Below are 144,179 nucleotides of genomic sequence, written 5' to 3' on the forward strand. Positions count from 1 at the left end.
GGGACCTCCTGTGAATCTGCTTGACAAAAAGTCAGAGACTAATAACAGCATTATGCTAATACTTTTAAAGTTTTAAATTAAAAACAAAAGGTTTTAAATATATCATAATCCCTTTGGTAATTCCTACATGCAGTTAAAACAGACATTTGTCGCACTCAGATTCAAAGCATGAAACTTGATACCATTGTAGTTTTTGGGGTGTTCACAAGACTTAAACTTTACTCCAGCAGGAAACTGGTGCTGTGTGCATTAATTATTAACAGTTACAGGAGTTATTTAGTGCAGAACATCCATGAAGCAACAGCAGACCAAATACACGTATGTAAGGCTCCACAAATTCCACAAATCGCTAGCATTTAAATTATGAGCCATGTTTTTCTTTTTCTTTGTCACTTTCTTCATGTCCTCAAGTTATAAGATACTGACTAACTTTTAACTTTTAAGCTAGCCAGGCTCTGTCAGCGTTACATTTCAGTCATCATTCTCAGTCAATCAGTGGTTTTATTTCTTGGCCAGGACCATTTACTTCCTGGTGTTTCTACTGGTTACCTGACAACCTCACAGCGATGACAAGACTTACAGAAGTAGGCGTATTTCCCGATATGACAAACTATTAAAGGCCCGTTACAGACAAACCATTCATATTTTAATCTCACTTTTTGCATGTTATGCAATCTTCCTCCCCGCTGTTATTGTAAAAGGCTCATTTTCCATTAGATGCATCAGTTTAGGCGGAGGTTCGCTCTGAGTTCCGATAAGCCTCCATGTTGTTTGGGTTACAATTGTCTGTGGATATGTTGGTTGACAGCTGACTCACCCGCTGTTGACAGAGTCGGAGTTTTGTTTAGGAACGGCTGCCTCAACATGCTGCAGGTGCACACAGTCTTGTTTAGTTTGAGGGAGATAGTACCAAAGTAGTGAGGGACAGGGTATATTGTTCAACGACGGGGCAAAGCGACATGATCAGAGCTGCACATAGACAGTAGTAGCAGAGAGTCAGGGATGATGGAGCGATAGCAGAATGTGTAAACACTTTCCTTTGGTATCTGTAGCTCGATTTGTGTGTGAGTCTGTCTGGAAGTCGGTGGCTGTTGCTTGTGGTGACAGGTCACACTGTAAGTTTTTGTGTCGAGCTCCTTTCACACTGAGACACGTGAACCAGCACTGCACCAAAGAAGTAGGAAATTTTACTGGCATGCAATGAATTGTTGAGTGAAGGCGACACTTTGGAGCTATGGGCCCATGCAGACAGACAGTCGCATAATCAAATTAGCTGACTGTAAGTCAGATGTTTACTGCCCATGGTTGAGTAACAGCTCAGCACTTCAAGCCACAAAACTGCAAAAGGTGCAGGGTTTTGCACAACAGCACAAAATAAATACCTGTGCTAGTGTTTATGTTTTTTGCAGTGGTTCTGCCCATGTCTCATAAAAATGCCCCTTGACTGACTGTCCTCTATTTAAATGACATTCAGTGGGCTTTGATTTGTGCAAAATGTTCAAAGTCCTTCATATTGGCTTTCATTTATTGTCATTGTCTGCAAGTGCCAACAAATTACACTTCAGCATTTAACCAGAAAGGGAAAACAACTGTAACTATAAAGACAAATGAATGTATAAAATGGAACAGTAGCTGTAAAGCATATAAACATTAAGCTACTATGTACAGTAAAAAGGAAGCTATTATGTCCTGTTAAATGCATCAAAGTGAAAATTAAAGGTAGTATAATTATACAAAATAGATCAATTTATGTAATCAGGGTAAGGCAAAAACAGCTAACACGAAGATAGCAGTGAGTGGTCGACAATGAAAGGTTTTACAGAGAGGTTGTTATTGAAGTCAGAGGCAGTCATACTCCAAATAAATGGGGTAACCTTCTTGCTTCATGCTGCTCTGTGAATAGTTTTGATTATTTATTTGAGAAAAGGGCAGCTCTACTGTTGCAGCTTTGACAGTTTTTACTTTTCTGGTCTTGCTTCAGACCGTGACCAGCAGTGTCAGGGGAAATTCTTGTGCAGTGAATTTGTAGGGCCGGAGTCTGATTGCCAAGTTCACTTCACTCAAGCTACACTAGTTGACCTCCAGAACAACTTCCTCACAAGTAATGATGTTTCAGGCTCTTTTTTTGTTTTAATTTCAGATTAGTTTCACTTCCCTTAGAGATAAAATCCATTTTAGTCTTGAGTTTAGGTCGATTTTAAGACACTCTTTGTTATAAGGCTTACAGGAAGTGTGGTTCAATGAACAGGTCTGTTTGCAGTGCAGCCAAGCAAAGAGTAGAGCTCAGTACTGGTGAGAAGTTGGAGGTGTGCAGCCTGTTGCCTGCAGCTCTTCATCCATTCCTCTCTGCACAATTTAAAGCGGATCTGATGTCAAAACATAGCAGAACTTACTGTTTTTTAGATGCATTTTGGATGAAAGACAGTTTTCAGTGCTAACCTCCGTTACAAGTACATTGACTTTCCTGTGACTCCTTCACAATAAAAGCCACCCCTTGCTTGCCAGGTGAATGCTTTGAATGTGTTCAGTTAGCATTAGCAATAACTTATTACAGCTCTGATTTAGTTTTTGGAGAATCGATAGTAAACAGTGAGGCTGATAAAATTAAGAACAGTAATGCTGTGTTACATTCACATCACGTCCAAGAATCTCTTGTGCGTTGATAGCTAATATGAATCTAGTATGGGAATGGTGGACGTGGTGCTATCAATAAAAACTACAATACAGAGAAGTAATTACAACACGTAAATACACTGAGTGTTTTTTAAGGAAAGGATGCCAACTGTTTGAATCAAAAATGTATTAATTGATTAAGGATATTGTAGCTTTAATTTCAAACAATGATTACTGCACTGTTGCTGCTTTGACAGTTTTTACAGTTTCAGATATGCTTCAGACTGTGACCAGAGTTGCGAGGGGAGTTCTTTCTTAAAGCGTTTAGCTGTTTCTTTCACTTGAAAGTGTGAATAACCAGACCATAATTTCTTTTGTGGTGTATTGCATCTGTTTTTAGATCTTACTTGCTTTTCCTTAAATTTGATCAAAGTGTTTGCTGCTTGAAATAGGCCCTCGTGTTTCTGTCTTTGCTGTAATTGCTCATCTACCACAATGTACAACACACACATCTTTCTGTGATCTCTCACGTGATGGGACCAGAGGACCTGCCAGACCACGGGCCTCCGGTGCAGCTGCACTGTCTGCACCGGGGCTGTGAGTGTGGTGTTCATTGTTGAGTGGGCAGATGTGGGGCCTCAGTGCAGAGCAGACTGACAGACACTTTGGGAAATGGGACAAAGTCTTGCAGAAAAATATGTCTGGAATGTGCAACAGAAAGAAGGAGAGAGAAGCTTTCATAACCAAACTAAATGAAGGTTAACATGTATGGTAATCTCTCGGTTTATCAGTGATGTTGAACCCTTTGGCCTTGTAGATAATTTTCAAGGATGGTGAAGCTGTAGATGTCATTCACATCTGCGGTTTGTGCAGTAATTTAGTTTAGCAATTTATTTGAGCTAATTGGAGTCAAGGTTATAGGCAGAGTTGGAAATTGTCACCCTCCTCTGGTCAAATGTAGATGAATTTGTTAGGTGGCAGGTGAATTTGATTGGCCTACCAGCCACTGTGACACTCTGACCACTGATGGACTATTTAAACATTAATGTTGCGTTACACTTCAGGGGTGAAGAGAGTGAGTGATGCCAGTAGGCCTGTGCAGGGAGACAACTTCAGATCAGGAACCTAAAGTTGGCTATTTTAAATAAGAAGTGGTGAAGAGCTAACAAGGGGGAGATATGTGACTGGCTAGTTTTTGCTGAGAGTAGTCAGTCATTTTTTTGTATCCACTGTCCGCAACGCACTTTGGGCAGTAGCAAGACAAACACAGCTTTATTTGGACACCAAAAATTTTAAATTGGTGGCTATCAAGGACCTATGAAGTCTCCAAATGCTGCAAGGAGGCGATCTGCATTGTACAAGAAAAGTCTCTCAAGCCTAAAAACAGCCCAGCACATTCTCTGAAGCCCCCACACCATCGGGAAAGAAAGGGAGGCTGTGATTGCGAATGCCTTTGCAAGTAAGTATCGATTTTACTGTATTTAGCGGTTATCATAACCTGAGTTATCTCATGTACATTAATGCTGTAACGTCACATTGTGTAGCGCTAGCAATGCACTGTAGACACAGCGTAGCAAAATGTTGCGTCTACATTAGCCCTGCTCAACATGACTTTGCCAAAGTGTTGGCAACAGTTAGTGTGAAGATCAGATGACCATGTTGGACGGGGGTGTTTACATAAATTTAGGCTGCCCATGGATGAGTAACAGAACAGCTCAGCACTTCAGACCACAAAACTGCAAAAGGTGCAGGGTTTTTCACAACAGCACAAAATAAATACATATACTCGTGTTTTTGTTTTGTTCAGCAGTTTTGCACACTCATAAAAATGCCCCTTGAAAACACATTTACTTAAATGGAATCCAGTGGGCTCTGATTTGTGCCAAATACTCAACAAAACAGTAGCAAAGGTTATATAGATAAACTATGAAGACAAATTACAATGAATGAAACAATAAATAAACCACGGCAGCGCCTATGTGAATAGGAAGGAGGCCAGAGCAGAGATAGAAGCAGCCAGTTTCCTCTCCATCATGTCAGACTTACACAGACGTGACAGAAGAGGTTATCTTATATGTCCGTCTGTGTAAGGGAGGCAAGGTGGAGGTGTGCTTTGATGGAATACAGGCAGTGGAGAGGGTAGGTGGAGAGATGGAGCATCACCAATGCCATGACTAACCTAATGAGGGGAATCTGTGGACGCAGCCAGTGGCAGGACAAGCTGGTTGCATGTGATACTGATGGAGCGTCAGTGATGAAGAACAGTAAAGATTGTGGTTATTCAATTATTGGTTGATAAATTGTGTCAAGAGTAATAAAACAATAAAATGAACCTTTTCCCTCTAATAAACATTTTGGCTTTTTTTGCCGTGCTTGTGTTAACATTCAGTCACCAGATGCTGAAGGGGTGCCACTTCATAACGGACAGGATCCTGCTGTATGGATGTTCTCCACCTGCGTGAAACTGCAGACATTTCCTCACATTAGCTCCAGTGTTCTACGTGCAACCAAGCTGGTGATGTTAACCGAACGCTGTGAAGGTATCTGACCAGGCAGAAGTAAACAAACTAACAATGCATTTCAAACAAATCCGTCAGTCCTAAGGAGTGACAACTGATGTAATCTCAGACCAGTGGGCCCTTCAGGTTGTACCAAAAGGGTGACGGTGTCCATCCAACAACCTGGCCTGGAATAAATCAGGTGCTACAACAACCTGATGTTCTCAGCCTTCTCTTCTCCAGCCTCCACTGCTGACTACAAGAGGACATTTAATGTGATGTGAAGCTTGTGGAAACTGACTGGAGGTCACACCGTGCTCAGCCACCGTCCAGGTGGCAACCCCCTCAGTTCAGGATTAAGGACTTTAACCCTGATTTCATGGAAGGTAGAAGGAAACATTAACATTGTTGGAATCTAATTCTTGTAAGTGAATAAATATTAAATCAATACTTCTTATGAGAAATGCTTGTTAGTTGTTTTTTTATTTATTTTTTTCAAAACAACACATACACACACACAAACAAAATGTGATTATAAAATAGTGGGAGGTAAATGAGTGAGTGGCCTGGCTTTATTTCCAACACTGGTTTTGGGTCATGGCTTCTATATAACGAAGTTCATTCTGTGGTTTGTGCTACCGTACATCATCACGCATTATTTGAGAAATACAGTTTATGAGCTCAATTACAATATAGAGTTATTTAAGGGGGGCTTGTCAACTAGTAGTGTATCCAGGAAGTCACTGTGCCCTGCAAAGAAATAGTCCAACACATCACCCCCAGTAAAATCACATATTGTCCTTTTGTATGCTTGTTGTATTCCCAGTCTTTATGCTGAGCTAAGATAACTGGGTGTGGCTGTAGACTAATTTCTAACAGAGACATATGAAAATGGTTTCGATCTTCCTATGTAACTCTCTGCAGGAAAAAAAATAAGCGTGTTTCCTAAAATGATGAACTTTGCCTTTAAGGGAAAATCAGTCTTTGGTTGAACTCCTCACAGGCCATAAACAAATGCATTTGTATTAAGGGGTCACAAGCTAAAAATGATAGGAACCACTGGCGTAGGAGACCTTATGATAACATGACCTTATGATTTGAATCTTATGATATGAATGAATGTCCAAATAGGCCCGGAAACCCACAATGTACAGCAGATCACCTTGGAAACAACCCAAAGTTAAACAGGTTGAGTGCCAGCCTTGGTGCTGACAATAAGGGCTCACTCATAGGTGCCCCAGCTCACTCCTGTGAGTGCACTTTGCACAGACCTGTTGACCTGCACTGCTCTGCCCTTCAAAGAATTTTAATGTTTACATCCCAGGTTGCATCCACGTTGTACCAGTGCACACATGTCAACAGTCGTCTCATTCCTCTGAGCTCCCGTATTTGTAGAACACATTCTGCAGCTCCTCCCGTATTGTTCTTACTCCCTTATTTCCCGCCCGAGGATGGGATTAAATCTCTGAACTTCCACTGAACTACATCAATCCAACACATCAAAGAAGTCGGATACAGTTGCAGAAACCAACTAATTTAATCTATTGATTCTACTTGAAACATTACAGCACACCTGTGATGGTACAGTAGAACAAAGTGGGGTTAATTCTTTTTCAGACAACATTTATTTTAAGTGAAAATGTCAGCGTGTTATATAATCTGATTGGCCTATGATTATCAGTCACTCCTTGAAAAATTACTGAATGATGATTAATTCCATTCTAAATTATTTTCATGAGACTGTATCAACAAAAATGTGCAAAAACGCAGCTGATTGTACGAGGATATAAAAATATCTCCAGAGATATTAGGAATACTAGCGCAGGGTTGAGTCATAGTGGGCAGCATCATGTGTTATTGTTTTGGTGGGACTGCTGTCAGATCGATCCAGAAGACAATGCAGAATTTCAAGCATCATCATGAACGGTTTTCTTGGCATGAGCGTGTATACAATGAAAGACTGAGCTTAAGAGGCTGGTGATGAAGTATGCAAAAAGACTTGACACAATGAGTCGAGCCCAGGAGTTTATCACTTGGCAGCCGTCTTGTCAAAACAGCGACCCGGACTGTTGGTGCTGGTGTCCCGGCAGAGGTTGGCTGTTTCTGGCAACAGAGAGGCTCTGAACACTCGCTCTGGTCATTCACCTCTTAACAGAGACTGGGTTAGTCTGGGTCCGGGTTCAGTGTGAGTTGCATTGGCAGTGTCAGTCTGCTTTAAAAGGAATAGTTCAGCTTTTTAGCAGATGCAGTTATGTCAACGTCTGTGCTTCAAGCACATCAACGCTTCGACTTCGATCCAAAACAAAAACAAACAAAATGACAAAAAACAAAAAATGGGAAATACACATATTTGTTTTCTTTCTGAGAGTGAGATGAAAAGAGAAATATCAAACTCAGCAAACAAACAAAATGTCTGCTGTCTGAAGTCAGGACATGTTTAGCCTAGCCTTATAGCTGGAAGCAGTTAGCTAGTTAGCAACTAGCTTGGCTGTAGAAGATCTTAAAACCTCCACCTTTTTTTTTTTTTTTTACATTATTGCACATGCACAAACAACAATGTGTTAATTAGTGAGCTTTAACGGTATCGGTTGGTGTATTTTTTTCCCTTTGAACCATCAGGCTAGCAGTTTATCCTGCTTTGCAGTCTTTATGCTAAGATACACCACATCCTGACTCCAGTGCTGTACTGAGAGCAGTAGTTTGACATTTTGGGGGACGTGCTTATTCGTGTCTTTGTTGCGACTTTGATGACCGATACCACTCTCCTAACAACTGTTCTTTTTCAGTCTTCCAAAGTCACTGACATGTTGGAAGCACAAGCTATTTATGGTAACCTATAGAATTTTAAAGGAAAGTTGGCTTAGACTGTCACAATGGGTTATGAAACAATTTGTGTACCAATGGACCAGCTGTTCCAGATAAAACATGCTTGAATAACTCAAACACAAAAAAAGCTGTTACAAACCCACTTATTCTAAAGACTGATGTATGGCTTTGATCATTTTAATGCATTAACAAATGGCATTGATCTCTGATGAAATGTCTTTTCGAAGTGATTTACACACAAAGAAAGCGGCTTCGCCGCTCTTACACACCATCGTTGTCTATCAACATTTGCCTTATGAGTCCTCCAGAAGGGATTTTCATCATGTGTTGAGAGAGAGCGAGCGAGGAAAAAAAGAGAGTGACAGAATAAAAGCTTCATCTCCACCTGCCTAGCAATGTAAACAAACACAGGGACCAAGGAGAGCAAAACAAACACAGATGCCTTTAATAACACACATCACATGCTGCTGTAAGTGAGTGTCCCAATTTCTTTATGTGTTGAAAATGTCTTTATAAACCCAAATCAGATCGATATCTGTCTGTTTGCAGTGTGGGCTCAGTACAGTGTTTTCTTACATAGTGTAGTGTTTATTCAAGGTCCAGTATATCTGCACTTCATGTTAACAGTTATAGCAGTGAGAAAAATATGGGTCAAAATCCTCAAGATGAAAGGGGCATTCCTATCTGTGGCACATTATTACTACAATAAGTTAACCCTGCAGCAATTTTTTTTCCATATAAATTTATAAATTTAACCGTCAGGGAAACAAGACTGTCACCAGCCATGCTAGCAGCTGTGTGAGGCTGAACTTAGACATAGTGATGCTTTGAGCTAAATGCTAATCTCAGTATGCTCAAAATGGCAGTGCTAACACGTTGACATGTAGATATTCAGCAGCTGTAATGTCCATATGTTCACCTTCTTAGTTGAGCATGTTAGCATGCTAACATTAGCTCATTAGCACTAAGCACAGAGCATAGCTGAGGATGATGGGAATGCCATTTTGTCAGAAACAAAAGTGATGATGGTACCAGGTGAAAGTCAGAGGGTGAACGTTACATCCCGAGGGCACAGCAAATGTGCTAGAATGTCTGGCCATCCACCCAGTGGTTGTTCAGATATTTCAACATCAGTGAATGGCGTTCATCTGGCACCAACCTGCTGGTGGTGCCAGAGAAAAAGTCAGAGGGTCACCAAGGCCATTGGGATGCATCATCTGAATATCTTAACCAAAATTTTTGCCAATCCATTGAATAGATCTTGAGATATTTCACTGAATTAGTAAAACTTTGCTAGATGATAGTTCTTGAGAAGAAGCCAGAGTTTCATCAAAGCCATTAGGATTCATCCTCTGGAGACCCTAAATCTCTATAGCAAATCTAATGAAATTACTTCTAATAATTGTTGGAGTGTCTGAACCACTACAATCACACAACCTGTAAATGTCATGGCTAAAGAACAAGTCAAGTCGATCACTGATGTCATCCTCTGGGGAACATGAATGTCTGTACAAAATTTTGTGGCGATCCAGTACTTGCTGACATGTTTAGGGCCAAATTTGTGGACTGGCATTGCAGGCATGGTTAAAAATAACTGAAAATGTGAGTTGATTCTGCTGTTTTAAAGCTTTCACTGAAGTTACTGTGCATCTAGACAGCACACCCTCAAGCCTTTTCTCATCAGACATTGATTAATGCTCGACAGGGTGAAATACTCCATCTGGAATGTTCTAAGACTAACACTTCAACAGAAATGCAAATAATTACTTCAAGTACCAAATAAGTGCATATTTGGCCATGCATTTATTATCTGTATGCATGAATTGTATATATGTGTTATGTAATGTGTATATATTTAAAATCTATGGAATATGTGCTTTTCATCCCCCTCGACTGAGCTATTTGAGGAAAAGTGTTGATTAGTTGAGGAGTTGTTGAGTTCAAACTGTCTATGAACCGTAGTGTATAGTTCTTTGCGTTCTCAATATTCCCTACAAATGTGCATAAGAATAAAGGATGACATGGCCCTCCACTTTCTTTGATTTCAGACTACAGTAAAGTTGAATAAAGCCAAGGAAGGGCAGAAGCAGAGCTGCAGACACAAATCATCCTCACATTCATGTCTGTCAGCAAAGCATTTTTTGAATATCTCAGGGATATTCCTGTAATGCTTTTCAGTATTTGTTGTGCTCCTGGCAGGGAGGGAAGCAGTATCTGGGCTGGGTAGGACTGAGAGTGGGATTACAGGCAGACAGAGTGCTGAGAGATGCCTGCACAGATTCCCATAATCAGCTCTCTGAGAAGTGTGTCATCCCCTCTCCACCAGATGTGATGACAAATCAAATTCAGCGACGAGAATCACTCCAGTTGCCAGTCTGACTTTCTCTTTCAAAGCAGACACCAAAAGGGAAACATCTTCCCCCACCTTCTCAACCCCCACTCGTCAAATAAATCTCCCTGACGGGGTTCTTGTGCTGCTCAGTCATTCAGCTGACTCCGGGTGACCTTTTCAGCCAAATCCTGAGTTTGACTCAGCTAGCTACAGTAATTAATCCCCTTTGGTTGGGCTGCAGCAGGGTTTCGTGAGATGCTTTGGCACAGCTGGGAGTGTTAGTTGGAAAACAGGGTGTGTGGAGGTAGAGTTGGGCGTTGGTTAGACGTCAGAAGTCGAGGCCAGTCCGCCCCGCCCAGCCGTTCCTCGTACACAGTCCTATTGTTTGGCTCCTGAGCTCGAGAATTCCTGTCGAGTCGAGGAGATTCCTCACTGTGTAATGGGGTATTATGTTTGCTGCCTCTATTCAATAGGCTAATGAGTTATGCCAAAAGTGAATGTCTCAGGGGAGTTCCTTGCATAGAGCTGCATAGTTTAGAGGGTAAGTGCCATTGTGTTGGGTCCGCATGCTGTTAACCTCTTCAATGTGCAGGTAAATGGAGGCATCTCCTTTTAGCACCGCTCCTGCAGAACCGGCAGCTCAGTAAAGCTACGGCTGCTCATGTAATGATTTCGAAGATAAGAGCGAATGAGCCAAGTCACAGAAGCAAACATGCAGCAGTCATTTTGATAAAGACAATCTGATAACAAGCTAAGGAGTCAGTGTGTTAAAAGGGCTGTAGCGATATGAATTTCCCAGTAGAAGAGTGGTAGAATAATAATGTCACTGGTGGAAAGGGTCTAGGTGGAGTTACCCAAGTGCAATTTTGAGGCACTTGCACTTAAGTATTTCCATTGAGAGGGAGATATTGTACTTTTTACTCCACTACATTTATTTAACAACTTTAGTTTTTTTTCAGATTACGATTTTACATACAAAACATACGAGTTTACAGAAAATGCCTTTTTACTGATTCAGCTACCCAACAGCATGTAAACTAGTTCCACTTAGTTTCATTTTGATCAGCTGCAACATTAAAATGGTGCTTACATGTTAATGATCACTACAGTAATCCACTATAATAACTATGATATGGACCATTCTACTGCATAATGAGTACTTTTACTTTTGATACGTCGTTTATGTTTCTGAAAATTTACTGAGGTACACATCTTGAATGCAGTATGAGTGTTTTTACACTGTGATGTTGCTTTGTAAAGAATCTGGTTACTGATGCATCACCTTTACATCATGAGAGTGAAATATATGTAGAGAAATGTTGTAATGGAGCCACTTTTGAATGGGAAAGCATTACTAGAACTTTTCAATATTACTTGTTATGTAACATATTGTGGACAAATAACTTGCCGTATTGACCATTATGCTGCTTTCCTGTCGACTTCACAGCGGTTCCTTTACAATCCCGAGAGAGCACAGTATCAGCAGATGTACTCCCATTAACAGGCTTGTCTGGCTGCAGAGGCTAGCGTGCACTGTACCTGTATGGTAGGATTAAATCCAGCTGAACACATTTCTCCCGTGTCATCTAAACTTTCTCTCTATTGTCTCCAGACTGTATCTGCAGTCCTGACTGTCTCCTGCAGCAGACACGTTTGCAAATTGTTTTGCAAGCAAAAAGTAGGTCTGTCTGGAAAAAATGACATCAGTATTATTATGATTAGAATCTGCACGCAGGAGGACATAACAGCATTTCGTCCAATAAGCCCGAGGCATAGAATCCACTGTGGACTTATTTGCTAAATGGGCTAGATAGATAAGACTTTTCAACCAATTTGCATTGGATTGTTCTCTGCTGCCGTTCCAAGCAGTGCTGCGATGAGTGATGGGAGCGGGCGCATAAATGTTTGGACTGAACCCAAGAACTACTTGTATAACATCTATTAAAACTGAGATATAGAGGAGACAAATCTGACAGATTGATGCAACACCTTTAATCTCGGCTTTGCAAAGTATGAAAAAAGTGCTTACGATGATAGAAATAACTTTTTAAGGATTGCCTGCTTGAATCATTGTTCAACGAGGAGTTTACTGCTCTGCTGTTGAAAGTCTTACTTTTAATCCATGCTGACTGGGTGAGTCTTATTAAGGGATTTTTGGGAGAAATGGTTTTGCTCTCCAGTGAAATCTATCTTTGGTGGTGATGTTCACATTTGCACATAAATTGGAGGATTACATGCTCGTCTATTGGCTGAGAAACGTCTCCATCTTGGACTGAAACTTATTTCAAGACTGATTTGATTATCTCAGAAATTCACTTCTCTCAGTTCCTGCAAAGTTGGCTTTTTTTATGATTTGGTGTTTTCTTTTGGCAGCGTCAGAAGTAGCTGGATGAGTGATTTACCGGAGTGAAATGAAGCTGATTTATGAGCCGAGATGAATTAAATCTGTATATCTGTGGAAGTGCCAGGAGTTTTGGTTTCAGTTAGGAAAAACTGGTGGAATGCCCTGGAGGAGGAGTGGTGAAAGGTGATTAGGGGACAGCAGATGTAACCAAAGGCCGTTATCTGCAGTAATCATCAGAAGTGAGTGTAGAGGCCAAGGCAGGTAGTTAAGAGAATAACCTTAAGAGTGACTCAGGCTGTTGAATTTTAGCTGAGTCACTTGTCAGAAAAAGGTGGGAAAGTCGAGTTGGAGGGTGTTAGATATCTGAAAGCATTTTAAAACAAAGGAGATCATTCCAGAGCTGAAAACAAACAACGTGCTGCATGTGTCTTTGAAATCCTAGCCGCTGGAAGAAACCTTGAAGCCACGCTCAGCTGATGTAGAAATTGCAGTGTGCGCTCTGGTTTGGCACGGAGATGAAAGGGCAGGGTTACCTTGGTTTTATTGCTCTTTGCCTTGTTTTCTTCCACATCAACACTTTGTTGTTATCAGCTCTGAATCGGCCTCACTCCCTTTATCCCCGTCTCTCACATTTTGTCTCACTTGTTTTTGTATCTCATTTATCAAGTTAAAAGCCTCTACCTGCGATTCATCAAACTCAAAGTTCACAGGAGAATCTGAATGTTTTGGCCCGTCAGTTCCTCTGTTCCTGGGTAAGTATCTCCAACTTCAGCTGGTTAAACACTGTTATCTCATTTCAGTGATCTGTTTTGGCCTCAAAAATCTAATTAACTGCACATACAACACCGCACAGCATATGAAACAATAAGAATGAAGGAGCTGATCAGTCGGTTTTAAATAAGTGTGTAAAAATGTATTTAAATCTGGCCAAAATGTGGCACCTCTGTGACAAAACATTTCATAGAAATGACAAACACGTGACGGACCAATATGGCCATCAAATTACAACACGTGAAAAGAATAAATAAATAGTAGCAACAACGTACATAGCATATTTGGTGACAAATTAAATTAGGATAAATGCAAAGAAATCTGTGATAACATCCATGTGAAAAACTCCCAGCAGCTACTGTACTGCATGGCTACAATAACCTGACATACAGGAAACGACCTGTTACATAAAATGCAGTAAATAGTCTCAGTCAGTGAAGAACTGTCTTGTGTAAAGCAGTGACACAAGGTACATGATCCCTTCTGTGTAGACATAACAGTCTGTTTCTGCAACGGTGTATGAGAAAAATGCCATTTTGAAATATAATAAGTAGGACTGCCCTCATCCATATACGACAGTGATTTTTATTTTCTATAACAGAGGGATTTATGATAAATCCTTCCATTAATGTCAAGTTTTTGATTTTTTTTTTTTTTTTAGTCCAAAGGAACAACAGTGTCTGACCCTGACACCTATAAGTTCAATGAATGTCCTTGAGTTTGCAGGCTGGGGGCCAAGTCCTCTGTTCAGCTTATCTTCTTCCACCTGAAAGCCTGTATTGTCTCAGACCTCGTTCATCTGTCCGATGAAGTGCACCCAAGTCGAGCTGTAAATGCTCTCTGCTCTGCTGCAGACGCCTCCGGACACCGCAGCCGTGAAGCCAACATGGAGTAAGTTTGCCTGCCTTCTCTGGGCTCTCCACTGTCTTCGTCAGGGCTCCTCACTGGCAGATTGCTTTAGAGAAGGGCCCATGGTTATGAAACCCTTTCCCCCTCTGTTTGACAAGGCGCGGAGGTTATCTGCCTCCTTTAGGAGGCCGTGCTCTCGCCCTCCCATGCTCTCGCCCTGTGGCGCTGTCTGGCCCTCCACATCTCGAGCAGCAGGCGGGTTTTCAAGGCGGCCCTGACAGCTAGAGGAGACACACGTTTCTTGTTGCTGTTCTTCATCCTGCAGAGGAAAACAGACAGCAATCAGACATGCCAGCCATCGATCTCTCAGGTTATGTAAAAGGTAAACCTAGAGCTAGGTGGAGTCAAACTGTCAGTCACTCACAGTCAAACCGCTAAGTGGGCCAAGTGTGAAGGAGAACGCACTTTCAAGTGGTTAGAGCAGATTTAGGTTTATGTTTCCAATTAATAATGTGTCAGAAAGTGCAGGTATGGCGCCACAAACTTTGAGAGTGAGTCTGAAACATGATGGTACATGAGTGCAGCTGTGGCTCTCACTGATGCAGCTTACTTTAGGTAAATTCCACACAATCTTAAAGGTTTTTGTGGAATTCATAATGATGCTCTGGCATCATGATATATAGGGAATTCCTTATTTGAGGGTTAATCCCGAAATTCCTGCCTCTTAAACACGCACTGACTTCCTATATCTCAGGCTCACAGGGTTTTACTCGTGCAAAAATTATGTACCTTGGGATATTTTGCCCTACAAAAGACCTCAGTGTTGCGTGAGGTTATAATTACCGTGTCCATTTATTTTGCAAATAGAGTTGGAGGCATTCAGCCTCCTCCAGTGTGAGCGGGTTGTCTTACCTCTTAATCCTGCCCGTGTCGGCTGCCAGCTTGTGCTTGCACTGCGCCCCAAAACAACCATCGCCCTCGGCGGGGCGGGCGCCTGGCAGCGTCCCATACCTGAGAGCGAAAGCGCACAGAAAAACACGATGAGAGCGGGATCACATTACGATTATTCATCCCACAGTTTCGAGACTCTGAGGGGCATTTAAGAGAGAAAACGTGTTCTCACATGCGATGGAAACAAGAGCAAAAATGATAGACTCAGGCGAGCTCTAGTTTCACTGACAGTAAATATGATCGATGTTCGTCTTATTGTTGTTATGGCCTGTTCTGGAGCTGTGATAAAATTCAAATCACATGTACCTGAGGTGTTTTTCCAGCCGGCAGAAGTTTCTGCAGGTGTTGTCGTCTTCGCGGAAACACTGGCACCGGGGTCCGCTGCCGGTTGCCATGGAGTCCGCGACCGCGCGCTTCGTCCTCGGAGCGTTGCCCAGTCCGTAGGAGACCACGCGCCTAGATGGAACGGTGACAGTTCGAATCAAACAACGGAAATGTGCGATAAAACCCGAACAAGCCGGTCTGGACGCGCTGTGTTTGACGGTTAAATGCGTTCAAGTGGTCTTTTTTTACTTACTAATCTGCAAGTAAACTTATAATAAGGTAGGCAAATTGCACTTTATTTTTTAGTTAAACGGTCCAAAAGTTAGCAAAAAGCGACACCTTCGTCGAAAATGTTAGCTTAGCGTCACTGTCCTCAAATTGTTCTTGAATTTCAACGTCTATCCAATATTTCCAATTAGCTATTTATGCACTTGTAGTGTTGAAAACAAGTAATTTGTTGTTGTTAAAAGACGATATCAGGCTAATGGTAACTTACTCAGGCGTGTTGACCCATATGATGTCCAGGTGGCAGAAGTAGACGCACTCCTTGTCCAGGAAGGTGGCGCAGGAGCAGCGTTTGGTCCGCACATGCCCCCCCTGGGTGGCGGTGGAAGCGGTGGGTGTCTCTCCAGCAGGCGCTGATAGGACTGTAATTAAATCATCGTTATCAAAACACTGCACATGAAGCTGTTATTATAACATTACAAGTCAGGAAGATGCATAAAGCAAACTTGTTATCCGCATAATTGCAGAAAGATTTCACTCTGTAACTTTGCAGAGTTTGAATACACATTTGAACTGTGAAATTAAGTAATTCAAATATTGCTTATGTTATATATTCAAAACTGGCCAGGTTAAATAGCTGGAATGAGTCATTTCACTATTGGCGGGGGTGGGAAAAAAACGAAAGTTACCTGTGCACAAAATCCAGGAGTACATCACTGATAACACGGAAATCAAAATGTTTATATCCATTTTCCAGGCTGCTCTAAAACAAAATATCACCCAAGAAAAGTAATAATCCTGCAGAAGTGGAAAATTAATCATCCAGCGTGTCACTCCTTAACAAAGTGTTTCGGTGATCGTCCTCAGAGATTCACGCAGGAGCGCAGAGTCTGGAGTCTCTCTGTCACTGTGGGTCCACATGTGCAGCCCTTTGACTTTATACAAGTGCTTCCCACCTCCCCTCCTCCTCCTGCAGTGCCGCACAGTTCTGTCCTTTGGCTTGCACCCAGACAATGATGTTTGTTAGTAGTCGGCCGCTGATAAGCAGCCGTGCAGGCCAAGTGGAGGACTTCGACGCCTTGGTCCTGAGTTAGTGGATGGGGGAGACGGCGGTTGATTGAACGATACCTGTGCCATTCTATTGTAGGAGTCTGTGGATGAATTGCAGTTGCACGTCTGCTACAGCAGGTGGCAGTCAGGCGACAGGTTTAATTTCTTAGTTTTCATTCTGAAGGGTATTACAAGGAAGAAGTGTAGAAAGCGTGGAGTCTAGGTATTCTTACTTGACTTAAATATGACTCAATTGGAAGTGAAGTTTTGCTGTTCAGTGAAAATGAAAGAGGTCGACAGAGTACCTTATTAGTAAAAGTTAGAAAGACTAGTCACATGTGTTTTTTAAATGTCATTTTTTATTTAACCAGCTAAGTCCCATTGAGGATGGAAAATTATTTTTGCGAGGAACACCTGCCCAAGGCGGCAGCCTTAAAAATAGCAGACAAAACCAGTCAAAAGATAAAATAATACTTAAAAAGCAGAATGAGGCAAACGCAGGCAATTAACAAAGGAGTCATTAACTGTAAGATTTACAATACTTCAGTATTTATTTAAAATCCTAAATGAGATCAGGGAGGAAAGAAGATAAAAATATATAACTATAAGGCATAAATAATAATAAAAAAGAGCGTGAATTTGAGAGCCAGCCCACTCTATGTACACACACTGCTGCAGAGAGGTTACCTGGTAGGAGGGCAGTTTGTCCTTTGAATGATCTAAAGAACTGAGTTGGAATAAAATGTTTAATGTTCCTCATACTCTGTCTATATAATACTCTACTCTTACAGAGTATAGTATCATAGGGCTAAAACGTAAGTTAGACATTACACCCAACATTTCATAACCAGTGCAAACATTTGGAGCGATAGTCCATTTTGAGCAGGATTCTTGCTGGAGATTAAACATTGCCACAGGTAATAATTGGCACGAGCTGAATGAAGTGTCTTACTGATATATCATCAATATTGATGTACAGATGTCTATATATAAATATCAATATTTATAGTCTACAAGGTTTTGCAATAAATCTAAGGTCCTGTTTGCCCTGTACCTTGTGCTCTATAACTGCCGTGTTTATTAATTGATGAATGATTACTGAAAGTACAAACAGGTTCCAAAGTGGCCGTTAATTTAATGGTTTCCCTCCACCACCAGTTGTAATAAACTGTGGAAACTGAGGAGTACTTCATTTCCCTAAATCACATATTCAGAGACACTTTGCTGTGGGCAGTGATGGAAAATTGACCTTGCTTATGTGTGTGTGTGTGTGTGTGTGCATGCATGCTCAAAGTGGAAAAGCATCCTGACATGCTGTAGCTCTAAGGCCCCTAATCAGAGGCTGGTGTTAAGAGTTTCCACTGGCCAGGAACAGCTTGTGCTAATGGCAGGAAGTCAGGACAGAAACAGAAGGGCAGCTTTGTCATGTTTCGGTTAAAATGTGGACACTTAAGTTTAGCCAGTTGAACCGTGCAGCTGCTGGGATGTTATGAGAAATTTGTTCTGACCATGCCTGAGTTGTCAATCTAGTTCATCACCTCATCAGTGTGCTTTTTTCCCACAGCACTAGCAGATAATGACCTCCAGGGGTCTCTGTTTGCTTTACTATAGCTTCCCCCACAGGTTTCAGTCAGCCTGGTGGGAGGAGGGGATACAGTGATGGGGTCTGTACTTGAGATGGATGAGTCACTTTCTGAATGGGGTGGAACAAGGAGGTTATCACTGTAAAGCCTCTTGACATGAGAGAGAAGTTTCCCTCATTGAGGCCAGATTGCTATGTTTGGTCCTGGTCCTGTGAGAGCTTTTTTTTTTTAAACCATGACTGTTCTTGTACTGTAGGTGCAAAATAAAACAAATATTTATTAATTGGCACTCATTTGATTGGCAACTAATTAAGTGGTATCATTGTGATGATGAGAGCCCAAGATTATCTCCTGAGGATTAAATCTTTGATGGATTGTATGCCACCATTTATTTTAAGTGGGATTTTAAAGGAGGATGCATTATTTTTTCATCATAAAAAACAAACCAGTGATATTAACAATTCCTCCCTCTATTGACCATCATAGATAGTTAGAAAGCAGAGAGCACTGCTTAAGCAGACCTACCTACTATAATCATAGAAGTAGAGTAAAAGGAAATATTAACTATTAATATCTCTGATTAGCTAGAAAGTAACTTGTGATTTATTCAAATTTATAAATTCAAATTTATTCATTAATATCATAAATACTTTGTATATATTTATTCAATTAGTTATCACTGACAGCTAGTTTGCCAAATTCATTTTTTATGAATTGTTGCTATGTATGCAGAATTGTTTTCTGCTGATCCATTGTTGAATCTAATGTGTTTTTTTATGGACAATGCGCCAAATAATATTAAATGTAACAAATAAACAACAGCAAAATGTATAATAAACATATGTTCATAAGGACATACCAGAACATGCAGAATCGATTTCACACCAATTTAATTTGATTGTTAAAATTAACAATATTACCTACGAGTGTGATTGAATATTAATTTATGTGCAGTTCAGAGCCCACCTTAAAATATATAATTACAATGTGTTTCTAGTGTTTAACTGACAAAATACAGCGACACCACTTTAATGTTTGTAAACAAATGTTTACTCATACAGTTAAGAATATTGATACAGCAATGTAAAGCTACCATAATGCACATACCTATGGACATATGAATCATAATGGGCACTAGATGGAGTATAATAAATAGTTGAACACAACATCTGTACACAGAAACATTGCCCCATAATCCATAGAAATGTACATATACCAGTACAACATTTATAATTCCATAAATTTACGAATGACAAATCCTCCAAAATAAAATTGATATCCTCCATTGTTATGCCTCTCTTTACTTTTATTTTTTGAAATAAACACAAGCAACTACTGAATTTATAAGGAATTATGTACAGGTTCCTAAACAAGAAACTCCATAAAGGCACAATTGTCTATACAACATGTACAAAAAAAAGACGTTGTCTGGAGTTGACAAAAAAGTAAAAATAAAATGATTGGTCATCATTATAATTATCAGATGATTGCACATACAATATGAATGTCAGCATCTGTGCTTTGAAAGGTGATTTGCAAAGAAACAAACACCTGAAAAGTGTTTTCAGTCTTACAAAGTGACAAGAATTACAAAAAGAGAACAAGAAGAGCTTTCCACTTGGGGTTTTCAGGTGGCAATGACCAGTCTGTCTTCATCATCACTGGATACCTCGTTATAGTCATCAACTGCCTTCTGCCAGCAGGTCACTGGCGGTGGTCTTGGAGGTGCAGGGTCACTTGCTTCCTCAACTGGTGACTCCTTAGCACTGTCTGCTTGGCTCTGATGAGCTGGTGATGGATGCTGCTGTGGGGATTTATCCCTTTCTTCCCTCTCCACAGTCTGTGTGAGCTCTGCTCCGCTGCTGCCTCCAGGGCTAGCACTGCTGCCTGAGGTCACTTCTGGAGAGCTGCTGACCTTCAAAGGGGCAGGCGGTGAAGCAGACATGCAGCTCTGTGAAGAACCAAGCCCAGGTTCACTTGCAGATGGCTTTGCTCCTGGAGCTTCAGGGCTGCCCTGCCTCTCTGAGGACCCAGGGAGAGGACTGAGGGTGGAGAGAGGGCTCAGAGAAGGAATGATGGCAGGCAGGGCAATGTTAACTATCTGCAGACCTGGAACATGCGTCTGGGGGCCGGTGCTGCTTTGGGAGGTGGGGTTGGCAGCTAGAACTTGAAGCCCGAGGGTGGCATTGAGGGTGAGCCCTTGCTGGTTCAGCAGCTGGGTGGATGCAAGGCCTGTGTTGGTCAGCCCCATGAGGTTAAGTGTCTCCAGACCTACTGGCTGTATTGTTTGAGCCTGCAGGCCAGTGACCTGCCCTAGGGGGAAGCATGGTACAACACTACTGATTGGTTCCTGGACCACAAGTGGCTGGGTTTGTAAGCCCTCTGGTTGGGGTGGAGTGTTGGGAGCTGGTAACGGGCTTGTGTTTCTGTGAATGACGCTCACTGCTGGGATGGTGAGCTGGACGGGGCCAGCCTGAATTGGTACAAAGGTGGAGTAAGCTGCCAAGCCAGCGGGCACCAGCTGGATCCCCCCAACAGGGACCATGCTGTAAGAGGAGCGAGAAGGCTGCTGGGAGTGCAGGGGCAGGTGACTGAACAGGTGGGTCTGGGTGTCTGGTCCTAGTGTTTGGGATATACCCTGTGGGGGAAAGTGCGCGGGACCTTGAGAAGCATAGGAAGAAGTCTGAGTGCTCCGGTCCACTGGTATGCCCGATTCACTACTGGTTGCCAAGGCAAGAGGGGCAGAGGACGTGTCCTGTGAAAAGAGAGAAAAAAAAAGAATATTATTTCTTTACTCAATTGTGGCACAATCCTAGCAGATTTCAAGAGGTTTAGATGAAATCATATTTGGATCGATCCCCCAAGCCTAATATGAATTAATAACATTATTCACCTTTTTCAAAGCATTCACAGGAGCTTTGTGGAAGTGCCTCGCATGCAGGATTCAAAGTAGGGGTATGGATAGGAAAAAAGTGAGGCAGGCAGGGAGGGATGGAGAGAGACACAATGAGAATACATGGGTCTCACCTGGCCTAGCTTGGAGCCCTTGCCTGGCACTGGGGGACTAGGGGGCACATCAAAGTCAGGGTAGTCGATGGACATCTGCCTGCATGGTGACACAGGGCTCATCATGTGCACTGATTCTGTGTCTGAGGTGTAGGAGTCTGACGTGGCGGCAACAGGCGGAGGAGAGTAAGGGAGGGGCATTGGGTTGTAGCAGGACCCAGAGATGGATATCTGCTTGCTCAGGGACACGGGGCTCATCATGGGGACAGATTCTGAGTCTGATGTGCGGGATTCAGGAGCTGGAGGCTGGGAGAGAGGTAAGGAGACTGAGCTGATTGACATCTGGGCTAGGAGGGCGCTAGGGGGGACTTCAGCCTCTTTGGAAGGGATATGCTGTGGGCTGGCAGAGACAGAGGGGTTGGTAGACAGGCCAGACTCTGCCTGGCTGTCTTCTTCTTCCTCCTCGTTATCGTCATTCTCCTCGTCATCAGGGCCATCAGAGTCATCACCATCTGAATCTTGACGGTCAGCACTGCTCACCTGACTGCGGTCTCCTGTAGATAAGAAAATATGTAATATGGAAGTCTATTCTTGGTATTCCACAGAACATATGAGTCATCAGAGCTGGTATGAAAATAGATAGGCCCTTAGGTAGTATTGAACCATTTTCATTCATTAAAGATCTTCTATTGTCAGGCAGTGAGAAAATCCACAGCTATGAATGCAATTCAGTGATGTTTTGTGCTGCTGCAGCATAGTTTCACACCCTAGACCACCATACGCCCCTGAGCTCCATCACAGGCAGAGGAGGAAAAACAAATATGCTCTTAGAGACTGGGACCATAGAATGCTTTCAGGCAGCTTCTCTCTCTTTTTTTCTAAAATTAGACGCAGCAATTTCCTCTTTCTAAACGCTGTGCATGCCGCCCACATGCGCTTTGAGTTAACAGAGGAAGAAGCTGCATTTAGAATTTCCAATTAGACCATGGCAAAGCTATTGATCGACATAGCAACAGAGCACAAGCAAGGACAATCCATGTTTTACATCTCATGCCATTAACAGAAGAACTATTTAAAGAAGGGCAATCCTGTTGTTTGAAACAAAAGTAAATGGGGTGAACAAGTCCCCAGATGTAATAATGCATTAAGTCATTATTATATTTGTAATAATATACTGTAAGTAAACCCCTGAATTTACAGAAAACGTTTTTTTTCTGGTAAGTCATGTCTTTGGAGCACACTGTGGTCCCTCTTTGTTTCCCTCTTGGCTATGGCAGAAGCACTGTACCTGAGTCCTCTGCATCCTGATCCTCAATGAGACCCTCAGGAACCCCCATCTCCATGCATTTCTTACTGTGGGCCTTGGATTTCATGTGCTTGGTCAGATTTCCTGCAATAAGAGAGGTAGTAAGGTCTTCTGGGTGGGTAGAGCTTGAACAATAGCACAGAAGGAGTTTATGTAAGAGAATGCGGTCTTTCGGCAAGCTGTATGTAAAGGGTGAGTAACTGATAAAGACATTTTTAAATGAACGTGGGCTGCTCTGACACCAAGTACTGTTCTGCTGTGTGGCGTGGGTAGGCAAGTTCGATAAAGAATGGTGAATCATACTGTCTTGGTTTAAGAGATGGTGAAACAACATCTTTAATTTCATTGCTCCTAAAATTAAGAACTGAATTGTAGCAGTTCAAGACTATATATTAAAAATACATTGTCTCAAATGTAAATTGTGGTTAAGCAAATTGCATGTTCAGATGTTAAATCAGTATATAATTTTAGTAAAATTTGTGATACTATATTCATCATGGTGTATAGTATGTGTGTATATGTATATTTCCAACAATTTTGAACCACTTACAGTGTGGTATGTTAAGGCAATTGTTATCCCATAGATGGTTAACATCTGGATCATTACATTTACTATGTTTATCTTTTTTAGTAAGTGTTTAATGAATTTATTTGATTTTGTATAATTAAATTTAAGTTCAAACTTCTTGGTTAGGTGAGAAAATATTGCATTGATAAAAGCATCTCAATCATATCATGATATACAGCAGTAGAGTATGTAAGTAAAGGAATAGTGGTTTTACATTTGTGGCTTTGAACACTGATCAACAACTGAGTTCTAACCTTTAGTCTTAAAGGAGAAGTTGCAGTGGACACAGTGGTATGGCCGGACATCAGAGTGGGTGCGAATGTGTTTGCGCAGCATGCTGGGCTTCTTGCAGCGGATCCCACATTCCTCACAGATGTATTTACCACGACCACGTCCACGTACGTAAACATACTCCTCATTAGATTTGTACCTGTGGGGTTGCAATAGAACCATGAGGGACACATAGATATAGGAGGGCAAACACGGAAAACCAAGCAAATAAGATTTCTAATTGTATAATAAGATAAAATGAATTTATCGACTCATTAATGGTTTTGAATCATACCCGCCATCAAATATTTTGACCCTTCTTGGTTCTGTTTTAGATGACATGTCCTTGTCTGAGTCATTGCTGGCCTGACTTTCTGGTTGCACTTTACTTCTGGTTTCAACAGATGTAGACTTCTTAGTTATTGGCACCTGCAGAAAGAAAAAGTGATTTATCTGTTAGGAAAGGCAGCAATAAAGGACAACATTTTTGAGAAAGCAAACTTAACAGAAAATTAGTTTTTACCCTGGGCATGACATCTTTCAGCTTGCCTGAGTAAGACAAGATATCAGATTTCCCGCTAGTTCTTATGGCTGATGTGTAGTGTATCTTCTTGGAGCTCTGCTTGGAGTCGAACAGAGACATTACAACCTTGGTGGGCAACCCAAGTGGGTTATGGTTGTTGGGGTTGACTGTCCAAACAGCATATGCTGAAGTCTTTAGGTCAGTCTGTGGAACATGAAGAGGTTTCCGCTTCATCAAGAAACACCATGTGAAAGTAGTGGCAGTCTTCAGGCTGGGGAAAGACAGGCGATGACTGTCTTTTGTGTTAACCATGGACACAGATGTGGTCAGTTTCATCTGACCACCATGAAAACTGGAGGGCCTAATAGGAGATTTGGCAGGAGTCCATCTCTGTTCCTCAACTTTCTCTTGGGGCTTCAGAGTGTTATTAGCTGGTATGGAGTTGCCTTGGCTACCAGGTGTAGTATTCAGGGCAGGGTCTGCCTCCTCAGGAATAACAATACTTGTATCTTTTCCCAGCCCAGTGCTGTCAGGTGACATAGGCTTAACATCATCAATAGCCTCTGAGTCCTTCTCCCCATCTGTTTTAATGTGCGGCAGAGGTGGGGCCTCAGTTTCAATGGGACTGTCCACCGGTTCAGTTGTGCAAACCTGCCTGACAAGTGTTAGCTTCCGCTGCCGGGTTACTTCTGACATCTTGGAATTAAGATAGTTCACTGACCTGCCATCAGTTAGACAGGCCACGCCATGCTCATCCTTAGCTCGCTTTTGATGCTTTTCCATGTAGATGTCCAAGCTGTTGGCAGGTGACAGCATTCGTTTACTGGAGGCAGTGGGTTCCTGCTGTGGGCATAGCGTTACTGATGCCAGTTTCTGTGTGCAATGTAGAGACCCTAGGGAAGGTGCCCGTTCTCCAGTTTGGTTGTGAGTGCTAACTGTTTGAGTTAGAGTCCTGTCCTTCTTTGCAGTTAGTACAGGATGAGTATCACTATCGACACTGAGAGTGGTTGAGAGGCTATTTTTATTGTACACAGAGGGAGCAGGTTGCATCTGCTCATGAGTTATGAGGATCTGTGGCAATGGTACAGCACCTGCTTGGCTCTGGTCAAATGGGTCCCTTTGCTGTTCACCTGACAGAACAACAGTCTGTGTTTTGATCTCAGGGGCCTGTTGATGGGGTTGAGCAACATACACATTTTGGAGTATATCTGAGGATTTTGAAATGCTCAGCATTGGACTGGCAATAGGTATTGTTAAAACTGGCAAGGCTATCTGAGTTCCCTGTGAGCTGGAGAATGAAAATGTTTGGCTTGTTCTCAGAGCAGGACACTGCAGTTGATATTTGGGCACAAAACATTTCTTTTCCTCAGAGTCAGCTGGTTTGTTTTGAACATTCTCACGACAAACTAAGATCTGGCTCAGCGGCTGTTGTATCTTTTGGCATATTTGAACCCTTGATGTTTGATGCCAAGGGTGTGGAAGGCCATGGACTTGCGGCTGCAGAGTCGGGCTACCCAAATTAATGCTTTGCACCATTTGCTCATTCTTTTGCAAGGGTGATTCTCCAGTATGCAGGACAAAAGGCTGAGCCATGGTGCGCCTATTGGCAATGTGAATCTGCTGGGATCTATTCTGAGTCAAAGAGCTAACATTTGTAATGGGAGGTTTGTCAAGAGGTATGACTTTCCGAACAGGTTGCTGACTCTCTGGGCCTATCTTTAAAGACATTTGGCGAACTAAAGGCCCCCTCCTTCTTTCAATAAGTGGTACCTGGGAAACTTGGGAGATTTGTCCACATTTTGACTGTCCAATAGGTGACAGAGATCTTCTGGGAGATACATTGCCACAGTCAAAGGACTTGCTACGGTAGTCACATGAAATCTCAACAGAGGGTTGAGTACAAGTGATCTGTTCAGATGCAGCACGTCTCATCATTCCAGGCACACCAAGGGTGTTGAAGGCTGTTGGCAAGCCTTGGGATTCTGCAATTTTGCTGATACACTCCCCTCTAGAAGGACTCTCTGACCTTGATGGCTCATCTCTGTCAAAAGAGGCTGAGATGCTTGAACAACGAGAAAGACTACTGTCCCTGCTGAGGCTTCGTGAGAGGCTGGACTCAAAACTGGATTCACCTGAGGAGTGGTCCATTTGAGCAAGACGAATTCTCTTCTTTTTTGGCGGAAGTTTCTCTGCTGGTAACTTTGACAAACTCTCACTTCTCTGAGGCCAGCTGAACTGATCTGCAGGCTTATCTGCTGGCTCAGTAGTCTGTGTTTCATGCTCTCTGTCAGGCTCCTCTGTGACCAGAATCTCGGGAACTTGGATGTTATTTTGGCGAACCAGACGAGACTGATGGACAGGAGTAGAGTTTTCACCAACTGCTGCTGCTGTGCTATCAGTGCATTGTTCCTTCCTATGTTTTCCATAGTCAGCACTCTTAGGTTTGGCTATTTTTTCATGGTAGCTGTCAGCAGAGACATTTGCTATTGCATCTGATTTGAGCTTGTTGACGGAGTCTTTCTCCATACTATCAACAGGAGAGGCCCTATCAATAGATTCAGTCTCAAATGAATTGGGTCTGCTGAGAGAGTTTGTGTGTCTAATGACTGAAGTACCACTGCCTTGTCTTTGCAGGTCTCCTTTAGTAGAGGTGCTGATCTGGGTCTCACGTATTGGTGACAGTCTGGAATCGGAAGTATTAATACCTCTTGCTACGAGCTGAATTTGAGGTAGCTTTGACTGGTTGTTTTTGGGCTGTATATCTACTATTACATTATGCTGAGAAAAAGTTCGACTTGCCAGAGCTGTTGGTAGCTCGAAACTAACTGAACAAGGTGGAATGGTGTCAGTAGGAGACTGATCATCCTCATCTCCAACACTTTTCATTTTCCTCCTCTTCCTTATTGATGTCTGTTGATCAAGTATTCCAGAGCCACTAGTTGATCTAGCAACCATAGGCTGCATTATGTTAATGTGAAAAACATCTTGATCAGTTTCTTTAACAGTGACTGGCTTATTTTTTGGACCATGAAGCTCAGAGCAATAGAATTTCTTGTGAGTTTCAAAATTCTCTAACTTTCTGTACCGGTTCCGACAAGTTTCACATTCATACATTGTGCCTTTATTCTGCTGAGGCTTTCTGTTTCTGTCCGGATGGTGCTCAAAAGATCTGCTTCTTTGCATCAGTTCTGTGGAACTGCTTGGACCATGATAGCCCTCATCCATGGAGCGAACAGAAGGGAGGCCATGCCCCTCACTTGTGGAAAAGTCCTCCACTGCTGCTTGTCTGACTAATGTACGAGAATGTATTGCTGGATTTGGGGTTGATGGGGCTGATGAAAATACATCATCATTCAGTGAACTAATTTTGTCATCAAATGACTGACAAATTCGCAAAGGATGGGGGAGGGGGGCAACATTAAGGGGAAGAGCAGAGTGTCCTGGCGTAGTAGGCATTGAGTTACTCCTTGTTATTGGCAAACAATCCATTGGCGGGTATTGAGAAGGTACAGAGAGAAGAAATACTGGCTTTGATTTATCTGTGGGAGTGAATGGGGACTTAGGGATGTCAGAGCTGGAACTTGACCTTCTTCCCATTGGTTTCAGATCAAACTGGAAAGAGTCTTTAAATATGTATGATTTAGGGGAATCTATGCTACCTCTCCTTGAGAGAGATGTCCTCCTTGGCTTTACACTGTCCAGCTGCTTGTTGTCCACTACTGCCTCATTATCAGATATCAACTTTGAAATTCGTTCTTCGAGAGAGAGTGCTTTGGCTTCTAATGGTGGCCGCATCTGTCCCTCTGTGGCCCGCAACTTTTGCTCAGCTGCTACATGCATTACTGTGGCAACTACAGGAGGGACATTGGGAAGAGTGTTCTTGGCAATGTCAATATCCACTGGTGGAGTAATCTTAACAAATGGACTGGGAGGACTCATGGCCTGGTCAGCACTTTCAGAACGTGAGAAGTAGCCAGAATCTGTACTTCCCAAACTGCGGGGACTAAGTAGACACTTAACCTGTTGCTGTTGAGAAAAGTCTGTTGCTTGTTGCCTCTGAAGCTGAGCATGTCCACCTAACAGTGGAGACTTGCATTGTTGGTCTTCATCTTCGCTCACAGTATCTAGTGAGGGATTTGTACCATCCACCTCTCTAAGAGATGACAGGACAGTGATGCTTGATCTCAAATTGGCAGTCTGGAACTCTCGTTGCCTTTGTGTAGCAGCTTGCTCAGGCGCTGTACCTGTAACTCTCGGGCTATCTGCCCTCAGAGGGGAGACATTTACTGGGTATACAACAACTTTTGGAAGTGCAGCTGTCACTTTGGGCTCATGAGCCCTCTGACCCGAGGCTGGTTTAATTGACTCAAACGCAGCTGATGAGTCAGCTTCCCCAAGGCTTGCTTGGGTTGTACCTGCACTCTGTAAGCTATTTTCAGACAAAGCTGCCACACTGCTCTGTGATGAGTCAGGGTCCAAGTCTGCAGTGCTACCTTCCTCATCACTGTCCCCACTCTCTTCCGCCTCTGAGTGTGTACCGAGGGCTTTGTCAGATTCTTGAGATAGCGATCCACCTCCAGATTCAGAGCGTGCAATGAGACCCAGTTTTATGGCATGAGCATGTGACTTCTTGTGCTTGTACAAGTTACTCTTGGTTTTGAATGAGAAGCCACAAGTAACACAGGGGTATGGTCTTTCTCCTGTGTGAGACCTGATGTGTTTGAGCAGTACACTGGGTTTTGCACATGCCCGGCTGCAGTATTCACAAACGTATTTTCCTGGCTTCTTAGGCTTTTGGTCCTTGTAAACCTGTTCAGCACCAAAGTTCATGACGGTGGTCATCTGAACTTGGTTGCTGCCAGGTGTAACTGGGACCTGAATGGTGCTGGGAACACTTGCTGAGAGGGACTGGCATGTGTGCACAACTGGTGGTTGGCTTTGTGGCAAAGTATTGGAGCCTGAGGGAACAGGTGCATGAGTTATTGTGGATGGTCCAGTATTAAAGCTCATGTGCAAACTAGGCTTTTCTGGATTTGAAGCAACAGGCATAAAATGCGGTGTAGCAAGTGGGGAGGACTGCATGGGAGTAACATGTGTAGATGTCTGCCCATTTCCTTGTAGTGGTGCTGCAATGCCAATAAAGTTGCCTTGTTTGTCAATATAATAAGTCTGCATATGGGAATGTTGGGTCTGGAGACCAACATTGACAGCTGGCATTGTTGTTAATTCACCACTAGATTGAGCATTAATGGTGGATGCTGGTTTTCCAATGGCCTGTAAGGAGTTTTTCCTCTCAGCCAGTGTACTAAAGTCAGGCTCCATGGCCTTAAGTAGAACATCAAGTGGAGCACTACTGTGGTAAGGATCACCCTCAAAGCTGGGTTCTTGGCTCTTGATGTCTTTGGGCTGAGACACTTCAGCAGTAATCAAGGAGCCCTCCTCACCATCAGTGAGCTCAAGTGATGGTGGCCTAGAAGATGTCTCTTCCTGTTTTACCCTTTCAGTGTCGGTGGAAGATGACCCCGTGTGAGGGGATGCTTCAACCGGTTGGGCATATTGTGGGTCTCTTTTCCCACTGGGTGATGTTGAAGGATTGTGGGAAGGACTGTTGGACGAGGAGCAGCAAGACAGTGCAGCTTCCTTGGATGGTACTCTGTGATGTGTAGTTTCAGATGTTTTCAACTGTAAGGGCTTCTTCACTGGAGATTTCGGAATTTTCTCTAGTCGATTCTCTGCAACAACCTTTTTCCTCTTCAGGCCTTTTATGTTATCTGCATTTCTTCGACCGCTTTCAGATATCCCTGTGGAGAGAGAGAGACAGAAAAGAATTGGTAAAGTGATGCCATCTTTTTCCAAACTTTTCTCAACAGTCTACCGTATGGGCAGAGTGAGCTTAAAAGTCTGAGGAAATACATTGTAATTTCTTGTGCTCGATTATTGAAATTTGGCTTACTGGCTTGTGAACTAAGAGCACTTAAATAAAATATGAGAAAGTGCAGATAATTTTGCCATGCTGTAATCTTTAGATATTTAGTTCAAAAATTAGTAAGCTACTGAAGAAGATAACCTAACCCTAACCCTTTTAAACACATGGGTAAAATTCTAATCTCCAATAATAAATAAAAAACATGTTATTTCTGATATCTAGCACCCATTTCTAAACAGCAATTGATCAGTTATCAAGTCTAATTACTACACTTGTCATTTATTAGTCACAGTATCTTTGACCCTTTTCTGCATACAAAGGATGTGACATTACATTCCAATCAAAAAGGCACACAAGTACTGGTTCATTTACTTCAGTCTTTTTAATTATTTTATATATATATATATATATATATATATATATATATATATATAGTACCTCCTAATTAGGACTGCGCTGTATAAGCTGTGCAAACTCTGTTAACCATTAGGGCTAGTAAAGCATTGTAACTTTACTTCAGTACAGTATATAACCTTCTGTGTTTAATTTCTGAAAAGCTTCACTAAAGCTGAATGCCTTTACTCTGCATTTTCATTGGTTTTAACTGAAATTGGAGGGGGATATTTTCGAAGATTTAGATACGTCACCCTTACTTTTATTTATATGCTGTGTGACTAATACCTCAGGGTCCCACGCTTCATTACGTAAGTAAACGATCATTTCTCCCTTCTTTTCTTTTCAAATTGTCGACCGATGTAGGCTTGGTTGATCAGAAAACCTAACACACAAAGACGGTGAAGAGAAACTGCATTCCAGTGCTAAAGCAGCACTGTTTTTAAAAGGGCACACCCATACCATGGTGTCCCGTAATTTGTCATTTTGGCCCTGCACTGGTGATTCAGGCAAGTGTTTTTAAGAACATGTTGCATAAGATTAGCAGTGCCATGTCACAGTTTCCTGGCTTGGTAGGTATTTCCCAAGATGAGGTCAGGGTTCCTTTAAAGCCTCTAGCATAATTAGATTGAGGAACGCCTTGTCTTCACATAAGTTAATCCATTCTCCACACAAACATGTCACCAATGTAACATGCTCTCAAAGCAAACCCAGTAAATCTTAATAACTCAATCGACTCTCTCAATCGACTCAAAAGACTCTACAGAGAAACACATTTGTATAAACTGCTGCTGAAAGACATGAGAAAAAGATTAGTTCTTCCTCCCCACTACTCTGCAAAAGAGATTCCATGACTTCACCACAGTTTTGCCAGTATAAAACGTACTTCATAAACAAATATTTGTCACTGTCCATCTTCAGCTCTTTCTTTTATTCTTTGAAAAAGCTGTTGACGCCATCTTTGGATCAAAGTAAAATTCATCCAATCACCAAATTCTGTCAATCAGTAGTGAAGCTTGATATTATTTTCCTGCCCTCTCAGTGATTACACATTTTCAATTCTTCAACTATCTGAATACCTGTATGAATCATGTTATTTTTAATGTAAATAAAGCCTAAATGCTCAAGTGTGAAAGAGCTAGTGAAAGAATTAACATCTTTTTAAAGGCAGGGATTAACCTTTGACTGGCTGACACGGACATCAGTACCCGCTGTACTGTGAGAGGGGGATTGAGATATTGTTATTTTTACTCGTTCTATTTAACCTCTCTGTCCAATTAATTACAGTGGATGAGTCAATCAAAGCTTGCATGTACTGCAAATAAGATGGGCGTTTTTTAAAAGGACAATGTTGCACTGATGAGGTAAGCTCATCTTAAACAGAGACCCTGAAGCTGCTTTGGCTCAACCAAACTGGTTTTTCTCTTTGAATGTAGTTACATAACAAACCACTTAACAAAAGAAAATGTTCTTCATGTGTGTTTAATAATGGCATTACTGTCATGTATCTGCAATACACAGTGTTCTCTATATGGAAACACTACTTTTATTTTCTAAATTTGAGATATGAACACCATTTATCAAATTTAGATAATAAAAGGGATAAAACATTTTCACTGCAGTTAAATAAAATATTTAACTGCAGTGAAATCATTAACTAGGTCTTCAAATTTCAATGTGTTGCAGATCGTAAAATGAACTTAATATTCTAATTACGACTGGCCCCTGCTAAAGCACAAGAACACTTTCACAGGGTCAGATATTATAAAAACAGTTTGTGCAAGCACTGACCTAAAACCCTGCTATTGTAAAATATTCACTCAGGAATGCAGAAGCCAAATAAAACTTTTATACTGCACATAGTTTTACTGAAGCAGAAACATTAAGTGTGATGAGTGCTGCAAAGATCCAGATGCTACATAACTGCAACTGGATCTGCTATTGTAACAACTGGTAACCAAATATTATTAACCTCATTTGCGGGTAAATATAGCATTCCTTAAAGGACATATTAAATAAATCAAAAGTGGAGTTCAGCCTAATAATTAAATAAAGCAAAGGTCTGATAAATCAATACTGCAATGATAAACACACCATATAATAAATACTTTTTGTGCCAATAAAAAAAGCTCTTCCCATTCCCGGCAAGTGAATTATATTTATTTTTTCCTTTAGTGGAAATCTAGTGGGACCATTCCTTTTATTCCTTTTAAACTACCGAGTGGTGAATATGAAAACAAAAACTGGGCATAAACAAACTTCCATTCAAAGTTAAAATATCACCTACCTTTCTGTGAGCCTTTGGGGTCTTTAAGCTCTTTCTGTGCCTCTTCAATTTTATCTGTAAGACAGCAAAAGAAACCATTTTCAGCACGGAGAATAGTGCTGCACAGATTCACACAGACTCTCGCTCCGCAGTGAAGGCAGCACTGAATGTAACTAATGATACTGGGGATGCTTCCCACACGGCTGTAGCAGGATGAAGGTCTTTCAAATGAAAAACAGATATTCTTCCATAGCTGAGAGAGTGCACTATTCCATTATGGAAACTACTGTAATCATGAAGGGGGCAAGCCTGTGTGCACACACAATAACACAACCATGCAAGCACACCCACTTAAAGAAATAACAGCATGAGTATGATATACACATTAAGTTTGCAAATAAGTCAATACGGTGGGTTACTAACCCACAGAACAATTTGCATATTAAAATATCGTTTACATCCCTCAGGGAAGACAAATTCATTCCACTCAGGTCTTCTATACGTCTCAATCATCACCCACAATCCAGCAGGTGAATAACCTGCTCCTGTGTGAAGCATATGGATGTGTGGGAGGTGGCACCGTATTCACTGTGTGTTACTGCAATCAATATTAATTATATACGCTGCTCAATGTGGCGTGAATGGGTTATACACATCGGAACAGAGGCAGAGAGAAGAGGTAAACCCTCTCTGTGGGAGGAGGTGTGTGCAGCGTGAATGTGTACGTACATGTTCAAGCCTCATTAGTTTGACTTTTTAATACAAATTTTTTTTTAAAGCGGTGACATTGTAAAATGGATTTATAAAAGCAATCCTGGTGAAAATATTTACAGTGTAAAGTCTATATTAAGTGTGTTTTTCTTGTTAATCTCAGGAAATGTGGTGCATCAACAGCTTTTTCATATTTTCTCCTTATTTGTCTCTTAACTTTCTATTACGTGAAACAATCTGAGCTCCCACACGACAGTTTTGTTTACTGTAAACTACAATAATGTTTCTTCTGGTAGCAGGAAATGGAGCAACTTATGAATGTGCAAAGGCATAAAATCTAGGTGAATAATCTTCTTTTAAAAAAGATTTTTTTACTGTTTTGTAAATCAGTGAAAACAAAAGCAATGGACCTTCTACATGTGCAAGTGCGCGTGCAACACTGACACATTAGCAGCAGAGGAAAATGGGTGATTACTGGAGAAGCAGAGCATGTTTCTGCCTCCCATGGCCATGGAAACTAGATGGAACAAATAAACCCTCTGTGGCTTTCGTGCCCTGCACATGACATTAGAGTGGAAGACAAGTCCTCAAGGACCAGTGGTAACAATCTTGTCCTAGATTGCACAAACATTAATGGAGGGTGAAAGAGGATGTTCTGTGGTTCCCAAAATCGCAGTGCAATGCCGGGAATACTGGGAGGAGGGGTGGACACGAGAGGGCCACAGAAGAGGTCAGTAGATTATGTCATCATATGTGTATGTTACTATAGTCACACCCTTCTCCATCTCTGTTTCTCTCTATATCCCAGGCACACGCCACAGATTACATAATGCGTCCCCACCCCTGTGCTGCCGTGGAGCAAAACAAAGGCACCCTGCCAGCAGAAACACAGCAACCGAGGCTCATGATGAGAGGGCAGAGTGTTTGTTTATGTGTGTGTCTTTGACAGAAAGGTAGACAGAGAGGAGAGAGGTATGTGACCATGTGAACGCCCTCGAAAACAGGAATCAGGTAGGCTGTGTTTTCCTGGCAATGGCACCGGTATTTTTTTTTTTCCTCCAAACAGAGAGGATCCCGAAGCTTCATTCAGAGAAGCCACAGCTCAACCTCACAGCTTCCTCAAGTAAATGGCTATGTTATTGCAAACCAATTTGAGATAATAAATGCTTATTTTCGTGGTTAGAAGATTTGGAGGAAGATTTTTCCTAGCGTACGCTTCATTGTTTGCACAGCTTGATACATATGTCTTCTATTAGACCACACTGGCAAACTGAGGCATAAGTGATTACTGCCCAACAAAAATCTTATTAGTGGTTCTGTATGGTAGGAGACCCGAGCGTAAGCTACTATAGATCAGGTTGCACTTCTTACATAACAAGCCACAAACAAGACCCCTCATGCTGAATGACACCCATGAAGTCAAGCTCCGGAGCATGGAGGGAACAGGAAACAGCAGCCCAAATGAGTGGAAAGGGACAATGCAGTGTTACCCTCAAAAAGGAAATGAAAATATTCCACCCACAGTGCCAGAGTTATTAAGAAGGCAGGGAATAATTATAGGGGCGTTCATATTTCCCTCATTATGGCTGCTGAGGTTGCTAAAGGTGATCTGGGTGATGGCTACATATTTCATCTGAAATCTGTGCAACTGTCCCGTAACCACAGGAAAACAATAAAAGGAATGATCACAAGCGTTGCGTGTTACCGGTGATGAAAACCAGAGCAGAGTGTGGAGCACGACCACAAAAGGGAGAGAAAACAGTTCGAGGGTACTGACTACAAAAAGGCCTCGCTTATTACTAAACTGCTTACAAGTGTGGTCTTAAACAAAACAGAAGACAGTCAATTTCTTGATATTCAAACTCATAAGAATACTGTGCTGAACACACTGCAGACGAGTCACACTGTGATTCTTTTTGCCAGAGTTAAAGCAGCTTCCAACCAATAAATGACACAAAAAATTACCAAGAATCTGCAAAGCACATTGAGCCACTTGCCTAAGGGGCTCGGTATGCTGAAGTAGGCCGTATCATAAGCAGAAAGAATGTCGAGTGCCTTTAATAAATGAGTAGAATAAGACTCAATACACTCTACTAATATAAAGTAAACATGCGGTTGTGAGATTGCATCTTCCTCAAATCAAAGAAGAGATTGATCCACATCTGTTAAGTGTGGCATGCTGGTATCAGATGTACTATTTGTCACCCCCCCTCCTTTGTCCACCTGACTCCTCTAATAACTCTCCTCGCACAGCACTGCTGGACAACAATCCTACAAATGTGGGTCCCGGAGAGACGAGGAGAAATGAGTCAAGGTGGCCAACTTGTGATCTTTGATCCATGCAAAGTGATATCTAAGGATATGCGAGGATCAGGCTGGGAGGGGCCGGAGTGGGTGTGGGGAGGGAGTTAGTCTCCTTGCTGATCGCTGTCATGACAACCACAGATCTTTAATACCCACCCGCCCGCCCGCATCTTCCAGCCCGCATCTTCCAGCCCACTCCTCTGCACTGTTCAGGATGAGTGGGAAATGTGATTATTTGTACCCCGAGGGCCAAAGTGACGTCACGGCACAGGAAACGTGCGTGCTTTTGAATCCTGACGCCCACCTGATGTGAATTTACAACCCATCAGTTATGGCCAGGGGGGTCCTCAGCAGGAGGGGAAGCCCATCTCAAGTCCATTAAAGCGTCTGACAGACAATTATCAGTCAAGACGTGGCCGCAGATACAAACACATGCTAATGAGCTGGAGCGCCACTTCGCCTCTGGAAAGCAGACCTGATAAACCAAGCCTGTGTGTGCAACTAGACCCCTGCCTGTCTAATAAATAACAGTATTACATTACAGCAAAGTGGCAACTTCAACCAACATGGAGCAGCGGCACAACTGCCTGGCACTGGATCCCCCCCCCTCTCCCGAGAGCCCCCTCTGCCTGTTGGCTGACAAATAACCACCAGGCTCCACACACCCTCCTCCTCTCACTGCCAGCTTGTAACACATTCATATTTTGCTCAACAGCCTGCCCTGCTGGGCCTCCACATGCCAAATGGCGGCCATCAACAGCATAGTGGCAGCTTTTCATAGAGTCCATATGCACAGCGTTCACATGTTTCAGATGGCCCCGGCCGCTTGGCTCCAGCTTTCCTGCTAGCATCAAAGATATATATTTGGGGTGGGGGGCGTTAGGACAAGTTGTTTTGCAAAAACAGCATCTGTGGGGGTTGAGGTGTCATCAGTATGCATGACACTACACCAGTATACCAGCAACAAGCCTGAACAATGCCAGTGGACCACAGTGTGTGGGCAGATGGGTGTCCACCAGTGATGATGATGATGATACAAGCGCTGCAGCAAATCAGTCACTTTATCACACCATATTTAATTTTCAGGACAAATGGCTTTGTATGTGTTGGAGGCTGAAGTCCTTTGCCTGGCTTACTAACAGTTCAGAGAAACAGACACACATACATTGAAGCCAGGACCAGCCAGGAGGATTAGGTTTAATGTTTGGGCGATAGCAGGTTGACGTCTGGCTGCACTGCCAGCTGGATGTGGACTGCACAGTGCAACCAATGCTGTGTTCGGAGAGGGAGAAGAGATGAGGAGAGTAGCGATGCCTCAGCAGGCTGAAGATGACGAGATGGGAGTCGGCAGCTGCCCCCTTCTTCCCTGTCACTGTGCGGGAGGGAGCTGGAGATTATGTAACTCGAGCACCTCCACCAGCCTGCTGTACACACCCGGCTGTGTGCGAACACACGCACACACTAACATCAAACACACCCTCGCACTGGCTCATGCATTCTTAGACCAATCACTAGCGAGGACATTTCTCAGTAAACAAAAACAGACACAAACTTAAATGTAGTGAGATTAATTAGCAAATTAGTTTGATAACTCATCAATTGTTTGCCATTTTTAAGCAGAAACAGCACGTTCTCTGGACTTTCTGCTGCTCTTTGTCTTACGTGATGGTGAACTGAAAATCTTTTCAGACTGTTCAGACCAGCAGATATATCAATAATGACAATCAGTCAGTTGCAGCCCTTCTTAAACAAAAACTACACCAGAGCTTAAGCAACTAGTTGTGTAATCGTTTAGTCAATAAAACATAACATTTATCTCCAGTAAATCCAGTATGTTGCTTCGTTGTTTTCAAGCAAACATTCAAAGCTTTACTTATATAACACGAAGTTGACTAAGTTTTGGTTTTGAACTGTTGCTCAGAGAAGATAAGCATTCCTAAGACGTCACAGCAGGTTCTAGGAACGTGTGATAGGAAGGACATTTTCTCACACAAACAATTCATTAATTAGTATTCTACAGATTAATCCAGAGCTCTGTTAACTTTGATAAACAATAGATTTGTTCATTTATATAACACATAAAAGCAAAAATTCATTTTCTGTGACTGTGAATCCAAATCAGTATCACTCACTGAAAAAAAAAATCAACAAGCAATCAACATTCATGTGACAATGAGTCTATTATTAAACAAGGACGTCTCTTGCTCTGATGCATGAGCTCCCTGTCACCTTTAAGGGAAGTCTGTTGATCTTATCTCAGCGTTCTGCCTGTGGCCTGCGGAGGAGACGCGGCATTTCTGCAGCCCTCAGCAGCTGACCCATGCAATAAGTAGCCATAAGGGTTACTGTCAGCATCTGACACATTCTTTATCTTCACGGACACGCCCGTACAAAGAGACTCCCGTCGGCCTTGAGGGAGATGAACCGTCTGAGAGCAGAGCCTGAAAGACTCATAAAGAGGGCAACTGCTGCTACAGGAAGTGCAGTACACAGTGCTCGCCTTAGTAATCGTGGACAGATGATGATGCAGAGCAGAGGAATCCCCTGACATACCGAGAGTGTCCTATTACCCTCTGGTCCATCATCATCAGCTGGCTAAGAGGGGAGCGCAGTGACTTCCTCTCCTTCCTCATATTAGCTGGACTGGGAGCTGGAGTGGCTCGCTCTCTGAAATCTAATCGTCAGATAGAGAACGAGAGAGTGACGGGAAGATGAAAGATGGAGACAGAGGAGAGGGTGTAGACGTGCAGATACATGACACGGATGAAATGTGTCTAACGGGGAAATTACAGAACTACACAAGGCAGTGTAGTTTGTTTGTAGCTGGTTTCACTTGTTAATGAACAGCCCCTATGTGACCCAGGAAAAGGGGCTAATTTAGGCTGTTTAAATGGGAGTAACCATCTTTGAATAATAACAGGAGATCATCCTGTACTCATTTTACTCACCGCGTATGACTAAATCAATAGTCAGTCAAACATTTGCTGGTTCCAGTTTCTCATGTGAGGCTTTTCTGCTTTCTCTGTTTTGTGTTGTAAATTGAACGTCTTTGGGTTTTGGATTGTCGGTCAGAAAGAAAAAAAAACACATTTGAGGACGTCACCTTGGCAACTTGTGATGGGAGTTTTTGGGGCTGCAAAGTAATTGAGAAATTTGATTAACTGGTTTGTAAAATCTTACAAAATAATAATAATTTTTAATAACTTGTCTGACCAACACTCCAAAATCAACTAGATATTCAGCTTGTAAACATATAAAACAGAATAGCAGCAAATCTTCTCATTTTAGAAACTGTAACCAGCAAATATTTGGCATATTTTCTTGATAAATTACTCAAACCTAAAATACATTTTCAGAATAGTCTGGGGTTCATTTTCTGTTTATCAGCTTGTCAGCTTTTAGTCCGCAGCACTGACTTCAAAGCATCAAAAGCTGGCGTGAATGTCCTGTCAGATTTGTAATCTCATCTTATTTTTATTGAAATCAGAAGCTATCTGATCAAATATTAATAAAGTTATCTTGTGGCTCCTTGTGCTCGGGAAAATTGGGATTTTATGTAATAGATATATAGAAACATGATTATATTAAAATACATACAAAATTACAATACTGAAAAAAAATATCCTTCTGGTACAGAAACAAATGCATCGTATCCACACGAGAATCAAACACCTTAAAATGATACAAGGGGAGCAGGAAAACAAAGCACTCAGGCAAGTCCTGCTCTGCCTGCAGCCTGGAGATCAGCTGCTGACTGCTAAGCATCAGGGTGGAGGGTGGTGGGAGAGGCAGCCGTCGAGCTACTTCACCTCCACTGGGGGAGACTGTTTATGCTCGGCATGAAACTGCAGTTTGAATGGAAAAGACGCAGCCAGGGCAGGTACGAGTTAAAAAAATACAGCACTAACTAGAGCTCCGGGCAGCCACCTTTTAATAATGTATGGCTATAAAGGGGGAGAGATGCAGATCTCCTACACGGAGCAACAAACGGTGCAGATGTGAGGGTTTACTCGTCCGAGCTCCTGTTTTCCATAATAATAATAACAATTAGAGGACGTGTTCAGAGGCGAAGTCCCTCTTAATAATTTGTGACGAAGCTGCAAACACCCAGTGAACAAATGAAATATTGATCACACTCTCCCTCCTGCACACACAGACAAAGACAGTGGTTTGGTGCGGTATCTGTACAGTACTGCTGCCCCCGCAGGAAACTGTAGGTGGAAGAAGCAGCAGACTGGAGGCCACTGATTATTGGGACTGCGTGGGCACCCTTGTGAAAAATTGATATAACGAGAAACCTACTGGGTGGGTAGAAAAGTGTGTGTTTGTGTGTGTGTGTAGGGGTTTAATGGTGCAGGCGGAGCTGAAAGTGAATGTGAATATTACCCTCTTACACCTTGTTCAGACCACACGCATTTAACCTTCCCCCCAAAACTCTGCCTGCACCAAAACAGACAGAGGCAGACTCCAAACACAATGCAGAAAAGCAGAGCCAAGAAACACAAAATAATGATTTCCTTCCCTCGCACTCACAAATCATGGAAAGTGTGAAGCCTGTTTTGGGACGTAGTAAAATAAATCACAGGATGTGCAGAAAAAGAATAGAATCTGCACATAGTAAATATTTGATTTATTGTTTTTAGTTAATCCCAAACCAGGGGCCACAAATTCACTCTGAGGGGTCTTCACATCTTTAACAGGATATTAAAGCAGAAAAAAACATGTTTCTACTTCACAGAATTCTGCTCTTTAACTCAAAATTTCATTTTGTCTCATGAATTAGTGGGTAATTTCAGCATTCCTGAACTAGTCGCCTCCACAGTTACAGTTTACATCCCCGCCTGTCCAGACTCATATATGTTGTGAAGACTTGGAAGGAATTTAATAAAAGATATGAAGTGTATTTTTTTGCATTTGCACGGTGTTGAGATGTCACATTCACAAGAATGGATAACCCAAAAACATGACGCCTCCAGCCACAGCTATCTCCATAGAAATCCCTCGTAAGTTAAACTTGTCACAACTGGTTGACATGTGACCCCTAATAATTTGGGTCACAAATAAACAGTGGTTTGCTTTAGGGGTCACTGACTAAAACGGTTCGGAAACACTGATTTAATCTATAAAGTGTCAGAAGAAGTAAAAAAAAGTCTGAAGATACTCAGTTTAAAACAGAGAAAAGCAGTAAATCCTCAGCAGCGGTGGAGCCAGTATTCACATCCTTTACTTCAGTACAAGTACCAGCACCACACTGGTGAAATATTTAATATAAGTATTTAAAGTAAAAGTCCTGCATCAGGAAAATGAACTTAAGAGAATCAAAGTGAAAGTACTTATTACAGACAAATGGATTTTACGGTTTGACTTTCTAACTAATTTATATCATATAATATATCATTATATTATTTCTAACTAATGATTACTGCCATTAGCGATCAATCTGCATGTTATTTCCTTGATCAATACATCAGTCTTCACAAATGTCACAAATATCCAGAACCAAAATTATCACTTTACTGTGATTTAAGACAAAGACAAGCATCAAATCATAACATTTGAGAGGGTGAAACTACACCATGCTCAATTTCACTAATGAATGAACTGACTATCGTTTCAGATGCTCTCAGTGTTTTCAGGTTTTAAAATCTTAGTTTAGTAAGGTAAGTAAAAGCACCACAGATTTCACTTCCTCGCGTGTGAAAAACTGGGACTTTGGCCTTCTTGTTTGAAAAGATAGCAAGTTTTTCCTCCATTATCAAAGTCGTTGCCATTTCTGTTGTGCATATCATTTCTAATGCACAGCTGCTGCTCTGTAACAAGTCTTAAGTGAACTCAGCAACTTTTCACGGATGATTTGTGTCAGTGTTTCAGCCTGTTTAACATACGAGTCCTCGACTCTGCACAAACACCCACTTCTTTCTTTGCGGAGGTTAAAAAAGTGGAAGTAAAACAAGCCGCACGTCAAACTTCATCCAGTCAGCGTCTCGAGTTCCCCTCGAGTTGAGAGGGCCGTGACACAGAGCTAACCGAGTGACGGCCGCCGTGTCGTCACTCGACGCCTCGAGTGGGGCAGGAAGCACATTTCATTCATTTCAGGGCGAAAACAAATTTTGTTTGTGCACATAAAGTAAACTCTGCGCATCAGTCCAGGAAGAAGAAGAAGATCGAGGAGGAGGAGGAGGAGGGAGCGGGTCCCATGCAGCCCAGACTTTAAAAGAACTGTATTTAACTGCATCACGTTAACTACATTTGTTTACATGTATCAGTTGAGTGACAGGAAATTAACCAGCATACATTTCGATAACAGTTCGTTGTTTGAATTTCAAATTTAAATCACAGCAACAAATACAAACTTTCTTTGTTTTATATCATAGTAAACGGAAGACTTTTGATTTTTATTTTTACTAAACTGTAACTATTCAAATATTTATCTTTATTATTGGCACTTGGATATCCTGTAAAAGTGGCACAGTAGTACTTTATTGTGAAGGGGAACAATGTTTAGTTTCTGTGTGTCAAAAAGTAAACAGTCGCAAAATGTCATTGTTACACTTCTATTTTTGTACGAATTGCTGTTTCCAATCGTCATGCTAAGCTAAGTTCATCACCTCCGCCACACAGACATGCAACTCTCTGCAAAAGAGCAAATAAGTGTGATTCCCAAAATGGCAAACTAATCCTAAAAGTGTCACATTGAGCTCTGAGAAATGAAAACAACTGGCTGAGAAGTGTTAATTAATTATTAAACACTTTGTCCAAAGGTTGACATGCTTCTATGCACAAAAGTTAAGCGCTTAATATATGTAACATTCCACTAAAAGATGTTTGCTAACCACACAGTCTTCCCAGTAACAGTAATAAAAACGTTAACACAAAGTAAACGCGGCACTTACACATCAGTGTTTTGTATCGAGCAGCGAGTCGTCCCACAGATCTGTCAGATCAAACCTTCAGCTGAACGCTCTGTAGCTCACTGAACAACACCAAAAGAAAAAAAAAAACACTTTCCAAATACAGCGGCTCCCTCCGGCTCCACTGTCCCCCTGCCCACTTGTTGGTTACCGTGGCACCACGGTTGACTGACAGCACAGCGACTGCTTCCTGTCTGCGTCTTTCACTTTGACGAGAGCCGTCACGCTCAGTTTGACGACAGCGGAGGTGCTGCTGTGGACGGCGGGTTTCAGTAGAAGTCCAAAACACCACAGAACGGCATCTGCACACACATCTGACCTCAATCTCACCAGCGGCACAGTGAAATCCCTCTCAGCGCTCGGCCAACAGTCACTTTATGACGCCGAACAGCGCGGCATATCTCTGCGTGGACTTGTGAGTGTTTCACAACAGTCTATAGGACAAAATGTTCACTTCCTACCAGCTGATGTTTCATGGGACAAACACTCAGAAGCTCCCTTTGTCTGGGCACAAAAGGCAACCGGAGAAAGAACAACAAGTGCACACATACTCCTGTGTCAACACAAGCAGACACAAGTCTGTGCTTCCGCCCTATCAGCTGTGGCTCTGCAGCGGCGCGGGGCGTTGCCAGCGGTTTCCTCAGAATAATGTGACGAGGAGGGGAATTCCTGTAAGGGCCAGGAAGAGCGAGAGAGGGGGGAGGGGGGGAGGAGGAGGGCCTGCCCAAACAGAGCAGGCCAGGTGACGTCACTTAAACCGGCTTTGGCACCCTCCAGGGGTTCCTTCCCTCGCTCTCCCTCCCGCTCTCTGTTTGTGTCGCAGGGGGAGGAATTTCATGTGGCCTGCCAACTGCTGGTTGCCCAACAGCTCGCTCACTGGGTGAAGAGGCTCAGAGGTGTTTACCATGTTTTATTTTTTTTACGCCCAGCTCACATCCTACAGCTTCAGTTTCTGTTCCTTTTCAATAATGAGGCTGCAGCTCAACAGTTTGCTCTCGGTGGTCTTGAGCGCCTTCAGACGGGTTTTAAAATCCTTCACTAGGCATTTAATGTGTTTTCTTGATCTGACTGATCTGATTCTAGGCAAAGTTTTAGCTTGTTACTTGTGTTTAAACAACATTTAACATGTAGAGATCTCTGCGATAGTTATAATCTGTAACTGATTTCCCTAAAAAGTTCACTTTTAAAAACACTTAAACTTTCAACTTCTCTCTCATTGGAAATAACAGAATCTATAAATATGGACATATTACTGGACACAGGATGTCTCCGACTTTGAGCAACAGAAGTTTCTAGTTTCCACATCACACGCAACTATGAGTCGATTGACAGAAAATAAACCGGCAGCTATTTCTGATGGCTGATTAACTGTTTCATTAGTGTTTTTCAAGCAGAAACAGCAGCTTCTCACATGTGAGGATTTATTGCTTTTCTTTGTCATACTTGATCATGAACTGAATATTCTGGGGCTTTTCATCAACACTTTATTACCAAAACTAATAAGCAATCAATTGAGAAATAATCAGCAGATTAACTGACAATGAAAACACTGTTAGTTGCATAGAGGCCCACAGTTGTGATCTCATGAATGACACTCGTCTTGAAGTCAGACTTAAGGCGAGCACACAACAGCCTTCTAGTCAAAACTAGTCAAACTTTGCACACGTTTTTGTCTGACCGAGGACTGAATGAAACAGGTTTCTTTCTTGTTGCTTGTATTTTTCACACCACAGACCAATTCCAGCTTTGGATGATGCAGTAAAATTTGATTTAATGCAAAGCTGGTGAAATGTCCTGTATAAATAAAGTTTCCTGAATCATCACTTACAAACAGCAAACCGCTGTTCTTTGTCTTAACTGAGGAAATCCATGAACAACAGAGACACCCAGCAGCAATATTGTTTTTTCTTTTTAACTACACACAAAAAAAGAGGCATTCAAGGCTGTGTGTGGGCGCAAAACCAAGAGTCTGGAAGTGGCCGTGAAAACTGCAGCTCTTGTGAGAATTTTTTAAGTCAACATTGAATTGTGCCACTCAGTCGAGGCTCAGACAGAGCAGCAGAGCCGGCAGGTAAACGGTGAATGACTGACAGAGAGGCGTTGACATTGATGGGCTGAGATAAAGCTGCAGGGTCTCAGTGAGATAGCGCCTGCAGGTCACTGTGGGGGGGTTTACAGTGGTTGGGGTCGACATTTAAAAGGACGGGAGTCACCTCGCTCGGGGCAGACAGGCTGACGGCTGACAAGCGCTCTGCGTTACATAAACATGACTAGCCGGGTGTGAAACGACAAAAGCATCTCCCTGAGTGACGCCCGCCTGTACGTTTCACCTCACTGTACTCGACTCTGGTCTGGAACAAAGAGGAAGCGCCCCCTGCTTTATTTTTGGATTAGTCATGATGGGGAATTCTGATGGTTTTACAGTTTGGCCGCAAAAGAGGTTCAGAAAATCAGAGAAATATTTACCGAGGCCAGAGACAACAAACAGTGAGACCGAGCACTTTTTGCAGTGTCATTGCCGGGTACAGAAGACAAATACTTCACAGGCAGAAACTCCAGGATCAACATCGCGCTCTGTAATTAGGGCCAGCCAAAGCAACAGCATAAAGTTGGTGTTGGCGGGTTGAGAGCAAAAATAAACACTGACTCACATGGACGGCTCAGCGCAGAATCTCTACTGTTCTTAAAAGTGACATAAAGAGGGATCACCCTGCAAACACTGGCCCATGTAAGTGTGTGTGTTAGCAGAAAGTGGAGAGCAGCGGAGGACACACCGCCTCATCCCTGTGGGAACATCTGAGTTAATGACAGCTGAGCCTGTGATAATGCAACAGAGCCTGAATGAAGTAATCCAGCTAGTAACCTCTAATACCCTGCCCCCCGTGTGTGCCGGGTGTCCATTAGGTTAAAGATGTCCACAAACACACACACACACATCCTCACAGTCATTCAGCTTGAAAATAGTCATGAATTGAACTGACTGTGTTGCCAAAAAATGTTCCATCCTCTCTGCATACAACCAGACGCCCACGCTGACCCCTTCATACTCTGAATACCAAACTGAAACCAGTCCAAAACCACGTGGGGAGGGCCGATGAATAACAAAGCTCCATCGCAGAGCCGGACGCCTTTTCCTCTGTGCAGAAAGCTGCCATCTTAACCTTCTTTTCACTCGACTTCATCTCGACACTTCAGTGCACACAGTCGTGATCAGAAGTGACGAACACAAAGGCCACATTCAGATGCTGCTTGTCTGAAATGAGCTGATTATGTGGCAAAAAAGCCTCAACTTTTATCAGAAGTGAAACTGCAGCGTGAAACAAGCGCAGTCAGTAAGTACATTTACAAAGATCAGTACAATTTTAGGGTACTTGTACCTTACTTGAGTATTTCCATTCTATGCTACTTCGACATTTCAGAGGCAAATTTGTCTTTTTTCCTCCACTACATTTATTCACTGACATAATTATACAATGTCCTGTTAAAGATTAAACCCGTCGCTCCCTGAGTCAAGCTGAGGCTCCTCGTCATGTTTCAGATGAGTTGTTTGCAGTTCAGTTTAAGAGATTATCTGTCCTTGGCTGGAACCTCCAGACTAAACTGTAAATGAAGTAGTTAAAACCACCTTGAACAGCTACAACAGTAAAATGCTTCTTGCACATTGATGCATCAGTGTTAATGATCCGATAATGTCATATAAAATATATCAGTCCGAGGAGACATTTCAATGCAAAACAAGTACTTCTCACTGATTACACTTCTGTGCTTCAACTTTTATGTTTACTGCAGGACTTTTACTTGTCGTGGAGTAACTTCACATAAAAGTATCTGTACTTTTATTCAAGTAAAGGATCTGAATACTGTTTCCACCACTGCTGTTGTCCAGCCATTGAGGGTCATCTGTGACAAAATCATCCAAAAATTCCAGAGAAGCCTGCACACGACCCCTTACCATCACAGTCAGATTTCTAACTCAAAGCAACACTGATGCAACTGCGAGTCCAATCGGAGGAATCTAACACAATTCTGGCCAATAAGTTTCATCCAGTTGACAGATGTTGCTCTCGTATCTCAGAATCTAATCACAGCGCCATCCTCGTTACGGGAAGAGAGACTATTACAGCCACCGAGCATTCTAGGAAAAGAGACAACTCTTAATTAGATCTGGAGCTTATGAGGCTGAGTAGAGTGAGAGGCAGCGAGTGTAACAAAAGGCAGTGAGCTTACACAGGAAATAAGGATCTAAAGGTATGCAAGGTCATTGATCATGTTACAAAATAGCAGTAGGATCCTGCTCAGGCTCAGCTTCTGTACCTTGGCTGCCTCTCACCTATTCTCTCCCTCCTTCTCCCTCCTCCTTTCTGCAGTTTAGATTACAAAACAAGGCTCATCTCTCAACCATCACACTCTCCTCCATCCGCAGCCTCCCACTGCTCACCCCTCAGGGGGTAGCTGAGATGTTAATGAGGGCTGTAAGTGTGTGTGAGGCGTTGTGCATGGAAACATGAACGTGAGACGTTTTAGCAGCATGAAATTCATTATGATTTAGTTTAAACAAATGTCTTTTTCTTGTCTTGGTTGTACAACAATTGAATGACTGTGTTCAGGATGTGGCCAGTTTTGAGCTGAAATTACTAACCAATCAGAAGAACAGCAGCCACACACTGCGTTTTTACAGTGTGTTGTTACAGTGTGTTTCTGCCACACACTGCGTTTTTACAGTGTGTTGTTACAGTGTGTTTCTGCCACACACTGCGTTTTTACAGTGTGTTGTTACATTGGTTTGTTCAAGTGTGTTTGTGTCATACAGTGTGTTGTTACAGTTTATTTCTGCCACACATTGTTTTGTTACATTGTGTTGTTACAATGCGTTGTTCGTGTGTTGTTACAGTGCATTGTTACATGTCGTACATTGTTGTTACAGTGTTTTACTGCGTGTTTCTGCTACACGCTGTTTTGTTACACTGTGTTGTTACAGTGTGTTTCTGTCATACAGTGTGTTGTTACAGTGTGTTGTTACATTGTCTTGTTACAATATGTTGTTACAGTGTGTTTGTGCCACACACTGTTTTGTTACATTGTGTTGTTACATTTGTTTGTTACAGTGTGTTTCTACCATACAGTGTGTTGTTACAGTGTGTTTCTGTCATATAGTGTGTTGTTACAGTTTGTTGTTACAGTGTGTTGTTACATTGTCTTGTTACAATATATTGTTACAGTGTGTTTCTGCCACAAACAGTTTTGTTACATTGTGTTGTTACATTGGTTTGTTACAGTGTAGTTAGTGTGTTATTACAGTACATTGTTACATGTCGTACATTGTTGTTACCAGTGTGGTTTTTTACTGTGTGTTTCTGCCACACACTGTTTTGTTCCATTGTGTTGTTACATTTGTTTGTTACAGTGTGTTTCTGCCATACAGTATGTTGTTACATTTTGCCATCAGCTCACCCCGGGAGACGGGTGGCCAGCTCGAGAGACTCCCACAGGGCTTTCCTGCAGCTGCTCTGAGGCTCTCTCTGGTTTCTGTTTCTGTGAATGCCGCCAGACAGCCACCTGCTTTTATAGCTCATTTAGCACATACACACTCTGACATATACATGGCTGCTGCTGCTGCTGCTGCTGCTGCTGCTGCATGTAAACACAGAGGGGCATGTCTGGACCGTGACTACAACACACATCCATGTGTTTATCAACCAGTGAAGTGTTTGGGTCAAGAAATTAACCAAAACAGTCCATTTTCAAAGAAATACAGCACTTAACCTCATTTTCAAGAATATTTTCTCTATTTATTTTTACAGAAACAGGCCTGAATGACTGCATGGTGGTCAACATAGTCCAAAAACTAACATTTAAAATGTCATCTTACAGTTTCCAGCAAGAGTGAAATTGTGCACTCTCATAACCCTGCAAAGTGTCTGCCAAGTGGCAAATTAGGGGTGTAACTAATGAATATTGTCAGTAATTAATCTGCCGGTTATTTCCTAGATTATTTAATTGATTGTTTGATGTATTAAGTCCAAGAAAAATGACAAATCCTCAAAATTAAAAAGCTGGAACCAGGGACTGTTTGCTATTCTTGGTTTGACCAACAGTCCAAAACCCAAAAGCATTTAGTTTATGCTCATGTAAGACAATCTTGCTTCGAAAAATGTTGTAAAGAATTAAGTGATGAACCACCCTGTTGGTGATGCTGCAGGCTTGACAGTCTGGCGAACAACACCGGCCATCAGTAACAGGTTGAATTGTGGGAATTACAGGGAGGTAAAAGCAGCTTTTGACCTTTGATATGGTTCTGATGGATACTGTGGCTGCTTCTTCCTCTGTGATGTTGTTGTTGCCACCCACCTCCACGCCATTCACTGCTGTTACTCTGTGCTTTCCTCTGCCATCAGCAGTAGGCAGGAGGTAACGTTACATAACCACACCGAGCACGAGCGACATGGCGTTCCCTCACTCTCTTTCTATATTCCTCCTCCTCCTCCTCCTCTCACTTTCTCTATTCCCAGTTTCCCCACTTTGTTTTCCTGTTCTCCTTCCTCTTTCTGCCTCTTCCCATCATCATCATCCTCTTTTACCTCCCCATTTCCCATTTTTTCCCTCCCTTTCCAGCCTCCTCTGCCCACTCCCCTCTCCTCCGTTATCACGTCAGTTTAAAAACATGGTAACCAACATGTCTTATAAAACCTCACAGGTTCAGGCATCTATCAGAGCACAAAAATGACAGCGCCAGTCCCAATTAGAGCTGCAACTAGCCATAATTTTTGTTAGAGATTAATCAATTGGCCAATAAAACATCAGAAAACTGAAAAACACCCACCAGAGCCCAAGACCTCCTCCTCAAATGTCTTGTTTTGTTTAACTAAGAGTCCAAAAGACAAAGATTTACAATAATAAAAGCAGCAAAGTGTCACATTTAAGAAGCTGGGGCATTGTGCTTGAAAAAAGATGACTTAAATGATTAATCAACTTTCAAAACAGTTGCAATTTCCTAGTTTAAGTTTACGACCAAAAGTCCAAATGTTTCCATCCACTGCTGCCGCGTGAATACTGGGAGGTAGTTTATTGAGATAAACAGCTGGTGGCGCTAAATTGCCAGTGAAGTATCATTAAACCACCGCAGAAGAAGAGGGCGCAACAAGATGACGTTATTAAATGAGCGCCATTCAAACCTCAAACGACGGAAAACATGATGGGTAATGGCATCCATGTTTGTTTCATGCATTAATTTGAACCTTTCAGTCTCTGGCTCTTTGGTTTGTTCAGTGCATGTCGAAGCTTCATGTGTGTCAGGGTGTGTTTGTTAAGTCTGTTTCCATTGCACCTCTGTTTTTATTGATACATCAGCTTTTCCACTTGAGCTCTTCAGATGACTGGCGTTTCCGCCCGGGTTTCTCTGAGTGCAAAGTGAAGATGCAGGTGAATGGAAAACGCAAACAGGAAATCCTGCAACACCGAACGGATTACCTGAGGCCGCTACCGAGGTGGATGTTTCCAGCAGTGCTAATAAGATGACGCATTTAAAAGAGCGTAATGAAATTACAGCAGAAAAGACAAACGAAAAGCAATTAAGAAAAGGATGTTTGCAAATAAAGCGTCTCAAGTGCATTAGCAGCACTAGTAACTGACCTCTGTGTTTCTCCTCTGTAATAATAATAACAGGTACATCTATTCTTACATGGAGGGGGGGGGGCTGAGCGAGCGTGGTGATCTCATGGTGTGTGGAAGAAGAAGTCAGGAGTGTCGTAAGTTCAGCTCTGCTCTATCTCTGGACCGAACTGTTGCATAACACCTGCAGCTCAGGCTTATCCGGTCCTCTCGCTCATGTCGTACGTCAGCGGCTGCTGGACGGGGACGAGGAGGGCCAGCACGCCGCCGCGGACGAGCGCTGGAGCGTTAGCGCTTGGTGGGGGGGGTTAACGAGCCGTCGCAGATGTTAACCCCTGGACCAACACTGCTGTTCCTCAGAGGAGGTGCGAGTAAGAAAGACGATGGACGGGCGCTGGCTGGCGTGGAAAGATATTTTAATGATGAAAAACTCTTCAGTAACTCGAGAACTTCATGACATTTAGCTTTTCTTTGCTGAACTCAAACTGCAAGCGATTAATCGATTAGTGGATTTCCAGAAAATTCAATCATCTTGCAATGTAGTGAACCAAATACTGGAATGTGTATCTGTGTGTGAGCAAGCAAACTGAGTATTTTTAGGGTTTGAACTGCTGCTTCTGAAGACGTCACCTTTAGCTGTAAGAGACTGGAGGGACAGTCACCATTTTCTCACTTTATAGACCATAATTACCATTAATTATAACTGGCAGATTGATTGCTTATGAAACTAGTTTCAGCCCTAAAAATAAGTGGAAAAATGGCAAATCCTGATCAATTTAAATGATTTTTTTTCCATCACAGCCCCCATGAAGAAACGCTAAGCACAGCGAGGGAGGGCAACTTCACCAGAAATAAGATATGATGTAATGATATAAGAGGAAATGAAAGAGGAAAAAGATAAAGACAGAAACAGAAACAGAGGTGAAACAGAAGCCTGCACGAAGCGATCGGCACAAAGACGAGCTCTCGCCGCTCTGCACAGTACCTGTCAGGAGGGAGAAGTGCGCCCAAGAAAGTCGCCACTTTCTCAGAGAGCAGCCGCCGCAGTTCCTCCGGGACTCAGGCGCTTACAGGGGAACACCTGACATTCCCGACCCAGACAGACGCTTTCCCGGCCAATGACCGCTGACATTCCCGAGCCTCCCGACAGGAGGAAAGGGGGGACGCGAGGTGCGTCGGCAGAGCAGAGAGCCGAGCGTCTGGCCGCCGTCTGTCCGTCCTCACACACCAACACACAGCTGAGCGCCTGTGCCGAGCTTTCACTTCTCACTTCTGCTGCTTTCTCTTCTGTCTGTCAGTGTGGCCACCACGCTTCTTCCTCCTCCCCGCCTGCCTTTGTGTTCCTTCTCCCCCCTCCTCTCCTCTCCTCTCTTCTCCTCCCTCTCCGTCTTCCTTTTTTTTTTTCTTTTAAAACCCTTCTCTAAATCAGGGAAAGCCCTCCCTGCCTGCCTGAGCGCTGACTTCCCCGAGCCGAGCGGCAGCGCTCTCTCTTTCTGTAAAAAAGCAAAACAAAGCAGGATGGAGGCTCTGAAGCAGCACAGGTCTCGAACTCCTCTGCAACTCGCTCACATACACACTGTCAACATCAGATTAGCAGCTAACCTACTTGTGGCGTACAACCTCCCACACCCCCGCAGAGGCTATAAATACTCATCTATCCGTTCTGTGCATTAATCCAGGGCGAGCAGCCGAGCGTCGCGGACACACGCGGGGCTAATGAAGGTGTGTGACGTGCTGCACAGGGTTAACTTGGACTTCAAGACCACCTCCACATCGACACACGGGCAAGAGGCGGCTGAGTATGAATCCAAGTCGTGACTCTTTTTTTTTTTTTAAGATTTTTATTTTTACAATCTGCAGATTATTTTCTCAATTAATCTTTAGGCTTTTAAACTTAACAAAACAGTGAAATAAGTCTTCAAACTGCTTGTTGCACAAAGATTTTCAGTTTGCTGTCACATGAGACGAAGAAATGCAGCAAATGCTCACGACTAAGACCCTGGAGGGTTTAAATATTACTTTAGAAATGAATCAGCAAATTAGCTGTGAGCTATTTTCTATTTGTAACCTCATACAATGCAGTGCAACCGATGCTGGAAAATGTGGCATGTCTGTGTTTGTTAGAATGAAATAAAGGAGACTATTAATTCATTAGTGAGGTTTAGTGGTGCTGGCAGATTTTTGAACTTCAGAACCAGGCTAGCCCTTATTTCCAGTCCTTATGCTAAGCTAATCACCTCCTGTCTGTAGCCTTACACTCACGGACATGAGAGCACATTTGATCTTCTCTTCTGACTCAGACTGTCGACAGTCTCACCAATTAATCAACGATTCATATCAGCACGACAGGTAGGATGCATGTTTACTTCATCGCTCACTGGCTGGATGTGGTTGTGCTGATAAACACACACACACACACACACACACACACTGACTGGGCTTTAGCAACACCTGCACACACTGCTCAGACTCACTGTTACTCACGCTGTGAACACTGACGATAAAATCGTGGTTATAAACAACGCCTGGATTTCATTTTACAAGGCACACCTGAACCCGAGACTGAGTCACACATCGACGCCCTGCAGGTTCCCACACACAACTTCTGTCTCTCTCTCACAGTTTCACAAGGCAGCCGCTTCCTGATTTTCAATTTCAAATTTTGTTTGGGGGTGGCCGGCAGCTTTGCTCAGCGCTGGGACTGAAATCGTCCAAGATGCGAGGTCTAAAAATACAAGCAGAGGATTTTTAAGTCACCCCCACCCCCCCTTCTCCAGCTCTTCCCCAGCGAGCTCACTTAGAGGAGGGAAGTCGGGGATCGTCGCAGCTCAGAGTTCCCCCGAGTCTCTCCCACCCACGAGGCAGCGGGAGCTCAGAAACTCCCCCTCCCAACATCTCTCCCCATGGCAACAGCGGCTAAAGGAAGAGATGGCCCGTGTTATGCAAGAGGATGAAGCTTTGCCAGCAGGCAGGCACCCCTTCCTCCTCCTCCTCCTCCTCCTCGTCCCACCTCATACACATATTTTCACAGCCTTCCTATTAACCCTCTTTACATTTGTCCCTATCGTTCTCGTAACCTGGCATCATTCTCCCTCCCTTTCACGCTCTCTTTCACACCCTTAACTCTGGCACTGTGCCACCTCCTCCTTCCCCATCCTCGACATCCTGCTTTGCCCCCTTTTCATTTTGCTCTGCACCCTCTCCTCCAGTCTTTTTCGGAGGCATTTATCTTTGTCCTGTGCCTGCAGAAACACTGCACTGTTGCTGCATGGCTGAGTGGCTTTTTCCATTAAAAAAAAAAAAAAAAAACGCAATTACTATGGTCAACTGACCCGATAGCCGGCGTGTCGCGATCGCTTGAAGGGAGGCACGACGTGACCGCCTGACCCCGCTGAGGGGAGCACGAGTTTCCCATCATTCCTGCAGGGTTCACCGAGTTTCATTTAAGACTTTGAGGATCTGTTTAAGTATCAGACTAGCCGTAGCTTCTGTAGCAAGTAACTGCTAGCTGCCATAGCCACTGCCACTACAGCAGCTGCTGCAGCCCCTGTAGCTATCAGTAGCGACTCTGGCTACTGTAGCTAGCAACTGCAGCTAACAGTCGCTACTGTGGCTTCTGTCGAGCTATCAGTAGCTACCCGTGTGATGGTTCTGCCTGAAACTCCTGCACCACAATCCATCATGTGCTAATCAGAGATTTAGCCGATTTAGTTGTAAATTGAATTTTAGTCATTCGATTTTTGTTAGGCTCAGTTTTATCATGCATTTTTAATTTTCATGCATTTTTAATTTTCACAATCTCCCCAACCCTAACCAAGTTCAGTCAGTGGCTAAACGTGAGCATCAAATGGTTTGATAATGCTGTTTTCACTATGAGAGGAAACTGTATTGGGATCGGATGTTTTGGCAGAAAACAAAATGAAATACTTTGCCAGTGAACATTTTGCTGATACGTTCAGTATCAACATTCTTGCAACTTGCCAGCTACATTAATTAACAACATTATGATATCAAGCACCATGTTTCCTTCAAAGTAATTTGCTTTTGTGAATTAGTTGTACATAAACAACTTGTGTGAGACAGGTTTGCTTTGACAATGCATCACCTTCTCACACCTGCCTGCCACCTGTCACTGCTGCCTGCACTCCTGCTACGACCTCACGACCTCGCTCTAAATATGTCTGATGTTTACATACAGCGCTGACCATCAACTGTGTCTGCGGCTTTAAAATATTGACCCGACCTCTGTGACCCCGCTCAACCTTCCTGATGACTCACACGCTGTTTGGGGGTTTTCAATCTTTCACCATCGACCCGCTGGAGTCCACTGGGTCTGGGCAGCCAAGGACGACCCCCCCCTGTTCCCTCCTCACCCCACCACTCCCCTTCCCCCTGACACTGACAGACACTTCAGGGCATACAACACTCACTTCCTCGAACTCCTCCTCCGCATCCTCGCCCAGTCAATACCTGACAAACACACAAACCGCACAGACGAAACAACATATTTCCTGATGGCAACTAGCCTACACAAGCAGCGAGGAAAGAATCCAAACAAAGAGCGAGTTTATGAATGAACAGGCTTCATGATACGAGGCGGAGGCCCCTGTTTTTTTTTTTTTTTTAAGAGGCCCCTCAGAGGGAACTTGTTTGCTGACATGCGAAGGGTCTGCTGAGTCCTGTAAAACAGCCACAGTCTGGAGTTATATGGCTTTCAGCTCCTTTATTCAGCGTCCTGCGTTCTGCTGACTGCTCGCTGAAACCTGAAGTTCATCAGATGTTGCCGGTTTTAGGCTGGATTTTTTTTGGGTTCTTGTACAACTGATGTGTTATTTCACACTTGAGAAATTTTTGCTTATTTTGTTAAATGGAAAAAAAGGTGTTGCATTGTTGTTGATTAATCAATTACTCAGTTGTTTTATCATTACTGATCAAGTTATTTATCAAGCAAAAATGGTCAAACATTAACCGGTTCCAGGTTCTCAAATGTGAGGATTTGCTGCTCCTCTCAGTTTTATAACATTGTACATTGATTATATTTGAGTTTTGGGCAAAAACATGCATTTGTTTTTGTATTTTCTAACATTTTAGAGACAAAAAAAATGAACCGATCAATAAAACTAAATTAATAAAATAAATAATACAATCAGGAATGATAAAATTAATGAAGGCTCAAGTTTTGTTTGGTTTATAGGACAACGATGCGACACTTCTAACTTATTTACTTACATGCTGGGATATACAGAGTGTCCTGTAGCGGCATCATAATCACTGACCCGTGGTTGAAGCTCATTGCAGTCTGGACCTGAACGTACGATAGTTTGCTCTGAAATACAATAATTCTGGCATCTTTGTGTCATTATTTGTTTTTTTGACAAAGCAGTTGTCGATGTCAGTGAACGTGATGCAGCCACTTATTCAGTCCATCCCAAAGCTGCTTAATGCCATTTAAAAAGCAGACTTACTCAAAAAATCTGAATCTGGAGTCACAACATAGCTATCTTAGCTTAGCATACATACTGAAAGCAGGGGGAACAGCTAGCCTTGTTGTTTTTCAGTAAACGCAGACATGATGTTTTCGTAGCACCCACATCAGAAACTATTGTCTCAGCAGTGCTGCATCAACAAACACAGAACATCCTTCACTGAACACCGCAAAAGACCCGCTGCAATCTTCTCTAATCATTTCAGATTGCTCGTTGTGCTGCTGAATGCACCGCCTTCTTAAAATGTCCCCTCTGAGCTTCTTCATCCTCCACACACCACTAAGTGTTTAGGAGGGGTGACAAAATAAATGCTTTGGCGACGGGATGATCTGAAATGGAGCAGAGGATTTCTGTGTGTACATTTGAAAGAAAACAAACTGACACGTCTCTTGAACGTGTTGTGGAGGAGGAGGGGGGGTCGCTTCAGTTTGTCGCCTGTTAGCGCAGCACCAGCCTCCGTTCCCGCGAGGCCTCGGAGTTAGTCATTCCCCCGCCTGATGCATGTGACTGAGAGCCACGCAGCTGCGCTGTGATTGGCCGGTGTGCTGCAGCGATGATGGCAGACGTCCCACGCAGCAGAGAAACAGCGAGTGTCAGTGTTGATAAATACAGCCCACGGCCTGACCTTAAGGAAACCGCACAGCTAACCTCTGCCTTCTCACCCATCTGCCCACCTGCCCTCTCCTCCACCTCAACATCTGGTGGGCGCAGCAGCAGACGACCTGTCGCTTCGCGTCAAGGACGAGGTCTCCTGAAGGCTGACTCGACTGACAAACTGACACTTCAAAGTAATTTACGATCCTAAATTCAGCATAATATGTGTAATCACTGAAGAAAACACATCAGGGTCAACGTCCCAGATGCCGCGAGCAGAATTAAAACGCCAACATTGAATTAATTATGAACTATTATGTCGCTGCAGCAAACTGCTCCCATTAATACTAATAGCAGTGTTCATGCACATATATAAGGGAAGTCAGAGTCAGCAGCTCTTATGAGCGACCTCATGAATCAATGCATGATCTGACTGGGCCAGACTGGAAGAAGGATGACGAGCAGAGCGGGAGATTCACAGCGGAGTGGAGGAATGTATGAATGTACCTCCGGGCTTGTCACTCAAAAGCGGCTTTCCCCACCAGATCAGAGCTGACATCCACACACAATGAGCGACCGTTACGGAGCGCCCTCCGCCCGTTTTCAGCATCGTTGCATCCCCTCCTTTTGGAGTGACTTCCTCTTTTTTCCCTCTAAACTTCCTCTGACAGCCTAAGTGTGACTTTGGATAAAGTGCTCGACCTCAGCCCTTTTCAGGCATTGCTTCCTGTCATTCAGATGTCTTTTACATGAATGTTCCTTTGCAGCTTCACCGGGGTGTTCCTCTCCAGTTAGTGCATAAAAAAAATCCAGGCAGGAAATTAAAAAAATATATATCGTAAAAAGCTTTTAGGTTTGGTTGAGGTGGGAAAGTCCGGTGTATCGAAAACAGCAAAATGCTGCAAAGTGCGATTTGAAGCATAAATAACACAAATTGATAAATATAGAGAAGAGGTGCTGCTCAGATTATTACAGTGGTTTGAGTTTTTACCTCTTTCGTCCTAGTAGCGCTACTGGGGCTGCAAAGATTATTCTAATTAGCAACTAACCTACCGATTATTTTCACAAATGATCATTTAGTCAATGAAATGTCAGGAAATTGTGGAAAAAACTTTGCAGAGGGGCAGTTCATTTTTTCAAACGGTTTGGTTTATTCAACCAAAAGTCCAAAATATAAGATGAAGAAAAGCAGCAACAGAATGTTTGACATCTTTTAATTAATCGGTTATCAAAATAGCTGCCCGTGTCGAAATCAGCAGACGGAGAGTTAGATGTTAGCTGTTAGCAGCTGGCGGGCGGCAGAGTCCTGTGTTGTGTCTGGCTAAAAGAGCTGACAGCTAAAGGAGCTAATAGCACACAGCTAATGATGAAAACAGCCACAAGGACGCACAAGACTCTTGACTGACTTGAGTGACTCGGGTGACTTGAGACTGACATGTTATTCTACCATCAGGTTACTGTAACAAGGTGCATGTCTGAACCCCGCCTGCCTGTAACCAGGCTTTCGTCTCTATTTATTCCACTTTAATGTCGTAATTTCCCAGATTTTCATTTTTACACTTGTGTGTCGGCTCTTCTTTTCCCCCGGTTCCCCCTCAGCTTTTTTTCCCCCGGTCTGCTTTTCTGCCCTCTTTCATCTCTGCACCCCTCGCTCCCCTCCCTCCACACTCGTAGGAGGTTCCAGCAGTAGGACACAAGGAACAGCACCTGCAGACCGAGACTCATGCTGCTCTGTTTCCCTGGCAACCCCTACATTGGGCTTTGCGTGTGCAAACCATTAAGCAATGCCAGCTCTGAATACACACACACACACATGCAGCTGCACACACACACACAGAAAAGCGCCCCCACACAACAACCCTTTTAAGGCTTTCCGGCTGGTGGATGTTTGCTTCTTTTTTTTTTAATTTAAGCAGTTTTTCCAAAGCTTTTTTTTTATTTTATTTTTTTTTTTTACCTCCAACTGCAGCAGCTTAACTTGCGTCACATTTTCCCCACAATCGTAAAAACGGACCCCCTGAGATGCAGCAGCCCCCGTCTAACAGAGGCAGGTTTTGTTGGGGTATTTCTCTGCAGATGACATATATCCTCAGTGCGTATATGAGCTCTCCGCCTCCTCAGCGTGTCACGAGCACGTCTCCAAATAATGTGACATCCAGCCTGCCATCGGTCCTGCGTCGCCACCGCAGGGAGAATTTCTTCCACTATTCTGGGACTCTGCGCTGACGCCAGCAAAGGCAAATCCTGCCGGCCCCCACCCTGCCCCCCCCCCTCATCATTCCCGCTCAGACGCTCACCTTTCCGAGTTGCCAACATCAATGCTGCTCAACCAAGTTTCCAGGAAGTGGCTCCGCAGGCCACAAAAGCTCACCTGTGGAGGGAAAAGGTGCATGTGTGTGCGCACGCACCTAACAAGTAGAAGGTCACTGTTCGTTAGCTCCAATTTAACTCTACCTGCCTGAGCCCTTCACGAACGCTTCGGTTTGATAAGTTTAAGCCCAATAATTTGACTGATTGGGCAGCGGTCCCTGTCGCAAACACAAGACGAAGCCGAGGACACACACACGAGGCTGTAAACAGTCGGGTCATCTGTCTTCAGGGGGTCGTACGTAACTGGCTGAATTGGTGGTGAGCTTACGGTCACATACACAAACACACACACACACACACAGGCTGCTAATGATCATTTGTAGAACGTTTCGTCTCAAATGAAAATGCGTCTCTGCCTCCACAGAGCGACGCTCGCAGCTCAGACGAGAAGGCGCGCAACTTAAACACGCAAGAAACACGCCAAAAACAGACACACACAGCTGAAACACACACATGCAAGACCTTTTTCCGCACAAGCAGGCGGGTGGTGTTAGCTGTGGTATTAGTCACCAACGTCTGATAAACAGGCAACAGTGTGACAGACACTCAAACTGAGAGTCTGCACACGGCAAATGGTTTTAGGTGAGGTGGGAGGAAGAGGAGCTGAAGTGGGACTTCCTCAGAAGAAGAAGAATTAAAATCATATCTTTGTTCATGTGATGATGAAGTGATCTCTGCGTTTTAGACATAACGAGCAGCTGGAAGTGAATTTAGACTTTTCTTTGATTGAGTTATTAAAATTTTGATCATTCACTCAGTTACAGTCATTTATAACTGGGTTGACCTTTCCAGTGCAGTAATTAAAGGGCCCCAGTGGGAGTAACAGACTCTTCTGTATGAGGTTCAACACTTAAAGACAGACAGAGCAGTTACCATGGGAGACAAATGTCAGCTCGCAATGGAGGAAAAAGATATTGAAAATGATCAAAACATGTCTAAAAAATAGGAAAAACAGGAATGAAAGGTCGGTGCTGCTCGGTGGAAAAAAGCAGCACATTTGGGAACGATGAACCATCAGATGGTGCTTGAAATTTTACTTAAACGATTAATCGGTTATAAAAATAGATTCATTAGAAAAACAAATCAAGGCGTGCTGTCCCTTCAGCATGTAAGTAAGTCATTAAATAAAAAGTTCTTTTATTCTTACTTAACTATTTTGTTTTTTAGTGAATTTACAGAGCACATTATGAACATTTGACTGGCATTTTGGTTCACAACCAATTTGTGACAACTTTAACCCAAATCTAAAAATAAATAAATAAACTAATTACATAAACAAGCTGCCGTCTGAAATCCTCTCAAACTCGCCAACTCACAAATTGGTTTCCTCAAAACCAGATGTTTCCAGGTGTTAGGGAGGTTCCTCTCTTCCCCACCACAGCGTAGTTACCCTGAGGGCTGATTTGTCACAGAGCGACCGCCCTTCACTTAGCAGAAGGCCCAAGGTGACGAAAAACACCACCATTTGTGAGATGCACCTCACAATTAAGAGTTCACACAAAATGGAAAAAGGGCACCAGCCCCTGGTCCCTGATAATCACATTTTCCATCATCAAAAATGTATTTCGCACAATGTCTGAACCATGAGGCGACGTGCCCGCCATTAAAACCAGCACACAGCGAAAAATGACTAAAGTATACGCTTTTATTCCTCCATTAAAAAGAAGGAATAGACATTAACCCACATTTCAGGATGGCAAAGTGAGCAGTCGCCAGATTCAGTTTCATTCACACAAAGTATGGCCATAAAAATTCCTCCCTCCCTGTCGCAGCTCTGCCTCTCTGTCAAAGTGAAAGCTCTCTGAGGTTACCACCGAGTTAAACAGACATCCCTGAACTAGTTTCAGCCTGCCTTGTTGTAGTTACTGTTGCTAAAACCCCAGTTTATTCCCGCCTCTGGGAGAGAAGTTCCCTTTGTGTGAATCTCGCTGCGTTCGCACACTGTAATTTGAAGGGACCGTACGGAAACACTGGTTTGGCTGCCTGAGCATGACACAACATGTAAAAATCCATCGGCCGGGGCCAGGATGTTAACTCTTTCTCTGCACCTCGAAGGCTTTTACATAAGCTCAGCGTGAACAGCTTATCCGACAGCACCGTTAAACTCAAACTCTCACTTTTTTTCCTACGTAAACTGGAATGATGCTGCAGCTATTAGGCACAATACCATCCGTGCAAAGAGTGTCCAAGTTTCAACCCCCTTTGTGGACGTTTTCCATGGCAACAGTTGACAGACATCTGAAGGCTGGTGTTGCTAGGAGACACAGAAGCTAGCATGCTAGGCTAACTAGCTTAAACTTGGAAAGTGCAAGGTAGTTAGCCAGTGGAAGAGGAGATACTCTGATCTGTTCATAAAGTGAAAGTAATGATACCACAGTGCAGAAATGCTCTGTTACAAGTGAGTCAGTTAAAACGCTAGATAAGTAAAAACACAAAAAGTATCAGCATCAAAGTTTACTTCAAGTACAAGTACTCATTATACAGAGTGGCCCATTGCAGAATAATGTATATTATTAGAAAATGATTGTTGGTGCATTAATGTATGAACAACACTTTAATGTTGCAGCTGATGCAGGGCCATGATTTTAATTCATTTATATAGATCTTACACATATTACTTTATATACTTCCTGCGGAGCAATAAAGTCTTAAAAAGTAGTAAAAAATGAAATCTTTGTCCCTGTTGCAGTGGAGTGAAGCATGAAGTGGCAGAAAACAGAAGGACTCAAGTACTTCAGCTCTGTACTCAAGTACAATACTTGAGTAATGAAGCTCAGTCGTCCTCAAATCGAGGGCTGAGAGGCCGACTCACGCTGCAGCTTTAAAGCAACAGACGTGTGTCCGGCGTCGGCCATCTGGGTTAGCCTGTACCTGAATAGTGCAGGTTGCTGCTGCAGTTCATTCTGACCCTGCATATTTACCCACGGTCAGATGCACAGTTGATCATTAACTGGAAACTGTTGCTGTCAGTTTGCTGCAAATTACTGAGGCGGTGAAAAACAACATGAGCTGACAGACAGAAATCTGAACTGTCCTTATCCTTTCAATTCTGGCTCATGAAAACAAATTTGCAGCTGCTTTTAACATAATGAATCCAACATCGCTTGCAAATTACACTTCTAAGCATTAGCAGGCCGACGGGTTAATGTAATAAAATACGCAAACTTCATTTCTGTGCATAAACATCCTTGTCAGCACCGTGAAGGATGCTGAAGGGATGAGAAACTCATCGGCTTTTCTGGGTAAACATTTTCCACCTTGTTAAATGTTCCCCCTTTTCACCGCAGTTGTTCACCATTTATCACGCAGCATGTTCTCTGCTGAAGCAGGAGACCAGACCTGTTGGGCTCTGGTGTGAGGAGCCTTTTACAAGACAAGAGGAATGCAGAGTCAGTTCTATAAACACTGGTGCTGCTAACAAGTCTGGGCATTTTCAGGGGCACTTCGAGGAGCGCGAGAGAAAAACCAAACGCCACACAGACGTCACATAGCCACCGAAGGCCGTCTGGATGAAAACACTGACGAGAGCGAGTGAACGCAGCTCTGTGCACGTTGTCAGAAAGGTTAATAAACTGCACTCATTTCAAAATCAGTGGGTTTTAATGTCGGGTCACATTTTTCCGTTGCAGCTAACTAGGCCACACATCCTACAGTGTGCTGCACAACAGTGGCTTCATTTGAATCTGAAGCAGAGGTGAAAGTGTTCATTTACTGCATTGTTTAAAAATGTTAAAAACACTTTAGATCCTGGTAAATTACTACCAATCATGATAAAAGAGTAAATTGTCCAAATCAGGTGGAATTTAAATAATTAAAGTACAGTTTTTGTATTTAATTTATCCTTAATCATCATAGGAGCTTTCTATGTCTCCTCACTGTATTTGTCACTTTTCTCTGTCTCAACTTCATCTTAGCATTTTATGTTGTTTTTTTAAAGCAACATTATGTAAGAATTGGGCACCTGTTGAATTCATACTCCAAACACATGTGCAGCATATCACCAGAAAGCTAAGCTAAAGTAATGGCTAACTGCTGCCAGCTGTAGCTGCTGTTCACTAGTAAGGTCAGTTAGCTGTACAGCTAGCGGCCCTATTAGCTGGGACTGAGGCTTGGAGCACTGGCGGGGTCAGGCATCAGTCAGCGCCCGCCTCCGGAGGCCTGAGCGGGGGATACAGCGGGTTCAGCTCCAGGGTGCCAACAGCCAGACCTGGCAGGAAAGCCATGTTGGTGATGTTGGACTGAGTCTGGACGCTACAGTGACTCGCTATCACCTCTTGAGGTACAAAGTGGTATTACAAGACAGGACAGCCGTGGGCTAACTAGTTAGCATGGTAACTTCAGTCTTTGACAAAATGTCAAAACTGGTATTTTTTCACATCCTGTTGATAATTCCAGTTCATTTTCAAAGTTTTAAACCAAAGTTCTTGGATCATGCTTCATTAATGCTTCACTTGTACATAACAGATGCCAATAATATAGATAGCATGAGTAGCATTTTATTCACAATTACTGAGTATTGATGTTTTAACCTCCTGTGTTTTGCTTAGTGATGTTAAGTTTCTTTCTTAATAAAGTATTTCTAGCTCCTGGTGTCTAAAAGTAAAAAGATCCTAAATATCTGCGACCTTTCTGTCAGTACTGCTGGTCCTGTATGGCACAGAAACATGAACGATTCAGGACTTTTTCACTCTCTCATCGATGGAAACAAATGCTTTAAAGATCCACAGCTGCAGACTTTTAGGAATAACAGTTAAGTATTATGTCATCAAGAGTCACCTCCGGCTATTTTCAATACATTACCGTCAATTCTGAGGCTTACAAACTTTAATTGCTGGAGTAAATCACTGTATTTAAAAGCTGTCGTTACACTGTGTTGCAAGATTGAGCACTTGACGTCGTCTCAGCTCCACTTTTCCAGCTGTTTTATGATTTTTTAGATTGTCTTTAACAAGACAAACACCATTTTTTTCTATATTTCAACCTCGCAGACCAATAATATCATGTGAATACAAGCTAAAACTGTGCAGCTTGAAAATGTGCGGCTGACATTTATATTTACAGGCGTAATTTATATTGAAAACAAAATGTGATTTTTGCTCTCTGGGGGAAAAAAAGGCGGTGAAACACTTTGTAAGCTGATGTATTTTGTCAGCATCTTAACTCAAGGTCCCCTTACTAGCAGCTTTCAATTACATCTCATGGTCTTAATGAGCACGTGGCGTTTGTTTACTTCAGTATTCAGATCCTTTACTTAAGTACTAATATTACAATGCAGTAAAAGTGCATACTTATAATCAGGAAAATGCAGCATTAAGAAGTCAATGCAGAAAAATGTCCCCTGTGAGCACTATTATATATCATTAGATCATTATTATTCTTGTTTTTACTGCTTTAAAGTGCAGGAGCTTGTTTTTAACCATTCTGTGCACAGACAGACAGTAAATGCTCCTCACTGAGAAACACTCATGATGCAGAAAGTCTAACAGGTGGAAATTACACCGTTATCGTCTGAATACACTAATTTTTCTTTGCTTTTACAGTTTGTTTTGTACACATGAAGAAACTAATATTTCATTACTTTGCCATTTGCCTGGCAGCAGTGAGTATTATGTGTATTTCTGCTGATGTCCACAGAGAGAGAGGAAACCACTGTGTATCCCTGCAGAGCTGCTTGGAGACCAGCTGCTCGACAAAAGTAAACAGAGACTCAAAGGAGGGGGGACAGGAGTTCCGAACTTCCTGCATTGTTGCCCACAAACTGCGTCATAGGATCTTTCCTGACGACACACGCACACAGCAGCACATCGACCATACACTGACGAGCACGAGGCAGCGTTAGAAATCATCAGTGTTTGCTGCAAAAATGAAGTTTAAAGTTCACAAAATTAAGACTTGAGTTGAACCGAGCACCATTTCTGCATGTCACCTTTCTTTCGAGAAGTTTTCTGAATGAATCTGACGACTGTCCCTCGAGGGTGAATGATTCACTGAGCGCCTGTGAGCTGGTTTCCTTTCTTTCCGTCCCAGAAGAGCAATAAGGGATCAGAAAAAAAACAAGTACGCAGCTTAAAACAGCAGATGATTCCTTTCGTTCCTCTGTTTACAGTGTGTGATGGTTTGTTGTGATTCGGATAGAGATCCTAAAGTGGCCCAAAGGTTCATCAAAAACCAAACTCAAAGTTCCTTCCTATCTGACGTTTGCATTGATCTGCTCATCTTTTGCTCATTTCTGCAGTTTCACATTGAGTCAACAGTCCAGGTCTTTCTAAAGGTCTTTCTTATTAATAAAGCAATATTATGATTTATCAGCTTCCAGCAGGATCATATTGTGATGAGTGAATCATCTGTTATTGAAGTTAATATTTCCAGGCAATTTGTGATTAAAAATTAACAGAATTAGACCGTTGGTGGTCATGTAATGCTTTATTGTTTCGAAAAAAAGTTTGATTATTGTCTGAAATTGCACATATTTGCTATATGTACATGGAAATATCATGATATTGATACAGAGCTATCACTCGGCCCAGTTTCAAATATTGCCTTCACTTCTTGCACATAAAATCTTACCGTTAAATAAACACCTGGTTTAAAATAGTGCAAAATGCGATTTAAGAAATACAGAGTTTAAATGATTAATAAATTAATTGACAAGTTAAACAATGGACATTTAATCAGTAACTTTGATCATTGTTTAATATTTATAAAATTTTTCAAGCAATAACCCCAGACATTCTTCTTCCAGCTGTTCAATTATGCAGATTTGCTGCTTTTCTTTGTCACATATGATAATGAACTGAATATCTTGAGTTTTGGACCGTTGGTCAGACAAAACAAGACATTTGAACACATCTCTTTGAGCTGCGGGTCAAAGGCATGTGGTCAAGTAAAACAGAAAAGAAAAAAAATGTCAAATACAACATGACCAGTAACATCAGCCTGAAGGACTGAGAACCTGCCATAGTTTGTTTTACTGTAGGGAATTAAAGGCACGATGCCAACAGAAGCCGATCATTACAAGCTTTTACGGTTAAGATTTATTGCAGGGACGTTTTATTGGACAGTATTTGATTATAAGTATTGACAAAAGGGTGTTTACTTTTGCGTTAAATTAAGTTCAAACTTCGTTTTTTTTTTTAAATTATGGTTTAAATAAACCTAAATTATATTCAAGAAGTCAAAATATTCACTGTGAAAACAAGTGACGATAACATCTTCCCATGGCTCATGTAAAGTTTTGTCTACAGCTCAGACTGAAGCTTCACTGAGAGCCAGCTTTGACTCGTACCATCCAAAGGCATTAAATTCACCTGACAGATGTCAGCGGAGCAGCCGAGTTCAGATGGTGTCAATAAAACGAGTCGTTCTTTGTGTCCCCTGAAGACCGGCAGGGACAATGCTGGTGTGGTTTCCTTTGTACCAGAGTCAGATCGCTGCCAAACCTCTGAGGCAGAACGGACTCGAGAAGAGCTATCGTGTTTATAACTGTGCTAAGATTAATTACTGCTACGTCATTAAGCAGAGAAAATACTGTGTTAAAGGCTCATTTAGCACCAAGCTGAGAGTTTTTAAGGCTAGTCTTGGACATTAAGCATCATTATGTGATGGCTCGAGGGCACAAAGTATGAGGAGGGCCCTTTGAGTTCCCAGGAAAAGACATTCTCCAAAGCAGAGTTTGAGCATGTGATAGCATGTCACGCAATTATCATTTCCTGTCTGATGAAGGAAAAGCCTTGAGTGCAGGCCCGCGAGGAGGGGTGATGAACTGGGTCAAAAGGCAAAACAAGAAGCCAAACAAACGTCTCAACAAGTTATCAGATGATGAGGAAGTGAACTGGGTACTCCAACAGCGTGCTGAGAAATTTCACCAGAACTGGAGACGGCAGGCTGCATCGAGCTTGTGAACACCTCAAAGACACTACACTGTGTTCAGGGAAAAAATAAGAAACCACTTCTGCGTCTGTGGCCTTTGAATTCAATTTTTTTATCTGATTTAAAAGACTGTGATGTCTTAAATTCAGAGGGCAGACGGGTGACCACAAGGGGACAAAAAACAACTACAAATTGATGCAAAACAACCACAAAGGGACACAAAATGGCTTCAAAGAGACACAAAACAACCAGAAAACAACTACAAAGAGATGCAAACCAACAAAGGGACAAAAGATGGCTTCAAGGAGACACAAAACAACCACAAAGAGATGCAAAACAACCACAAAGGGACACAAGATGGCTTCAAGAAGACACAAGACAACCACAAAGAGACACAAAACGACTACAAAGAGACACAAAACGACTACAAAGAGATGCAAAACAACCACAAAACGACACAAAATGAACACACAGAGACCAACTATAAACATGGTTGATGTGTGTCTCTTTCAGTCTGGGTGTCGTGCTCCTCTGTTCGAGGGGTGGGGGGGCCATTTTCTCATAATCTGTCCATGGCTGTAAACTGTCTGCAGTTACAAATAGCAGCTGTTTACTGATATTAGTTGTTCATTGGACGTTCATTTATTACACTGAATAAACAACGTGACTACTACTAATGTACAGTTTGTTATTGTTGAGAGTTCAGGCTTCAAATCTGAGTCATAACACATTTTTACTCATCGTATAAATGTGCCCCCCCCCACCCCTGAAATACGAATCTTCCATCCCAATCAAGTTACTGTCAATTACACTCTGTTCAAGTCCAGATCTTTAACCATCAAGTCGGAGAAATCCCCCAAACACTGCAGCAGCTGCAGTCTATTGCAGAGAGAAACAAGGGAACAGCCACCTTTAAAAATAGAATCAACTATCATTTGGCCGCCGTTTCTACCGTCCTCTGTTGGGCGATGTAATGTACTGTTCGAAAACTTAATTATTTATGTTGTTTGGCCAAATAAGCTCAATGAAAAAAGAAGCGCACAAGAAGTGTTTATAGGACAAATAAACAGAGGGACTGGCTGGCCGGCTCGCTGCTCAGAGACATGAGGAAATCTGCCGTGTGGATCGACTGCTGGGGAATGGCAGTGATGCACATTTTCACACCCAGCATGTAACGCTGCAAATTCGTAGATCTGTGAACTGCAAACGTCTGTTGACACGTAAATCTGTCACTTCTCAACATAACACGCAATCCCTCAAGCCAATTGGTGTTCTGCATTAGCATGAAGAGCTGCTGCAGCATCGATGTGTCGGCCCCCATCACCAACGCGTTCTGCTTATAGCCCGTTTTCAGCTGCACAAGGATCCCTGAAGACTCACCTCACAAACGGCTGCTTCCTCGCTCGTGGCGACACTTTTCTGCACACCAAATACTGAATAAATACGTCTTCATTTAACACGCTGGTCACAGCAGACGAGACAAAACTGTCGCCTCCGATGAGACAAAAACAAACAATGCAGTCACAGACTCTGCTGTGAGTTACAGACACATGTTTAATGACTCTTTAGATTATTTGTCCTGATATGATTTAGCAATTCTGTGACTTACTGATGTATTTGTGTCATCATTTCATACGTGTGTTTGCTCCAGCGACACCAAGCAGCTTGATTAGAGCCTTGAACCCACCCACTTCTCATCAAATGGTCATATTCACTCACACATGCATGAAATTAAACTGTATTTTAACTGTGCCTTCATCTTGGCCCTCTGATGTGTTCTGTGGCTGAATATGAGTGTAACAAGCAATCAGAGGCCTCCGGTCTATCAGAAAGCTTTGAGTTCAGGCAAACCCAGCAGGACAGCAGCCTCGTGGTGTACCAGGGGTATGAAAATTGACGGCTCTCATACTGTGAACAGCTGCTTATCTTTGGTATTGAATCCTATCACAGTCGTGTTATTAAAAGATATATATTTCAAGTTTCTATCAAGTTTCACGTCTCTCGGGTTCTTGAAATTATCGTAAAGCTTTTGTTCCACCAAAATAAAACAACTTCTGCTTTCATTCCTTAACTCATTATAATAATATTAACAATAATAATAACTGACAGAATAATAATTCCTTTAATGAAAGGTGCTGCTATTATTACTACTGCTATTCTGTGTAATACTATCATACTGTGATATTTTCTGAGACGGTTATCGCTCCATGAAAACCTCATACTGCTGCAACCTCAACCCAGAACCCTCACTATAGTTAAGATCCACATCCGCACGACACTCTCACACTTACTTTGCTTGGAATAATAATTTCTGTCTGATATGATTTTTCCACAAAGAAAGGTTCAGTTACATCCACTTCTCTCTCGCTGCAAAATCCAGTTTCTATGAAAATGCCAACACTGTTCAAAAGTCTCTATCTGCTGCATATTGAACCACAATTCACTCAAGATTAGGTTAAGATTTAGGTTAAAAGATTAGGTTCAAGTGTCAAACTCTGCACATACATCATTCTGCACCATGGAACATCCATGTTAAGTAACAAAGAGGAAAGCACACTGTAGAGCGGAGAGTCTCCACCAAGGCTTTAGATAATGTTGAATTAAAGAGAAAATACAGTCATCATTTGTCAGTCAACTCAACATAAAGACTTTGAATCCAGGAAATGATCCAAATTTAACTATTTTAAACACTTAATCAAATAAAAGAAATGGGAGGGAATGATCCAAACTGGCAACACTGGTTGAGTCCAACACAAAGAGCCATTTAGGTAGAAATAGTCTGGTTACGCTGTAAAAAGATCTACAACCAGGCAGGTGCAAGAAAACGCAGAGGAAGGAGCAACACGTCGCTGAATTCCTCCTCAATCCATCAAAGCATCTTATGTGAAAGATTCAAAACCACCAAATTAAACAATGCTTTTCACTGGACAGCGATGATGATCTGAGGTCTAAAAGACAAACTGCCAAGTGGTTCCAACAAAAGTCACATTCGCATTTTTCAGCATTGATCATGATTCCACAAAAGGCCGTGCAATATCATGACATCTTTTTAAGGCAATATCCCCCACCGCTATGATGGAGACCACCTGCTCTCACACAAACTCCATTTAATCGTATTTCAGGACACGAAGGAAGGAAATAATCATCCTATTTCAAGCCAAACAACACATCTCATGCCGACAGTATGTAGTGATATAATTGTTTTGTGGTCAGAAGAGACAACTGAGCAGTTCCTCTTTCAACTGACACCCAAACCCACCAGCTGACAGGAAATGCACAGCACAGCCCGGACGCGGGAACTCACCTTTTAAGTTTTTCGGGTTGTTCTGCTTGGTCCGCGGCATCTTTCCGCCTCAGTTCACAGGAGCATCTTGGGGAAAGTGGATTCAGGCGCAGGACCTCGAGAAGAGTCGACTCCGGAGCCGCAGTCTGGGTACATCTACAGAAAACACACGCACATAAATGGAGTCAGAGTCGGCTAAAGGTGAACTCACACAAGATCAATGAGGAGCTGCGCTGGCCTTGCAGAGCGGACTCGAGCAGCCCGAGTCCAGGACTGGGTCACTGATTGAGCTTATTCCTCGAACAGGTGCCCCGGCCAGACTTCTCATCTCAGGCCTCTCCTCTCTGAGCTGCTCTGAAATACTGTGCAGTGCGGCTCGGGCTACTGTCTGCCGTCAGTGGGAGGAGGTGTGAATATGTTCTCCCCATATCAATACAACCTCTGCAGCAGCTGCTATCTGCCACTCTGATCTAAGCCAGAAAGCCAGATAGGTGGAGGATCCGCTGCTGTTTATGGGAAACATCTGATTGACATGTCAGCGCGCGCTCTTCACTTTGACGAATGTCAGCACGGATGACGAACGATGCAAACAATCAGGTCCTGTGTGCCGGTGGTGAGCGCTCAGGGCAGCTGGGTGGCCACACAGAGGTTATTATCAGAGCCATCTCCCCTGCTGAAGTTAGATCACTGCAGAAAGTCAGAACGCCGAAGCCGCTGAGCAGACCTTCGCAGTGGAAATGTTTGATCTGATCGCTTTCGATGCCCTTTAACACAACGAAAGATCAGAGGCTTAATACGGGTTTCATGCAAATTCTGGTTTGCTGAAACAACGTGAGGCAGAAGGGTGGGTGTTCAAGTTAAATGTTACAGAGATGTCAAACCCACAGAGCTGCAAAAGCTTTTGTGAGCTGCCTGATATGAATAAACAACTGCAGAAGCTCACCTCTGCATAGGAAAAAAAAACAGAAAATCATAAATAAATATCTAATTTAAATCATTTTTTTATCTGTCTTGCCCTTGCATCACCTCCATCATGTCCCCACAACACCTCAATCCCTGTCAGAGCATTGCAGAAGGCAGCAGAGCTTCAGGAATCAGCCTTTGTTCCCCCCTCACCAATATTACATAACACTTACTACAACTGGATGATGATTTTTTTTCTCCATACAGTTGGTACATGTGGCGCTAGAGCAATGACATCATCTCACGGTGGATTTCGGTATGGACTCGCTGTGTGCACGGCGCCTGCACCAGGTCGCATAAAAACACGTCCAGGTCGCGCGACAGAAACGCGACGAGCGGCTCACCTGGATCCCGCGGGGGTGCACAGTTTTGTTTCGGTGCAGGTTCGACGTCGCGGATGATGAGGCGGAGGAGGGAGACGGGCACATTTCCTCTGGCGTGTCTGTCAGTCCGTCTGCCAGCCTGCCTGCGCGTCTCTGCGTGCGTGCATGCGTGCGCGCGTGTGTGTTTGTGTGTGCACAGATATGTAAGGAAACACCCTGATACTGGCAAGAGAAAAACAAACATACCAGTGATTCAAGCTGCGCTGTAATGTCCTCACCGCGTCAGGCTGAAAGGCAACTTGCAGGTGACTAATGAGTGATGTTTCCGTTCACACCTGAGGATCAACCGGAGGATTGTGTGCAAGAGAGGAAATGCACGCAGAGTCACGCATTGGCGGTGTCTGAGAGTGTTGACATAATTAACAAGCTTAAATATCAGAAAATATAAACATAGCATGATGCTTCATGTATGTATATATCTGTGCAGGTTGCAGGAGAGATGGGCGCCTGGTTAATGGGGTGCAATCATGACAAACGCTGCAGGAGGAAAGAAATAGCAGGATTTAAATGGAATTTAGTCAGCAAAAACAATGCATGGGAATAGCGTATTTTGTGCCTGTTGCAACACGTGAACGCCCTGTAAGTGAGGGAGGAGCCAGGGAAAACCCCTCACCGTCTCCGCAACAGCGCTCAGGCGGGACACTTCCCCCTTATCCAACAAAACCAAACCTTCAGCCTCCACACATGCACGCTTGTCACGCCGCAAGCGAAGACAGTGAACACACGAACACAGTCGAGGTGACAGAAATAGCTTCTGGCTTACCTACGGTGCAAAAGAGCAACAAAGAGCGCTGCGCCGAGAAGCGCCGGAGAGCTCAAGTTGCGTCCTCTGAGCACGGTTTGCTGCACAAGTCCACGCAGGAGACACTGCGCCAAAAATACGGCCGACACACCTGCGCCCACCCGCTCGAACTGTGGAAACCCCTCAAAGTTCACGACGGGCTGAAACCGGACGAGCGACACACAGCGATAAAAGCATGTCCGACCCTCGCAGGCTGCAGCTACCGACGGCGACCTGTATCACACTGACAGACACCCGCTCCGGCTCGGGCTGGAAAAACGCGGGGATGCACAAATCAAGCGCACTCTAAGTTAATTTATTAATACTCACAGGTGCAGGGTTGTAACACACCTTTACGTGTAAAGAGGAGGGGGTACAGCTCTGTGTTTTCTCCCTTCACCTTCTCGCTCACTTTCTATTGCAGGAAACAGACAGGCCCACTGACGTCAACGGGGGTCCCGTCTCCGCCTCTCAGCCATGAGGGGGTCCTCTCCGGGCAGCGAGGGGGGGCGCGACGGACGCGCTACCGCCGCAGCGCCGCTGACTCCTCGTGCTGACACAGAAGCCGGAACTTCACCCTTGCGTCGATTCGTACTGGGGAGCTGCGCCTCCTCCTCCTCCTCGTCCTCTCGCGGTAGGATCGTATTGAGACTCCTTCCTGGTCGAGCAGTGCGGAGCCGCAGGGCGTGTCGTGTGTCCTAAACCCCTCTGACGGACCCCCACCCACCCTCTCCTCTGCACATAGTTTAGGACTGACGGTTTTCCCGGAGGTTCCTTGTTGTCAGGTCACGTTGTGCCCCTCCGCCACTACCGACCGGGCTTTCCCGTGAACAGACCTGCAGCAGGGACACAGCAGTGGGTCCCTCTGCACCAGGACCGGTGCCGGGTGCTCCGTGAAAAAACAGTGAACGGTGGCCTCCATTGGTGCCAAGCAACCTCACAAATAACCAGAGGTGGTGGAGGTAATCAGCAAAAGTACTACAACAGTGTAGAAATGCTCTGTTACAAGTAAAAGTCCTGCATTCAAAATCTTACTTAAGGAGGCGTACAAGAGAATTAGCATCAAAATATACTTAATGTACAAAGAGTACATGTATTAATTATGCAGAATGGTCTAGTCCAGAATAATGTGTATTACATTATTTAATTATACGGACTGCTGCATTAGTACATTAATGTTGCTGTTAGTGAGCTTGTGAATTTCCCCCTGGAGATCTATAAGGTCTTACTGATATAATGATAGCATAATTATGTGTTGATTAGATTTTGATTAGATCTGCAAACATATCAAATAAATGCATAAATGAAACATAACATCCATAAGGTTTAGAATGAGCTCTATATATTTACAGTGAGTGGGCCCTTTTCCACAGGGTCTGCTCTTTTTGCACTGCCATATTTCTACAATATCCCAGAATGAACAAACCAAACACTGGCTCGCGAGAGAGACGTTTGTGTTTTTAGCAAGTTTCACAGCCACCTTAGCTTCTCGTGCACACTTGCAAGTGGAGGGGGAGTATTCAGTTGGTTGCAATCTGCAACCTCACCGCTAGATGCCACTAAATCCTACATACTGGACCTTTAAATGCTTCTTTAAATATCCAAATGTAGTAGTAGTACCAGTGCTACAGGCAGCTGGTTTGCCATTGGTTACCTATCCACCTAGATGTTGAACTTATTTGCCTGCAGCCAATCAAAACATTAAATGTTTGACTTATTTGCATAAAGCTATAAACATTAGCATTCTGTCTGTGTGAAAGAAGGCTAACTGAGTGCCACCAGTCAAAAACACAAATAACACCAGTGGCATGAAGCAAACATTATGTTTATATCTTCATCTTATCTTGAAGTACAGGATTGTTGAACAAGCTAGCAAACAAATATCCACTGGGATATAAATGCACTAATGGCATTTTGTAGGCTAGCTAGCAATGAGCTAAACTAGCTAACTGGCACACTGTGTATTAGATTAGATTAGATCAGACTTTATTGATCTCACAATGGAGAAATTCACTCATACAAAAGCTCTTCAGAACATCCTCCAGCAAGTGGAGGTGCAAATAAGAACTAGGCTTGAAAACTTACCTACAAATGTTAATGTTGTTTGTTGTAGATGCTGAAGAGTGTTAAACATGTTCTTCACTGCTAGCATAACATTCTCTGTCATTAGCTAACCGTCTCTGTGCCAAATCTACTGCACTGGGAGGCTACAGGAGCTAGCTACAACATTTCCAAAGCAAAGACATTTTTTCCCTTCTTTGATTAATAAAATAATATTAGCCTAAAGTACAACTACTTTTAAATCTGTTTGTAGCAGCAGGAATAGATTCATTTGCGAGGGTTACCACAAAAATCAAAAAGACACGGTAGCCAATGCTAAAGTTTCCCAGTCTCATCAGCGGTATTTGTACAACAATCCAATATTTTTGTATTTTGATCAGTTGAGAACCAGTCTACACAAAATTATCAATGTCAAACCTTCTGTAAGTCAAACTTTATGTGAGTGCAAGTCAAACAGGTTTAGTTTCAAATGACCTTTGTGAAGTCACACTCACTTTTACACGTGTTTCCCCTTCGTTAATTCACATTTTCCACAGAAGCTTTATCTTAGCAAACTGTTGAGGCTGTTGTCTTAAAGCTAGTGGAGAGAAACGCACCGACATGGAGGAAAATTTTACTTCTTGCTCGGTTTCACCTTTCTTCCAGCAAACATGTGAAAACACCAAGAGGCTAGGCCGCCCCATAATGCAACATGTTCTCACAGCCCACTCAGTCAGAGCAAAGTCTGTAAAACAAGATGATTTTAAACAGATAAAATCTGTTGATTAGAATTTAAAATTTTACGATATTTTTTTGTGCTTTTTTTTTTTTTAATCGTCAATATCTAACATCTTTATGTCCTTGGCAGCAGAAGAAACAGGTTGCCTGGGTGCACTGGTGTGCCTAATGCCAAGACACCATGTTGTTATTTTTATCCTGTGATGGTCCAGCGATGACACATCGCTGAATGAAAAAGGTCATGCTATTTTTTGCCACACAGTCAGAAATAGCTCCGGAATAAATGCGTAAATAAATCGAAAGTTCTCCCCCAGCAACCAGCTCCTTGTAAATCAATGTATTAGCAACAACGCGTGGTTAAAAATGTTCAGGTGTAAGAGAAAGCATCCGAGTATAATTAGCGTACAATTGACCGGATTTTCTTTATATTAGAAATTGGCTCATTTGTATTGAATTTAATCATTACTGTGAGAGGAGAGGACCCAGATTACTGAGCTAAACTGCAGCTTGAACAGTTTCTAATTTTTCAGTTGCTGCAGTTTCTGCAAAAGCTGTCTCAAAGAAACACACTGTCACCCAGAGAAACTTTGCTGCAGTGAGGCAAATCTCCCCATTAATAAGTGATTGTGTGACAGCCGCCCACCATCATATCACAGGCTTCCTGCAGACTGCAGAGTGGGACTCCTGGCACAGTCGAGCTTTATGACTCACCTGTTTCAACTGCGACAACTTAAAATGGCACATTTGAATAGTGGAACTTTTTTTCTGCGAGAATAGGAATGAGGTGTTGTCTTCTCGCAGCCAGCGATCAGAACATTGATGCAGTGTTTCTGTCCGTTTGGGCGATTTGTTTTCTATGAATGAATGAGGGGTATTGATGAGTTTGTGCATGTAAAAGTCTTCATTTCTTGAAGACTTTGACAATAACATCAAATTAAATAGCTCATTTTTTCTGAGAATGAGAATTAGCTCTTTTTTTTTTTTTTTTTTGCATTCACTGCTGTCTGTACGCCCACATAAAAATTGAGATGTTTTTGGTTCTTCAGTGCAGGATGAAAATGCAAGGAGGGGGATGGAGTGTGTTTGTGTGTGTGTGATGTGAAACCTTTTTACATAACCACATTTTTCCTGAGAAGACAGCTTGTTTGGTTTGAGCTAAGCAATGCCAAGAGCAGAACAATTGTTTATTAATTGAGCCCTCAGCTGCCGTTCTGTCAGCCAAAGTCAATACGAGCTGCGATCAAATCTAAAGTTTTTGTGGCTGGACCTGGACTCGACCCACTCGTGTCTTTAGGGTTCAGCAGAGATGCAGGATTGCTGTGCTGTTGTAGAGCTGGAGTAATGAAGTACGTGATGGGAGAGAGAGGTGATGTGGGCAGGAAACTGCTCTTCACTCTTAATAATTCACCTCACGGACTAATTATTCGGCTTTCCAGTCTGGCATGGCACATGATTTAACACAAATTCGTAGTAAACAGAATCAGGCTTCTCATTGCTAGCTGACGACCGTCAGTTTTGCCAGTCGCAGTTAGCTTGTGTAAGCTAATGCTAATGCTTAAACTCCACGGCTTGGTTAAAAAATCTGTCTTATGCTTGCTTTTTTAATGTTAAAAAAGTATTTATTTTACTGTTAAAAGCCTGTAAGATGGTTATAAATATGCACACGAATGCTATATACTTGAGCGCTAAAACCTTGAGCTAAAGCTAAATGTCAACATCCTCATGAGTTAATGAACCCAGAAAACAAGGAAATACAACAGCAGCATTAATTTTCTATGGATTGGAGAGTAGAGCTAGTTAGCCCTAGCATTATGGTATAATATTACTTTAAAAAGATGTAATTAAAATCTTATGTTTTGGAACATAACGTTTGGATGATTTGGGTGTTTTCTGGACAAGCAAGCCATGTGCTGGATCTATGCTTTAACGTTTGTATTTTCAAACAACATTACTTTACTTACACAAGAGAAAAGGACGACAGGATGTGGAATAACTGAAGAGTTTGGCAAATGTGACCATCTGATGGAAATGTGGCTGGAGTTTCTGGAGCGTAAACGTCCCAAAACCAAATGAAGAACAGGAAGGAGCCGCTAACGTTACATTATGCAACATGCGATAATATAGTGAGCTAAAGCCTCTTGTCATTAGAAAAAAAGGTAATAGCATCTTACGTTAGAGCAGAGAAACACATTTTTGCTCTTGATCTCATCCTCTGAATGCTTTATATGCAGAATATTGCTTTTATTACAGCCTCATGCATGTCGTCTCTTCTTCTCTGTTATCTATTTACCTAATATTGTCATTGTTTCTCCATACTTTAGTATTTTATCTGCTGTTTCTGTACACATCTGTTGCATGAAGAGGGATCCCTCCCCTGTTGCTCGCTCTGAAGTGTCCTCCTTTTTTTCCCTATTAAAGGACATTGTTCGGAGTTTTTCCTTATCTGAACAGTCTCAGGATGGAGTGTCGTCTGTTGTACGATTAGAAAACTTATCGAGGCAAGTTGTGATTGGTGATTTTACGCTGTTCAATCAAATTAGCCGCTCTTGACTTGAACTCTCACACTCTTACAGATGGTATAGAGCTGCTCGTCAACTTACCGACTCAATGGGCGGTCTTCTTGACATTCCCAAACTCTGCCGCGTCAGTAGGACCTTTGTTGATGCAGCAGTATAACCACAGTTTGGTCATATTAAAGAAGGGGACTTCCTCAGCTGCCCCCACAGCAGTGTCAGTGAATTGGCAGCAGGGCTATTAATATCCTGGAGGGTAACAGAAAACAAGCACAGCTGCCCAGCAGAACCGTCCCCTCGAACAATAGCTTCCTATATGAAGGGAAGCACTGCTGTTTGTGTCCCTCGCTAACCGATAACCATTCACTGGGGTTCGTGTGCTGTTTTTGTGTCTTTGTTTCCCTTCGTATCAAAAATAGATATTTATTGAACGCGACCTTCCAAAGAAAGACAGTATTCATAGTGGAACGCCTGAGTGTCCTGTTTCTCTTGGCACCCAGTGAGGTGTTTGGATAAAGACTGATGCTGCTGAACTATTTATAGGGTGGAGTCCCTTTATCCTTTTTTCTCCGTACACTTCCTATTGCTGCAGATATGCAAGGAACCGGCCATAAACACCTTATATAAATAAGGTACAATGGTTTTGGCACCCAAGCTGTCCTGTGGAGATAAGCTTATACACATATCACACCGGACATTCAAACACCATTACAGAATCCACAAGCACAAGCTTCCCCTTCTAACCCAATAAACTATATTTCAGGGTATTCAATTAGAGCTATCATGCACGGTTGTAAAAGGTAAATTATGAGGCTATAATGTCCGCTGCTCTAAGTGTAATTTGTATCCATAAAGGGTGTTTTTTTTAATCATCAGTGCAACAAGGCTTCAGAGAGACAGGCTGCAGTTTTTAATCGGACGGCTGTGCATTGGTTTGAGCAAAATGTCTGTTTCCATAAATTCCCCACAGCACTGATAAAAGGCGGGATTGTACACATTGCTGGATGCTCTTTGTTTACAGCGCACCATATGATGTTACATAACCGAGGCTGTTGCCTTGGTAACACCAGGACTCCACCCCCCCACCCGACCACCCTTAGACACACACACATAAACACACACACACGCCCTGCTGTGGCAACAGGACGTTCTCCGACCACATGACTCGACTGGCTGATTGAACGCTCGCTGATACACACTGTTAACGAGACGGCCTCTCTCCGCCGTCCGGAAATGTTGCTCCAAAGAGGCGTTTTACAGTCACCAGGAGGGGAAACATCTCCACTATGATGGCCCACCCCGGTGCTGTTTGATAAACAAATTAAACTTTCACCGCATTTTACTACCAGCACGGAAACAATCCTGTTATTTATGGCTGTCCATCAGAACAAAGCCGTCCAGGCTGCGCATCACAATGTACATGTTGTCAGTCGTTGAATGGCGACAGCGTGAGCCAGTTTTCATGACTTTGTGTGAGCAGTCAGCTCCGCTAGTTGAATTCAAGGTCAGGGAGGCTCTCCTGCCTTCCTGAGCCATACAACAACAACACCAGGCATCCCCGCACAAGAGCTGTCTCTTTGTGTTGAAGGGTGCAGCGCTGAGTACTCTCTCAGCTCTCCACGGCGTCTCAAAGCGCCATTCACATGCCATCTGACAGTCCATCGAACCAGCCTTTGGTCCAGGAGGCAAGAAGAGTAGCGCTGGGCTTCTCCCGATGCTGAATATGTCAGCAAACTCGTCAATTAAAAGACACTTCCCCCTCCTTCGCCGGACAGCTATTTTACTGATCAAGTCCAAACCTGATTTTGCAATGTCTTTATGGTTTTTCATATAATGGCATGTTAGTCACATTATTATTGCAGCTTGTATAAAGTGAAATCTAACTTTAACTCAGCAACTACTGAATGCCATGAAACTTTGTGCAGATCCTAATGACTTTGATGATCCCCCAAGTTTTCATCAAGCGCCATCAGCCTCGATACTTTGTTTGATGTTAATCATCAAATGCTGGATGATACGCTAACCTAAGATGGCAAACATGGTTAACGGTATACCTGCAACACATCACCATGTTAGCATCATCATTTTCTTTTTTCTTTTTTTCTTTTTTGACAGTAGATAGAAACACGGCTAGCGTCAAGGACAGCTAGCACGGCTTTTCTCTTTCCCCGTCTCTGGACCATAAGCATCATGTCGCGTGACGAAAGTGCTCACGTGATGAAGCGACGCTCTGTACCGTCCACGTATTTCAAAACATCAAGCAGCAAAGCAGCATCCAGACTTTCGGAGTGTGTTTTCCCTCTGATGTGTTTCAGTATTTCTGATCTGTTTTTCCATCAACGTTGATGCATGATTGACACGTACGTAATTCATAATTTTAGATGAACAAAATGAACAGCAATAAAGGAGCCTGAGCAGAGCTGATGCAGACAGCTGCAGACATTAAAATGAGAGCACATCTGCTGCATGAGACATGCAAGTAAAAAACAGATCTGATGCACTTGCAGACACAGCGTAAAGAGATGTTTTGGATAACTTGTTCCACTAGTGTTTCCAATCGGCAACGTTCAACTGAGTTTTTCTCAGCAGACTGGCTCAGGTTAAAATCAGGCCATGCTGCGGAAAAGGCATCTGTGCATAATGTGGTCATGTATGGTTTGTCAGTGCAGAACCGAGGTCTTGTGGACGTCTTCCGGCAGGGATCATAAAAACTGTCTCAAAGCAAGCAGCCGGGCACAGATCCAGAGACGCTTATCAATAAAGAGAGCAGTGTGTATTATGTATTAGGATGTGTGTGACGCGATTGTTGGCCCTCAGAATGAGAACATTTGATGGCATTCCCGTGTCATCCATCACGGCTGCGCAGAGCTGTGCAGTGAATACATGACGGTAAGTCAGACAGCTTCGGCTGCCTTTGTTTCAACATATGCAGCACCGAGCAGGATTATGCAAACTGTGTATAACTGTGTGTGAAGTGCGGAAAAAAGCTGACATTCAGACTTATTTTATATGGAGATTTTGTTTGTGTAAATCTTCTTGGTTAAAGCTGGAATCCACTCAAGCTAAAGCCACTTTCAAGGCCGACTTTAAGCTTCGTACAGTATGTGGATTTGATGTTTAATCAGTGGAGCAGAAGTGGAAAGATGTCGTTAAGTGAAAGATTTTACGCCCTAGTCTAATCCCTGGTGAGAAAATCACTTTGCCCAATGCCAGCTTTAAACGCAGCACTTCTCGGAAAAGTATAGCTGAGGTAAACCCCGTTTCTGTGCCCCGTTCGACCCCGGCGGCTCCATCCTGCTCTCAATGCCCTCCAAAATGAGCTTTTAGGAAAAATAAATTCCCCTTTCTTCACTGTTCCCATGTGACCCACATATTGTCCAGAGGAAAAAAAAAAAAAAAGTTTTTTTTTAAACCACTCTTTACAGCAGGGCCAGGATCCTTCTTCTGGGATTTAGTTGCCCTGCGTTGAGTCACTGCCACAGACTTGGTGCCAGTGAATTTACTACAGTCCTGCAGAGTTTCCATTGAGCTGCAGACACAAACCTGCAGACCAGGGTACGACACCGAGCCGGGGCTGTGACGACACCTCCGCGGCATCGCCGAGTAGGATGTGGGTTTAGGGAGGCCAGACTGGAATCCTGGATCCTGAAGGAGAAGAGTGTTTTTCAGGAGAAGCCTGGTGTTGTGTCAACATTTCCAGTGGAGCTGCCACAGAGGGAAAAATCCCTGCTGTTGGGAAGGCCTGGCCGTGCTAATAAGGGAAAATGCTTCGAGTGTCTGCTCATGTGACAGTAAATACACCATTTTGAGAGAAGAAAGAGCAGAAAATTAATAATTCCATACCAGGAAGGAGCATAAAGACAAAGTCAGTAGTTGTATTCTGTTTACTCATTACTGTTGCTAATTTGTGATAGCAATGGTTAAAAACAGGGTCATAACTACCTGTACTAACCAGCTCTGATGGTTGAGAGCTTCTTATCCTGGTTCACATGAACATTAGCCGGTTAGCTAACACTTCTGATAATAAAAAAAAATCTCAAAAAAGCTAATTTCCTTCCCGACTCAACTAGACCCAGAATATACAGAAAGGCTGCTAACGTTAGCTAACATGCTAACGTTAACATTTGGCTTTGCTGCTGCACTTTTCAGTTAAATATTTACCTTTGTAGGCACCAAAATCATAAATTAAATGTTACTGCCAGTCCTTTGCAAATTTAGCTGTGACTTTTATTTATACAAATACATGGAGAAACATTTTACTCACACAGTTTAGAATGAGTGGGAAATATCAGGTTATGCTAGCATAACCAAAGCTATTTGGCTAGTCATTTAGCCTGACATTAGCATAATATTAATTCAAGGAATTAACGGAATCAGAGGAATTGTGCTAAACTGGGTGAGAAGCTATTTGGAGAACAGGAAACAATTTGTGAAGATGGGAGATCATTACTCTGTGTGTTCGGATATTGTGTGTGGTGTCCCCCAGGGGTCAGTACTGGGACCAAAACTTTTTATAATGTACATCAATGATGTATGTAAAGTGTCTGATCTGTTGAAATTTTTATTATTTGCTGATGACACAAATATTTTAGTAACTGGTGAGGACTTACAGCAACTTTTCAACTTGATCACTTCAGAACAGTAAAATTAAGTCATGGTTTGATAAAAAATAAGTTATCGTTAAATTTAAGTAAAACAAAAATCATGATATTTGGAAAATGTAAAATAAATGATAATGTAAAGGTACAGATAGAGGGTGTAGATATAGAGACGGTAAAACAAATCAAATTTCTTGGAGTGACAGTTGACAAAATTTGCTGGAAACCTCACATAAGACATGTTCAAAACAAAATATCCTGAAGCCTCTCAGTCCTAGCAAAAACAAAACACATGTTGGATCAAAAATCACTTTACATTCTTTATAGTTCACTAGTGTTACCCTACTTAAATTACTGTGTGGAGGTATGGGGAAATACATACACAAACTCATTACAGGCACTTTTTATTTTACAAAAGAGAGCAATGAGAATTGTTAACAATGTGGGCTTTCGCACTGAGCCATTATTTTTAAAAACTAAAACGTTAAAATTCTTTGACATTGTTGAGTTCAAAACTATGCAAGTAATATATAAAGCAAGGAATAACTTACTGCCAGGTAATGTTCAAAAACGGTTTTGTGATAGAGAGGGATGTTATAAATTAAGGGGTGAGTTAAATCTAAAGATTCTTAGAGCGCGCACTACATTGAAAAGTTTTTGTGTTATGTTCTGTAGAGTAAAATTATGGAACAAATTGTGTGTAGAGATGAAACAAATATCTAACATAAGTCAATTTAAAAAAGGTATAAGGAATTGATTCTCGCGAGATATAGTCATGACTAATAGGTATTTGGGTGTGTTTTGTGAATCACAACACTTTTTTTTCTATACATAATGAAACTGTCAATTTCTGCACATTGTGCAAGTTATTTATCGTAATTGCTGAATATACGTTATATATACGTTATATATATGTTTCAGTCATGAGTTTTTGTTTTTTGTTGTTTTTTTTTCTCGATAAAACTGTAATAGTACTTTAGGGGTAGGGTTTAATAAGTTTACACTTCTTCCTACTGCCTTTCGCTCATGTAATCTGAGATCAGCATGCACTGAAGAAGGTGATTTTTTTTCTCTCTTTCTTTTCTTCTTTATTATTATCACTTTTGTCTGTTTGCTCTGTCTTTCTTTGTTTTTTTACATGTTCGAAATAAAGGAAAGGAAAGGAAATAAGGAAGGGTTAATTTGTATTTGTTCATCTACATTTTGATTTATTTCCCTAAATCATGTTATATTCAGAGAATATAAATCAAACTAGTTTTAACTTATTCATTTTAAAAACAGCCTTAATTGGTTTTTGTAGATTAATTTGTTGTACATTGTGTTGATTATTGTGAAATGTAATTTAAAATTTCCCCAGTTTCTCTGTTTTGCTCTGATAAAACAGGTCATGTGTTAGCAGGCTAACATAGCTTTGTCAGTTAGCTTCAGCATCAGTTAGACGCTTCTTCTGGAAGTTAGTTAGTTTAAATATGTACTGAGGATTAATCTCCGTGCAGAACTAGATAACGTGGTGCAACCCATCCATCCATCCATTATCTATACACCGCTGAATCCTTTGCAGGGTCACGGGGGGGGGGCTGGAGCCTATCCCAGCCGTCTCTCGGGCGAAGGCAGGGGACACCCTGGGCAGGTCGCCAGCCTACCACAGGGCTACATATACAGACAAACACACACGCTCATTCACACCTATGGACAATTTAGAGTTATCAATTAACCTAAGCATGTTTTTGGACTGTGGGAGGAAGCCGGAGAACCCGGTGAGAACCCACGCTGCACAGGGAGAACATGCATTAATTTAGTTTTGTATAAAACTCCACTTACTAAACAGCTGGGCTATACATATTTGAACTGGTTTGTCTTCTGAGCATTACACAGAGATGGGTTTTTAAAGGTTGATTGATAATTGTACTCAGGGGATCAGGTTTGACTGATTTTAGGCACAAAAATAAAAATATGATTAGTAAAAATGTAAGTTAAAGAACTAAAATGTGAAAGAAATGAAAAGATTTTGGAACATTTCTTGGTATGGAGTCATACTCTTTGTGAAGGTGGGATGGCGCAATACTGCACTGACTCATTTTTTCTACTAACAAGGTTACTGATCACTTATGGGAAAACTGAAGTGAAAGTGAAAAAGTCGATCCAAAACCTGGCATGAGCTCTACCTCTTTTAAAAAAAAAAAAAAACAGCACACAACAAAACAAATGAAAGCAAATTATTTTTAAAGCTTTTTGAAAAATGCACTTTTTCTCACATCTAACGCCATATCTCAAGTATGACACAGCAATGTTTATTGACCTAAAAGTTCAGACCCATCCTTCAAGTTAAAGTCTTCATTCTGTGTCTGAACTTTCCACTTGTTTGCACTCTGAATGCCTGGAAAACATTTGCGGGAAGAAGAGGGAAAAAAAAAAAACGTAGGGAAAAAATCATGTCAGCTGTATTGTTGCTACTTTTAGACCCTTCAGTGGAAAAGAAAGAGGGCAGGAAACAAAGAAACACACAGGGTTTGCTTGGAAAAGTGCTGCACTAGTCGGAGAGGAGAGGTGGAGCCGGATGCAGCTCCCCTGGTACCTCATACATCAGCTGATTTATGGGTTACACACAGCACTTCATAACCCTCAGCTGCCCCCTGAGCCGGGCCCAGGGGAGCGTCAGAGCAGTACAACGCCTGAAGCAGAGAGGGTTGGGGAAGCCTCCAGTGTGCAGTTTATTGATCCATTAATTGTTCTCTGCCTGCTGGAAGGTAAATGATCCATGCTTGATTGGAAATCAGTGGCTGAGATCTTGGAGCAGTAACATCCTGCAGCCTCACTGCATCAGACATCACAACACACAGATACTTTACAGTCTTTATGCTAAGCTAAGCTAACCGTCTCTCAGCTCCACCTGGCGTCAATCTTCTCGTCTAACTCAAGCAAGAAAGTGAATAAACACATCTTTAAAGAGACGAGACAACATCCAGCTCAGACTCATTAAGAAATCTAAAACGTCAAGAGATTGAAATGCTGGTTCTGCGTGATCCTGACTTTGCCTTGTTTAGATTTAGCGGTTTGAATTGTTTTGCTTGGCCTGATTAGTCTGATTAAACTGGTTTGTTTTGGTTTCCTCGTCCTTTAACCGTACAGTCATCTGACATAAATGAGGAAATGAAACTATCCTTGGTTACAGTTGTTGATAAATGAAATCCAGTGTTTCCCGAAAGAGACCTGAGTGTGAGAAAGCAGGTTACTTCTCACTTTCAGGGTCATGCAGAACACTTCAAGTATTATAAAGCTATTAGTAAAAATTACAGAAACTCTGTAAGCAAATAATAAATAATCTTGTCTTCTCATCAACCTCAGATATTAACAACATGCAACATATTTTAGCTGAAAATGTGGGTAGAGTTTCTTCTGAATATCAGATAAAATCTTTATTTCAATGCTTTTCATAAATGGGGCAACACTTCTTTCACTTCTACAATCTTCACTGGGAATAAATCACTCATATCTGAGCGCTGTGGAGGGGAAACATGGGATTTCAAGCAGTTTAAGTATATTAGCTGTAATCAAAATCGAATTCAGGCTTTTCCCAGTGCTGCTCTCTCACATCTTTACTGCTCTCTTGGTACGACTGCTGGCAGCAGCTTTCTTCTCTCTCTGATAGACAGACGAGTAAAAAAATAAAACGCTGTATCACGCCATGTCTTCGTAAAATAAAATAGCTTTAGGAAGATGCAGCACACATACTGGATATAAATGGCACAGTATGTGGGCTTTGGCTCACTGTTCAGGAGTCCAGCAGCAGTGCAGGCTCATACAGTTGTGACTGTGTTCTCAGCTCTCTTACGCCCCCTGTGGACAAAACAGACACATACTTGAACCAGCACTTTCTACACCTGCTTTGATTGTATTCTGGACCTGAATTTAAATTGACATAGGACATTACCTGGATTTCAAAATAGCAGGCCACACTCTGTGAGACATAATTAATTCCTTAAAGCTCAGTTTTCCCCTCACTTTTCTCCTAAATTAGCTTTAAGTTTGGAAAAATGATCTTATTCCACTCTGTGTGAAGGTATCACGTATAAACTCTAAGCTGTACCAGCTCTTCATTGAAGTTACACAACATTCATACTGAGTGAACATCAAACTCTGAGACTTTAATGGCTGCAGCGCTGCATCAGATGGAAATATTCTGTGTGTCTTGTGCATCATTTTCAAAACATTTCCACAATTCGTATATTTGATATCTTTAGAAACTTTGGGATCTCCGCTAAACTTTTAAATAAGGTTAAACAGGTACCTGACAGAGCTGTTGAGGTAAGAACCAGATATCTTACTCAGGAGCTGGTGGAGTTGGTGTTCAACCGTCTGCATCAATGACTTTCTTTGTTCCATGCACGGGTGTTTAGCTGAGTCTGTCCTGTTAGCCGGCGGCCCGTCTACAAACCGCAGCTCGCCTTTCATGCATTGCAACATTCAATTCAAGTCATTTTAAGATCAAACGTTCACGGTTCTCTCAAGATACAAAAACAGAGACCACAATAATCTGCATCCCTACTGTCGATTGTTTATTCAGAGCGTTATGTGTATCTTGGCATCTGACTATAAATTCACAAAAAAAGCATCTTTTCATGTCGAGATATGGTTTGGTTTGCAGGAAGAGGATTGTTGTCAGTTCTGGACTATGAAGATGTAAACTGATTATATTCTGTTTACTGCTCAGCTCTGAGGTTTATTACTGGTGAAAGCTACAATACTCACACATTACATCAGTGTTACATTAGAAACCTTTCTAACGTGCTTCATTGACTGGCTGCTGCTTCTGTTCCTGCCAGGACTGATCTGGGAAGGATGCTGTTCGTATTAGAGCAGCAGACTGAGGGAATCACTTTAAAAACGTACTTTCTGTCCGTCCATGAACTGTTTTAACTGGTGTTGTTTGATTGAGTGTTTGAACGAGGGTCGCCCTGAGTGATTTCTCTAAACAAAGGTTGACTGGAGACCACAAACAGAACTAACAGAGAGTGAATGTTGGACTCAAATTTATCAGGTGGCCAGAAACGCGACTCCAGCTGTCTGATAATGTTGCTCTGTAACGGCTGTGTGTGTCAACAAGTCCACCCCATCAGTACAAATGGTGATCATGTCAGTGTTGTGTTCACAGCTGTGGCTGAAAAATTCAGTTTCTGCAGGTTTAAAATGAATTTAAACCGAACCGAGTCCGGTGCGTTTGAGGCGAAGTGACACTGTCCTCCTCCACCTCCTGGGAAATCTTTCAGCACATCCTCGTGTTTCCGCTGCTGCTCCACCACTGTGACAATCTGATCCTTCTCCTCACCCTCCGTCATATTTGATAACTGCTCTGTGCTGCGGTGTGACGCCTCTGGGCCGTCTGTCAGTTTACGCTCGCCACTGCAGCTGACTGATCTAACAGTCCGGCCTGATTCTCGGGTTCGCCCGCACAGGATCGAGCATCAAACTCGAGCCGAAGCATCGGCGATGCGTTCGGGGGCTCACTTGGGTATAAGAGCTACCCCTCAGTTGAGTCCCACATTGATGAATTATACATGCCTCGCATCACACCTCCCACGCTCCAGCTTATGTAATGTCAGCCACGCGTGGAGAATTGTTTGCGTGTGTGAGTGTCTATGTGGATGTATTTATATCCAGACTGGGATTGAGGGAACGGTGACTCATTCTCTTTGCTCTTTATTTTTACCCCACAATCTACCCACCCACCCATCGCCTATCTCTAAGAAGAAGAAGCAGAAGAGTATTAGTTTAGACATTTCCCAACTGTACAATGTTGTTATAATAATATCACTGCATCTTCTTAACACAAACCGAAGACTTTGTTTCCAGAATGATGTTGAAAATAAATATAAAAAGGTAAATCAGCCTCCTGTAGGATCATTTTCTCCCATATAAACAAAGCTGCAGGGTGAAATATTAACACTGCATACATCTTTTCCAGGAACTTTTCGACAAACTTCGCTCCTCTCCAGAAACACGAGGAGTTGATCAAAGTATTGATTACAGACGTCAATCTTCCAAGCACTGTTTTCTTCAGTTGCAGGCTTCGGAGTGTAAATATCAAATCCAAAAATCACACAAAACCTCAGCAGAAATAAATCCTCAGCTAAATGTTTTTGTACATGTACTGAGATCCTTTAAACATTAGAAACAAGCCGGCCTCAGCCAGGATGGGGGAGCGAGTTAAAATAAACCACTTTTGGCAGTTTGAGTCACTGGGCACTCAGGGAGCCAAATCATTTCACAACTTTACATGTACAACCCAAAGCTGCTTCCCAGAGCAGGTTTAAGAGCTTCTTCAGCGAATGCATTGTTTTCTATCTTTATCTGCAGTTGTTCCAGTTCGTCTGCTAGAGGAGTGTTTCCCCTCACTCGTATGCACAAATGTTGTGTTCTACTTGATTTTATATGTTCTCTATTTTTAACTTAATAGTATTGCTATTCTTCAGTGGCTGTTTTTTCCAGCTGACGTCATGCATACTTTTTATTGCAGCTTTATTCTTATTTTTATCCTTTTTTTTTTTTTTTTACTATTGTTGTAAAGTGGCTCTTGCTCTCCATCTTATTTTTACACTGATTCCTTGTGCATTTTTATTCTATTCTTTTTTATGCTAACCAATTTGTGCATGTAGTTTATTTATCGTAAAGTACTTTGAGCTGCATTTTTTGGTATGAAATGCACATGAAGTTTATTATTATTATCATTATCATTATACAAAAGTATAACATAAAGGTTTAATTTGATTAAATGACATAATAATACATAAAATGAACTCTCAGACCTTAAAGTTCACATAAAAACAGAACTCCGGGACAACCAGGTTACAGTTCTCACTAAAATACTATTTTTATTATAAGAATGCTATAATTTAGTAAAGGTTATTGCACAAATATGTGTAAATATCTGCAAAGATAAACTCAAAATTCACATTTTTTTTCACTTAAAGATAAACCATTAGATCTGACCCTTCACATGATTAATCTAGAAAATACAGAGTGGCTCATCTTACTGTACCCACACAGCAAACACACAGTGAAGTGTACTCCATCGCCTCCCTACACTGCCTCTGACGAGAGCTGATCAGATTTGGTGCATAGTCACTATTTTAAGAGACTGCAGTCAGCACAAATCCAGCGTTATGTTTTATTACATAATGCTACACCTGCCTGAAAGTCTCTCATCCGGTGCTCAGCAACCTGCAGGCTCACTTCACACCTGTCAGCACATCACTGCCACATTCCTGCTCAGCACAACTGCTCTAATCGGCATTTACTTCCAAGCCAACACCGGCTGAAAGGTCGACGTCCCGGCCGGCGACTGAGAGTAATGGCTGGGATGAAAGCGCCCCTATCCCCCCCCTCGCTGAGTGAAAGTCACAGGATGGCAGTCGGAGCCCAAATCAGCAGCGACATCTCAGCGGTGGCTTGTTACCGCCACCGGCCCAGTGTGCTCAATCAAAATGTCAGGGCCTGGGCCTGGCAGGAAGGCTGAGGTCCGGGCAGGCAGGTCTGGAGGGGGCCTGATAGGGGTCCGCCATTGTCCCCTCCATCACGAAGAATGCCATCCTCCCTGTCTGTGGCATTTTACTCCACACAGAGGCAGAGCCAAAGGGGCGGCCGCCTGGTCGGCCACCTGCGCCGCCCCTATACCAGAGTTAGACATTAACTGTGTTTCCATATAAGTGTCAGGTGACTTTCATGCAAACTTTGCAAATGTCGCTAAAAAGAAAAAGAAATCAAATGTGTATTAGGTTCAACTGGTTTGGAGCGAATAAACAAGGCTACACAAAGCGTAGCTCTGTCAGAAGTTCAGGATCCAGGTGGCCACAGAAAGGCCCAAAATGACTGCAAGGAAGCCTGAAATGACTGGAAAGAGCCAAAAGACACAGAAAACAACGACAAAGAGACATAAAACAACCTCAAATAGAAGCAAAGTGGCATGTTGTTTGTAGTCTCCTTTTGTCTGTGTCCAGGAGTTCATAGTCTCATAACCTGTGGTGGCAGTAGACTGTTTGGAGCTACAAATATCAGCTATTCATTGATGGTATTTCAGGTTAAAATGTTGTTGTTTATTTGGAATTCATTTGTTATCTTAAATAATAATATAAGTAAATATATGAGGGGGTTTATTATTGCCAGGGCTTCTAACATTTCTACTCATTTTACCATTTAACAAATATATTCCCCCTCTCTTTCAGAGGGTGGCCCTGTCCTGCCCTCTCCAGGCTCTTACATAACTGTTCTGGTAGGATGCGGAGGTCCTGAAGTGCAGGGATGACAAACGTTTTTACAGTGGGAATCCATTATTGATGAGGATGAAGCTTGTTTATAGCACAACTCATTTGAATCAAGAAACCACCAGACACTTTGCAATTATAACCGATGCAGGCACATTACATAACAAAGCGGTGGAGTGGATGAAGGAGGAAATCCTTCAGTCTTGTGTCTGAAAAGCATCCGACATCCTGAGTGTGCAGCGTGACGTTATCTCACTCTGTCTTATCATCACACTGTGCAAAATGTGTCATCCTCAAACACACACACACACACACACACACACACAGACAGCATCTGATAGTGATTCTTATCACAACATCAAGTCGCTTTTGTCCATCTGAGAAGGAAAGAGGAACAAAATCCTACCAGAAGGGAAAGAAGGAAAAAAGCACATTTAATTCCAAAGGTGGATGACTTTTCTGCAGATGTGAATGTGTTGGTAGAGGCAGAATGAGGAGAGTTGCTTTTTCAAATTCAAGCAAAAACGAGTCAAAGTTCCTCAAGACAACAGTCAAATGCTTTCCAAAGTTAATTTACTACAAAATGTTGTAGCTGTAATGCAAAAAAGGGAATTTTCTGCTAGAATGAACTTGAACTCCTGAAGCCTCAATTTATCTGTGACCCTATGATTTCACTAAAATATCAATTAACTAACCAATTACTGGCTGTGGCGTCTCTGTGTAAAGTTTGGATGTTCTCTCATTGCCTTTGCAAGTTTCCTCCTGAAGCCCGAATGCAAAAAGAGTTGTGACACTACGAAACATAAATAAAACAGAATGCGATAACTTGCTCATCCTTTTAGACAAATACTTCGTGGAAAACAGCACAAAGACGATAGATTTAGTGTTTGACCTCATCAGCTTCATTGATTTTTGTAAATATCTGCTGATTCTGAATTTGATGCAGCAACACGTTTCAAACAAGTTGGTTCAGGAGCAACAAAAGACTGGGAAAGATGTGGAACGCTCCAAAAACACCTGTTTGGATCATTCCACAGGTAATCAGGTTGATTGGTAACAGGTGATAGTATCATGATTGGGTATGAAAGGAGCATCCTGGAAAGGCGTTCACTAGCGAGGATGGAGCGAGGTTCACCACTTTGACTATATAAAGGAGATTAATACATGGGTGCAACTGAGTTCATTAGCAAATGATTGAATTCTGTTTTCATTGATGTTTTACACAGAGTCTCAACTTTGTTGGATCCAGGGTTGAATAATAGACAGAATGTGGGTATGAATGTGAGTGTATGTATCAGCCCTGTGACAGACTGGTCACCTGTCCAGGAGGACCCTGCCACTCACCCTCTGTCAGCTTTGATAGACTTCAGCCCCTCCGGGACCCTGCTCAGGATAAGCGGGTAAATGTAGATAACGGTTGGAGGGATGGATGGATAATTACCTGTCAGTCAACTGCTGTATCTGGTGATAACATCTACTTTACAAGGATGTTACTTACTCACAGGTGTGACGTTGTGGCTGTCAGTCAGTTTTCTCTGGATAAATCATTTTGAATGAACTTGGAGAGCCAGTAAACCTTCTGCAGATCAAACTTAATGCTTATTCTTCCAGTTATTCTTCCAGTTCGTGCCACAGCACTGTAAGATGCTTCGGATGTGGAAGCAGGCCATCACTCCCACTGTGCCACAGGTGACTATAAGGCTAATGCCTCGATTTACAGGGGATCATCACTGCTTGGATCGTATATTGACTGGCTAAATGAATGATGGCCTCTCTGACTCAGTCGGTCCCAGCGGCTCGGAGGATGAATCACGGCGGAGATCCCAGCGGTGATGCAGGTCGAGCTGGACAGCACAGAATGAGGCATGCGATGCTGCTCTCTTGTGGCTTTTATGGAGAATAACAGCTGATGTGCAGCTGTCCAAGTCCATACATCATCCAAGAAACCTGCTATACAGTACTGTGAAATCTCATGGCTGGTTGTAACTGATTATTTCTAATCTCTACAATCCAGTTTTGCAATCAAGGTGTCATTATTAAAAAAATGTGTTTTTTATTATTACTGTATTATTTATGATTACATTTAGGAAATTTAACATAAATTTAGCACATTTAATATTTGCAAACATGCAAAATAGCACAAAACAAACAAGCACCACTTAGACTGATGGCAATGTCAATAATTTTGAAGGTATTATGTCACAACAGAAGTATTAGATGAATTGAATCTGATGGTGGCAGGGGACAAAAAGTTAGGGGATCATCAAAGTTATAAGGATGCATGTTGAGGGGGCCGTGAATGTCTGGATACAATTTCATGCCAATCCATCCAATAGCTGTTTAGATATTTTAGTCTGGATCAAAGCGGTGGCGCGCAGACCAACATTAGCATCCCCATACTGCTAGTATGACTAAAAATTAGGGAACTAAAGACATTTCATACAGGTCAGAATATCATAAAGTAAATTCATTTTAAAATTGTTTATATATCAGCACAGGGTTGTCCTCAGAAAATTAACATGAATGAAATGGATGCAAAAAGCCCAAAGATCAGGTGCGCACTGAGGATTTTGGCCATGTGAAGGCTCCACATTGATTAAAGCTCACAGTCCCTCCTGTCTGGTGCTGGAGACAGAGCCAGAAAAACAGGAGTGTTTGCTGATGTTTGTCACACTGTGTCTCACACGCGACCACCGTCGGTCGAGACAATAGACCCTCATCAGAAAGTAATCATGGACGAAGGAGGAACCCAGCAGGAGATCCCACATTGTTCTTAGCGAAGAGGAGAAGCCGGGGAGTGTCGAGCAGACGCTCTGCAGAACAATGGAAGCAAAGAAAAGGATATTTTCTCTCTTCACCGTCCTTTAATATTAAAGCGTAAAAGGACGGTCTGTGAAAACCTGTCCCCGAGACAGGAAGAGGAGGTGATTTCCAAAATCAAGTTCAATTGTGACTTGTGTAATCTGATTACTTATTATTTTAAGAGCACTTTGTTTACAAAGTCTAAAATCATCTGATGATAAGAGAGCATTTAATCTAATTTATCAACTATAATCAGATCTGAGCTACATTTACTCTTAAACTGACACTTCATCTGCTTTTAGTGGTTACACATGAACTAACATTTCAGCTGCTTTCATTTCTTAATCCTTAAATTACATAATTCAACTATTTATGTTATGTTATCACTTACATCACTTGTCATTTCCACTACATTCATCTCTTTCACTTCAACTGACATTTTAACTTCTAACAGTCATTATACTGAGACTCACACTTCAAGCCGTTTTAGGCCTTAGTTCCTCAAATTTCTGCAGTTCACACACATTTTACTTTATATCTTACACTTGTCAGCTGTCACTTCAACTGCCTTCACTGCTTTGCATTTTAACTGAAGTTTCAAAACTGTTTTACTACTCACACATTGGCATTTCAATTGCTTTCATCTTTTACTCCTCAACTGACTCTTCAACTGACATTTTAGTTTATAAGAATGAACTGGCACCGGCATCTTTCAGGACTTCCACTTCAGCTGACACTTCCATCTTAATTTATCACCTCTAATTTTTTTATCTGACACTTCAACTCCTTTCAGTGCTTGACTTAAACTAACAGTCTCAACAGAACTTATCACTTACACTACATATTTATCTTTTTCACCTTAACTGACAATTCAGCTCCTTTCAGTGCTTACATACACACAACTGCTTTCAGTGCTTACACTTTGGTCAACACTTTAACTGACATTTCCTTTTAGTTTATACAGTTGAAGTGACGCTCACTTTCAGGACTGCAGCTCAATTCACCTGTGCTTTGACTGATGTTTCAGCTCCGTTTAAAAACATGCACTTCAACTCATACCTCAACCTCACTCAAAGCTTACACTCAAATTGACACTTCAACTTTTTGCAGCCACTTGTTGCCACTGCTACTTCTTTTTGCATTTGTACTTCAGCTCTCCCTTCAGCTACATCTTTCACCAATTAAAATGTAACATCACTTTTCTTTTGTGGATACTTCTAGTTCATAATCTTAAATTAGAAAGCCACAATCATCATCATATATTATAAAACCAAGAACTGTGAATGGTGTCTTTGAAATCACATCAACATGCCAGCATTTGAAGTGACTGGAAAACTATAAGGACATTAAGTCCATTTTTGGCATTATTTGGCTGTAACACACTCCAGCCTAACTCAGGTTTCATTGTGTTGACCCTGCAGGAGGATGTTCCATGTTTAGGATATTCTGTCCGGGAGGTCGAGATGGAGGAAACCCAGACAGAGATCACAGCTTAGCCCAGACAGCAGGCGCTGCTCTAACAGCGGGCCGGGCCTCTGATGGAGACTGGCCTCATGAGCTGTTTGTCTGCTGTCTGAGCTTTATATACTGGACATTATGAGCGACTGGAGTCAAGTCGGCGAGCACAAAGGCAAGGTCAATAATGCGAAGTGATCTGCTGGGTCAAAAGACTCGGCCTTGTTCCAACCATTGTTGAAGCTGTCTTTTTTTCAAAGCAAGCATGCAACCCCCTTGTCTGCACTTGCACTTGACTTTTGAGTATTTCCTGTGGAGGAATCGATAGGACAATAGCAGCGAGTGGCTCAGTGGTCGGCATGAAGGGGAAGGTCTGAGAAGTCAAGGCTCTTTATTTCATGATTGAATGCCTGGATATGCAAAGTGGCTGTGACAAACTCTAAAACAATCGCTGCAAACAAAGAAATTTGCAAAGAACCAAGGAGGTTATTCAGGAAGTTTGGAGCAATTTTCCACTTGCCTCTGTGCATAACATGCCTGTCTTATTGTTGGAAACACAATGATACCACTGAGATGAAGACGGCCGTGACCCGAAGAATCCAACATCAAAGATCAACTGTATGAAGACAAAACTTTCTTTTTGAAGACAAACCACAGAAACATGGCTTCCTATTAATCATATCTGTCTTTGAGAGATTCCCATTCCCAAATTTAGTCCCATCAATTGTGCCTTTGCGCTACTTCCATGCAGGAACAATTCACAACATGGAACAACTGACAACATGGCAAAGCCTGGAGTGAGGGACCAGGGTTTATATACTGTGAGCGTTGATTGGTTGATTAACCTCAGGTGTGCAGGTGGGCTGGCAGCAGGAGGGAAACAGGTGACGCACACCCAGCTCAGGCACAAAGACACACTGACAGAGAGAGAGAGAACAAAAACGAGAGGGGAAACATTTGACACTTCAACTCCTTTCAGTGCTTGACTTAAACTGACAGTTTCAACAGAACTGACCACTTACACTACAAATTTATCTCTTTCACCTTACCTGACATTTCAGGAAGGAAAGAGACAAGTCTTCAAATATTGAATGCATGCACATTTTATTTAATTTAGGTTTGTCAAGAAAAATCCAGTTATAAACAGCATTCACTTGAAATTTGAGGTCTCTGCAGTTCTTTGGTGTAACCTATGGGCTCACAACAGACCCGTAAACAATAGCTACCAAAATAAAACTGATGAAGTGCAACAGCAGCTCTTAACTTTTAATTGGCTGGCCAAGATTTCCTCTTCCGTGCCCCGGCCATTGTTTAAGCTAAATCATCATCATCAGATGGTTGCATTTCGGCCGATGACTTCCTTTTTTTTTTTTTTTGCTCTCCATGTAGACTGTTTTGCAGCGTTCAACAAAAGCCTGCTCAAATTGCGATTGGCCAATACTACTTGGACCACAAACAGAAACCAGAGTGCTTCCGGCACTAAAATCTTGTCCCTTGCCCACAGATTCTGAATTCATATGTAGATATAATAGACATCTAGGCTAACACACAAATTAGCTCTTTGCATTAGCTATTTTTGCTAACACCACAGAGATGTTCTTAGAGCAACCAACCAAATAATCGAGCTAGCTGTTTGGCTAGCAAACTAGCAAACTGCCTACTCTCATCTGTAGCATTACCAAACATTTACTAACGTTACTTAATGGTGTATCGATTATTGGCATGCTTACACTTTCAACAGAGATAAACGTATATTATTTTAACTGGAAAGGCTGTCATTGCTTTGTTATTGCTGTTTGTATTGAAACAGATCTCTACACAGTTAGCTACAATAGTACAGGGGGCTATGCTATGTATAAAATCATAAGCAATAAATGTTTGTTAATGCCGATAAATAAGTAGCTGGCTAGCAAAACAACTAGCTAGTTGCCTATTTATCTGGCTTAACTGGCTAGCTGGCTGGTTATCAAGCTGGGTGTACATTCCTGCACAATTAGCAAAAATAGCTAATCCAATGGGCTAGCTTCTGGGTTTACTTCAGTTAAAATGAGCGTTTAAATATGTTTATTCCATGAGTTTTATTTGGAAAGCTTTACGACGTTCATGCTACTTGCCCCTTGTATGTTTTTAAGCGTAGAGTTGCGTATCCGGAGTCACTACAAGGGGTCACATATGCAAAGTTAGCATGAGCCATCGTCAGAGCGTAATCAAGCTGAGGTTGAAAAATGCTCTCTTTTAGGGAAAACGAGGTATAAAGTCTGCCGTGTGTCAGGAGGGCTGCAGCAGCATTATGGCCAGCTCTCTGAGGATCTCTGTCGGCCCCGGGGCCACAGGATTCACACACAACAGTGATTCAATGTGAATTAAGGCCAGTTGAGAGCATAAACATTATTGTCTCTGCTGCACAGTACACTGAAGCATTTTTCCCAGTTTACCAAACACTCATAAATACCAAAGCCACATTCCCTGGCCTCTTATGAAACACTTCCTGCCCTCATAGCAGCCGCTGACCTCTTATCAGCAATGCTCAGCCTTTCTGTCTCACTGCTTATAGAGCTACCGTCCACATGGCTGCTGATGAGTGGAAACCAGGAGCACAGTCGCAGGCTCTGTTCTCTGCTATTAAAGAATAAAAATAACAAAAAACAAGGTGATAAAAACTCAAGACCTTTGTCCTTTTAAATCCACAAGCAAGCTGATTAAATTCCATTACAGTTATTCATGGCCCCCTCCTGCTGCTCTCAGCATTAAAAACACATCTCATTCAACATAGACATCTGGCTGTGCTGAGGTTTGGATATATTATCCAAAAGAAGCCTTGAAAAAGTAGCTGGCGGGCAAATCCTTTCAAGCCAGGGAGGAAAGCACATCACACGGCTGGAATAGCAACAAAATGTCAAATCAGATATGAGAATAAGCAATTGTGTCTGAGTCTGAATTGTGTTTAATTCAGTCATGGAGTCTCGGGTACAATCAAAATGTTCTAGGAGGTCCTGCCCCTGTCATTACAATGATGAGACATCACGTACTGGAAGCTTTTTTTGGGTATCATACCACCAAATGAAAACAGTCAACTTCCTCCCGCCCAGGGCAGACAAAACACAACTTTTGCTTCTCTAAAAATGGTTGCTGCAGGAGAGCACGTACAGCCAAGTGAAGTGTTTGAGTGGCTGGCAGCTGTGCCACGAGGGCTGCAGCAGCAATGATCTCCGTCTGCCCCGGTGCCACCGGGAGACGAGCCACGAGTGGAGATGACGTGACCCAGAGGACAACACAAACAGAGACACAGTGAATAATGATGCATTCACAGACTGGGCTCCGTGGTACCAGCTTGATGCTGCCTCTGATTGCGCTCACAGACGGCGAACCAACTACAACTAATGACTTTGATTCTTTACATTTTACAGTCAGGCAGCCAGTTTGCATTTGCAAGAACAATGCCTAATGGGCACTTTCAGAGGAGGAATCGTTGTTCTGTCGAAGTTATTCTCTGCTTTTAATGATTTAGTACATTGCAAAATTAGTATGTTTACAATAAGTGTAACAGAATCTTTATTTATGTTGATCACAGGCCTTCGAGGTTATACTTTACATCACCTTTCGCCATGCTAGCATGATGTCAGTCTGTTGATTGATTCGCCAACACTCTCACATGGTTAACATTTTACCTACTAAACATCAGCATGCTACCACTGTCACTGTGAGCATGTTAGCATACTGACATTAGCATTTAGCAACAGCCTCGCAGGGCCGGAAGTTCGGTAACTCTTAGCTTTGTTATACTGTACTGTGGTCACTCACTTGTATTAAGTATGAATATCAACCTGTAAAGTAACTTGGAACTATTGCTGTAAATAAATGTAGTTGAGGCAAATTATTTACCTTGAAAAGAGGTGAGGTAGAGGCACAAAGTGGCATAAGATTGAAATAATGAAGTAAAGTACATTCAATTATACTTAGGTACAATAAAAGACTAAATATACTTAGTTATGTTCCACCACTGTTAACTTAGCACCTCTGAACAGCTGCTTCAGAGCCCACAAAACACCAAACTTTTGACTAAAGTTGTCACTTTCAGGCTGATTGAGGTCGCCATCATGACTGGTTTTCAGGATCGGATTGAATCCACATGACGCAGCAGATTTTCCAGCCTTTAAAGAGCTGATATACTGCAGCTCCTTCCAAAAATTATCTGAAAGAACTCAAAGTCCTCAGCTGAATACAGACCTTGGCTTTTAATCTGACGACTTCTCCCGACTTTAACTATATTGGGAGAAGATTTTCTGTCCTCGGGTAATGAAGTTTTTCCATGCTCTTTCACCTCGAAGTGATGATTGGAAAGAGGAGGGAGGTGAGCAGAAACTGGAGGGAGAGTGACGTTAAACCACATCAGCACAGAGGAGGCACGTGGATGAAGAGGAGCCGGCCTGTGAAGACTGAAATCGCTGCTGCTGCATGTTCACACACTTGAAGGCAGTGAAGAATTGAAACAGCACTCCTGAGCCTTTATACTGCAAAAGATTTTTTATTTCAACTGACTGTTGAGTCTGTACAGGAGAACAATTTGTACATAAATAGGCAATAGCTATAAATATCAGCCGTTTGGCTGGTACAAAATTAAAAAAGAACATATTGTACATTATCTACAAGTGCCACTTTGGGTTTTGTACAACATTGTCTCTTGTTGGATTGTCCTTATAGTCCATTCACACATTATCTGAGCTGCACTGCACATGCAATCGCAGCGGGTACACAGTATGTGTCCGGGGGGAATATGTGGCATTTGGACGACAGTAGACTGAGGGGGCAGCTTTAGTTATAAGCCTACGAAAGAGACAAGATTATTGAGCTGGGCCTCTCGCTGCAGTGTGAGGCATATTTAAAGTCTAGAGGGGATTATTAGTTGCTGCTCCTTAGATATTGCAGTACACACACACACACACACACACACACACGGTCACACAGCCACTTAGACCTGGAGCAGAAAAAAAACAACGTTAATCATAAGCGGCCATGGCACTGGGTGTGAATCCTGCGTGAATATCAAAATACTATCCAGTGGTTAGTTTGTTCATATCAGCTGTTGGTTACACCTGTACAGGATGGCTATATACAGCTCAGGATGTACAGTAAGTGCACTGATCTAACAACTTCAGTCCAGTCTGCAGGTTCATCGGCAGAGAAGTCATTCCTCACACATCAAATAAAAAGTTCTCCGACACATTATGTAAGACATTGCTCAGTGAACTGCTCCTCTGAACACAGTGTCACTTACAATTAGGTCCTCACCCTTTCTGACGCTTTAGGGGTCCGCTAAAGAATGTGAGCAACCCCCTCTAATGAAAGAAAATAAATTAGCATCCCGCTATACTACTCACATGCACAACCGCACAGATCGACACCAAGTACAGCAACAACACTCACATGTCCTATGAACCAAACATACACACAAACATGCAGAAACTGCCACACAAACAGCTTCACAGAAATATCATTGCTCAGACAGCAGGTGAGTCATCAGCAGCAACTCACATTTGGTCCCTGAAACTGAGCTAAAACATTCAAACGGGTATTATGGACAATGTGCAGAGTGGATAAAAAGGGGGAATCAGATGATTTCTCTCTAATTTTACTTTAATTTTGGGGTAAAAGTGGCCTAGAAAACACTTGTTGTCATACGTCTGTATCAAAACACTCTGCAGCACTTTCATTATTTTAAAATCCACAATCATCTTTCAGGTATTCAGGCTCCTGCTGCCACTTCATTTCTGAGCAACATCGCCCTCATGTGTGCTAAGCTGGTACTGAAGGTGAGTTGTGTCAATTACATAACTCCTATAAATACACAGCGTTTACCTTTAGCTACAAAACCACACAAGCACACACACTTAACGACACGAACATCGATTATTTTTCTCAAATTAATATCAGCTGTGGTTTTATGAAGTTGTACCACAAGTCTGGGGGTCCTTTCCTAGCCGAGCCAATGTGCAAATGTTTCTAAAACTGAACAAAACTAGTAAATCGCGGCTGTGATATTAATAAAATGAGACAAACATGGTAAATAAAGCTAGAATGTGAGTGAAACTTTGGCATTACAACCTAACTCCTCACGCCCCTGCACACAAGACAATCTGTTTGAATATTGGGAGGACTTACGGGCCAAGTAGAGAGCATTAAACTGAAATAAAATCAGTGTATCTTTCTATTCTTTAATACTATCAGCGAAGACCTCAAACTAATGCATCAACACGATAAACCAGCTTGAGTAAATACAGTAGCTTCAAGCACATTTCTTCATGAGTGATGATCATTTACAGTTGGCTTCACTGGATTGGGTCACACCAGAGCGGTTTCATCACACGCTGTGCTAAAACAAGGCAGATTCATCTCAGTGCAATATGCAAAGTTAAACTTAAGGAACATGGGTTAATAAAGAAAACAAAGAGAAGAGGGAGCCATAGCAAAATGGCCGTCTGAGCAGCAGAATCTGTCTGACCTTCTCCGGGGAGAGACGCCGCTCCACGGGGGGATTTATGCTGTAGCAGTGCAGACGATGCTAGTAACACTACGGCGGGCCAAGAAAGGCTGGATACCAACATTATGACAGGAAATCTGCACCAGGACTCACAGACACAGAATAGTTTGTCTGAAAACATGTCAGAGCTGACTCTCGAGCAGCAAAACAACCCTTTTCATCAACCTGAATAAGAGGATCCTGATCTAAGCAGACCTGAATCAAAGCTGAACCACCTCTGGGGGCTCGTCCAGGACTTCTGCTTTGAAGGAGTATTTGTCAGGAGGAGCACTCTCATGTCTGTACGGTAAACATGGAGATGGAACCAAGAGACAGTTAGCTTAGCTTAGCACAAAGCCTGGAAATGTGGGCACCTGTAAAGCTCACTGATTAACGTGAAGTGTAAAAATGGCGAGCTTTAAAGAGCCAGGCTAGCTGTTCACCCCCTTATGGTCTTGATGCTAAGCTAAGCTAACTGTCTCCTGGCTGTGGCATCTTCTTGTTTAACTCTTGGCAAGAAAGTGAGTGAGCACATTTCCCAACATGTCAAAATATTTATTTAACTCCAACCGGAGTTCTCGTTGGCACTCAATGAATCGATACTTCGACAAGACAAACCAAACGTAGCGCCGATGCTGGTTTTCTCCTCTACCTCGACTGATTTCACACCTCTTAGGCAAAGAGCGTCTCCGACATTTACAAAGTGCAAAATTCAAAGCTGCATGTTGCTCGTGAGTTGGATGGCGCAGCTTTTAAACAATTTAAGGAGAGGGAATGATGGTGATAATCTGTACTGAAGAGGTGAGGCTGATATTTAACGCTGAAGAAAACGGTGTGTTTGCTGATGAACGCTGTTGGGTCGTAACCCCCTAAAACGCCCCTCGCTGCTCAACTTTTGTTCTGATCGTCAGATCACCGTAACAGGTCGTCACTCTGCTGTTTATAAAATAGAGGTTTTTTTCCCAGTAAGTGCAACAGAAAGCCTTCAAGAGTCAGTGGCCACAAAGGCATCTGGATGTCCCAGAGAAGGCTGTTGGCACGGAGCAGTGATGTAACACCCGAAACATGGCTTTCAAGTCCAGAAGCTGAGGACGGCGCCGTCTCCGCCTGGTGCTGCTCTCTGACACGAAGACAGCCGGTCTGCATTGAGTTCCCTCTGACTTGCAGTGTGATTGTGGCAGTAACAGAGCAGAGACACCGGGGGGGCGCTCTCTCTCGCATCCAGCCTAAAAGGTCCAGAGCGATTTCCTCTCCTTCCACAAACGCAGCCACGACGAGCACCCAAAAGTCTCTGGCTCGACCCATTCGCTCTCGTCTCCGTCCATCAGCTCGTCCAGGGTTTCGCCTCACAGAGTGGCCAGGACGCGTGAGAAGGAAATGACGACAGAGAGGGTGGTCTGGCCCACACCGAACACCAGGGCCTCCAGCGGTGCCATGTCCTTGCCCGCCACGCGGTACACCCCCGCCACCGCCGCGCCTGAGGGAGAAAAGAAACATCACCAGCGTTAATAAACAGATGGGCAGGCGCGCAAACACAGCTGTCTGTCACGGCCTGCCACCATTACTACGGACTGTCCATTCACAACGAGGAGCACAGAGGACAAACACACCCGCCCTCATCTTCTCCCCCCATCAGCTTCCTGCCAGGAGTCCAGTGTTCTGAAAGTCGTTTTTGTGCGTAAACATTTATCAAAAAAATGGCGGAGTGGTCATGTGTCAACTCGCCGCGCTTCCTGCAACAGTTTATCATGCTTGTCCTCACAATTTTGGACCATCGTCATGGAAACAGCCACAGAGGAACCTTTTAGGAATCTTTAATCCCAGGACCAAAACAGAGTGGCCTGATTTTGGGTTAAAAGTAAACAAAACAGAGATAAAGATGGATTTAAAGGCCTCAATCAGTTTTAAACTATGAGCAATGGGATCCAACATGGACTCACAACGTTATTATTTAACGTGACAGACTGCAGTTGCTTTTGCGTCTGGTGTGTTGTTCAGTTGGAAAATGGTGAACATTCAAATATTTCTAATGAACTCAGGTGTAAACATTGAGTAAATTTTATCCAATTAAATGCAAGTTGGTAGCTAAACCCATTCTTAGCCATTAGCTCAGAGGTTTTCAAACTGAGGTGAGCCTCCCCAGGTGGCGCTAGAGAGTCATGGAGGAAAACACATGAGGTGAGGTGAAACGACAGGTGCATGCTGGTATTCTGTAGCATTCTTGATTGTTATTGTAGTTTGTCACACACACCTCATGGAGGATGTGCACGGACTTTAAAACCTTGAATTTGTGTCAGAAATCCTCCTCTGAGTCATAGCTCAGTCCAATCTGAACACACAGACATGACACACATATTTTTAGATTCACCGTCATCATTATCTCCTTTGTCAATAACCAATAAAGATCCGTACATCTGCTTAGAATAATGGAAAAGAGATGCTCCTTACAACTTCAGAAGCTGCCTGAGTATCATCACATTTTTAAATCTGAATTAATCTTCGCTACAAACAAGGACTGCTAATCGCTAATTCTGCAAACTTTTAATGGCGCTAGTGTGACACAATGTAAATAAACACAGGCCAAAATCAAAGATGGTGCTCAAGCTGCAGCCCACGAACGTGGCAGCAAACATTTCCATTTATTGCTCTCTGACTAATTCCCACCTTGATCTGACAACGCGGGCTGAGACCAACAACTGTAAACCACATATCCAATCACAGCCCACTTATAACTAAACTCCACCTACATACTCTGTGTCACTCAGAAATGTGTCACATACCGGAAGCTGAAAACAGTCAAAGTGTGATGACAATTACAGGTCAGATCTGATCACAACACGCCCCGACAGTCCTGATTAAACAGATTAGCTGGATTTCTGGGTTTTTTATTTGATTTCTGCTACAGTCATGGATACTGAGGATTTGAATCAAGTACTCGGGGCTTTAAAGGTTGATGTTGTCTCCTCCGAACACTACATGACCTTTTCTTTACTTCTGCTCGGCTGAGACTGTTGCCGTGGCGCTGTCCTGCCTCGCTGAGTGTGAGCCCGGCTGGTGTACACATGCAGGGCGAGGCTGAGGGGTGTGGGCTCCCAGTCAATAGTCTGCTCTCCCCCTGATTGCCTCACATTAATAATAAAGTGTCTTTCTATTTTGGGGGTCTGCTACGACGGAGAGCGATTCATTCGGTGAGCCTCCTGCCGTACGCTCAGACAGATGTGCACACCCTGCGATCGCACAGTGAGCTGAAGGTAATGAAAGACGAGGCTTAAATAATATCTAGTACGTCTGGGTGAAGACACACAAACCGGGGAATGCAGATAAGCAAATAAAGAAAAAACTGGAGAGCGCAGACAGGAAACAGGCAGCGATAAAGACGTACATAGAAAATAAAGCTGCAACCGGGACAAAAGATTAATATTGTAAAATATCATTTTATAAACTGTAGCTAAAAACTAACAAAATGCATTTCTGCCAGTTTTCTTTCACACGTTTGAAGAGTTTTGACTAACGCAAAGCAAATCATTGCACTGGACAATAATTTGATTGTCCTGCGATTTGTGCAGGTATATGAGACAGTATGTCAGTACTGGAAATAATATTATTATTCTTAATCATTATTATCATGATCTTTATTTTCGACCATATTTCCCAACCCCACATAAATACCCGAGCACATACAGGAATGAGGGATTTGGATTGTCGTAATGTGCAGCTGCAGTGGCGTGCACAGACTTTTTGAAGGGCAGGGGCGAAGAGGACTTTACTTGAGCACGCGTTTTGGCGTCCGAGAGGGCACTTTAGCACGCGTTTTGGCGTCCAAGAGGGCACTTTAGCACGCGTTTTGGCATCCAAGAGGGCACTTTAGTGCGCGTTTTGGCACCAAGAGGGCACTTTAATGCGCGTTTTGGCTCCCAGAGGGCACTTAAGCATGCGTTTTGGCTCCCAGGGGGCACTTAAGCACGCGCTTTGGCTCCCAGGGGACACTTTAGCACGCGTTTTGGCGTCCAAGAGGGCACTTTAGCACGCGTTTTGGCGTCCAAGAGGGCACATTAATGCGCATTTTGGCTCCCAGAGGGTACTTTAGCACGCGTTTTGGTGTCCAAGAGGGCACTTTAGCACCCATTTTGGTGCCCAAGAGGGCACTTTAGCACGCATTTTGGTGTCCAAGAGGGCACTTTAGCGCGCGTTTTGGCTCCCAGGTGGCACTTTTTCGCGTTTTTCAACAATTGCCCCCCCTCTGTGCACGCCACTGTGCAGCTGTGTATTGAACCTCAACACTATTCAAATATTGAAACTATTGATCACAACTTTCTTTGTTTAATCTTTGATCAGATTTTATTCAGTTCCTGTCTAAACAAAACCTCCTGTTTACATTAAAATACATTTGTGTATATTTCTGTAAGTACGCCAGAGGCCTCAAATCAGGAGTTTCATTGCACTGTGAGGGGACGAATTTAAAAATTGATGGAGCAGACTGACTTTTTTCCTGAATTTTTACTCTCTAGCTTGGGGCCAGTTTCTCTTTGTCAGACTCTCCCTTGGAAATACTCAGATTTTACAAATCCATGGTCTGTAGCGTCTATAGTGCTTGTGTGTAAAATTTGCGCAGGTACATGAAGTATACAAGCAAAAATGAATGGAATTAGCACAAACTAATTGTGAGGCTCTGGCAGAGTCGTAATCCAGCCTTGTAATGTTGTGCTGACAGTTTAAATTAGGGATGTTGCTAACGACTACGCACACTGTGATATTTGATTCTTGAAGTTGAAGCTTCCTGTGCTACATAAACCAAAGAGTCTGAAATCTTTCCCCTCTCTGTCTCTCTGTCAACTCCTGTCTTCCTCTGTTTGACAGCAGTCAACAAACAAACCCCCTCCGTCCCCCCCCTTCCCTCCCTGCCACCTCCCGTCTTCTTCCCGGTCGACTGGATGCTGAACGCCGCTGAGGTCGGTCTAGGACAAGAAAAAACAAGAGCAGAGTAACTGGGCTTACTGGTGATGACGCCTCCGGAGAGGGAGGCCAGGAAACCCACGCTGACCAGCACCAGGGTGATGAGGCGGCCCCTCTTGTGGCGCTGCAGCATGACCAACATGAGCAGCCCCACCGCCCCGTGGACGAAGAGCGAGGAGAAGAGACACCACAGGAACACCCAGTACCACATCTCTGAGGGGGAAACACAGCACAGGCGGGGTCACACACAGTCTGGAAACATGGAAATACAATGTGCAAGACCACAAAATCTGACTGTTTTCCACAAATGTCCGACTGGACACACGAGCGGTTTGATTTGATCTTTCTGTTTGGACCGAGCCAAACGAACGAGGAGGTGTCACACACTCGGATAAAACTGAAACGTTTCTCTGAACTTTTTTGTGTGAAATGTTCTGGCCTCTAAAAATCATTCAAATGAGACAACATGAGACGTTTTGAAAGGAAAATCACTCTTTCTGGGAACCGTTGGACTAAATTTATCGGCTGATGCAAAAGACGATCAACAGGTTAATCAATCGTGAAAATTGGTTAAAGGAGCCTTCCGCTAATTTTTAGGCACTTTACAGGTCAGGACTAGTCAAATTATTACGTGTAACATCTTCATCAGGATTGTTTCAGCTTCATCGTGGGCTCGGAGGTGACGATTCTTTAAAACGTGGGGATTCACCATGAAGGGAGAGTCTAATCAAAGATGACATCCAGTTGCATTATGGGAAATGTATGCTCCAGCTTGCTTTCAGAGCTTGGCCCATACTGAGCACTAAAAGTCAGGATACCTTGGCCTCTGCTGCTTCTATTCAGCCCATTCTTCATTTAATCTGTCTCTCACAAGTCCCACAACTTTATGTTAAGTACAATACTAAATCACCCACGACAGAATTAAAGATGGAGTGAGAAGGTATTGATGCTCAAGGACTTTCATCACAGCGAAGAATGGAATAAACATTCCTGCCTCGACGGGTAAAGACACCACGTCCTTGTCGTACACATTTAGAGATTTCATCGCTCCGTGGCTGATGCATTTTACAGATTTACACATAACAGACCTCGTTTGGGAGCGCACTGCCGCTGCAGATCAGGACGAGCAGAGCTGCACACGTCTGTGAGGGAGGATTTCAATCTACAGCCGCCACAATCTGAGTCAGGGCTCATCGGGGAGGCAGCCGACCGCGGTAATGGACCCGAGGTGAGACGTATCAAACCGCTCCGAGTGAGATTTCAGATGAGCTGCTGCTGCACGTTAAGCAGTAAATGGAATACGACACCTGAAACAACAGCTTTAAGTTACCTTTTCTGAACATCTTCAGCTGCTCTGCAGATTCGACATTCTTAAATCAGCAATCACAGTTTTTCACTGCTGGTTCAGTCGCAAAAGTACAAATCCTGAATCAACAATCATGTAATTATTATTAATTACACAATGGTGATCTCTGAGAAAACATATCAGGCACCTTAACAGACTGTGCTGCCTTTAATGACCCATTTCATTAGTGAACATCATTATAGAAGCCAGACCAAATCAGAGGTCAGCCTCATTCAAAGTCTTCCTCCTCCTCCTCCTCCTCCTCTCTTTCTTTCTGTCTAGCAAACCAGCTTTACATAAAGAGCTCTGGCCTCATCGCGCTTCACCAGCGAGGGGCCTCGCCTTGAACCGCTGGCACTGCCTGAGCGAGGGGAATCCAGCTGGCCGTGAGATTATTTAAGAAGAAAAGACATGATACAAGGACACAGGATACAAACGCTAAATGTGACGTTGTTCTGTGGCGTAAACACCTGGAGAGACGTGTTTCTCGAGCCCAGAGGGAGCGCTTTAGCATGCCCATCCAACCTAGTTACACCACAGTCAATGAGCGCCTACGTCTACGTATTGATCCGCTGTCAGCTGTCGAGCCGGGCGGAGACGGAGACGTGACGGCACAGGAACACAATGGCTCTTTGTCCTGCATGGCTGGACACCGTTAGATCACGCTGGCGAATCACAGAGCGACCCCCTGCCGTCGCTCTACGACCATCAACGTCTAGCAAGAGAGGAGGGAGTGACGGGACAGCGGGATGTAAGAGGGACGGACAGAAGCAGCAGCAGGAGACAGTGGGTGCTTTCTGCTAATGATGCTTCCTCCCGTCCTCCATCCCCCAGCCGGAAATCGATCAAGGTCATCATTAAGGATGTCATTAAGGATGTCCCAGAAGTTTAAACGTGTCTCAGAGGAGACGGGGAGAGAGGAGGCTCCCGCAGGAGATTATGCAAAGTTCAGGTCATACAGTTCAGACCGTGATCACGAGCAGCCGAGTGGGAGAAACCGTGAACCGCCAAATACGATAAAAGAACTACAGAGACGCCACTAAACACAGCACAACCACCACTGCAGGCAGTTACATCCAAACAAAATCCAGTTTAAACAGTCAACTGTGCTTATGTGCAAAGAGCCACACATAGCACGCATCTGGTTTCTCATGTTGATGAACTGCTATGAACACGTAATGCAACAAAAGAAGCTAATTTAGGATATTTTTCTGACGTGACCAGACTAGCAGTGAGGTAACCATCTTGGATTAAAGCTAGAATAACGGAAGGTTTTCCTGAGTTTCCCGTTCTGCCGATATTGCGTGAATGAGGCCGTAGAGTGAAGAACCACAGGTGTGTTTTAACACCTCTTCAGCGTGAATCTGCTTATTGATTCAGCTCATCTGATATAATAAAGGAACAACCACACTTCAGTTTAATGTGAATAAGAATGCATAAATGTAATAGAGTATATTAGACACCAGCAGCCCGCTAACATTATTCATGTTTAATCTTAAATATTAGAGATATTCTATGTAGGTTTAATCTGAATCATAAAAACACTCTTTTTCTTTCTTTTTTTCTTCTTTATGTATTTTTCAGTCCCAAATTAATCTCGGCTCATTCAGGACAAATATCAGCCTGAACAGGACATCATATTTACTGAACCTCTAACTAATAAGGCTCATGATTTTATTGAGAACATTTAAAGCTGTTTTCATTGCTCCCTCACGTCCGTTCAGCTCTTTCTGTAATAAACATTTTAATTGTCCATTTGTGTCATTTCTATCATCAAAATCTATGATGCTCTGACACACGACACTTACAACGTTCATGGGTTTATATCTTTCACCTCACAAGGCAATATTTTACATGTTTTTATTGTTGTTGTATTGATTATACTTGGTGTATCACTGTACTGTTCTGTTTGTATTGAAGTTGATTGCATCTGTGTGTGGCACTGCTGCCCAAATCAAATTTCCCCTCGAGGACAAGCAAGTATATCTTATCTTATCTTACATATTTTCTTTTTAAACTCTGCCCAAAATGAGGCTGGAGTGAGCGAGGATGTCCTGAACGAGGGAAGCGGGGAGCCACGTTAGCCAAGTGGAAATTACACACAGACACCCCTCCCTCCTCCATCAGGATCCATCACTTGGTCCCGGTTGCACAGACTGGGCATCTGTCGCCCAACTTAAGCCTGCAGGGATTAACACGACGCTCGACATCGGAGCATGTCGGGCCACAGGGAGGACGTGTCCCACAAACTCCACCTCCGACATGTCCCACAAACTCCACCGACCGAGCACCAGCGGGGAAAATAACATGAGCATTTCCATTTTATGCAACTTTTATACTTCCACTCCACATGACATGAGCTTAGAACTTGCACTGTTATACAATAAACCAGCAGTTTCTAATATTTTGGCTTTTGTAAGGGGCAAAAACACAGGTCACAGGACTGCACAAAGAGTCCTTTTACTTTTGATACTCTAAGCACATTTTTTACGATAATATTTTGTTCTTATACTTAGATTCTGATCTTCAGTTGTAACAGAGTATTATTACATAGTGATATTGGTATTTACTCGAGTGAGTGATGTGAACACTTCCTCCACCTTTACTGAGCACAACCACTGATGGGTGGGGTCCGACACCAACACCCGCTAAAAACCGAATGTCAGTGAACTCTGTAACTGGCGGATCACCGGCCATGCAGGCCACTAACGTTTAAATGCCTCGTTTAAAGGGATTCCTGTCGCACTTCTGGATGAATTACAAGCTTGATGTAATGCGATCAGGATCTAAATGAACAGCCAGAGAGAGAGACAATTGGTCGGGTGAAATGTTCCAGTGCTAACACACGGCTCGTTATTTGCTGTGGCTGATAGAAATGACTCTTGGCAGGTCATTTCTTAAGCTGAGCAGAGTCGAACATTAAATTTCAGGGGACAGCAGCGCAGGTGGTCACAGCTCGGAAACAGCACCTATGGGGTGAGGGATGCGCTCGACTCGAGTGCTGTGTCATGTTCAGAGATGCGAGCGGCCGAACCACAGTCAGAGTACGGCATTAACTTCTGCTAATCCCCAACTACAGATCGAGGTCTTTGTCAGCACGGAAGCTTTAGAGCTCGCCCGTCAACACTCAAGCATAAAAAAAAAGCAGGGGATCATCTTTTTCGGTTGCTTTGATGCGAGGTCAGAGATTTTGCAGGAGATCACAAGCTGCTGCAGAACAAGAACAAGTGACAGTGGCAGGACTGCAGGAGCTCTGCAGGGCTGTTGAGTTCATCCATCAGGAGGAAGAATGATGGATCTGTCCCGGAACAGGGAGACAGAGAGAGGAGGGATGAGGCTGGCCGGTAGTGATAAAGCTGGAACTGTCTTGGCTTTGTAACGAACAGTGCTCAGTGACTCCTGTAGTCCCGGCTCAAGACAAAGAGAGACCAGGCTTTTGCAGTCAGGGTACAGGTCTGAGGTTTGCATTTGAAAGGTGCAACATAATTGAACTTTATTATAGCTATAAAGCTGGACGATAAATGAATTTATCCAACATTGTGAATCTCGTGCAGAACCAAATTAACTCTCACCTCCGTTTTCAAAAAATAAATAAGGAAGGAAGACATATCATTACCTTATCAAACTGTGGCAAATGTGTTAGCATGCAGCTTTTCATATCCAGCAGACACGGAGCAACGTTAGCGTTTACTTAGAGTCCTGTTTGTGCCCACCTGGTGAATGCAGGTCTAATATTCATCTCCCCTTAGCTCTAGTCTCAGCCAACTCCTTAGATAAATATCTGACTGCTAAATGCTCGGAGCGGTGAGAGTGAACCAAAACAGTAAAGCTGCAAAACAATGAGCTAAAAGACGCTAAACCTATTAGCTGATAATGTGGAAATTGCTGCAGAAAGAAAACAGTGCAGTGATGAATCCGACATATTTAGCATGACATTTATCGCTAACAAGATAAATGTGACAAATAATGTGAAATAAATTTCATATCGTCCAACAGCGAAGTGACCAAATGCCCTCACAGAAACATACAGCTGCATGACTGCATGTCTCGTCGTGCTACTCGTATTTGGATTTCATGGTTTGATGAAGTGAAACTGCCGCGAGCACAAAAACTCAAACAGGAAATGTATTTGTTTAAGAGACTCCTCGGGGCCTCAGAGAAAGGGCAAAGGGGTCGACGAATCTGAAAAGTTTACATCTGCTTCTGGAGTGTTTTGCTCTTGTTGTTCAGGGCTCACACACTCTCCCCCTGACCTTATCTCATGTCTCGGGAGGTCATTTTTCATCTGGTTGGTGAACTGTAGCGTTGAGGGGGATCGGGTGGCAGTTTCATGCACCCTGCTCTCTAAAACCTGGGCGTCAGCTTGTTACAGCTCTCCGCTCACTGCTGCAGCTTCGCTTCCGCAAACTCGTACATGCGTTGCAGCTTCCTGCTGAGTCAACATCATTAACTACCTCTTTCACGTTCTTGCTTGATGTGTTTCTCTACACAGGATGTCAGCTGCATTTCATAAGATGGGTCCGTGCCAACTCAGCTATGACTACATGTCCGCCTTTGCTTCACTCTCACTGCAGGGAGGAATCCAAGAATGTCTATAATCTTGTGTTTATATCACAGAGCGGCCCTGTTGTGCCTGTATACCTCGCTATTTTCCCCCACATTTCCCCTTTTCCTCTTCATTTAGCAGTGAGAAAATGATGAAAATGTTTGGAACAGATGGTGGCCAGCATTTTCTCTTACATCAAGTTCTTGCTGAGGAAGTTCAGCCTGCCTGTTGAGGAAAAGATAAAATGCCCACACACTGCTTTTCATGTTCCTACACTCTTTTTTTTTTTTAACTTTATGTGGACTTAATGACCGTGTTTCGACCCCACATCGTCTTCCTTGAAGCTCCATAGCACGCCTCAGGAAAAGGTGTGGATCATCACCTTTACCTGAGGAAGAATCTCTACTGTAGAAACATTGTCCATCATGTCCACATGAAAGAAAAGCATAAGGAACAAGAAAAGGAGCTTTTCCCTTTTTTCATGCGTGTTGACATCAGTTGAAGGAAGTCAAAAAGAAGCACCTTACTACACAGTCATCTGTACTGACAGCTGCAAGCCCACCCTGATGCTCCAACCTCATATTTACAGCTTATTAATACCCATACATGGCCCAGCCATTCAAAATTACATTGAGAAAAGCATTGATTTTAACTCATCCTCAGTACTTATGAGGTCTAGACCATCCCAGACAGACTTCCTGCCCAGGGAGGAGGATGCTGCCTCTAATTGCCCCTTCACTGCCGGACTGCGAGACAAAGGGAGGAGGGAGGCAACACTTCATTTACTACACAGTCGAGGCGCATTCACGCAGCAGAAAGATTAATTAGCCACATGTTGTGATTATTTTCATGTCATCCACTGACTCCGCACGCGTGCACAGAGGAGTGGCATTTTTACTGTGGCCCGGCCGGCATTCAGCAGCCGGAGGGGGGACTGAGGTGGTACAGATGCCCCCTTTCCATAAGAGCAGCTCTGCCCTTTCTGCTCAGAGCATGTGAAGAGAAATATCACATAAGTATCTCTTTGAGGCGCTAACATGCCTGCAGGTGCACAGTACATGCTGCTGATGCTGTTGGCTTGTGTGTGAACAGCTGAAAACATGAAAACAGCGCTCATTCCGCATACCTGTGAAGTGCTGCAGCGTCGTGCCTTGCACCCAAAGGCTCAGCACTTGCTGCACCGACAGATTAACAGAATAATCCCTGTTCGTTGTCATGTTTCTGCCGCCGCCGCTGTCGCCGCCGCCGCCGCCCGGGTTCGCACCCCTCTTTATCGAATAGCTGTACTTGGCTTTAGACGAAGGCATGGAGGAGACCGGGGTGGCATGGGATGTGAGGCGGCTCTCCCCGGCGCGGCTCGCCTCTACCGGTGCCTCTGCTTCGGCTTGACGTCCGTCTCCGCTGCGGGAAGGGAAGGGCCGCTGGCTGGTCGGTTCATCCTCGGCGGTGTCGGTGGCGGCTGTGTGGAGGCCATGATGGGGATGGCAGCGGGAGCTCAGGCAGGCAGACGCACGGTCGGCTCGTCCTACATCGGCTAGTCCTGCTACATAACCCTTAAAGGGCCAGTCGCCTGCTTCGTGAAGGGGGGGCTCACAGTTTACGTCGACACATTTCGGGGATGCTGACGTCGCTTCATGAATGGGAAACAAAAGGGAGGACAGTGTTTGCGCAGAAAATGTGCGTAGTTGCAGGAAATTTGTTACGTTACGTAGCAACGTAATCACATTGATCTACATAAGGCTATAAATCACATATTAATTATCTTCATCAACACACGATTATCTTTATCTTATCTTTTTACACTTGTTTGTGACTTTTCCTTTTTAATATTATTGTTTTACCGCCAACAGTTGACGTTGACCCGCAGCCAAACATGTGGTTGCTAAGCGACAGACAAGAACTCTTGTGTGTGGCTGCTAGCTTGGGTGCCACGAACGTGACTCAGCCAATCAGAACTAAGGACCTAAACTAATTATACTAATTTATATTTGTGTGTGTGTGTGTGTGTGTGTGTGTGTGTATGTGTGTATTTATTTATATATGTGTGTGTGTATGTGTGTATATATATACACATATATGTATAGAAATGTGTGTGTGTGTGTAAATATATCTATATACAGTATATACACACACATACATATATATGTACACTAATATACACAAACACAAACCTGTTATTTATTTGTTTTTTTAAAAGGATTCATCATCATTATCATCTATCATCTACTCATGAATACATACAGTTATGTATTCATTTGCCAGCTACTAACAGGGCGTTGTCCATGGTGATGGATGGATGCAGGAGCACTCCGGTGTGCTGATTGGCTCCTGCCACGTCACCCCAAAGTGCCTGATATAATAATAAATAACATGACAGGATGGATGTGAGGAGGCACAAAGGAATGGTAAGTCTTAATCGCAGGTTTCGAGGAAAAAATACAAAACATGACCTACCAAAGGTTTAATTTTAAGTAGAATGTGCCTAAATGTTTAAATAAGTCCAAACTTTAAGATAAGGTGGACTAGATTAGAGGGTAGACCTCAGTTTTATAAGAGCACCTACCTCAGGACAAACAGTGAGAAATGAACTGCTCTGTCAGCCCCAGCAGTTTCAAGACAGAATCTGAGAGCAGATGAAAGCTATTTTAAATAGTGTGAAGCTTTACACTTGTCTGACATCTTTTTCTCACTCGCTTGAGTGTCAGAGGGAAACAGAAAGAGGAAGGAAAAAAAGGAAAAAGGAAGGCAGGGAGGGAACCTGAGAGTTACGTAGACACTGAATGTTCTGGTGCATTTCTCTGAGGACTGCAGTATTTTAAGAAGTGTCCCAGTTCAGAGGTACAGTACGAGGGTGAGAAAACGTCTGACATTTGACATCTTTTGAGACTGTCGAATTTTCTCCAAATGCAAAGGTTAACAGAGAGGGTTTTAATAGGCTGCTGGATCATGAGGGATTGTGTGCACACTCACATCTCCCTACAAGCTCAGCTGTTGTCAGAGAGGCAATTAGCTGCCCAGAGAAACATTTAGTGGCATAATGTATAAGAAAGCTGCAGAAGGTTTTGTTAAAGGGAGATAACAGTGAGTTTCTGCTGCTTAATCACCAATTATGTACTTTTTAAAGCATTTTTCCTACATGGCAACCTGCCATTAGCTTTATTTATTTCTGTTGTCATGTCAGGTTATGTTATCCTTGACTACACAACTCAAGCAGGTCTGCTAGTTTATTTATTTTTTTTAATTTTTTAATATATGGAAGCTTGATTACAAATAATACAGATAGAAAAAACACAGCAGAATGGTTGACTGTTGACTGGGCTAAAACACTTTAAGTACAATCCTGTGTGAATGCTTGAACCCCTAATGTAAGACGATTACTTAAACAAGCTGTTTCACCTGTTTAAGTGCAGGTCAATATGGGATAAGGGATAAATTGTTGTCAAAACTGGTGAAATACTTCCCTCTTCCTCTGTAGCCGTCCCGTTTCATCAAAACTTTTTTAATATCCTCTTGCAGCTTTCTCTGCCCTGAGGACCCGAAAGCTTGAACGTTCTGGATGTTAAAGAAACAGGAGAAAACACAGTGTTTCCTTTAAACTGGAAAAGCCTTGGTTGCATTTTTCTTTAGATGCATGATGTTGTTCTGAAGCATCTCTTCATGTGGTCATTGGCCTGCTTGTCTCTGACTATCTATAAATCAGGCAATAGACATCAGAAATCTGTCCTTGCATATTGTAATTCAGTTAGCACCATTTATTTCATGTGACCAACATGTCTCCATGAATGAGAAGTATCATAAAGAAGGTTTGGAAAATGGAGCATTATACTGTACAGATATACTGTCCTGCTTCGTATTTAACAAGAGTGCCGTCTCACTCTGTAGTACACTGACAGGTGGTCTTTGGGGGAAGACAGTGAAGAGTCAGTGGCGGCATGTTTGACCTGCAAAGCAAATAGCAGCCGTCATCTTGCTTTCACAGCTTGACTTTTCAAACCGAATCCACCACCAGTGCACACCTCTGCAGCATTAAAGTCTTTACAGAGCTTCTTTCCACTATTTCACTGCATTATTTTAACCAGCGAGCGTCCACACACGTCCTCTCCATGAGAGTGTTCTCATCATTGTAAACAGTTGCATGCATGCGTCAAAGAGTGTCAACTTTGTCATTAAATAATAACAAATAATGACAAAAAAACGTGGAAAAAACTAAGACTGCTGATGTCATCAGGGTCACAAGACGATGTCTGGTTGTAAATAATATGTCTGATAATACAAATCACACAAAATAGTCAATACATTTAATAACAAATGACAATGTGATTAGAGCAAAATCCTGCCATTCTTTTGGATCACAGACTTAAATAATTACAAATGTAGAAGACGAAATCGTTCATCATTGTTTGTCATTATGAATGCCACAGAAAGTTAAACCTCCAAAGTTTCAAAGTTAATTCTTGACCTCAGGGTAGCTGCTTTCAGCCATATCACATGATCTTCATCAGCAGATGGAGACTGTTCAGTTGTCACAGGAACATAGAAGAAACAAAATGTTGTTTTTTTGGAGCACTGTAAGAGCGTCTCGTCCATGTTGGCTTATACGTTTCAAAGTTAAAGGATTGTTATGTTTTAATTTATTTGCTTGCTAAAGTTTGCTTGAAATGAATGACAGATAATATTAAGGCAAACAATAATTCTGGGCTTCAGGAGGCATTGTTTTGTTTTTTGTTTTTTAGTTCAGGTTTGCAGGCAAAGAGCAAAGTTCAGTGAAGAAAAACAAAGATATTTCCACTGTGACTCTGTTTGACTCAGTCACAGGAGGTTGCTCTTGTTTATCTTGATATTGCTTATTGAAAATTTATAGAAGTTTTGTCTCACAGTTTTTTTAGTTATGTTTTTATATAAAAACTAAAACATATTGCACAACCTCCACCCTGCTTCAAACACCAAATCCATCCGGCTGCTGCCTGAGGCAGTTTCCTGTTTTCTTATATATATATAATATATTAACATATCATGTCACTGATGTATTACCATTGATGCCATGTCACCTCGGGCTGCATGGTGGCTCGGTGGTTAGCAGCGTCGCCTCACAGCTAGAAGATAGAGGGTTTTCACCGGGTTCTCCGGCTTCCTCCCGCAGTCCAAAAACATGCTGAGGTTAATTGATAATTCTAAATTGTCCGTAGGTGTGAATGAGTAGTGTGCATGGTTGTTTGTCTATATGTGTAACCCTGTGGTAGGCAGGCGACTTGCCCAGGGTGTCCCCTGCCTTCGCCTGAGAGACGGCTGGGATAGGCTCCAGCCCCCCGTGACCCTGCAAAGGATTCAGCGGTGTATAGATAATGGATGGATGGCCATGTCACCTTTTTCTTCAAAAAATACTATTTACAAAATCCCACTCTCCTTAGTTCATACAAAAGCTGCCAGAAAAATTTCTACAACAATAAATACAGAGTAAAACACTACAATCAAGCTCAGTGGCTAAAATCAGGTTTTCAACACAACTGAATAAATTCTGTATTTAAATGACATCCATCACTTAAAATGTATGAATAACCCTGATTAATGTCAGAGTCCTTCCATGACCCCAATGCCACAAAAAGTCTGGATGCCGAGTAAAACACAAATAAAACAGATTGTGATAATGTGCTATTCCCTGATGACACAAACTCAACTGAAAACAGCACAAAGACAATATATTAAATGTTTGACCTCATCAGCTGTATTGTTTTTGTAAATATCTGCTTATTCTGAATTTGATGCAGCAACACATGCCATAAAAGTTGGAACAGGAGCAACAAAAGACTGAGAAAGTTGTGGAACGCTCCAAAAACACCTGTTTGGATCATTCCACAGGTAAACAGGTTGATTGGTAACAGGTGATAGTATCATGTTGGATATGAAAGGAGCATCCTGGAAAGGCTCAGTGGTTCACAAGTGAGGATGGAGTGAGGTTCAACACTTTGTGAACACATGATTGGATAAAGGATGTTACTATATGAGCTCAGGAACACAAAACAAACAAACATTTTTTCTGCAAATGATTATATTCTCTTTTAATTTCCGTTTCAGAGCATGCAAACTCTTTGGAACCCGGGTTGTTCCTCCAGTCGTTCTCAATAAATCTTGTTCATAGAGAACAAATATAATCAAGAGGACTCCACAGAAATGGCCTCAGGTCCTGATTTAACCCATCTTGGGCTTGAAGTGCCCAGTCTAAAAATCCAGAATGCCTCCACCTTAAGAAGCAATATCTCCAAATCTCCCCCTTTCTCTGACGAACATCTCCTCTCAATGCCCATCAAACATATACACCAGCTGGGGCGAAATGAATGAGTGTTTTATTGGGGACGTTGTTCTTTAGTTGGTCCTGTCAGCCGACGCGGAGGGTCACCAGGGTAAAATGAACCGTGTCGAGGGAGGTGGAGCAGCGTGGGTGGGGGAGATGAAGGAGCAGACACATCAATGATCATGGCAGTGGGATGAAAGAGTCCTTTGACTCTCCCACTAGCTCGCTGCATCTTTGAATTGATCTGAACTGTCTCCGAGCATGGACCTGAGAACAAAAGATGTATTCACTTTGTGCTCTCGCCTTTTATTTTGCTGTCAGCCAATAACCGCAAATACCAGCCGTGAAATATTTGCTTTGCCTTCATCCCCAAGAGAATCCGGCTCTGTTTACTGAAGGAGCACATGGAAAACAAGCAAGTTATTAACACATCAAATGCAGTCTGTGTCGTGGAGACTTAATGAACTGCGGGCTGAATGCTGAAATAAAGGTCAAACAAGAATTAGGTCAAAACATAATTAATGATCCTCGCAGAATAGGCTACATTAAAATGTCATGTACAATCTCTCCCTCTCTGAAGTATTATCCCAACTGGAAACTGCTGGCTTTGATCAGCTGGATGATTCCTTCAGTTCGCCAGTAGGTGGATTCCTTCTCCCATTTTTGTGACCCCCTTCTGCCTGTAGTTTTCCACAGCAGGGCTGGGTTTTCCTTCCCAACAATCATGTCCATGCTTAGATATTTACAGCAGAAAACAATGAAATGTCAGTGTGTTAGAAGGTGATTTAAACAACAGTGTGTGACTTCTTTACGACTCAGTTTTGGTATTTGACTCTTGACTCGCTGCTACTGTCATTATCTCCCCAAGCAAAGGCTTCGCCCCATCTGTCACCGCAGACCTCTGAACTGTCAGTCCCTGCTTTTGAAAAGTGAGGAGTAACCTGGAAAAGGCAGCGTGAATCCCCTTTCCCACGAGGGGCCTTGACAAATGTTTTTGTCTCAAATGGGGATTTTTGGGGGCAACATGAGCCGGCACTGTATCCTGGACCGACTCATGCTGGCATTGTGCTCGCCCGCAGAGTCAGCCCGAGGTTCTGTACGGACCTGCAGCATTCTGGACCTATTATCTGAAGGCTTTTTTGATCTCACGTATATTGAGCCTATTGTACTCATTTTTGCCTCGGTGTAACTGAATCTGCGAGGTGAGCCCATTCATCTGCGGGCGCTGTGGTCTTTCTGCCATTCTTCCTCTCACCATGTTGTTTTGTTTTTTTGTCTCTGCCCCCCTCAGGCAGATGGCCTTGACTCAGGTGAGTCATCAGCGAAGCCCCCTCATCTGGCTAACATCCCTGTCACAGTGAGGACATTAACTGGAACCAACCGGCTGTGTGATGACTCAAGGCACCGCTGCCTTACTATTACACAAAGGCTCGCTGTTGTCTTCCAGCTGTTTGTATTTTCTTCTTCATCTATCGACCGTCTTTTTTTCATTCACAGAAATAGGTGTTATTAAGGGCAATTGGTGGCAGGTTTGCAAACACAAGAACACATAAACAATATATATATATATAAAGTTAAAATATATACGTTTAATGACAGTGGTCAATCTGACCCACGCTAGCATTCTAGCCTTTATGCTAAGCTAAGTGCTACATATCTCTTTTTAGTATTAAATGTCCTCTTTGTCTTTTCCTGACATCCTGAGTAGTCTAATGAAACAAACTGACCTGCCTGATGTTTAAGATCAAGCTTCTCCATCACTTTAAGGACCAGCTCCTTCAGCCAATCACACTTCTCAACTGAATCTTTATCATTTGAATAAGATCAACACAATGATTGTTATATTTTGTTTATATCTGCTGTTTATTGCTTTTCTGCTTGTCCTGTATGAAGAGACGGCTGCGGTCAGTGTTGCTTGGTGTTTTCCTTTGTGCTGCTTGCATGGATTTTAAGTGTAGAAAAGCTGTTTGCTGTATTATTGTCCTTATGTTTCGCTGTTTCCCGTCGCTCTGCATGACTTGTCTCTTGAGAATTCCTGTCGTGTGGCATCCTGTTATCTTCGTTATGTATATTCATCACTTACTCGCCAAAGGACAAATTAAAAAAATTTCACAAATTAGCCAGCTGGCTACCACTGGCACGTTTACAGATATGTCGATGAATGTGCACTGTCCTCATAAATGAATAAAAGACAGAAAAATCCTGGAGGGACGGGAACACAAACCTTCCCTTTAAGAGCTGAGGTTAACGATGCCTTGTGATTGATGGCTGTCATTCTGACAAAAGGATGTCAACCAGCGAATAAATGTCAAATATCTTTGATGAAAGAATAATTACGTTTAGTTTAATTAGAGACACTTTAGCCTTTTCGCAGTGACATCTGTATTTTCACTAAATCTGTCATCAAACACAATTCCCAATGATTTCAACACTGCTGCAGGGAAAAACCACTGGAACGCTGTCTCTGTGTTGTCTTTGTGTCTGTCTTGCATTATGGATCCATGTAATTGATCTGACTGACTGAGAAGAGACATAATAACTCTGACGCTAGCAGTGCCAACTGTATGCCCAACAAAAGTTAAAAAAAAAAAAAACGCACTAAAGCTCTATTGTTTGGTGCAGAACTGGTGCACAAATCTAAAGTCAGCCAGAGTTCACTAGAGCAGGTACTCTGATTCCCTTTGTAGTGAGAACAAGGAGTTCCCAGAGACTCGCAAGCGGGGCTGTTGTAGCTCACCTTTGATGGCTCTCTCCAGGCAGGTGTTCACAATCACAGTTTAAACAACAACTGCGTTTGAAGTGGCACGAGTTGAACCGAGGGAACCAATGAGGGTTTGATCCCTCTTTGGCTCTACATGAAAATAGCTGCACCTGAGAGGCCCAGCGCTTGACCACAACCAACGGCTACACCTGCATCTGACAAAGTCCGCCCCCAGGATGTCTTGATCTTTTCTGCAATTTATCCTCCTATGAAAAACTCCCAACTTCTAATATATCTTGCTCCGGCTTTTGGCAGCCATTTCTTATTCTCATCCTTTCAACAAAACAGCCCCCTTTGAGATATTTTGGTTTTCAGTTCCTTTTGTGTCCTGGGAAATGACAACAACATGACACAAATGATTAACAGCTACCTATTAGACTTGGTAATTTATTGCAGCAAGTGGTAGAGCTCAGGGTTTATGTGATTAGAGGGATCTTGTCTCTTTGAAGGGTTACATCAAAAAAGTGTTGAATGACCACACGCCGCTGTTCAGCTGTGGGAAACCCGGACCGAGAGCCATGTTGCTTCAAGCAATGTAATTCCGATGAAAGACAGCCGAACCTTTGCTGGTGGCTAGAAATGTTTCGCTAAGACTGGAGGAGTGTGGGTGAGTCACATGAGGACGAGCTGCTTCATGTTCCTGCACGTGGGAGAATCTGGTCTTTCATTGAGAGAAACTTTTCCTCGGGGCACACATTTTCTGTTTCGGTCAACGTCAAAACAGGGAGTTAATCATTTCTGGAGCAGTGTAATTTTACTTGTCTTCATTAATAACGTTTCACTTTGATGGGTTTTTTATTGCAGAGGAACATCACCGCCACAGTGTTGTGGTGGCAAAAAGAGGAAAAGTGTTTGAGTTTTAAGTTAAGAACAGCTAAAAGAACATTGGCAGGAGGCCAAAAACTGAACATTTAAAGTAAGATAAACAGTACGTATTAAAGTTTATTTATACTGTCACAGGTGTCTTAAAACAGTCTACAATATATGAAATTAAGAGATAAGATAAAACTTTATTTATCCCCAGCCGGCATTACAGCAGCATGTAATTGCAGTGGGAAGAACAATAGCAACAGAGATAGAGAACTTCGAAAAAAACAAAATACAAAATAAAAAACTAGACTATACATGTATGTACATATTGTACAAGCAAAATGAAATTTTGACTATATAAAAGAAAGAAATATGTAGAAAAAGTAAATAAAAAAATATGAGGCATTTGTGTTTTCCGCAGATTAGACGTCTACAGTTTGTGACACAAAGCTCTTGAATAACCAGCAAAAAACTCCACTGAGATAAGAGCCCTGGTGTTTTTGTTGTCAGGCTCTAGGAGAGAAGACGGGAATGATTTAGACGACAAATACCTCAGCTGCAGAATCTGTATCACCAGTCAAGAATGTGTCAGAGTCTTATCAACTAGATAGACTCAGTGGACACTGGACAAACAAAGGTAGCCTACTTAGAGGGCACTGTGAGCAGTGTAATGCTGCTGTGCTCTCTCTTTGTCCCTGAACAAGACTGAAATTTCACCTTCACAAACAAGCTCCTGTCTAGACACAGCTTTTGATGCATTTTCAGAATGGCTTAACTACCGCTGCTGCAGATGCTTTTCTACCCTGTAAAGATGTTCTGGATGAACAAATCTTCAACAATTCATGTTTAAACTATTGAGAAACAGAGTATTTGGATCTGAGTACTTTTTCCGCCATAGCCATTTTTTTCTGAGGCTGATGGGAATTAGCTCTGCAGGTATCTGGTCACAAAGAAATGTGTTGGGACAAATAAACATTTGACCCGACGATGAAATTAGAGAAATATCAAAGTTATTACAATTTATTCTGAGGGAGACATTTCTTTGCAATTCTTCTATTCACTCTGGACCAAAGTTGTGGACAGACCAACTACATCCCCAAAAATAATCATACACTATAGAAAATTAAACTACCTCAACAATCAGTTAGAGATGAAACTAAATAATGTTGTAATATAAACACTTGAAATTAATGTTTAAAATTGTTTTGTTCATTTCTTTCGATGCTCATTAATAATAGAGGATTACTCTTATATTGTTTTATTAAACCAAATGCAAAATAAGATTGCACTGTGGAGCCTTTTTAAATATAATTGTAAGATTTTTTTCTCATCCTAAATATAATTTTGTTGTTACATGACTTTCATATGACTATATATGACAAACCATAGAGGAGGAAACTGGTGGGGAGTTAAATGATGAAATCTAACTGCCCTCCTGTTGTATTTATTTGTATGTATACTGATAAATATGCAGCTTTTGTCCTGAATTGATGTCACTGAAGGTAAAATATTATGCTCATCTGGGCAACACTTTGGCAAGTTACTGTTTTATCTTTCTAAATTCAATGTTAACTTGTGAAGAGAGGCTCCCAGCACCCAGCCAGGCCTCTGTTTATCTTGCTAATGGGACAGATTTAGAGATGTGACAGACGGAGTCACTCGTCTCTGTCTCACTCTGTCAGTCTCAGATGGCATCTTAATTGACAAGCCTGTCAGTCCTCACTGAGAGAAAAAGTCCTTCACTTAACTTCCTGCCTGCCTTTTTTCCAACAGGAGGGGGACTGACTGCATGACACTGTGGGTGTGTAGCTTATCCACACAGAGTAAAATGTATGACTCCACGCAAATATTTATACGTAGCTGCACAGTAACTTTTCCTCTGAATTCATTAGGGCATGAAACCTTGAGTGAGTCATCCTTAAAGTCGGCGGTGGTGAGACTAAACAAAACTTACGTTATTCAGGGCTGTGATGTCATCTGTTTGCGTGTCATTGTTCCCATAATCTACTCTATCCATCCCCGAAACACATGGAAACAATCAACAGCCTCACCTGGACATTTCTTGCCTTTATTCCAGTAAAACCCAACTGAGCCTCGGTTGAAACGCAGTCGCACAGTTGGCTGTTTGCTACCCCTCGCCACTGTCCGATCACACCTCAGCAGCCGAAACGGCCTGTCAAACAGTGAAGCGGTGAAGAGATGGGAGGGTGATATCATTCCAGAACGGATAACGCAAGAGCTGAAGCGTAAGGAATTGATTAAACTGCATGTTTATCTGCTCTAACAACAGCTGCAAACGTATTATGCCCAGCGAGCTAACTTGCTGTAGTCACCTAGTGTTTTTTCCTAAAGGCATGGCACGTGTCATTAGCTAACTAACTATATTAGCCTACTAGTTAAGGTTTTAGGCTACATTAGAAAAATACCTGTCCAGGATTGGAATGTGAAGATGCTATATATTAGCATATAGGCTAATGCTAGCGCCTCTTTTTATTTGGTTTGTGGCTACTCAAGCAACTCCAACCAAACTTGAGTAAGATAATATTACGTTAGCTGAAGTCCTCATTCTCAAATCCCTTTGTCTTGTAAAAGCATACTGTTGAAAATGCGAACGCTAAAGCTTAAACGTAGGCCTAACCGCTATGTTGCTTGTGAAAGTAGCAATGTTTTTTTTCTGAAAGCTACTTAGCTCTACACAGTAATACACCTGTTAGCTTTAGCTTTGGTCTGTTGGCATTATATTGTGTATGTAGTCAAAGGTGCATTTAAGGCTTTCGTTGCTCCTAATTTCAAAACAAATCAGCTGGAACATTAAAAAGTCTAGTTTTCAACCAACTCAGAAAATGCTACTGTTAGCATTAGCTCACGCTTGCTAGCTGCAGCTGAACCTGCTAAAGATCTGCTGACATCAGAATCGAAATAAAGTAGAAATGAGAAGAAAGGCTTTTGTCTTCTGTGTGACATAATTACAATTACAGTGCCTCAGGAAAACAAAATCTATTCCAAGGAAAAGTGCAGCTGTTTACTCAGGAGTCATATCGAAACAGATGTGCTGGCGGTGAAATATTCCTCCGAATGATTTAATTTCCTTTACAGACCTCTGATCAGCTTTTGTTTCATGCCTGGCCAGTTTAATCAAAAGGGGAGCGCGGGGGCAGGTGCAGCGTTTCATTCCAGGTAAGATGAGGATTTGTTCAAGCACGACAGAGGAAAACACTCCTATTAATTATTGAAGACAATCGAAGGTAGCAAAGAGGAGCAGCACAGCATGGATGTGGTTAATGACTTATTGAAGATTTGATAACTGTATGTACAAATGTGACACAACATCAGATTAAAGAATAAAGGCTAAATTATGCTACCTTTTATCTGAAAATCAAATTAAAAACAGCCTTTATATTAGTTGATTCACACAAAAGTGTCATAAATGCTGAGGAAAAGACACCTGAGATCGAGAGGAGGACCACTTGTGTTTTTTCTGGCATGGATGGATGCTATTGAGGCTGACTAAGGTGTCTATTTCTGAGGTCAAATTACACCACTTCCTGGATTTTATGAGACTTGAGTGCCTATTTACAGAAAATAAAACTTAAAAACTATACAACAGAAGGCTCCTTTGTTACCAAAACCTCACTTCGCCAGTGTTGTCAAGCCCTGAGAGGCATGTACTAACGGGACATACACCCCCACCAAGTCACCTCCATATAAGGCTGCTGTGCAAGCTCCATTGCATAACACAGTTCACCCCAGAATTGCCCAATACCTGCACAATAACAGTCACGAAGGAAGAACACATTTTGTACCGTTTGTACATTCAGTCTTGAGCAGTGTTTGTCTTTGTGGGGCTGAATGAGCGGCTGCTGCTGGTTAAAAACGGGTCTTCTTTGGGTTTCGTGCCCAGAGAGCTGATGTCATTGGGTGCTGAGTGGTGCCAGTCTGCAGCAGCACAGCTGAAAATTACAGGGCAACACTGACAACACTTGCTAACATGGATACACTGCAAGGACAAACAAACAGTGTTCGCTCTGTCTGTTAACACTGGATTTTTCTTTCTCAAAATTCTCACTGGACAAACCGAGCAGCCATGATTGTTTTTAAAAGTTCAGCAAAAACTGAGTATTTCAAGAAAGAAAGTGGTTCCATGTTTAAAAAAAGAGTGGAGTCTATTTTTAGTTGTAATGACCACCGAGCGCTATAAATACCAGTCTGAGTATTTCATAACCCGTGGAAAATAACAAACAGTTGTTGTTGAGTGTTAATAGGATGACAGAGACATGCGTCCGCTTCCTTTGTGCACAGCAGCTCGGAGAATACAACATGGCTTAGGTATTTTTCAAATTAAAACATCTGGTTTCAGTTTTGGCTTCGGTCTAACCCTACTTGTTGCCATATTTTAGGATTATTTTCTGTTTTTAGCATTGTTTTCTCGGCTGCCTGATGTTGTTTTGGCTGTAACTTTTTGTGCTGCTGTTTTGGCCAACATGGTACTTTCCTGGTTCAATAAAACCTGAATGAATTAAAATCTAACAAACCAGAAAAACACTTGTAATCAACCTTTAGTTTACAGAGTATGTCCTGTTTTGTAGGGGACGGGCGTCTTTGACCACTCTGATAGAAGATCTATTTTTATGACGGCAAGTCCCTTGATGTTTAGATAGACAGCAGTTTATTGATCCCCGAAGGGAAACTGCAGTGTTCCAGCAGCGATTCACATATAACAAAACACACAGAACTTCCACTAAACTGACTTAGTAGGTAAGAAAAACACTATTTTAAAAAAATCTATACACATGTGCATGGAAACTACTGTACTAGATAAAATAAAATAGAATAAAAATATCTTAGAATTAAGGTAAGATAGAGCTCTCACAGTGCATAATAAAGTAAAAAGTGTGAAGTTAATCAGAAGACTCCTCTTCCTGCACAGAAAGGACTTTAACCTGCAACTCTCCTTGCAGCTTAATTCTGTTAAAATAGTTGTAATATTCTTTGTATTTGCCTCCTGATGATGGAGCTGTAAAATGCTGCTTTGATGTGAATTGATGTAATGGGTGGGTGTAACCACAGCCGGCTGAGATCAGCTCAATGGATGAACGTTAAACTGAATACAGCCTATATAAGCTTTGTGTGCGCTGTCATGTCAGCAGGTTGTCTGGTGAAACACTGGTTTAATTAAAGCTCATGGAGTCTTCACTGTGTGACTGCGGCTTTTAAGTATTGTTTGTGCAATTTTTTGCTGTCCAAGATGAAAGTTGATAATTATGAAAGAAATGTGGGAAAATCTTTGCTTGTGAATTCAACACAGTGGTCCTAAATCGCACTGCGAGCCACATCCACTGACAGCTGAATTTAGAGCTTTGACAACCAAAGACGGCCTGCGGCAATATTTACACATTCAAATACAAATTCTCCTGACTGTTTAAATGCGCCGCATGCACAACCCAACAAACTGCAATACGGCATGAAGTGACTCAGAATGCACTGGCTGACACAACATTGTAAGCATCATTTTTCAATCAAGCTGAAATATTAAATAAAAGGGCCAGTGCTCCGGCCAAAGCCTGTTTTTTTTTTGTTTTGCTGCGTTTTCAAACCCTGAGACAACCACAGGCAGATGATGCCCGGTAATAATATGTCTCCAGTTACCCTTTTTTAAAACACTCACTAAAAAGAAAAATGTGTCTCTGCTCATGTGTGTTTTCTTTGCCTGCTTACATTTACAGTTCGCTAGTCATCGCACAACCTGATGCGCCTCAAAATTGATATCGTACCGTCTGACACAAATTATGACCAAGACCCATCAGCCACCTCTTCCACAGAGCGACATAATAAGGAACCTGCAAAACCTGCCTAAGGGCCTTTAATCCATGGATGTATTGATGGAGTTGGATGCGGCCAGTTTGTCTCAGCGGCTTCTCACAGTAATGCAGCAAAAAAAAAAAAAAAAACCCTGGACCAAAAGTATTTTCCCTATAGACCACCATTATAAAAGAGACGTCTGTAAAACTGTTGCAAGACTTTGACCTGCAAACAAAGTAAAGTTTCACTTTTATCGTGAACTTTTAAGCTATAGAGGTTTAATAATTGCAAAACTTTGCCAGAGCCTAAAAAAGTCGTTCTTATTTGCGTGATCCCAATGTGAAGTGAGCTGGTCCCGTCTTTGAGCCCAGCATCCAGTTCTTCTAATATATCCATGCTTTCAGCTAGTAAAGACAGATAACATGGGACATGTCCATTTCTGCTAACATCCTATTTTTACAATTATTTTAATGGATAAGAGGATTAACTGCTTATTCTAACCGGAGGCAGATGATCCAGTTTAATCCAGTGTTTACAAAACATTTGCTATCTGCTGTCCTAAGCTGCATAACGGTTTGCACACATTCACTTTCAGTCAAAAGGACTTCCTTCAGAGGAAAAGCGATCTTTGTGGATTCATGTTTTCTCTGTCTTCAGTTTCTATTTTGTCACTTTCCCATCAAATATTTAATGAGGGTTCGGATTTACAACAGATGCCCCCTTCCGCCCTTAATTTGTATGCATGTGGTGGTGGCCTGGGTGGGGGGTCATTGTGCATCTTGGCTGAACATCTTGATAGGTCACAGTTCAGCGGTGGAGCTTCAAATGAGGAAGAAGGGAGGCCTGGCAGGGATGGCTGCTTCTTCCATCTGCATTACCTGTGTCTCTGGTGGCTGCTCTCTCGCTTACAGACCCTCTTTTTTTTTTTTCTTTCTTTCATCAGCAGCGAGTACAAAGCACCCACGGATACCTCAGCCTGAACTTGAAGACATAATGGGATCACACACAAAGGACAAGGCATACTTGGCTTTAACAGTCTCCCTAAGAGAGTATTAGAAACCCACAGGCTTTCTGATTGGGCACGTTGGACAAGAGGCAGCATACCAGGGGCTAAAACCGGGTTGGAAAATAGTTTATTGTGTGTATATGTGTAGAGAAATTCCTCGGCATGAAACGTCCCACTTCAACATCTGATATGTTTAGCAGAGTTGCCCCAACTCAAAGCCTCCAGAATGCAGAATATTTTCTTGATCTGGGCTGAGCTAAAGGGGAAGGCATGCGGGTCTGATCCCAGGGTCACCACGCTTAAAAGCTGATGTGGACAGCAGCCAGTGGAGTGAAGACACTGCCACAAAGACAGACTGACTCAGTGAACTCTCCCGCATGTTATGTTTGTGCGTCTTCTTGTTTGTCCTCGTCCTGCATGACTGCCTCATCTGACTCAGACGGGACATCAGGGGAGTGACTCAGGTTCTGAGGTATGAGGTATTTAGATTTATGTGTCCTCACAAAGAGAGACATCAGCTGGTGGGACACAGTCCACGAGGCTCCCTTGAAGCTGCTAAGGCGTTCATCTTTTTCTGCACATTTACACAACTGTCCTCGTTGCCAGATGAGGATAAACAGGAGGAAGCTACAGGTGTTGCTGGTAAAATACTTGATTCTTACAAACTCTTCAAGGACTAAGAAAAAATATTAATGTAAACCAGAGTAAAACATGCATATGGCAGCTGTCATGTCAGCCACCGTGCAGGTTTCTCGGGGGACTTTTTGAACCATGAGTTCAGCTTAACATTGGTGAGCAGGGAAGGTTACCAATGAAGCAAACTGTTAAATATTGTCTGTATGTGAAATCTTTTAAAAACACATAGCTGCACCATACTGTTGCACTGGGTGATATGTTCCTTCAATACAATAAACATGGGCACTGTAGTTTATTTTGAGTCAATCCCACATACATCATCCTGCTGCAGTGAATACTTACTAGCACTGCTAATGTGTATTCATCCGCGACTGAAAATAGTCCCCAACAGATGCCCTTTTTCCTCCAGTTGGAATAATGTTTCCAGAAACTGCAGCGCCCAGCTGCTTTAGGGAATCGTATAGCCTTTTCTAAAAAATGAAACTAGAAACTAAACTTTGTGTCCCGTCTTAAAGTTGTTGCCTCTCACTACGAACCAGTGAGCTCGGTCCACTTTGTGGGGAAGTTTGAAAGCACTGAGAGAGTTAGTTTTGGTCTTTTGTTGGGATTTGTTACCAATGAAAACAAATAACATGAGCCTTTTAATATCACGTTCAAGAAACATTCATTTTGACTTTGTATATAAAGTCATGAGTTGTTTTGGAGCTAACAGCCATTGGATGAACTGCATGTTAAGGCACTAGCGCGCTGGCTAAGTTTTAGCTAAAGTATGAAAATCACGAGCCAAAACGTACTGCTCGTAATCATAACCCCCAGAATAAAAGAACAAAAGAAACGGTAAGTGAATGAGTGAAACAACCTCCAAGCTTTGGCCATCATTGAAAATAAAGAAACATTGGAATTACTAGGTTTTACACAACAGCTACATGTTTTATACAGCACCAGTGCAGAAACGATCTACCCAGATTCCCATAATAACAGGGTTCCCATCATAAATCGCCCCCTCGCTCCCATTCAGAGAAAGATCCACCCTCGTGGATCACCAGCCAGGCAGCACATCTTAACTCCATGACACTCTGAACCCCAAGCCGCAGAGCCTCCACCAGTGAGGCCCCATGGAAAAATCCGACTGGACACTGCGAGGAAGCCCAGCTTTGTGGTCATGGCAAGGGAATATGATTGGATAAACATACGGCAAAGCCTCAAACCGGCTCACTCAGTGCCCGGTGGTGATGTGACGAGAGGCAGGCAGTGAGGTTTTTACTCAGTAAGGGGGGGATTGAATCTGCAGGGCACATACCGTTCCTGGAAGCATCGATGGTTCTGCAGAACCCGGAGTCTTACAGCAGATGGAAAAGGACGTTGATCCATGTGGAGCAGGCCAGGCAGCAGTGACATCCTCAGTCACTGTTTATTAAAAACAGGCCTAATTATCCAGCCCACTCTGCCTGCCTGAGCTATTTCAGTCCGCGAGGAGCAGGTGACTTGTATTACAGCAAACTAGGCCGTGTGTTTGTACGTCATTCACCTTCTGACCTGAATGTGCCCTCGCTAAAAAAAAATTCTAATCTTTCCATTAAAACCAATCATTAGTGTGTCAGTTCCTGTCTGAGACTGTAACCAGCTGCGTTCCTCAGATCATCATCGTGCTGCCCTATGATGCCTCTGTGTGTGTGTGTGTGTGTGTGTATAATAGCCATCTACTACACAACATAAAACCTTTATTATTATAATTTTTAGAATTTGAGTTTTTTTAGTAGAAAGAAAATAATGAAAACTACAGCAGAAAAGGCACTGATGAGTTCTTGCTTATGCTGCAAATGACCTGAAATTTAAACTGTTTGCATGTGAGTTTGTGTGTGTCAGCTAATGTGTTAGCATTAAAAAGAGTTATGGTGTCATTTATACAGACCCAGTCACACCAGAGAGTGACACGTCTCCGTCACACACAATATCTCTCTGAGCTTCTTTCCTTTTTCTCTGGAGTTCAACATTAAACATGTTACTGCATCGCTTATTTCTAGCCTAGACGAATTTTAGTGTACCATTTAGCTTTGAGACCCGGCCGCCATGTTGGAAAACGGACGAGCCAAAGCAAAGCACCGCCAAACTCGTAACTTACTGTGCCATCCTGCACCGTACGGCTGCACAGACAATGAATAGGATCCGTTGACTTGACATCCCTCAATCAAAAAATGCAGAAAGCGCAACACACGTCATGTGACAAGAACTAGCCAATCATGTCCACAGCACTTGTTCACCCTTTCTGTCCAAAGACATCACAACATCCAGCGGAAAGATCAGCTAAACTGAAGGAAGGAGAGTGGCTGATCATGATCATGTTCAGGGATACCCGGAGCTGTACGAGCTGTCGAGATCTTACTATTTTCACACAAACTGAAGGAAAAACACCTGGAGATATGTCCGCTTCCAAGTTTAAGCTCTGTGGGCAGTTGAATTGAATGTATGCAAACACTGAAAGTAGTTGAATGAAAAGTTAAAGAGTAAGAGTTGAATTGTCAGCTTAATGTAATACTACATATCTTTCATGGATACTAAATATTAAATATGATTATTATCAGTGTAATGAAGTTATTGCTGAAGAACTTTACGTTTTGCTTTAGAAGTTCAAATTCAACAGAGCAGACATAATATATTTGTGGATGTAGTTTTTGAGAAAGTCACTGGAGAAAACTGACGAAGCTGTACACTTCTGATTTACTTCTCATTCTCAGACTGGATGTATAAAGATTTGTCTGCACCCGTTGTTTTAAAATAAACTCATCACTCTCCCAAATTATCTGGGGTACCAAAAACAAAATTTCTGTTATCTGTTCCTCATCATGTTTTTTTTTCTTCTCTTCTCTCACTCTGATGAACTCATTTGCATGTTATTATCTCGCCGTTTTCCACGAGAGGGAATTGAATTTGAAATGCAAATCTTCGGAATAATTACTTCTTGGCTGCACAGGGTTTGCATTTGGAATGGCATCATCCAGAAGAAATGGGATGGAGCATCGTTTTTAATTATCCACAAATTCTCTCTGCTTCTTTCTTTATCTTTTTTTTTTATTCTCACAGAGATGTATTGATTATGTCCAGCGAGGAATGTCCATTAACTAGTCATTAGCCTGCCTTTGTCAAAGCAAACCTCCGGTAACTGTGAGTCACAGGAGGGTTTTTTTTAACAGATTGGTGTGAGGATTAATTCAGATTCCACAGCAGACTTTTCCTCCAGACTGAATGCGCTCAAGCCAAAACAGATGCCAGCATCACAGTCACTATAATCACAAATAAATCACGGCTTAATTTTGGTGATTTAATTTTTGCAAACGCAGATAGAGACGACAAGGTGTGATTTTGATCGTACCAGTCCCAGCGTACGTATGTGCACAACCAGCGTGGGGACATAAAAAGGAAAACACAGTAAGCGCACATTTACACTAAAAACAAAAAAATATTAAATAATAAAGCAAATGAAGCAATAAAATACAGTATAATCGTGGTGATGTGGTGATAATGTGAATGTGCTTATCGATGTTCCTACAGTCGTCTATCGCAGACGTCACTTATGTCTCGACTTTCACTTTAACTACTAATAGAGCCAACATGTGTGTCAGTGTTTGTGTGACACGAACGCCCCGCCGATGACAGAGATGAACCTCCGTCCGTGTTTACACAGGTTCGTCAGAGAGTCTTGTAGCGAGGCGAATGGCGGTTTTTGCTTTTTCAGGTGGAACCACAGACAGTCGCTGAGGTCACACAGAGACGGTGGCCTCCTGCACCCACTGCTGCTTCCTGTCCTCCCACTGCAGCTTAACAGTATCCATGCATCGTTTCACACTCAGCTTTAAAATTCACTCAATTATTGGACTCCTTCAGGCGTTTTCTTAGATTTTGTGTGTTGTGTTTATTTCATTCTCTGTCAGTGTTGCTCTGTATGTCTGTTTTAAGATGAGCTAAAGACAATTTCCCTCATTGGTGGGCAATATAATTCCATTCTATATGCTCTTCATACATAAAAAAACCTGCAAAGGAATATTATCTCTAGCAGTTTGTCTTTTGCTAGTTCAAAAATGTTGGAACCCTCCAAAGATTATAATAATGATTATACATGAACGAAAACGTAATCATGAGTACTATATGACATTCATGCCAATAGATGCTCCTCAATCCTACACACTGAACACACACACTGCATTGTACATGATACTGCAAACAAAAAGTGAGTTTTTTTTGATGAAAAAAGAAAAACGAAAGCTTGAGAGGAAGTTCGAATCCTTCCTACTCTCTCATCTTCATACATCTAGCCAAAAAAAAAGTACGCACATTAATGAAAATGGCAAAATTTAAATAGCAAATTTACTGACTACAGCTGAAGACCTCATGCTATCTTATCCTGTCTTGCACTGCACTTTAACTGTCCTTATGTTTAATTTATTCAATTTTAGCTTATTATTTTACTATTTTTAAATGCTATTTATATTTCTTTGTGTTTATATCTCGTCTTAATTCTTTTTTAGGTCTTCTCTGAAACTTTCCGGTGACATAATCAGACGAGAGCACTCACATTTTGTAATTTTCTGTCTCTGCTATCAGTCTGCCCTCATCTTTGTCTGCCTGTTTCTTTCTCACCCACAAACACAACAGGGAGTTGAGATAATCCTCTCAGAGCAGCAGTGCGATGACGTGAGGCTGTGGGTGGTCAACAACCTCTCTGTCGCTACACCCAAAGAAACCAAAGCTGATGTGAATCAACAAGCAGCTTCTCCCTCTTCTGCCTCCTCTTCCATCGTCCTACCACCACCAAAATGTTTTCAGATGATCAACTCCTGCTGCTGACAACAAGGAGTCAGTTGCGCCATCTGTTCACAAAGTAAAACTGAAATACTTGTGTTGGCTAAGTAGAGATTCAATCATCACTAAGTTAAAAAGGATTGAAACACACAAACTATGAAGTGTTCTTACAGAGGGATTCATTGTTACTAAATATTTATACCCAGTAACTGCTGGGTGTAACTGTTCTTACGTTAGCTAACTGAACCAAGTGACAAAGCTAATGCTAGCTTGCTAGTATAGAGGGAAAAGTGAAAAAGGTCATGATGGTTGAAACATCTGATGCGACATTTGATTAACAAAGTGTTTACACAAAACGCATTTCATTGTGTTTTTCAGTCTGATGGAACAGAAACTCTGTTTTAAGCAAACAGGCCACTTAGCTTCTTGCGCTTCAAACACGACTCAAAGCACATTTTTATGCTTTTCTTCCATTTCATACATGTAACTGATTGTATGTTGGGCTTTGACCATTGCAAAAAGGTGGGTGACCTACACTCAATACTGTGCCTGAATGCAGCCTGTGTAAACAAAGGCGTAGCACTACTAGCATCTTGCTCTTTGCTAACATGCTGGACTGCTAGCGTGCTGCTCTGCTATCATGCTGCTCACACAACGCCTCCTGTGCAGACACGGTGTAAGGTTTAACAACTGTGTAAGGTGAAAAGTTTTTAAATTTGATTTTATAAACACAACCCAATGCATCTCAAATCACAAATGATATACCATTAGCGTTAGCATAACCTTCATTAAGTAGGCCTCCTCTCATTTGGAGACATACTTAAAAATACTTGTAGCTGTTTTGACAAATCTCTCTCATTTTAATCCGTCATCATCTTCTTCTTCTTCTTCTTCTTCTTCTTCTTTTATTGGTGGGTGCTGTTTGATTGACTTCTCACTTGATATTACAGCTAATGTTCAACACCTGTGTTACTGGAGAAGAATGTGGCAAACACATTAAATTGGCCATTATGCCTCCCATCAATGCTACAGCCAACATTTTATTTCATTTATTTTTTTTTTAGAAAGGGTCAAAATATGGTAAAATATTGTCACTATTCTATGATATTTTTGGATGAAACGATTAATCAAGATTATAATGTTAATTGATGAATGTAATTGAATATAAATCCTACAAAGTTGATTGCTTGTGCTTGCATGGCACTGCAGATGCTGTCTTGCTCACAATTTAGTCTTTACTTGCAATGATGGAAACTAGCTAGTAGTCAAGAATTTTGAATATTACACACAGACTCTTAGAAATGGATATAAGAAGAGCTGGTGCAACCAAATCCAGGTGTTCATGTCGGTATTTCAAGTGCTTTTTGTTGGATGGTCCGCAACAAAGATGGAAACATGGACCTGAGCCTCTCGATAATCATTTTTCTCTCTCCGACATCTCCCGACCCTCCTCCAGCGCTTAATATTTCCATCAGTCACCCCACAGGGCTCGCTGCTTTGTCTCAGCCTGTTTCCATACACATCCCGCTTCATGTTGAGTCCCTGATGACCAAAACCTAGACTAAGTAAATCTCGGAGTGAAGCGTTGGCTAGCGTCTTGTCAAATGATAAACTGCACACGTGTAATGTCTCCTGGAGTAAGTGTCAGTCTGTGAGCACTGAACCAAAGGCTGGATGGGGTAACACATGTCTGCAGTTAGTGTAGGAAAGGAACATTAACCAAAGAACCACATCAGAGAGCTGACATTGCAACGACCTGATGAGCTGAAACTTGTGCGACAATTATCCTTCATACTTTCATACCATGATATAACGTCATTTCATTTTAGAGTAAATCAACAGCAACAATGATATAAAAGATGTGCTATGACTGTTTCAAGGGTGTAGAGCTATCTTGTTTGGTTCAAGCTATCAGCCCCAGTTTAAGCAAATAAGGAAGCTTTTTTCTTATTTTAGAGGGAGTTTGACTTGCAGCCCTTATGCTAAGCTAGGCTAATTGCTTCCTGGTTCAGGCTCATACCGAGCACAAACTTCAGAGTCGTTCTTGGAAAGAAAACATTTCTTCACCACAACTGTTCCTTTAGAAGCAGGTATATCCCCAACATTGCTGATTTGGTGAACGTGCTGTGTGCAGATTTCTTGGCCATTTGGAGCTGATACAATGCAAAGTGTAGCTTTTTCTTTTATCAGGATTAAACACAAACTGTTTCTTAAATCAACCTGTTAACATGTTGACCTCTGATAAAAGGGCCAATAAAGCAAACAAGCAGCTAGTGCATCAATAAATTGTTGCATTGCTGAACTTCTCAGTGGGACACATGAAAAACGAAGACTTCAGCCTCATGTGTGCAAGACCTGGAAAAACAAAGACGCAATGAGTAAACAAACTTCACCATCGACACAGCTGTGCCAGATTTGACATCTGAGTGACGTTGGAGCCGGGCTTGGTTGTCTACTATCGAGCTTTCAGTCTGGTGCATGTTCACAAGTATTGACTCAACTCTCCTGAGGCACAGAGAGAACAAAATGCGGTGAGACGTTCCCTTAAGAAAATAGCCTTCCCATGCAGCGCTGTCAGCTCACGGTCCCTCAGCAGCTCAGAGGACACGTTGTGCTGTCAGTCTGTCTGTGGACGAATCCCCGGGGACGTGGGGAAGACGAGACGAGTGTAAGATACATGATGAGTGCGGAGGTCGGGGGTCGGGGGCCGGCATGGTTTAAACTATACGCTCTGTATCTGTGCTGCCTTGCAGACGCCACAGATTCAGTCATGCAGATGGCTGGAGGGCAACATGTAAACACGTTCGAGGTCATGTTGTTTCATCCACAGAGAAGCCAGAGATGTTGAATAAGAATTTGTTTTCTTGTGTATCGTCATTATAGACAGATTATGAGACAATGAGCCCCTGGTCACAAACAGAGGCCCCCCACTCCTTCTACATAGCAGCATTTTGTTTCTTGTGGTCATTTTGAGTCGTCTTGTAATCATTTTGCATCTATCTGCAGCCATTTTTGTGTCTCTCTGTGGCGATCACGTTGCTTCTTGTTTTGGTTGTTTTACAGTGTGGTATTTTTACACCTCTTTTCATTGGTTTTGCATCTCTTTATATTTAATTTCCTTCTCATCATGGTTGTTTGCATCCTTTGCGGTTGTTTTGCATCTCTTTACATTCATTTGGCATCTCTTTGCATTCATTTTGTGTCTTTTCTTTGTAGCTTTGTGTCTGTTTGTGGCTTTTTAAGTATATTTTATTTGTTTTGCAGCTTTTTGTATTTGTTCTACATCTTTATCGTCATTTTGCATCTTTTCGTGCCTCCAAAATGCAGCGTTTTTGTCTCTCTTTTGTCTCTCTCACTTAGCGCCTCTTTATGGCTTCTCTTTCAGTGACATTTTGCAGGTAAAGCCAAAGGGGCCCCCTGACCACTCAGGCCCCTGCCCCTGCATGTGCCCAATCAGTAATCCATCCATGATCATGATGCCTAATATCTTTATTCCTCCCCATGTTTCATAGTTGTGCTCATGTGTGTGTTGTTCAGTGTAAATGAGTCATGAAAGGACACAGCCGTGTTGCTCACCCAAACAATCCCTTTTTCTCTGGTTTGGCCTCGTGAGTCAACATCTCATTGAGCTGCACGGTGGCATATGTCATGCTCATTCATTGTGTGTTCCCTCCACTGTCCCCAAGGACTTCTCTTAACAAGGCAGGGGAATACCTGATCTCTCTTGTGCTTTAAGTGGTTGACTCTCAGGTTACACTCCCCGCTGGGGGTGAGGCCCTTGCATTTTGCTCCCTGTTTTCCCACAGAACCTCCGAGGAGAGAGGCCTCAGTACGTTCTGTCCCGCATGAAACACTGGAAACCAGACACTCCTCTCTCCTCAATCCAGGCTGAAGGGATCGGAGCACGCAGGGAGATCATCTTTCAGCTCCCACGTCTGCCACGGGGTTTACCTGAAAGGGCCACGCCGGGTTCAGGCTTGTCAGCCCTCTACTGTAGGTGCTGCAAGAGTTGCTGCAGCATTTACAGCTCCAGCAGCTTAATCCATGACCTTTACAGATCAGTCTTCATCTAACACACCTCACTATTTAACTGTGTGAAGAGCAATCCTGATAATTAAAGCAGATCCAACAGAAGAGTGCAGTAAAGACGCTTTTTTCGCCTGCAGAGCTAAAACTAGATCACAGTTAAGAGTTTTGAAGCCAAAATCAACATACTCAAGATTCTTAACAGTGGAAGATATCTGCAGCTCGTTCCAAGTGGGTCAATACTGAATTATGTTTAACTGGAAATGGCATTTTTATTATCTTAACCTGTGAGTAACAATAAGAACATACTTGTTTGCGTCTGTCATGTAGTCATTTGTTGACCATTGCTGTAAATCAAAACTTCAATAACAAGTGACAGTGAGTGTTAATGTGCTCCACATTTAAACTTCAAAAGTTTACATTTGATAATCCTAAATACATTAAATAATAGTGTTTTATATATGTATTTGGACACCACTACATACAGCAAAATCCAGCCAAAAAAGACAGAATTTCTTGTTCATACACAGCTGGCTTTCAGCTCAGTTCAGCTCAGCCCGTCATGGTTCAACAGGTGTTTTTACCATCAGACATTATAGTCTGAACACAAGCACTGCTGCTTCCCTCTCAGCATTTCACCCACTCGCTTCAGCCTACATCTGCAGGGTCAATACAGTCGACCGCTGCCTGGTTGGACTGTATCACAGGACAGTTATCCACATAGTTATAAAACTAAAGTAAACCTCAGCAGAAATATTTTTCCATCTGAGAGTCTCAATTCTCCTGGAAGACAATCATAAGAGCCAAAAGAATCTCTGTGACACATAAACCTACATTCAGGAATATAGCACCATGTAAACCAAACTTCACTTCGTTTACCTGCCTTTTAAGACTAAAACACTAACGTTCCTCACTGAGGTTTAAGTTAATTAAGTTATACAACAGCTGGGTATTTCAAGCAAACCTACTCTGGAAATATCAGGGACTTTTTGGTTTGTATTTGGATGCTTTAGCTTACGAACGTCAGAACTGTGGCTAATAATTTAACCACTTTTTTATTCTCCACTAAATCAATGCTGACATTGCATGTAGTGGATTTACAACCTCTGTCCTGCTGTTTGTTCAGACGACCCTTCACTGGCATCGCACCAAAAGTCTGGTTCTTCATATAAAGTAGGAATCTTATGCTTCAGCAAAATGGAGATGTTTTATTTTCCGGTGCAGATGCATGCACACAAAGCCTGGGTATGTGGGGTTTGTGTATGTGTGTGCGTATGCATGTGTTAACAGGTGTTAGAAGCTGCAGAAACGAGACAGTGTTAAGGAAGTGGATTTCTGGAAGTGAATATTTCACACCACCATGTTATACTCATCCCGGCCGGCAGCCCAGATGCACCTCAGAGTGAGTTACTGTCACAGATCAGAGTGTTTCCAGAGAAAGGCTGAATAGACACTGTCAGAAATACCCTTTAACTATGAGAAACCCAGCCATGCTGCACACAAGGCTTTGTGACTGGCAGCGTTGGTTTACCACTTTGGCCCAGACCAAGATTTCTCAACAACTATTTGACAGATTGCAGTGAAATTTAGCACAGACATTCATGTTTCCCAGAGGATGAATCCTACTGACCTATGATCGCTCACTTTTCCTCTGGCGCCACCACGAGGTTCACATTTGTGGTTTTAACTGAAATGTCTCGACAACTGTTGGATGGATTACTATGAAATTTGGACAGATATTCATGTTCCCCTCATGGTAAACTGTATTTTTTGTGATGCCCCGAGTTTTCCTCTCACACCATCAGAGGGTCAAAATTTTGTCCAATCAGCCTCAGCTGTACTTTTGGTGTACTGCTAATTATTATATGTTAGCATGCTAACAGGCTACAGTAAGATGGTTCATTTGCTTATGTGTAAATTTGAGGTACTTGTACATGACATGAATAATTGCATATTTATTTTATACAGCTTTATACTTCTACTCCACTACATCTCAGAGGTAAATATTCTTCATTTACTCCACTATATTTGTCTGACAGCTTTAAAACAAACAAAACATGCAAAAAAATGTCAACATACACATGAATGCAGCAGTAATATTAATCTAAAAGTATCAGATATAATAATGACACTGACAGGGAGCATTTTAGTGCACAATGAGTACTTTTACTTTTATTAGAGCAAGGTTTTGATATCTTTCTTGTTGAATTTCTTGTAGTATTTATACACTGGTGCATTGCCACTTTACAGAAGTAAAGGATCTGAATACACCACTGTCTGGTAATCATACGTTGTGTACCTCTTTACCTATTGAAAGCTCTTGCACTTTCATTTTCCTGCCATGTCATGCAGGAATACTGCTTACAATTTTGTAAGTTGCTCACAGTTTTATATTAAGCCACTAGACCGGACATTGTAACGTTTGGTTAAGTAAACTTTGAGGACAGTTTGCTTTAGTTCAATAAGTTTTCATCTGAATCTTCCTACCTACAAATCAAAAAATCAGACGCTTCAATTACCCAGCGGGGCACTGCAGCATGATTCCATCCTCCTAAAAACAATGATACCTCACACTCCCACCACCAGGCACAAAGCCATGCCATGGACTACTGTAGTACCTCAGAAACCTACAAACTAGTTTCCAGCATGAACTCATTCTGGATGAACATAAGGATTCCTGGTTTCCCTCTTTAAGTGCTTCTTGTGGGCTAATGGGATGCTGGGCGGGCAGAGGAGTACATGGGAAACAAGCTTGTTAATTCATCTTACAGCAGGATTTCTATGGGCTTCTTTTATGTGACAAAAGGTGGGGAAACAAAACCAACTGGCTCAGCCTTTGGCTTTGTTTTGCAGTATAAACCGACCAGTCAATGAAGCACATTCCTCACAATGTAAGCAGGAATACAGACATTAGTTAAAGCTCAGATGTTAGCCAGGATAAGAAAGTACTATATTGATTCAGCTGTGTTTACAGATTTAGATTTTAAAATGGCTGTTCACTAACCCCCTCTTTTAAAGAGCTTGGAAGATGCTGTTTTTGAGCCTTTCCAAAACCAAAATCACAAGAGATAAATGTGACGAATATTAATTAAGCTGTGTGTTTATTTGCTTTAATGTTAGCTGCATGCTAAGCAAGTACCTTACCACAAAGAGCACAGCATTATTCAAGTACTTGCAAGGCCAAAGAGCACTTTGTGAACTAACTAGTTACTAATTTGTTAGTAAGCGCATTAAACAGCATGTAAACATACTGAAAATGTCACATCGGTCGAGTAAAATGCTGCCGTCATTACTCTTCAAAATCACTGCTAACAACACGATGACATGGGCTACAGCACAAGTTAGTTTACTTTGTCGTTCCCTGCCGGGGCTCAGCCTGCCAGCTGCTGTCAATCAAACACTTTCAGTGTGAATGCAAATTAGTGTCTCTTCTTGCTAATCTCCAACTCTACACTGATTTATTCAGGGCTCGCACACTGACAAAACTTGCACACATTTCTTCTCTTGACTTTATCTGATCTAAAGGCCAAGGTCGGTCGAGGTTCTGAATGATCAAACAGTAACCAGGACAGAGACAGTCTGGCTGCAGTTTACACCGAAACAAGCTTATGTTTCCTAAATAACATGCACAGGCTGGACAGGCACCACAGGTAAGAGGTAGATAGTTGCTCCTCTGTACACATGTCACCTTGAAATGGGGTTTAAGAACATAATAGACGGAGGATTTGTCTTTATAATCCAGAAGAAGGGCACTGAGGTAACACCATGTTGCATCATCAGAGCATTTATCCAGATTGGATGAACTGTTTTGGTCTTTATATCACCTCCATGTTGTGTTAAGAAGATCCATTATGAAGCAGTGACCCCTCAGCCAGTTTGTTGACAGTGAAAACATGTTTGTTGACCTCAGTTCTCCCCCTGGGTGCTCTTCATGTTGTCTGGGATGAAGACTGAGCACCAGAAAAGCAGGACCAGTGACCTCAGCCATCAGCCTGAGGCTGAAGGGATTTCCCACTATATAAGCAATGTGATGCCTTTGTGTTCAGACATACATATATATCATGTCTACAGGCCGGGTGTCCAAGCAGATCATTTGAGCATCTCCATCTTATTGTCATTACTGCTGCAAGTCAGGGTACAACTGTCATTTTTAGCTAGATTTTCCCAATAATTGTATTTATTTGTAGGCTTGAGCCAAAAAGCCTATTTATGCTTTCCTGGGGTCATTCAAACAAATGTGCTAAACACTTCCTGATTCCACCTTCTAAATCGTGCTGATTTTCCACTTTTCTTTGTCTCATGTGATAAAATTGTGAATTTCTTTGGGTTTTTGACGGTTAGAGACATACAATACAAAATATTTAAAGACACCAGCTTTGGCTCTGGGAACTCATGATAGGTATTTTTCAGCAGACTATCAGCGGATCAACTCATAATGGAAATAATAGTTGCAGCCAACCAGTTATTTTGGTACAACTGGAAAAACAATTTCCAAAGGCAGAGTCTCCAAGTCAATCCATCACAATAAACACGAAGCTTTCATTCGGTTTCTCCTTTATCGTCTCGTTTCATTGTGCCGTAAGTTGCATTGTCGTATCGGTAGACTTCATTATGTTTCACCGTGTTTGCTGTCAATCAACTGCTGCCCACACAAAGAAACAAGAATCTGCCAGAATATGGGGTGAATATTTGGGTGTCTTTGTTTGCCGGAACAGAAATTAATTTCAAGCTTGGTTTGACACAAGAAATGATAAGAAATATGTTAATATGAGAAAATCCTGCTAATGATGTACGACAGGCATTGCTTACAGATTGGGAGAACTGTAAACTGGAGACAGCTGTAAATAGTCAATAAGTGAAGAACAAAGCTTGGAATTTTGTGTGTGATGCTGAGACGTCCCGACAGCTCAGTGAAACAAAGCTGCATCTGTTCTTGTGTTCTGCAGAGACGGATGTGAGACCGGCAGGGGAGCAGGTATGAATCCCTGCAGGCCTCCACGCACTCGCTCTGCTCTCTCCTGTTAAAGCTCTGACCAATATTTCATTGATTTTTTCCCCCATTTCTGTGACAAGGTAGAGAAAAGGCTTCAAACATATCACATCCTCAGAGCTCTAACCTAAATGTAGCAGCAGTGGAAAAGGCTGGAGGTTGTCGTGCCGGTGGGACTGCAGTCTGGCTGGGCTTTACCGAGAGGCGCTTGCCTGGTTGGGAAACGGCTGCCATGACCCACTTCTCTGCTCCGTGTGAAGCTCGTCTCTGGATTTGATAGGGTGAAATGGGCTGAGCAGACGTGGAACAAAAGGTGGTTTTATCTTTATGATCTTGAAGCGTGAACCTCAGCTAAAAGTGGCTGTACACAAAGGGCAGCTGATTGTGATCGATGCACAATAAACACCACTGAAACACTGCACTTTTTACTAACTGTACATTTAGTTTACAGCTTTAGTTACTTTAGATTATTAAAAGAAAATATATATTACTATAGATCAAGCTATGTAGCAGTATATGAAGCAGTATATGAAGTGAAGCTGCATTAAAGTGATGTGCACATTAATCAATCAGTAATTCTAATCCAGTAATGTAATATATATGATTCTATAATGGACCATTCTGGACGGGGTGCTTGTACTTTTGGTACTTTAAGTATATTTGGGTGTTAGAGTATTCTGACACTGTATTATTGCAAGTTTTACTACTACTTTGAAATAAAAGATCTGAATTTTTCTACCACCAGTGACTGTAAAGAACATCCTTATGCACATTTTGTCTTTTTCTAATTTACACTCCATGCCTGAAGCATGGGAAAGAGGGGAAAGTTTGGGCAAGATAACAGACACAGACTTAAAACTGGTTGCTGCTCTTTTCTGTAAGTCTCATTCTTGGAAGTGAAGATTCAATTCACAAGATCTTGTTATGGCTTCAAACAAGTTAAGGTGTGGGGCTTGATGATGCAGAATGCTGGAATGACTGCAGCTGGTAGACACTGTGTGGATTAAGTCCAATTTTAAGATCAGTCTGTCAGACTAATTTTAGAATATGTCTATATTTCCATCAAAATGACTTTTTTAATGGCTTTTGATTAACATTTTTGAGAATGTGGCCACCTTGTCTGAATGCAAATTCATTAAAACAGACGAGACACAGACAATTACTCAGTGTGACAAAAAAAATGATCGGAGCTGACAGTATCTTTAATGGCAGCAGTAGAAGTTTCCCCTCGTAATTCATCTGCGTCATCTGTTGCAAAAGCAACAAACAACTGAAGCTGAGCACCACGAAAGGTGGAGCAGATTCACTGTATAAAACATGGATGCAGTGGCTCCAGCCGTTGCCATCTTGGCAGTGCCTGCCTCCACCAAACTCCAGACTGATCTGAAAATGGGCAAAGAGGTGGAGCGTGGG

The 144,179-nt window shown here is 42.5% G+C and overlaps 3 protein-coding genes across 5 annotated transcripts; all 3 read right to left on the reverse strand.

Annotated features, from left to right (window-relative positions):
• Positions 1 to 14,008: 14,008 nt before the first annotated feature.
• edn1 (endothelin 1) lies at positions 14,009 to 16,659 on the reverse strand. Its single transcript, XM_041955788.1, has 5 exons — positions 16,423 to 16,659; positions 16,005 to 16,155; positions 15,491 to 15,640; positions 15,146 to 15,244; positions 14,009 to 14,552 (listed from the first exon to the last, which is right to left on the reverse strand). Exons 1-5 carry the CDS (start codon positions 16,553 to 16,555, stop codon positions 14,414 to 14,416), a joined length of 672 nt encoding a protein of 223 aa, XP_041811722.1. The 5' UTR covers positions 16,556 to 16,659; the 3' UTR covers positions 14,009 to 14,413.
• A 2,580-nt stretch (positions 16,660 to 19,239) lies between these two features.
• hivep1 (HIVEP zinc finger 1) lies at positions 19,240 to 72,279 on the reverse strand. Of its 3 annotated transcripts, none has more exons than XM_041954994.1 (9): positions 72,218 to 72,269; positions 69,782 to 69,916; positions 32,646 to 32,699; positions 24,040 to 29,840; positions 23,812 to 23,945; positions 23,501 to 23,676; positions 22,661 to 22,762; positions 21,394 to 21,926; positions 19,240 to 21,121 (listed from the first exon to the last, which is right to left on the reverse strand). In XM_041954994.1, exons 2-9 carry the CDS (start codon positions 69,819 to 69,821, stop codon positions 19,994 to 19,996), a joined length of 7,968 nt encoding a protein of 2,655 aa, XP_041810928.1. In that variant the 5' UTR covers positions 69,822 to 69,916; positions 72,218 to 72,269; the 3' UTR covers positions 19,240 to 19,993. The 3 variants fall into 3 exon arrangements, with proteins under 3 accessions (XP_041810928.1, XP_041810929.1, XP_041810930.1); XM_041954996.1 differs by having other exon boundaries at positions 20,984 to 21,121; positions 21,260 to 21,926; positions 72,218 to 72,279; XM_041954995.1 differs by lacking the exons at positions 69,782 to 69,916; positions 72,218 to 72,269 and adding an exon at positions 42,533 to 42,611.
• Positions 72,280 to 98,808: 26,529 nt separating this feature from the next.
• On the reverse strand, positions 98,809 to 113,234 carry tmem170b (transmembrane protein 170B). Its single transcript, XM_041955403.1, has 3 exons — positions 112,779 to 113,234; positions 105,804 to 105,974; positions 98,809 to 102,285 (listed from the first exon to the last, which is right to left on the reverse strand). The coding sequence occupies exons 1-3, from the start codon at positions 112,957 to 112,959 to the stop codon at positions 102,155 to 102,157; spliced, it is 483 nt and encodes a 160-aa protein (XP_041811337.1). The 5' UTR covers positions 112,960 to 113,234; the 3' UTR covers positions 98,809 to 102,154.
• Between the last annotated feature and the right edge of the window lie 30,945 nt (positions 113,235 to 144,179).

Source organism: Chelmon rostratus, chromosome 16 (genome assembly GCF_017976325.1).
Source record: "Chelmon rostratus isolate fCheRos1 chromosome 16, fCheRos1.pri, whole genome shotgun sequence".
Lineage (NCBI taxonomy): Eukaryota > Metazoa > Chordata > Actinopteri > Chaetodontiformes > Chaetodontidae > Chelmon > Chelmon rostratus.

Bases quoted from the DNA above. Each gene is read 5' to 3' on its own strand.
- edn1 (XM_041955788.1), bottom strand. From the start codon at position 16,555: ATGATTAATTTTCCACTTCTGCAGGATTATTACTTTTCTTGGGTGATA. The intron at 16,156-16,422 runs GTAACTTTCGTT...ATTTAATTACAG, and splicing joins CTCCTGGATTTTGTGCACAG to TCCTATCAGCGCCTGCTGGA. The intron at 15,641-16,004 runs GTAAGTTACCAT...CGTTCCATCTAG, and splicing joins ATATGGGTCAACACGCCTGA to GCGCGTGGTCTCCTACGGAC.
- hivep1 (XM_041954994.1), bottom strand. From the start codon at position 69,821: ATGCCGCGGACCAAGCAGAACAACCCGAAAAACTTAAAAG. The intron at 32,700-69,781 runs GTGAGTTCCCGC...GCTGTCTTACAG, and splicing joins CAACCCGAAAAACTTAAAAG to ATAAAATTGAAGAGGCACAG. The intron at 23,677-23,811 runs GTATGATTCAAA...GCAACCCCACAG, and splicing joins GTCAAAATATTTGATGGCGG to GTACAAATCTAATGAGGAGT.
- tmem170b (XM_041955403.1), bottom strand. From the start codon at position 112,959: ATGCCTTCGTCTAAAGCCAAGTACAGCTATTCGATAAAGAGGGGTGCG. The intron at 105,975-112,778 runs GTATGCGGAATG...TTTCCCCCTCAG, and splicing joins GACGCTGCAGCACTTCACAG to AGATGTGGTACTGGGTGTTC. The intron at 102,286-105,803 runs GTAAGCCCAGTT...TTTCTCCCTCAG, and splicing joins CTCCGGAGGCGTCATCACCA to GCGCGGCGGTGGCGGGGGTG.